This window comes from Lupinus angustifolius, chromosome LG04 (assembly GCF_001865875.1).
Source record: "Lupinus angustifolius cultivar Tanjil chromosome LG04, LupAngTanjil_v1.0, whole genome shotgun sequence".
In the NCBI taxonomy this organism is placed as follows: domain Eukaryota; kingdom Viridiplantae; phylum Streptophyta; class Magnoliopsida; order Fabales; family Fabaceae; genus Lupinus; species Lupinus angustifolius.
Genome location: NC_032012.1, coordinates 904,602 through 1,006,634, shown reverse-complemented (window position 1 = coordinate 1,006,634; position 102,033 = coordinate 904,602). Strand labels below are relative to the sequence as shown.

The following is a 102,033-nucleotide window of genomic DNA, read 5'->3' as shown; positions in this document are numbered from 1 at the left end:
CTTATGGTTACCTTATGTTATTTGCCTAATGGATGAGTTGATAGTGTTATATCCTTTTGGATAACACTATCCTCATCCTACCTTATTCTCCTCAACTTTACACCTGAAAACCTGTTGCTCTACAAATGGGGACCATAACCCATAAAAGTAACCCCGTAGTGGTTACTACTTTAGTTGCAATAATTCTAATTCAGTCTCTTCATCAAATCAGAAATTGCCTGAATGTATCTACACTTATATTATTTCATGACACATATGCTCTTAGCCACCAAATTAATTACTGAAGATTATTTTATATTTTGGCTAATTACATAATGGCCATAACACAATCATAAAATTATATTTGTGACCCATAAATTGTTAGAAATTCTAACATTATTAGCTAAGGAGATTCATCATTCATATATTGCCATATTCTCAGCTTCACTAGAATCATTTCAATGTGAATCTTCTTTGCTTAGATTTCCCCTATCACTTGGTTGGATATTGGATAACGAGGATGAATGACTTAAGAAATGAAGTGTAAGAGGTTGTAAGTTCAAGTCTCACCAACAATAAAAAGTTAATAAGGTAGTTTGATAGGTATAGTAAAGGATGTGAATGAAGGAGGTTGAAAGTTTGAGTTTCATTCACAACAAAAATACTAACATACTAACAATTACCGATAAATTTTTTTTGATGAGTAGGTTAAGGCCAATACTTCCATGAAGATTTAGATACCTTATACAATTATCTAATTAACCATATCCCAATATCAATTGATTCAACTCGCACATTATATATTATCTTCAATGATCAATTGTATGAAAAAATTGGCCACGCCATTCCAAATAACCATGCAAGTTGAAAACTATAATTCATACAATATAACTTGAAATGAAATAAAATTTTCATTTCATTTTGCCATGAGATTACAAACTTTCATAGTTCATACTTTGGGTTTTGTATTATTTGATTATGAGCTGGTTTGATTGAATTGATGATTACATAAAATAATTTGAATCATAGAGTTTAGAGTACACCCATGTTGCATTTAAATCTTCACATATGGGTTCATGTTGGGTAGTAGAAGTGCAGCCTAGACAGTCCATGAACAAGCATTTTGTTCTATCAAGTTTGAAGTAACAGGCATATCCTTGAAAAGTCCAACAATTCTTCCTTCATTGGTTGGTGTTGTTTAACTTCTCTTGAAGCACAAAGTATAGGGTCTCCAAGTGTATACATATCAGCAATCCAATTTTAGCATATGCCTTTAAGAAACCAATACAGGTTCATAATATGAGTGCATGGAGCATAGTGGTGTGCTTGATGAACAAGGTAGTTCCTTATGGGATTGCAAGAACTCAGACACCAAAATTCATTGCCCAATTGGAGCCATGTCATTTGCATTCAATAACTCAGACCATATATACATTGTGGTAACTGGTTTGAAATCTGTTAGTAGCCATAATGTGAAGTGTTAGATATGCTCATAGCCCCTCAAAACAGTCCTAACACACATCCAATTCTCTTCTCATGTCACCATCCTCCAACTCAATGCATAGGTAAATCCTCCTTGCTTGGTGTTGATTGGTGTTGAGTCTTGAGCCTCAAAACAATGTTTTAATGTTAAAGTTTATGCCTTTAGGCAGTGTTTTTTTAACTTTGCACACTGTTTAGCAATTACTTAATGTTAGTAGTGAGGGTTAAAGATAAGATAGTTTTGCTTGACTTTGGCTCATTTGCATCTCACACCATCTTATTTTCCATTGCTGCCTTTGATTTGGAAATTGTTTTGGTCTCTTTAATTGCAATCTTAGCCTCTCATTTGTAATCACGACAACATTTCATTGAGGAAGTGGTTTTTTGGAGTCATGAAAACTTTAAAAAAATTAATTATTTTTTGAGATTCAATAGCGAGAAGGAGTCGCGGTCACTTGCACTACTTCTATTATCTATCCAAGTGGGAAGAGTATAAGTAGTCAATATTGACTCTTCGTCTATTAATTCTATTTTCTATTAAATTCAAACAACTTTTGAGTATTTTAATCAAACCAATTTACCAATTTTTAAACCAGAACTATGTAGTCTTAATTTTCCTATTGCACATAGGGATGGGTAGGAGCAAGATGAACTTTTATTAGATATGAAAATAAAAAATAAATATTTGTTTTAAGTAAATTAATTTTAATAAATGAATGTTATTTAATTCATGCAATTAACGGGTACCATTTAATTACGGGAGGACAAAATGCTAATACCTTACTTGATCTGTAATCGACTTCCAAACTCAAATTATGATATAAAATATTATTTTATTATATTTGGGCTTAAATTGAGTTTTTCATGTTTTACCGTAAAAAAAACATGATAATGACTCTATAAAAGGCCATATAGCTAAAAATCGGGACACAATGTAAAATAAAGTGAGAAAGGCATATGTTTAAAAAAAATGAGCAAAATTGTATCACATTTTACCACTATTTGTTGCAGTAGATGGAGTGTCTTGTCAATGGAGATAGTGATTATTTGAATGATGTAGACTTTAAATTTTTTAAATAAAAAACTCACTTTTACACCTTACATTACCGTACTTGAATTTTCACTATGGGAGAAAATTTCAACCCAAAGTTTATTAGTGTTAAAACTTATAATTTTTATTCTCTAGTAATATATATTGGTAGTCATTTAATATTTTTAAAGAGATAGACACAATTGACTAAATCTTATTATCTTTAAGTGACAACACCTTTATTTTTAGGGGCAACATCCTTATTTTTCCAGGGCAATATCCTTATTTTTTAGGAGAAACAATCTCTTCCTTTACTAATCAAAATCCTTTTCTTTGAGTGACATTAGCTATTTTGTTGAGTAGCAATTATTATTGAATGACATTATCCATATTATTAAGTGGCAGTTGCGAAATTGTTGATTGACATTAGTCATATTCGAATGACAATACCATATTGTTAAATGGCCATAATAGTTATATTTATTGGTTTAACATTAGTAGTATTATTAAGTGATTAAAACCATATTAGGAGGGTAACTCTAACACTTTTCACAGTGGTTATATGATACAATGAGTCTGACTATCTTATCCGGAACGAATTTAAATATTGTCACGTGTCATAATTCTATTTAGTAGTGGACTCTTAAGTAAGTTATAACATTGATCATGTGCATAATTTTAGGATGGAAAAAAGAACATGAAATTATGGGCAGTATTAGACAAAAAAATAAAATTATATAAGAATGATGGTTATTATTTACCATTTTTTTAAAAGTTACCTTATACCCATAAGGCCATAACAACTTAGTTTGGTGCATCAAACATGTAAATTTTATCTTTGACTACACCTACAGTATAAATTTTAGGTCTTACATTCTTTTATATTTAAACTTAGAATGTGTTGCCGCATCATTTATACATCACTCTAACATGTCCCCTAGAGAAATAAGGAGGCAGATAATAATATATTCAATATTAGAAAAGGTAACTTGCAAACATTTACCAAAATATTAGTAATTTCTTACAGAAATCTTGTTATTATTTTAGTGGATGAAAGGGACAAACATGCCTCACTAATGTTATAATGAGGCATATAATATTTTTTAGTATTAAAAAAAGGTAACATCCAACTTAAAAACCTCTACAAGTTGTTTAGTTGATGTGAACCAAATACAACTTCTTTTAAATTATAAAGAGATTAAAACACTTCTATTTGATTACAAGTAAAAAAAAATATGGCTAAAACTCTCAACTTTGTTTATGTCTTGCTCTTCCTTTTCACCATTTTTATTTTAACCACTGGTTAGCTAACTAATTTCTCCTCCTTTAGTTTTTATTTCCTTACCTTTTATACATATATTTTTTTCATTCTCCTTTAATAACACTCCTTAATTTTTGACTACATTTCAGGGATTGAAAACTGTGATACTAACCAACAATGTATGGCTCTATGCAGAAAAGATTTTCTTTTTAATTATGACTGCTACAAAAATTTCTGTTTCTGTTGGTAATTGGTAAGTTGAATAATAACTTTATATTAATTTTATACTTACAGTTTATTTTCATGTCATAAAGTTGTTGGTCTTACTACTTTTATAAACATTTGTCTTATATTTCGTTCAGCCTTTCTATTTAAATGACAACCCTACAGAAGAGAGTTATATTATTATATGTAAAGTTGTATACCTTTTGTTTTTCTCTAGTAATATGTAGAACGATGTGTGAAACCAAATAGTTAACTACATGGATTTAGAAAGATAGTATGCTAAAAAATAATTTGTAGATCAATCAATTTATTTCTTCATTTATTTTATAGATGATTGGTCAAAAGTATGAAAACTAATATTTAGTATAATCAGATATCCACTAGAATGAGAAGATTAATGAGTGGAAATAAATTGCCTAATCACAATGTGATTATATACTTAGGCTTGACAAACACAAGATGAGTGGAAAATATAGATGAATCTTAAATAACTTTTAAGTTTAACTCATTTAGTCTGTTGAGTTTAAGAAATAAAAAAACTTAGGTGCAGTACCTTAGATGCTAGTAGTACTGATATCCAACCATATTATGACACTTATAAGCTTTTTTTCCACCTCACCATCAATCAATAATCCTTTGTCTTTTGCTTCACATTCTTCTTCTTTATTTAATGAAAATTCTCCTTTCATATCTTTTCATATTTTCTAAGTTTCACCTCATCTTTGATAGGAAAAAATTAATGTGAAAACAATTTTCATAACCAAAAGTTAAAAAAACATAACTTCAAACTTCAGTATATGCTGGCACCATAAAAAGTTATAGTAAATCTCATAACTTCAAACTTCATAACCAAAATTATAATAGTAAGTCACATAACTTCAAACTTTCATTAAAGTTTTTATGTTATATGGTGCCACCATGAAAAGAAATATATGTTGTTGTTGCAATTAAAAGTTCACGGGGAGAAAGTGTTTTACATGATGCGAAATCCTATTTATATTTAGAAAAGATTCATAGTTTAGTTCATACATAATCATTTTCTTCCGTAAAAGGACATTAATTCATTTCTTCATGAGGAAAAGGGGTTGATGTCATTGTTGAGTTTTAGAGAGAGAAAGAGATTGATTATGGTGAGAGAAAGAATAATGAGAATATGAGGAGGAAAACAGAGAAATGGATCGAGTGGATTTTAAAGCTATGATATATGAAAATTGCTTCATTTTGAAGATGCAATATGAAACTTGATTATATTGATTTGATCTTCTTGGAGCAAGGTAGGAGAAATGTGATAAAGGTAAGAATTGAATCAACAAAAGAGTTAGATGAATAAATAGAGGAATATGAAGCAACATATAAGGAAGATCTAGAAGAAGGGTCAAATGTAAGTTAACACTGTTACCATGGGTTTAGTGGTTGATGGTGAGGTGGAAAAAAAGTTACACGTGTCATGATATGATTGGGTACCAGTAGCACTTAAAGTACTGCACTTAAGTTTAGTCCTGTAAGAAAATAGATGACTGAGATTGAGTGTAATTAGTGTAACTTAACTTGAGTGTAAACAGATACCTCCTCCTTATAAAAGGGCAAATTCACCCATATGGTGCACCTTGACCGAAAAATTACGGTTTTGGTGCACCTTTTAGGGGGAGAGTGTAAAAATTTTACCTTTTAATAAAACTCTCCCCCTAGTCCGATTTTGGGGGAGTGAGAGAAAAAAAAGTACAAAAATCGGCAATTCCATTGTCGATTTCAGAAAATTACACTAGTTTTGTAATTTTTCTAAAAGGTGCACCAAAGCCGTAATTTTTCGGTCAAGGTGCACCATATGGATGAATTTACCCTTATAAAAGTGTAAGCTACTTCTAATATATTAAATTGGGGTTTTCATTTAAATATGGATTATATTTGGCTACTAATTAAACTAATAAGTGCTGTATGACATTGAGGCATGCAGAGGGAAACTGAGCTTTTCATTTGAGCCAACACTGCAAGAAATAAAGTTGAGTTCCAATTTGTGAAACAAATTGCCTTCACCTTTAATAAAGTTTCCACATAATGAGTGAATGTGTGTGAGCATGTGATGAACACAACATTTACTATGTAATATTATATGTATTGAAGATACTACAAGGTTTGTACTATGACAATTATGAGTAATATATATTTATATTTACTTTAGTTATTATATAATTTATGTTCAGTACAATGATTTGGATTTAATTTCCTGTTGTAAGACACCTTCATATAATAACTAAACATCTATGGGATCATTATGCAGGTTAAATGTCATTACTGAATCAAATCAGATTTTTTAAAGGAGAAACACTTTGAACATAAAACATTAAATAGAAAAGGATGAACATTATTGTCACCAGACATTATTTTTTCCCCAAAATATAAACAAACCTATTTAGGATCAATGAAGTCCAACAAAAATAGTATATCACAATCAACAAAAATAAAAGTTATTATTTGTAGTTAAAACAGTTCAACGAGTTTATTTATATGCTTAGTGGTACACGTGTATCTATCTAAACTAGCATGTGTAACAAAGATTGGTTCATTTGGCAAGGTAGTAGTGAAATAGCTTCTCTAATGGTGAGCTTTGTAGTAGTGAAAATGGAATGGAAATGAAATATTTATATTAGTGTTTTTCAAATATCTTCTTAATTTTCATTCTTTTATATTTCCCCCTCTGACCTTGCACACTTCAAGTGAGCTTAACTATAAAGTGAGAAAGTAAGTGCATCATCCTTGATTGAGTTGAGATCGTAATGTATTTTTAGTTAATCAAGGATGGATACACTTTACACTCAAGCTCACTTTAGAAGACTTTTTACATATATCGAAAGATGTTATATATATATCTGTTAGAAATTTATAATTTATAATTAAGGTGGACATCGTATATTTGATATAATAATAACGGATATAGGCTTAATGAGTGGATACCCACTAGGTTAACCTATAGGGGATAATGGGAACCCTATAAGTTTAATGCATAAGGAAAGTTATGGTCCCCAACACACCAAATAGTTTTCACCTCTCCCCATCAGAGAGAAAACGAAGGTCTCAAAAGGAATTAAAGATTTGGTTGAGGAAGATCATCATACCAAAACTCTATCAAAATGCATATCAAAGGAGTAGACTAAAGAACATGGATTCAGGTATGATTTTATATGCTTTATATTATGTGTGAGAATCATAAGATTCAATATCATAGGATTGATATTTCACCAATCATCAGGAAATATCTAATAAGTGGTATCAGAGCTTTAGGTTCTGAATTTTATGGTTCTTCATTAAAGATATTTTCCCCCAATTTTTTATGAACCCGAATTTTTTAAACTTTGGGATTTTTATGCTTTCGCTATTGGTTATGAAAATTGGATATTTAGGAATAATGATGATAACTTTTATCTGCTTCTGCTTATTTGAATTATGAGTAATCTGCATTATGAATCATTGCAACATGTGTTGAAGTATATATTCAGATCTGCTCATGAACATTGCATTAACTTTTATGACTCTGTTATGTAATATGTATATTATATGTAGTGCTGGAAATGAGCCGAACCGAGTCAAACCAGAGTTCAGCTCGATAAGGATTGGTACAGCTTGAAACTCGACTCAAGTTCGATACGAGTTTTTTTTTAGCTCGAGTTCGACTCGTTTAAAGTTCACGAACTGTTCGGTTCAATTCGAATGGTTCATTTAGACAACTTAAATAACTAATTAAATTTAAAAAAAATACTACAAAAGGTTTTATATATATAATCATAATCTTGTTTATACATATAATAACAATAAATATAAAAAATAATGTTTAGGTCATAATAAACATAAAAATTAATTTATATATATACAGATATATATATATATACATTCACATATATATATATATATATATATATATATATACATTTATATATATATATACATTTATATATATATATATATATACATTTATATATCGAGTTAGCTCATGAACTTAACGAGTCGAACTATATTCAACTCAAGTTCGGCTCATTTATTTAACGAGCTCAATTTTTAGGTCAAGTTCAACTCGTTTGGTTCATGAACCAAGTTTATCGATTTAAATAACGAATCGAGTTTCGAACGAATACCGAGTTGGTCCGGTTCATTACCAGCCCTAATTATATGTACACTAATGTCTTACTGTTGGACGTTGACTATTGTTACTTCACAATTTTTGCAATTTGTTAAAGTATATGTATAAGGTATATATATATGTATTATATATGTGAGCAATATGTATTTCTTATACATTAGGATATTGTGCAATCTGAATATCTGCATATATGTTATATATATATAATTATGGTTTGATCAAATATGTTTCTCTATATTTGATATTTTTAAATATTATACTTATTGTTTTCAATTCTTTTTTAATATGGTTATTGTATAAAGCATGTACCTACCATCATGAGCAATAAATATGTGATTCATCTCATTTTAAGACATGTATATTTGAGATTTTTAAATATTGTACTTATTGTTTTCAATTCTTGTTTAATATGATTATAGCATAACACATGTACTACCATCATGAGCAATAAATATGTGATTCATCTCATTTTAAGACATATAAATAAGGATTGAAGTTAAGCTATATATATTACGTTTAAGCTTAATGCTTGAAATTACATATATATTGTGTATATATTGTATTATGGAAGTGCATATATGTATGTATAGAATAATTGACCAAACGTATATAAAAGATATGCTCATGGTGTTTTTAAAGTTGGGCATGATCATATTCTATTTGGAATTTTTTTGATAATGATTTGCATGTATATTTTTATGCATTTAACTCTAGATCTATTATGTATTTGATGAAGATTACATCCATTTTTATGTGTTGATATATATGTAATATATATTTTTTTGATTTGGAATTATATTGTGGGATTAGATTTGTTAATCATAAAAGATAACAAATCTGAAAGTTTTAATTCCAAGATTATATTTTTTTTACAATGGACCCATATGGTTTACTTTTTGTCTAGTAATTATTTTTGAATTAATTGATACAATATGTTGTCAAGGTAACCTATATTGTGGAAATTAATTAAAATTACACAGATGAGTATGAGATTACTTATGGAAATTGTGTTCGACCCAAAGGAAGACACAATTTTGCCAAGTAATACATACATGTGATGATAAATGAGTACAATTATAAAGTTTTTTTTCATGTGAATAATAGTCGGTCCAAAGAAAGACTATTGTTTGACAGAACTAATTGTTAATATTTGATCATTACGTTGAGAGTACCACTTACAAATTAATTTATGTGTCCAAAGACTAGAAATTAATGTTGTTCTAGGTATCTTGTGATGAGTCTATTATGTGAACATGTCTTGTTTTTTTTATATATTACATGACTAGTTTGTTTAGATTTGAATATGTTATTAATTCTTTGTTATGTCGATTCAATATCTTTTACCAATGCTGCAAATTTTTCTGTTCAAATCAGTAACGTCCCATTGTTGAATGGGACAAATTTTAAGGATTGGAAGGAAGCCATAGAAATTATTCTCGGCTATATGGACTTGGATCTGGCATTTCGTGTGGAGAAACACATTTCCACTGCGGAAAACCTTGAATAGTGCCCCAACCATGACCTTGAAAGATACAAGATGCAAAAGATTCCTTATGCATCTGCAGTAAGAAGTCTATTGTATGCTCGAGTTTGCACAAGTCCCGACATAGCATTTGTTGTGGGAGTTTTGGGCAGATATTTGAGTAATCATGGAATGCATCATTGGAAGACAGTCAAACATGTTATGCGTTACAAACAAAGGAGTACATGCTCACTTATCGGAGGTCTGAGAATTTAGAGATCATTGGGTACTCTGACTCCGATTTTGCTGGATGACTAGACAGTAGACAATCCACCTCTGGATATGTGTTTGTATTGGCTGGATGTGCTATCTCTTAGAAGTCTACAAAACAGACACTCATAGCCCCTTCAACCATGGTTGCGGAGTTCATGGCTTGTTTTGAAACATCAGACCCATGGCATAAGGTTGTGGAATTTTGTCACTAGTTTACATGTGGTCGATGGTATTGAAAGACCATTGAGGATTTATTGTGACAACAAGTCCGCGATTCTTTACTCCAACAACAATATGAATTCTACAAAGTCAAAATTCATTGACATAAAGTTTCTGGTTATTATAGAAAGTATTCAAAATGGACAAGTTTCCATAGAACATATATGGACAAATTTTATGCTAGCTGATCCACTGACTAAGAGTTTGATACCTAAAGTCTTTTGAGCATGTTGCTTATATGAATGTTGTTCCTTAGGGTACCTTAGTTCAGTGGGAGTCTATATGTTTTATGTTTTGCTTTGGATATTGTATACAACTTTTTATGCATAATAAAGTTTAGATCACATTGCATGACATTTCCATGTCACTCATCCATAATTGAGTATATTAATATGGTGATCATCGTGGTCGAGTCACACTTAAATTTGACGAAAGTTGCGGTGGTTCCATAGTTGATTTATGAGATGAACCAAATTGTATTAAGGAGAAGTCTAAATGTAAATAACATACAGATGCACGCCTAAAGAACCTGTGATATAATTGTATAAGGAAGATATGAAGCCCAAATGGGAGATTGTTAGAAATTTATAATTTCTAATTAAGGTCCATATCATATATTTGATACAATGATATCAAATATTTATTTCAGGGGTTATATTATAAGTGATCTAATTACTAGCATCCCATAGATTTCTAAAATTTGATAACGAATATGGGCTTAATGGGTGGATACCCATGAGGTTAACTTATAAGGGATAATGAGAACCATATAAGTTAACACATAAGGAAGGTTATGGTCTCCAACACACCAAATCACAAATAGTTTTCACCTCTCCCAATCAGAGAGAAAAAGAAGGTCCCAAAAGGAATTAAGGATTTGGTTGAGGAAAGTCATCTTACCAAAACTCTCTCAAAAGTATCAAAGGAGTAGACTAGAGAACATAGATTCAGGTATGACTTTATATGCTTTATATTATGTGTGAGAATCATGATATTCAAGATCCTAGGATTGATATTTCACAAACCCCAGGAAATATCTAACAATAATATCATGTACTTGTCTCCTATATTTCGGTCATTGTTTGTGTTTGGGTAATTGTGGTTGTATCATGTCCATTGACCATCTTTGTCCTTACTTCATAGTTCTTAATCAATAACTAAGTTTTCATTTATTCATGCTATTTATGCTTTGTTTGAGAGTTATAAGGGAAATGGAAGGAGATAAATCAAATGGTTAGGAATGGGAAGAAAGAAAAGGGAAAATGAAGGAAATGATCTTCATTGTTTAGGAGTATAAAATTTAAAAGAGAGGGATAAACTAATGATAATATAGATAATAACAATGAGAAATAGATAATAATGTATAATTATATAATATTATTAAAAATATTTAGCTATTTTGATATTTTATCTTAAAAAATCCAAATTGTGGGAACTTTAAAAATAAACACATGGAGAGTTTGATAGACCCTCCAAAACCTTCGCACCTCTTTCATCCGACTCATAAATAAGGGGAATGTTTTTCAAAATCATCTCTTCCCTTCCAAAACCTCACTACCAAACAAAACTTTAAGAATATGGATTAAGATTGTAACATGTTGCACATATAAATATATAACGGTTATGATTTTAAATTATTTTTTAATAAAATAAATTTCAAATTTCGTAAGGTCTTAATTCCCCTCATAATCTAGTATTAGACTCTTCTCATGTGGAGTTGGACTCTTTCTTTATAGTGTCAATGCCTTTGTAGGTAGAATATTGTTTCAAGTGTTATTAATTTCTTCAAATCTCTCAGATCCATTAAATTTGGTGGTCTTTCTACAACTGCATCGCTTTACAAAAGTTAATGCAATGGGTACATATTTTAATTTGAGCCTTAAGATTAGCAGAAGAGGCCTCTTTTTAAGAATACTATGTTTTATATCATTTCATAATTGAATTTGTTTCTTTTCTCAGAAAAACATGCCTTATTTCTCGCTTAGGACAACTAAGGAAATGTTGAGTCTGAAAACTTATTAAGCAAAGTAGTAACTATTTGTCAGTATTCCAATACTTGGTCATTGCTGCATGATTTTTTGCATGAGAGATTCACAAGGTCATTAATGTCTAACTGGCTAAACTGGTTGATAAAGGACCCTTCACCTTTGAGTAGTATCTTAACAATTGTTAGCTTGGATACAGGTACATAATATGGTTGTGAATATAATGCAGTAGGTTGTATATGCTATACAAGTGAGTTATCTAGATGAGGCAGTTTCAAGGTCTAGTTGTTAATTATGTTAAATAATGTAATGGTAAATTTGTTTCCACCAATCCCCATTTTTGGTGTGTGTGGCTTTACTGTTAATTATGTTAAAGAATGAAGAATGATAGTTGCTTTGGTATTGATTATTGGACTTAGACATTTAGTAATATGGACTTATGAACCATGTCCACTAATTTTAGTGGCAATTATTCTTATATTCTTGCAATGTAATATAAAAAGACATAATACTTTCTTTATGGTGCAGTCATTGCTGGCATTTTTACCAGCCTCCAATATTGGGATTTAAGTGTGGTCATCTTTCCCTTTCCAAGTGAAGCTGAGTAGCCAACCAGCAACTAAAATTGTATAAATGTAACCCCTTCTTTTAGCACACTAAAAAAATGTAAAGGAAATTTAGTCAAAGGTTAATCTCTTTTAAGATAGAAATTATCAAAGTGAGTATAATTTTTAGAGAAAATGATGTATACATTGACAATATAAATTTTTTATATACTATCAATTTATCATCTACCATTTGTTCTCAATCATTATTGACTCTTCAAAAATAATAAATCATGGTTAGAATTTGAGATATCTATGAAGTATACTAAGCTTCATAAAGTAAAATTTTAAGTTGTTGCAATACACTTCGATTTTGATATATTCTATACATATTTTTACGTTATAAACTAAATATTTATTATCTTATCATGTAATAAAGTATTATTGATTTTTTTTGCACTATCAAAGATATTTTCTCATTCCATAGGTAGAAATTCAATATGCATGACTGTCACTCCAATAAGTATTATTCTCATGATTAATTATATGTACAAACTTTTATCTTTTACTGTAGTAATATTTTACAATCGAATCATATTTAATAATCATTAACAAAAAAATGGAATAGGCTATTAATGAAAATAAACTTTAAACATCATGATTTAAAATAGGTTATATAATAAGGTGTTATATATTCAAATCCTAAAAATAGTTATTAAACTTATGTATATTCATCTTTCTCAAATCTTACAAGTAGGTCATACATTGAACGACCCTTTTTAAGTCATAGGTTAGATTTAATGTGAATTTGCTTTCCTTTCTTTTTAAATAAGATGAGTTCCACTTTATAAAAAGAGAAAAAAGTTAGACCTCACATACCATATAAAGTTATAGATAGAAATTCAATTACAATAAGTAACATTTAATTTGTTAAAAAGAACCACCATAATATTCCAAAGGGAATTAACCTCTTCCTCATAAGCAACAAGAGACTTGAAAAGTATAAAAAAAACAAAATTTTGAAATATGAAAAGAGAAAATAATTTATGCATTAACATACATAAGTTTTATACTTTATCATTGTATCATTTTTCATTCATATTTAATTATTATTGACTCTTCAAAAAGAAAAAATACAAATAAATTGTGTATAATATACTAATTGCATATAATATATTGATTGGGTATAAATCTTTACACTCACAATGTATAGGTACACTCATATGAAAATTCAAAATTATATTGTGATTTAAATTATGTGAAATGTTCCCTTAAGAAAACCTACTTCACATTCTAATTATCTATTCTATAAAAATCTAATGATTCACGTGATTTGAATTTGTTAGTAAATCTAAACACTAAATTTTTATAAATGGATAAATAAAATATAGAATATACTTTTAACTTAACGAAACAAGATGATCGCTTCTCTCTATAAACATGGACTTTTTAAATTAATTCATAAAACAATTTAGTTAATTAAAATTAAGAGTAAATTACACGTATAATCTGAGTTTTAGTGGAATTACATGAAATACCTTTATTTTTTTATACCTACATAAAACCCCTAATTTATATATATTTATTATACTGACCGCTCTTGCATGAGAAATAAGTATAATATTTTAAACAAAAAATATGATAAATGCAATGAAGTTAAACAAAACATAATACATTATGAAGACAAATCCAAATAATATACAAGTCAATGTATCTTCATTATTTTTTTGTTACAAAATGCATCAACAATTCTAAAGAGATATTGATTAAATCACTTTTATACTATATCATAATGTACCAAAATGATAAAGATGTATTGACTTGTATTTTATTTGGATTTGTCTTCGCAATATATTATATTTTATTTAACTTAATTATTACATTCATCCTCATTTTTTTTAAAAGATTACACTTACTCCTCTTCATGTAGAGAGGTGATTAATGTAATAAAAACATATGATGAGTGACTAATGTAATAACAGTATATACATGAGGGGTTTATATGGTGTAAAAAAATGAGAGATAATTTATATAATTTCATTAAAACTTAAAGGGATATGAATGGAATTTATCTAAAATTTGTTATGGCAGTTAAAAAAAGAAGAGTAAATATTGTTGCAATCACACATCACACTATAACAGTGTTCTCCGAAGTAAGAAGAATGGAGTGGGTAGCCATATCCCCTTCATCAATCCTCTCCCTTCAATTCACCTTTCCCTATTCTTCTTCCCTGAATCAAGGTTTCTCAATCTTCAATATCTTCAATAGGTTTCTCAATTCTTCATTGTTCTCAATCTCTTTAGGTTTCTCAATTCTGAATTTGTTTTTGATTGAATTAGGGCAAAAATGGATGGTAACAAGGATGAAGCACTAAGGTGTCTTCGCATCGCAGAGGAAGCAATCGCAATCGGTAACAAAGATCGCGCTCTCAAATTCATCAAAATCGCACAACGTCTCAATAACAGTTTGCCGCTCGATTCCTTACTCAACCAGTGCCAGCGCCTCGATTCTCAATCCTCCTCCGTCACAAGCCGCGCCAGTGCTAGCAGCAGCGTGAAGAGTAAGACCCCGGTGAGCGAGGGTTTGAACGGTGAGAGAAATTATACTGATGAAAATGTTCAATTGATTAGGGAAATTAAGGGGAAATCGGATTATTATGCAATTCTAGGTGTTGAGAGAAGTTGTTCTGTTGAAGAGATTAGAAAAGCTTATAGGAAAATCTCATTGAAAGTTCATCCTGATAAGAACAAAGCCCCGGGTTCCGAAGACGCGTTTAAGAAAGTCTCTAAGGCTTTTAAGTGTTTGAGTGATGATAGTTCTAGAAGGCAATATGATCAAACAGGATTAGTTGATGAGTTTGAGTATAATCAACAGAATTACACCAATGTTAGGCGCCGAAGGCGCAGAGCTACCACTGCTCATGATTTTTTCGAGGATGAGTTTGATCCTGATGAGATATTTAGGACATTCTTTGGACAATCTAATGTGTTTGACAGAGCTCGCGTTTATAGGACACGGGCAGCAACAAGTAATCATAATAATAGGCAAGAATCTCAGGTTGGATCAGGACTTAATATAATGCTGCTTATCCAGCTCTTGCCATTCTTGCTCATTTTGTTGCTTATTTACTTGCCCTTTTCGGAACCGAACTATTCCTTGCACAAGAATTATGCATACCAGATACCAAAGACGACCGAGGAGTATGGGGTCCAGTTTTTCGTGAAATCTCAAGGTTTTGATGCTAACTATCCACCTGGAAGTCCTGCTCGTGCGAGAATTGATGAGAGTGTCGTAAAGGATTATAGGAATATGCTTCATCGTTTTTGTAAAATAGAGATGCAAAGGCGTACTTGGAATAGGAACCTGCCTGCTCCTCATTGTGAAAAGCTAAAGAGCTTTGGAGTTGCCTCGGCCTGAAGGTAACTCTTGTCTATTCTTTTTATTCCGTGGATGGAGACATATCTTATGTTCCTAACAATTTTGTGCTATTAGAATTGATATAGTTTGGAGTTGCCTCTGTCTGCTTTGTTCTACAACCTTTCTCTCATGTTTAATTACTGCTTCGTTAAATTAATTTGCTATATGATGGAAGCTTTCTGAGGATGAGGTAATGTAATATATTGCCTCTGGGCTTCCGGTTCCAGACATCTAGCTATATTTTCACTCATTTCTGGAGATGCAGTGGACATTTTTACTTCTTTATTAAACGATTATCCTAATAAACACATAAAGCTCTAATTACGTTTTGTCGGTTACCTCTAACGACTGAATTACATTTGACAATCTTGATTTTGTTAAGGGGCATTGTTTAAATGTGTATTCAGATTCACATATATGTCTGCAACCATGTATTCTTCATCCCGGTCTAGTTTGTTTATTAAAAAAGTTTACATACATGATTAATGTTATGCTACTCTAGTTTGCTTTCTGTTATATTGTTAGGACTGGTATGCTATGTTTGGATAGAGGAGGTTGTGGGAAGGGGAGTCTTTCCATTTGAAGTAGGCATTCTCCTTATTTGATATTTTTTCAAAATGAGAGATTATCTCATGTAACCTTCCAATCAGTAATCTCTTATAAGTTTTTATGAACATTTTATAATTCTCTCAAGGTAGAAATGAAATTACTCCTCCTCTCCCTCCCCCTATCTTGTCCGTCCAAATATGGCAGTAGTATTTTAGGAATCTAATGATCTTAGTAGTCTTAGTTGCCTACACTCGTTCTAGTTGGACTACACTGACACATTACTTAGATTACAATCATATATAGGTTTGCATGTTTTGTATCTCATACACAATTTCTCTCAAACACTCTCTATTTCATATGGTATCAAGGCAGTAGCATCCTTCGTGATCTAATTCTGTCATTATTGTGCTGTTCACTTTTTCAACTGTTTTCCTCTATATCATGGTTTCCATTTCTGGTTCTTCCTGGTCTTTGATTGATGCACTGACCTCATCATTGGAATCAGAGGGTGCTGATCTGTAAGGATAGAAGTCTCGTTGTAAAAATCGCAGCTGTCAGCCACCCTCTTTTAATATTACAGCCATGCTCTTGCATGTCATGGAGCACCAGCTTCTCATCTCCTCCCAATAAATCTGACACAGAATGCCCGTGATAGGTTTAGGCCAAAGCCTAGTATTAAAAAGGGGAAATAGGAAGATTTGGTTAAATTGTAACACATTTCCTAAACTGCCCCTGAGCAATTAAGTTAGTTAGGTTGCCTGTAAATAGGAAGTTAGCATGCTGTGAACAGTAGTTAGAAATTGGGGGCTGGTTTCTGATTGTGGAATCAGGAAAAGGTCATGGGACCTCTTGTACATCTCAATTCTTGTTCTTCTTGCATTCTTTCTAAATACACTACTATTTCTACATCCCTGCCAAGAAATACACTATTGTTTCTACATCCCTACCAAGAATTCTGATTCTGGTTTGGGAATTGATCTTTTAATTCAATTCTTTCTTGCTGCATTCAGCCAGTTTATCAGCCCGCTTTGGTTATTGCCTCAGTGTCCAGTCACCAGAAAAAGAAGCTTGTTGCTGGAAGGAAGTTTTGGGGGTTGAGAGCTTGCTCACTCAATGTCCAGATGTTCGAATGGGTTGACAGGCTGACAGCTGCTCACTCGGGTCCTACCATTCGAATTAGGCTTATGGGTTTGTCTAAATGACCAGAAGGGACACACCAGTTTAAAAATGGGGCAAAATTGGTTTTAAACTTTGTCGTTCCCTTTCCCAGTAAGATCCCACTAGGAAACTGGGATGGGATTCCGGGATTTGGATTTGGGATACCTGAGATTCAGATCTGAGGTGGAGTAGCAAATCCCATCTTAGCATTGTGCCAAATTGGAATGGGATCATAGGATTGCATGAGCTCCCATTGGCATCATCTACTTAGCTTCTATGACAAACATGTGATGGAATATGATGATGAGGTTGTAAGGGGCTTGTATGGCTCCCTGAGTAGGTATACCAATTGCAGATCCTCAACACTGCCCCCTTTCGACAAACATGAAAAGATTAAATAGATTCCTCAAATAATATTATGGTTTTAGAGAAGTCAATGATGAGCGGTTCAGGATCTCATGTATTCCTTTCAACACTTTATGTAGTAATTTCTTCTCAATTCCTTTTCTGTTCATTACTTATATGTAAACATTTTATTTGTATTATGTCGTTTCCCTCATATGTTCCCTCTCTTTGCCTGCTTTAATTTAATTTGTTCACATGCATGGGTGTACCTAAAGTGACTAAGATCTTTTTTTAGGTGGAGATTGCCTTGTATAAGTTGCTGAGCTTTTTCATGCACATCATGTTTTTCAGGTTCTCTAGTATATCTGTAGGAGTAGCTCTTGTTACCGGCGGTATGCCAACTGAGTAGCTTTCAATCAAGCGTCATGCTTGTCTTGCTCTTGGAAGTCTTTGGTATATATGCTTCAACTTTCTTATTGAAGGGGTATTTGGAAGAGATTATACTTTATCTATTATGTTGTGCACGATTATCAGTGACTGACACAGAAAACGGTAGTAGTTACACAATAAATCATAAGTATAAGAAGTGTGGCCCTTGAAAACAAGCCCGAACTGAGTTCTATAAAATGTTTGAGGGTGACAACTTATATAAAGTAGAGATAAGACTTCTGTAAGTTGAGGTTAAGTATAAAGTGAGAAAGTGGAGACATCTTTGATTAGTTAAAGTGCTTCAAGATCTCAACCCTATGAAAAACTTCAGGTAGATACCCCTTTTTCTCTCACCTTACACTCAATTTTATTTGAGGAACTTTTTTCATAAAGTAGATTAGAAGGCTGCATATTACGTAATAAGAACCGTTTCTTTGTAATAATGCTATTGCTTCATTCAAGTTAGTGAAGATTCCATCAGTTGAGGAAGCAATTTAATCATCAGGGATTGATTGTTTCTTGAAATAGGCTTGTCAAAAATTCTGTTATGTTTGGTAGGGGTATGACATTGCCTGTGATTGGTGATTAAATTTTTGTCTATGGTGACACCTGAAATCTACTGATAAAAACAATAATTTAGGGCTTCTTGCTTGCACAAAAGTTCCAGTCATTCACAGTACCTTTTGCTTGTTCTGTTACAATTGTCTGGTTAGAAGAAATGTGGGAAGTAATTGGACTTGGGCTGATTTCAAATACACTGCAGATTTTACTTTCGGGAAATCGTTTTAACCCCACCAAATAAAATTCACCTCCTCTCAATTTTAATGGTGAAAAATCCAAAATACCTCAAACTGTTTAGTGCTTCCAAGAATCTGAATTTGGATCAATGCCAAATAACATCATCTCAGGTAATAGCTACTCTTCACCTCTTCAGTTCTCCACTCTCCCCCTTTTGTCTTCATCCTTCTCTTTTCTCTATGATTTCGTTCGTATTCCGTCTTCAATTCCAGTGGGATGTTGGTATTAAAAATGATAAAGATGAATATTTATTGAACCATGCTAATTTTGTTTTGGCAAAATATAATTAAGTTGAAGCTTGTTATGTGAGGCTAAGGATGGGGTGCGTGACAGAGTGTACATGACCTTAGTCATGGATATGTGATTAATGTCACATATGTATCAAAGATTATACAGAATTATAAAATCATAATATGCGGCCAAGGTCCATATTATAATTCTCTATATTTTCTTTACACATACATGACTAAAATTCATGTATACGTTAATGATCACCTATGTATTAAAAGAAAAATTGCAGTTAGTGACCTTAGTGACATTGACAGTGTGTTAGTAAGAAGACGCAGCCAACGATGGTTTCTCTCACTAGTTGTATTGTGGTGGCCAAGAGTGGTTGCTGACCATGGTAGCTAAGGGTTTTGACAGAAATTGATGTTGCTGGTTCTGTTGGGTTGGAGTTGAGATGAGGTGATTTATAGCAAGGGTAGTTTGAGTTTTTCAGAATTAAAATAGGGTAAATTTTATTGGATGAGGTTAAAATGAACTCCGTTACTTCATTTTCTCATTTCCTTCTAACCAAGCTTTGATAAGCTGTTCATTAATTGGTGAGTTTTGTATATCAGCTTTTGCATGTGGATGATGCTTACAGTGTTAAAAACATTGGATTTTTAACCATTTCTTGGGGATAGTTTGGCCAGATACTCATGGGTTGGCACAGCATCTTGTGTTAGATCTTTTACTTGAGGAATATCCAATTTGTCTCTTCACGTTCATGTTTCTACATACAAGCACAACCAATATGTGCTAATAAGTAGAGAAAAATAAGAAGTTAAATAAACTCTCTATATTTAAAGGCAAATAGCAAACCCTATGGTCAGTAAGTGCGTGCTCCAAAAAATGGTTCAACAACAAAAAGCTTGTAAAATGTGGCTTCAGATTAGGGAATCTTAAAATATTGTCTTAGATTCTTTTCAGAACTGATTAGGGAATCTTAATGAGTTTGATTCCCGGGAGGGACGCTTGTTGGGAGGGATAGTCACAAGCATTGGAATGAATTAGTTTCTTACCTACTGAGCGTGATGATACTCTTGATAGTACAAAAAAGAAAGATTAGGGAAGCTTGTAAAATGTGGGCTCCCAAGATATTTGTATTTGTGACAATCTTCTTATAATTAGTTATTGGTCACATGATTATGATATGTATTTATATTTTAATATTGATCATTTAAATAAAATTAAATAATACCATACTGATGGTTCTTATTTCTTACGATGACAAGTCTCTTCATGAGTCATTTCCTAATTCCTATAACTATGTCTTATAATTAAATAAATATGTGTATTGAAAAGGAAATTAATTAATTGAATGTAGGCAGTGGTGAAGGGAGTGGTAGAAAAGAGATAAAGATTATTGATAATGTGGTCCAGTTTGATGATGAAATTGGTTCTGACAGGTCAAACATAATATCTGTGTTGTCACAAGTACACAGTTGTCAAAGAATCAAGCCTATGCCAGTTCCAGCTTGGACACGATTTTCACTCCAATACTTGCAACTCTAAATTGACATAACAACTCCTAATGTTTGTATTTGTACAATAACATGTCTATCTCAATCTCCACAATGTCTTTGAAATCACAGCAACAACATCAGAATATGCCCCATGTCAAAGGCTTTTTTAGCAGTTTCCAAAAAAAAAGCTAGAAACTGTAGAAAAGGGTCCCTTTAAGGTATCCTCATTGTTTCAATGATATCCATTTAGATTATGGTCTTTGACAGTGAGTGTGAAAACTTGGAATGTAGTGAATGAGTGTACTCTATTATGAATTAAAAAAACTGAAAAGTTTCAAAGTATGGTATTAATAGTTATTGACTCTTGGTAGAAACTTTACTATACATGAATATTAAGCGCTTTGATGAAGTTTCAAAGTATGGTATTAATAGTTATCCACAAATAACTCACTTTGATGAAGAGCGTTTATCTTGCCACCCACTCAAAGCAAACATGTGGTTACAGAATACTTTGATTCACCCATGTTTTAATTTATCCAACTGAAACCAACTACAAAGCAAAAGCGCTTTGTTTTCCTCAAAATTAATAAAGGATGATGGGTATACTAAACATGACATAATAACAATTATAATTATGTAATTACAATTGCAATCTAAACAATAAGGGAAGGACATCCCATTTGGTATGATACTAAGGCTACCTTTCAAGCTGTAGTATAATAGATGAGTCATTCAATATGTATTTAAATCATGTCTTGGAGAATGTCACAAACGATGTGAGATTTACTTCCCAACATGTTTTCTCCTCAAAAGCCTATTAGACAAGGCAAAATGTTACATTTTGACTCATAATTAAGGGGTATTTTTTGGCCCACAACATCCGGAAAGAAATTGGACCCTAATTCTAATACTGTGTTAAAGTTTTATCTCAAAATCAATTGATAATGACATAAGTAGTCTAATATATATTTAATCATGCTTAAGATAAATGAGAAAACGATATGAGACTTACTTCCCAACAAAGTAGCACAATTTTGTGGGGTGATTGTTTTTGGGTACATTTTCATTTTTTTGGGTACATTTTGTGGAGTGATTTTAGATGCATGTAAATGTGATTTGGATATTTAATATGTTGTTTGAAGTCATTTAGCACAACAAAGTTTGTGTATGTGTCATGTGCATACATAATGTATACATGTGTGACTAAATGAACAAGTAAGAACAAATATCATACCCAAAACGACAACTTTGGTTTCCTCTACATAATAATTGGCATGCATTAGATTTTATCTCTTTCATGTTGTCTATTCCACAATACATAAATGATAGAGCACAATCTATTATTTATTTTCTAAATTAAGAGAACTTATGAACATTTAGCCATATATGTGTAAGGTAGACAAATGAAACGTAAAGAGAAAGAAAAAGCCATAGTGATAAGGTACACGTGAAGTTGAGCACTATAACAATGTTCAAGGTGTTCAACTTTTTTTCCCTCTAAAGATAAAAGCAATGACCCTCTTTCTTGTTTGAAAGCAACATTAGAAGATTAAAGGGGTAATTGAAATTTGGATTCTTTCTAAGAGTCACGGGAAGGAACTGTACTAAATCTCTACCCATATAGAAAGTTTGGAACAATGATGTCCAAAACATGTTCCAAATCATATATCAACAATGAAAACATGTCATGTCAATAATATTCATATTTTTTCTGTTTTTGTTTTATTGTCATTAATACGGGACATAGTTTAAAAAATGTTCTAGGACAACAAATCATTGTTCTAAAATTTGCATATATCCACTCTCACATCTTCTACACACAAAAACTACTTAACAGTCAACACTTATAAATAATCACAAATTTCTCAGTTTTGCTCTTCATATCCTTCAGTGATATCATCTCAGAGTGTGTTATGAGATGTTAGACCTCAAATATATGTGGGTGTTAATTTCAATCAATAGGTACATAGTTGACACATTAGAAAATGAGAAAACAAGGAGTACTTTAAAACTTAGATGTACCTCAAAGTTAAGGATTCAAAGGCAAGAATTCTTTGAATTGTCTGAGCAATCAGTGCTATCAAATCTTTATTGGGGTATTGACAGCATTGAAGCTGCAATTCAAGCACAGCAGCCAGAAGAAAAATCCTTTAGGCTAATGAATTCAGAACAAATGCTTCAGGTTCCAGCCATGCTCGATGAGGAAGAGGTCACGGCTACGGTTTCGAATCGATATTTGGTATGCTGCTCATATTTTTACCTGTCTGTGGTTAGGAATCTCCAGGGAGATGAATGGCAGGCAGCACTGCATTTTCTTCAAGCAGTATTGGTCTCTCCGAAACTTGTTCGGACAGAATTTGCATCACAAATTTGTGATAGTCTTTTTCACAATGGCAGTAGAAGTTTGGAACATGTTTCTGCTATAACTTCCGAGGATGATATCGATGAATCTGTTAGGGAGATGGCAAGAAGATACAAGGAATGTTTGCTGTATTATAAGGTCATGCTTTATGGAGAGATACCATGGTGGCGCAGTTATTGCTCAAAACAATCAGCTAATACCATGTAAGATTATTTCTTATTGTTCAATAGAACTTCACATTAAAAGGGCAGTCTAGTGCACGACGCTTCCACTTAGTGAGTTATGGGGAGGATAGATGTATGCAGCTTTACCTCGCAAGCGGGGGGAGACTGTTTCCAGGGGAAGATATTATAGCCTCAAAAATAAAAAAATGCAATGTTAACTTATCTGACATGAAAAAATATTTTGATTTAGGCATTTAGAAAAATTGAAGTTTCTACTTTCTTAGGCCTTGTAGCCCAAATAATACTGGAAAAGACTCATGTGATCTTAATTATGAGAATGAGACAGATTCTCCAACACAAATTTCAGTGAGAATAGTTAATAAGTATCCTGTATAAATTTAAACCACATGAAGTTTCCACTACTTGAATACTTTGAACTTTTAGAGAGCTAGAGTCTTAGGGAAGCAGTATATAACAGTTCCCCCTAAGGCATCTTTAACAATACTGCTCCAAGACAATACTAAGGTTTGAAGAGGAAAAGAATATAATTTAAACTGTTAAACATGTCGAAATATGCTGCATGCTTCTTGCAAACAAACATGAATGAATATGTTTAATTTAATTTGTCATAATCCATAGTTGGTTTTCTAATAATTCATGGAAAAATCCCAAGAAGAGGAACATAAAGATATTACTGCACCATCTCAAAACAAGTTACTAATATGGACAGGGATGCATCGAATACTAGCTGTGTATCTACTACTTCAGTTCAAAATGAACCAAGATCGCAACCTAGTAATATGGTAAGTCTTGTTCTAATTTCTTTTACCAGCATAAACAGGTCTTCATTTCAACATGTGCAACCTTAACAGAATATAATAGGCCAACTTTCACAGTATATAATAGGCCACTTAGCATGTTTAGATAATTAGATGCATCAACAATTTCAGTTGCCCCCTACCCCTTTTTATTTCCACCAAAATTTGTGATATGTATACAATGTAGTATGAGAAGGTTCATCCACTTGATCCTGAAGATATGATGCATAAAATGGAACAAGAGTCAAAACGATTCATGGATGCAGCTAAATATAAAGATCACATGGAATCCCTCAGCAAAGAGCATCAAATAATTTCAAGCATCAAATCCTTCAGGAATACATTGAAAGAAGCACAGTCAAAAACACCAACATCAATAGATTCATTTAGAGACGAAATGGACTCGGTAAGTTTTCAAAGGATTTCTTGTTTACATAGAACCTTTGAAAATATTTGTTTGCTTGACAAAATTTGATGCTATAAGCAAGACAAGTATATAGGATTCGGCAACTGAATGCTAATTCCTATTTTCATGCTCAGGAAAATATGGATGACAGAGAATTTCATGAAAGAACCAGAATAACAAAAGCAGATGATCTAGTCCATGAAACATACGACTGGTTTGGCCCACTAACAATCTTAACACCCCACATTTTGTGTCCTTTTCTCCAACTTCATCTCAAATCTAAGGCTAATACATGCAAATCAATACTATAGTTTATAATTGTCTTATGTAATGTAATGTTACTGACCTTCTCAGGAATCTGAATCAATGCATTGATTTGCCTCAAACTCCTCAATATACAATGCAAGAACAGATCAATGACAGAAAAATGGTTAATTTCGGTTCTAGCAGATTCATCAGGTCCATAGAAGATGTCACTTTATCTATCTCAAATTACATAGCTAAAACAAGAAATCCCAACTTAAATTACCATGCAGAAGAGTTAATTGAGGAAGCACCAAAGTCAATAAAATTTCATCTCTTTGATCCATATGCTTGCAAACATAGGCCCAGCCAGAAAAATTATGAAGAATGTTCTTATATGAAATTGCCAAGATCATCATCTATCATAGGAAACTTCGATGAAGTTTCTTCACACTCCGGAAGATATTCTGTGCATGAGTTTTCAGAACTTATTGAAAGAGAAAGTTCAGAACTTATTGAAAGAGAAAGTTCAGAACTACATTATTCAAAGGCATTAGGAAAATGTGGTGAAGAATACACAGTAGACACTGCATCCATTTATGAGTGTTTGACTAGTTCATCAGGCAATACTTATGCTTCCTTAAAGGATGTGCTTTTGGATGAACTGCTAATAGTCATCTCTACTTCTAAAGAGGAACGAGAAATAAGGGCATCAGTATCGACTTTGACAACAATAATTTCAAGGAACAAGTCGGTCATAGAAGACATCAAGAAGAAAGGTTTAAGGTTGTGTGATCTGGCAAGTGCTCTAAAACAAAATGTCCATGAGGCAGCAATTCTCATCTATTTAATAAATCCATCTCCTATAGATATAAAAACATTGGAACTTCTGCCAGTACTAGTAGAAATTGTATGCACTTCACGTAGTCGCGAGAGTAAGCAAGAGTCACTTCTTATGACACCTCATGCAGCGTCCTTGATGATTATCGAAGAACTAGTAACTTCATTTGACTATGCAACAAATAACATGCATTTGGCTGCAATCAGTTCCCCTCAGGTTCTCAATGGACTTCTAGAAGTTGCAAGAAATGATAATCTTGAACACTTTTTCTCTTTGACTACCATTCTTATAAAATGCATGCAGTTTGATGCACAGTGCAGAAAGTATGTGTCACAATTCACTCCTCTTGCTCCCTTTATCCACCTTCTGCAGACAGAAAACACCCGTGCCAAATGCATGGCACTCGAATTTTTTCATGAAATCCTTTGCATACCGCGGTACAACTATGTAACCATTCACCAATTTGCATTTTATTTGAATATAATGGAGTACAATTTGTAGCGTAACAAGTTCATTTGACACTTTGTTCATATATTTGTCTACAGTCTTTGTTTAAAGAGAGCTATCTGTCACTAATTTTCTATTTTTTGTTTGTAGATCATCAGCTATTAGTCTATTGCAGCGTATACAGCAAGAAGGAAGCAAAAATATTATGCAGATACTAATGTTTTGTGCTCATCAATTACAACCTGATCACCAGCTTTTAGCAGCAAACATATTGCTTCAGTTAGACACATTGGTAATCTTTTAAATTCGGAAAAATAAGAGTTTACACAGGTCATAAAACTCCTATACTGGAATGAAACATGGATCAATAGTCAGTCTTTAAAAACATTCCATTCCTTTGTTAACTGAACTTACATGAAGGTATTAATTACTAAGAAACAACAATAATATTTATCAAAATGAGGTATCATGTGGATCTCATATATTCGAAGTTTATATGCTTAATGATTTTTTCCGGCATAAAGTCACAGAAAAATATCTTATCCTTTTTATTATAATGATTTAAAGTTAACTAAACATTTTATCTTGAAAACCTTAGACATGGATATATATATAATTGGCCAATTAATTCAGACAATATAGTACATGAGATTTGAGGACACATGTTAATAAAGAAAATAAAATATCATGCAGAACTCACCTCATAAAAGCTTGTTCAGAGAAGAAGCAGTGCAGATACTTCTGAGGGCTTTGGCATCTGAAGAAAGCTCAGAGCAGATATTATCTGCATCCATTCTATCGAATCTTGCCGGAACATATTCTTGGTCGGGGGAACCATATACAGCCGCATGGTTGCTGAGAAAGACAGGTCTAACATCTCCTTATCACCAAAATATAATAAGAAACTTCAACTGGTTGGACCAGAGCTTACAGGTAAGGTGCCAAAAACATTTTATATATGAACAAGTTCAAATTATATGTATGATCCGGCAATTGTGGAGACAAATAAATTTCATAACATGCAGGATAGTGGCACAGATTTATGGTGCAGTAAAATTGCAAAATGTATCTTAAGTGTTGGGGATCATGTGTACCATACACTAGAGATGGGACTAAGAAGCAAGACAAAAAAGGTTTCTAGAGACTGCCTTGTAACAATTTCATGGCTTGGATGTCAAATATCGAAAAGTCCAGATAGCCTCAGATATTCTGCATCTGAGATTATACTAAGTGGCATTGAGCAATTTCTGCATCCTGGGATGGATTTGGAAGAAAGACTTCTAGCATGTCTGTGTATTTATAATTATGCTACCGGTAAAGGTAATGTCCTCACCTTAGTTTATTTCAGGATAAAATGTAGCAGCGACTCCCAAAATGTCGCATCGCCGAAAATCGCATAAAAAGTGTTATGCACTATTAACAAACACAAAGACAGATTTAAACAAAAACAGAAATTCTGTTCTTCTCCATGTGTTGATTATCTCTTCTCTATACATATGAAATCTTTGCTTTGTCTTTCTCATCCAAATGACACTCGACTTATACAACACTTTTTTATAAGAAAATATATTATAAAGGGCACAAGGGGTGCCGACCCGATTATAACTTGTAACACAGGTCAATACACTTGATAGAGTGGATAAAGCAAAATCACTTATTCTTTAAACCAATTTTTTGATAATGATGAGAACTTCATGATCATGAATGATCAATTTACTCTACTAAATCAGACATCCTTTTTTATGTAGGAAAGCAAAAACTGATTCATTTCTCAGAAGGAGTAAAGCAATCACTAAGACGCCTTTCAAATGTAACTTGGATGGCTGACGAATTACACAGAGTAGCTGATTTCTTGCTGCCAAACATATCAGTGAGTGCTCATACTTTACCAATTGAAACACTTGCATGAACATTGGTAATTAAGAACTTACATAAATTCACCTTAGTTAGCATAATTGATGCTCCAATATTGTATACATAAGAGCTTTGCTTCATTTCATGAATGTTATGACAGTTTTTCTATGGGATATTATGACGGCCTTAGGACTTCGTTCATGCCAAAACTATGTATGCAGCCGGCTAAGACCAACTCGACGGTGGATTTTTCATGATCTCCATTTTAACTGGAAATAATAAGATATTCTTAAACTAGTTAAGGAAAAATGTAGTAGTGCACATAGTAAGGAAAAAATAAGGATGAAAAAAGGACTACATAAAAGTAAATGACTTATTATATTGCTCTGAGGAGTTTAAATTCTCTTGATCTTGTTGCCTATTTATCAAGCCCTTTTTTAATTACACTAACTATTTTTTCCATCATCAAAATCATTATGATGGTAAGAGCAGCGTATTTCTTGCGTCCACACACAAATCCTCGAGGCAGGTTGCAACTTCAACATAGCAGTTTGCTCCCTCATATACTACAAGGGATTGCTATGTAGTGGATATTCAGATGGATCAATCAAGGTAATAACACATGAAGTCAAGGATCATGTAGCCACTTGCACTAACTAATATATTCGATTTGAGGTATAATGTTCTGTATGGAAAAGTAAAACTACAGTTTTGTTGGTGAATTAAAAAGGTATGGGATATTAGGGGTCACTCAGCCAGTCTTGTATGGGACATTAAGAAGCACAACAAATCTGTGACATGCTTTTCACTTTCCGAACTATCCGATAGCCTTTTAAGCGGTTCTGCTGATAAAACCATAAGGGTAAGATTAATTTTCCTTCATACTCACCACTTTCTATTCTCTAGCAAGATTTCTAATAGCAAAAATGAACTGGTTATCTTACAATAACATACATCAAATAGGTGTGGAAAATGATCAAGAGAAAGCTGGAATGCGTTGAAGTGATAGTCTTGAAGGAACCCATTTATCGATTACACGCACATGACAAAACAATTTTTGCAATCACTGAAAGCCAGGGAGTAAAGGTGATGCTTCCAAAAACTTGCCATGATTTATAACATGTAGCACTGAAACATCAAAGCAAAATCACACACTGATACAGGCCAACAACTCAAAGTAAATTAACTTATATTCACTTGCAGCTAGTTAACGAATCGAGAATAGTCAGAGATATTTTCAAAGGTAAACATGCAAAGTGCATTGCAGGGGCTCAGGGAAAGTTATACATTGGCTGCACAGATTCTAGCATACAGGTTAGTATATTTTGAACTTGATATACAATCTGATACCTGTAAAACACAAGGCATGATGTGATGCTTAACTTTAGGAGTATTCATCGACATACAACCGGGAAGTAGAAATTAAACTGCCTACAAGGTGTTGGAGGAAGCAAAGTAAGCCCATCCATTCAGTAGTTGCATATAGAGATTGGCTCTATTGTGCAAGTAAGAAGGTTGAAGGCGCAACAATCAAGGTGAGAATTATAACTTTGAGCTTAAAAAAGCCTTGCTTTGTCAATTATCCTGACATGGATGAATGATATAGGAATGGAAAAAAACTGGGAAATCCAAATTTTCAATTGTTATGGACAAGGGAGATAACGTGGTGGGTATGGAAGTGGTTGAAGACTTCATATACCTAATATCCAACTCATCAGCAAACAACATTCAGGTAGTGAAACTTATTTCATGAGAAATTATTTAAGCACCAGGACATATATAGTAAAACACTAATCTGACCATACAACCATAATCAAGAACAAGAGTTATTTAATAGTTATATGACCATAGTGATATGCTGGTCATATAACTATTAGTCAAGATTCCTTGTTCTGACCTTATGAGAACACAAAAATGACATGATAGGTTGTCACTAATATGGATGAGAATGTACACGGGTGGACATTAATAGTAGCTACCCGTTACTTGTTCTACCCATGGAAAAAATTCTCCGTACCTGCCTGTGCAGATACCCACTTGCAGGTTTTCTGAGTTTTAGTGGATACAACTGAGTATCCACGGGTATCTATTAGTTGCTTTAAAACTTGAAAAAAACTTTCTAGACAAGTTATTTTTTGGACATTCTATATGTCGGTTAGCCAAAAAAAGACAGCGAAAACAATGTTGTTTCTTTTAACATAATGTACAATGTGCACCACCAAATTAAACCATACAATTTTAAAAATCCAAATTCAAAGATATTAAAGTAATTTCATTTACTAGTGATAAACTTGGGCACAACTGTACAAGTACCACTATACTCGTGCCCACTCGCATATATTGCGATTAGTATGAACGACTATTTCTAAAACTTGCAGGCATCCGTTAGTGACCTTTGTCTATACTCGTGTGGATTTTACTCACGGGTACCCAAAGGTCCAATTTTTTTGTCATCCTTAGTAGGTGACATAAGAAAAATTGAGGATTTATCAAATTTTGAATGACAATTTACATTATCTAAAATCTTAACATCTGTTAAAGTTAACCAAAAGACACAAGATCAACTGCTTAACTTGAAACCAACTTACCAAACCAGATTTGGCTGAGAGGGGGACTAAAAAAATTGGGAAGAGTATCAGCAGGAAGCAAGATAACAAGCCTCCTGGCTGCCAATGATATCATTCTTTGTGGTACCGAAACAGGACTAATCAAGGTATGCCCAACTCATCTAATCCCTTTTTTACAATTACCCTTCAAATATTTTTGCTAGATATGTCATTGACCTCTCCTTAATCCTTCAACTTCATAACCAACAGGGCTGGATCCCTTTGTAAGAAGTGCTTCAACCTACTGTGTATATATATACATATTATATATGTGTTCAAATTCAGTGTTTTGGACAAGTATTACATCAAAGGTTGCGCTAGTCATGTTGTGATGCCATTGCAAAACCAAATGCTTCAAAAGTGCAATAAATTCAAGTGGCATAGTAAAATGTACAAAATTTTCATGAGGGGTTATTATACAGTAAATATAGAAGTTTGCCTTTTGGGTGAAAACATATGTGAATAGCAGGATTGTGTTTTTTGTGTAGTATGTAAAGGTTATTGTACTAAGTACCAAATGGTTATTCCTTTTGGATATGTATGAATTGCAAATATACAGTGAGAATGTGAGATATTATTTATTTATTATGATGGAGTAAGTTATATGCTTTGGAGAAACTAGAGCAATTGAATAATAAAGTAAATATAAAGAGAGAGAAAATACGCCAATTTGAACCGATATTATCTAAGCCTTGCTCCACAGCCAAGAGCTCAACAAGGATAGGAGAACCTACCCCCAAAGTTGACGGAAAAACCAGATAACTAATGACTCTCATGATCACGAATAACACCACCCTCACCCATAATATTAGTTCCTCTTGTACAACTATCATCAACATTGAATTTTACTTGGCTAAGGACAGGGTGACACCATTGAACCAAGAAGGTGATCCTCTAAAAGGACATTTTGCCCTAAATTATGCTACTCATGAAAATCATGATAAATATTTCGAGCGACAAAATTAATATCCCATGAGTCGATACTAAAGATGGAGTTATTTCTCCACCTCCAAGTCCACCAAATACTTGCCATAAAGAGAAGACTGATATGACAACTCGCAACTGCATGATTACGTCGTCAAGTAATAAAATATTGATTCCATGGGGACTGTAAAATTCCTTTAATTATAACAATTAATTTATCCTTAACTCAAATAGGAATTAAAAGTGAATTTAGAACAATTGACAAGAATAATTATGAATATAGTAAAAAATGATTGGAATCTAATTTAAGAATAGTTCTGATGATAAGAGTTACCGCCTTTATACTCGCAAATCCTTGTTTTACTCCTTTTCATGAACTTTAAGTTGTGAGGCTGAATTGCTCTCTGATATGTGTCACCCTCTCTCGAGCTCCGACACGTGTACTCAATTGAAGTCACCTACTCTCGTGGTACGATTATCAATCAAATCCTTTACTTGAATCTTTCTATCCAATCGCTTCATAGCAACCCAATGTGAATTCTAGAAACCCCCGAGAATCCTAATACTACTCTCGTGAATTAGGATTCTAGTTTGAATAATTGAATGGTCGAATAGTTGGATTCACCTCTTGGTCATTCCCCAATGTATCTAAGAGGCGTAATTTGTTGGCCAGACAACTCACACGAATAAAACTCAGTTTAATGATTCAAATCACAACACTCAATAAAATAGAAGTAAGAACAAATGTTTATTGAATGTAAAAGGGCATAGACCCAATCCTATAAACAAAGAGAATTACTCACTCATGATGGAGAAGAGAATCCCAAATTCTAAATTAGAGAATTGTAATATCAAGTGTAAAGTGTAAAAAAAGTCCTTGAGGGAGAATCCTCATTTATCCTAATTACAAAATATTGGGCTAAGCCCAACAAAACAAATCTAAAAAATATGAATAGAATATAACATTCACGACTTCTTTTGACCCTTCATTTGGTCATTGTATAGCCTCAACATTGAATTTCATCTTCTTGGATCCAATCTCTACTCTTTTTTGCTTCAATTCATTCAAACTGCACAACATAGTCAAAAATACCCGCTCAACCCAAACAAAGAGAAATAAAAGCTTAAAAAAATCGTAAAGTCCTAATTAAATCCTAAAATGCAAGTTAAATGCAATCTAAATGTAGCATAATTTCACACTCATCAAAGACCATTGCAACATTTGTAGTTATCCATCACCAATTCCCAATCAACCCAAAAAGAAGGCTCATTGAAGGCAAGTCTCTTCCAAATGGCTGAAGACTCCCGACAATCCCGAAAAATATGCATAAGCTCTTCATTCCCAGAATGACATCTAGTGTAGAGCGGGCTCAAAGACATGTTCCTCTTAAAACGAAACTCATTAAAAGGAATGACCTCATGGATACCAAGCCAACATATAAGTTTGATTTTCTTAGGAACCTTAAGGCACCACAACCACCGCTAAACCTCAGAATTCGAGTCAATAACTTTAGCATAGTAGTTAAGCCACCAATAACCTGAATTTGCAGAATAAGCACCCATAACATGGTCCTCCCAAATCCATCCCTCTTTAGCATTCTTATTGCTAAGAGGGTAAGTATTTTTAATGAAATCCTTGACAACAAGAGGGACCATAGCGTAAAGAATATCGAAGTTCCAAGGTCTTTAACTAGAAGTTGAGTATATGAAATATTTACAAAAATTAACAAAGTTACAAAGCTTACCGAAACCAGACTAGTTGTCATACCAAAAGGACTTGGCCCCGCTTCCTCAATGTAAAGAGAATCTGATGTGAGCCAAATGGGCCCCCCATTGTTGATTTGTATTTAATAAAGTGGGGGCCTTTTATCCCACAAGTAGAATAGGATTTATTTTTCTTTCCTTGTCTTTAAGAACAATTTAAGACTTTCCTTTTGGGTGTAATTTGGCTTAATGTGGTCAACACTTTACTTTTCTTTTGAATATTATTATTCATGTAAATCAGGTACAACAAATCATGAGTATAGGAGGCCTTTGAATGCATTCCCTTTTCAACTTGGGCGTGACGACCAAGGAAGAAGTTTCCTTAATGGTTTAAGCGTGGCAAATCAAGGCTTCAATTTGAATTATGATGGAGTGAATACCTTCCTTATTGGTTTGGGCGTGAATTCCAAGGATATCCAATTCCTTCCTTACCATATTTGTTCCAAGCCAAGATCTCAGCCTTCCAATTCAGATTGGGAGCGTGTAATTCAAATGAGAGGCTCAATCCAAACTTCAAATCATTTCCTTATCAAGAGCAACACGTGGGGAAGGCATTAACGCAAATAAATCTTTTCCTTATTTGCACCAAGAGGAGATCCCATCAATTCAAATCTGATTTGGGCGTGTAAATTCAAGGCTGGCTAAATCCAACTTGATTTGGGTGTGTGATTCAAATGAAAAGCAACTTAATTCCTTGCCTTATTAAACTCAATCTGTTTGGGAAGGCATTAAAGGAGCTAATGGCCACAAAAACCTTCATTTTTGGGCCTGGGCATGTGAATTCAGGGCTGGCTAAATCATATTTGATTTGGGAATGTGATTCAAATGAAAAGCAACTTAATTTCTTGCCATAGTGGGAGCAAATCATTTGGGAAGACATCAAGACAAATGGATTGTTTTCTTATTTACACCAAGAGAAGATACGAGTCTTCAATTTTGAATGTGGACGTGTGAAGCCAATGGAGATTCATCCCTCAATTCAAATTCTTGCCTTAACACGAAAAAGCACATGTGGAATTGTATTAGGAAAGTTAATCAATTTAATTTACACTCTTCTTCACGTGGGAAATAAGCATGGCCGAATTTCCCACTATATGTAACCAATTTACACATTTGAATAAACACTTCAGATTTTGTTTGGATTAATTCCTCTTTGGTTGAGCTTTGCTCCTAACTTAGAACTTATCAAGGAACCTACCTTGTGGCGTTCATAAGCTTATCACCATTGGTGTGATGCCTTACCCTTAGTTCTTATCAAGGATCCTTCCTTGTGGCGAACATCATCGGCTTATTGAACAACTCTCTTGTTTGTGGTGCTATCACCTTCCAATCTTTTCCATTTCTTTTATCCAACACTTATAATTTCCATTGCCTTAAACAAACCAAATTTGTATAGCCTAAGCCATGTCTCGAGCAACCTTGGCCAAAGCTAATGCACCAATCAAGAACGATCGTGAAATGAGAACCACCCCAAGAAGGTTCGCGTCAGGTGGTATTAGAGCCACTTCTTGTTTGGTGTCTAGACCACTTCTCCATTGTTTGGTGACAAGTCCTTCTTGAGTTGTGTCGTTCATTTCTTTTATTTTACAAGTCAAAGGAGTCCAAAAATAAATAAAAAGTATCACAAGAAAAAGAGTCAAGTCCAAAACCAAGTTTCAAAAAATGCGTCAATCCAAAATTGTCCAAAACAAAAGTGTCAACATTGAGTCAAAAACAAAAAGTGTTAAAATGAGTCAAAAGTCCAAAAGTTATGAGTCAAAAGTTTCAAGTGTCAAAACTATTCCTAGCACATCCACATTATATGCCATGATGACAAAGCAACTTCAAGCACTCCAACAACAAATGGAGCAAATAAGGCTTGAGTTTGATAGGCAACTTCCAAAAAAAGAAGCCAAAATAAAGGTCCCAACCTTTATTGGAAAAAATGATCCAGAAGTCTACCTAACATGGGAAGTGAAGATGGAAAAAGTCTTTCATTGTACTTCATACAATGAAGAAAAAAAGGTTAAGGTGGCTACTTCAGAGTTTAAGGAATATGCCTTAAGCTGGTGGGTTCAATTCCAAAAAGAGAGGAATAGATGTGGTGCCAAACCAATTGGTACTAAAATTGAAGATGGTGATGAGCTCCAAAATCCTATCAACAAGCCAATCGCAGCAAATTACCAAGCCAGCCCAAGTTCATCCAAAGGAAGTCTGAGCCAATAGACTTCGTACGGATGTTCAAAAAGACATTACAATATGAAACCACAAGAAGGAAAAGAGAACCCGAAGTCATGAGTGAATCACTTGTGAGTAGGGAAGATTTGAGTGAAACACTTGTGCGTAGGGAAGGTTTGAGTGAAATACTTGTGAGTGAGGAAAACACAATGAGTGCAAACATTATGAGTGAAATTCAGAGTGAGGTTAAGAGTGCATTGGTTTCAAGGAAACCCCTATACCTACGCTTTTAGGGGAATTTTTTTCTTATCACCACCCCAACTAATGAAAATTGTTTGTCAAAATTTGTTGAACAATTTTTGTAGGGAGTGTGTAAATTCTTTCCCAGAGAAGTCATTAGTGTTCTTCCACATACTATTTAGCATGTGGACCTTAATGGAGTTATGGATCATATGCAATTGTTGGAGACAAATAATGACGAAACATCAAATATAATGGTGAAAAATGTGTATTCATAACACATTTTTTTCCTCCAAAGAAGTCATTGGTGTTCGTCAAATTGTTAACTTATTTGTCAATTGGGTGATCCTTGATGAATATGTAGAAAAGTGGATTAAAAGGTTGAAGAAATTTACTTTTGATCCGGGAGAAGAAAATGCATATGTATGGGATCTTAAGCAACTCAAGAGGAGAGTTTTTTATCTAGGAAAATATGACCACTTGTATTTGAGGTCAAATTCTCTTCAAGAAGGAGGGTATGATGAGAGCCAAATGGGGGGCCCATTGTTGAGTTGCATTTAATAAAGTGGGGTCCTTCTATCCCACAAGTAGAATAGGAGTTATTTTTATTTCCTTGTTTTTAAAAACAATTTAAGACTTTCCTTCTGGGTGTAATTTGGCTTAATGTGGCCAATACTTTACTTTTCTTTTGGATATTATTATTCATGTAAATCAGGTATAACAAATCATGAGATTAGAAGGTCTTTGAATGCCTTCCCTTTTCAGCTTGGGCGTGAAGACCAAGGAAGAAGTTTCCTTAATGGTTTAAGCGTGGCAAATCAAGGCTTCAATCTGAATTATGATAAAGTAAATACCTTTCTTAATGTTTCGGGCGTGAATTCCAAGGATAGCCAATTCATTCCTTACCATATTTGTTACAAGCCAAGATCTCAGCCTTTCAATTCAGATTGGGAGCATGTAATTCAAATGAGAGGCTCAATCCAAACTTCAAATCATTTCCTTATCAAGAGCAACACGTGGGGAAGGCAATAACACAAATAAATCATTTCCTTATTTGCACCAAGAGGGGATCCCATCAATTCAAATCTGATTTGGGCGTGTAAATTCAAGGCTGGCCAAATCCATCCTGATTTGGGTGTGTGCTTCAAATGAAAAGCAACTTAGTTCTTTGCCTTATTAAACTCAATCCGTTTAGGAAGACATTAACAAAGTTAATGGCCACAAAAACCTTCATTTTTTGGGCTTGGGGATGTGAATTCAGGGCTGGCTAAATCATATCTGATTTGGGAATGTGATTCAAATGAAAAACAACTTCATTTCTTGTCATATTGGGAGCAACTCATTTGGAAAGACATCAAGACAAATGGATTGTTTCCTTATTTACACCAATAGAAGATACCAGCCTTCAATTTTGAATGTGGACATGTGAAGCCAATGGAGATTCATCCCTCAATTCAAATTCTTGCCTTAACACGAAAAAGCACATATGGAATTGTATTAGTAAAGTTAGTCAATGTAACTTACACTCTTCTTCACGTGGGAAATAAGGCATGTCCGAATTCCCCACTATATGTAACTAATTTAAACATTTCAATAAACACTTTAGATTTTGTTTGGATTAATTCCTCTTTGGTTGAGCTTTTCTCCTAACTTAAAACTTATCAAGGAACCTACCTTGTGGTGTTCATAGGCTTATCACCATTGGTGTGGTGCCTTACCCTTAGTTCTTATCAAGGATCCTTTCTTTTAGCGAACATCATCGGCTTATCAAACAACTCTCTTGTTTTGGCGTTATCACCTTCCAATATTTTTCATTTCTTTTATCCAACACTTATAATTTCCGATGCCTTAATCAAACCAAATTTGTCTAGCCTAGGCCATGTCTCAAGCAACCTTGGCCAAAACTAATGCACCAATCTTGTAGGGAGACATGCAAAGCCAACTTTGTGATCAATATTCAAATCCACTTTTTCCATACAAAGAACAAACAAGTAGGGAGACATAGGGTCTCCTTGACGAAAACCTCTTGTTGATTTAAACCCTTCAAGTCTAGAGTCATTCCATAGCAAAGAAACTTCTCCAGAGCGAATGCACCACATGATGAGATCCATAGTGATAGTAGAGAAGCCAAACTGCAACAAAGTACGTTGAAGAAAATCCCAATTGACTTTATCATACGCCTTTTTCAAGTCCACTTTAAAACCCATGACATCTTTTTTAGCTTTAGATTTATACAAGTAATGCATAACTTCTTATGCCAAAGTAATATTATCAGAAGTACCACGACTTGGAATGAAACTACTCTGAAGAGGACCAACTAACTCATCCAGAAAGGGTCTATTCACCAACACTTTAGTAATGATCTTATAAACCATATTAAAAAGGCTAATAGGTCTGAGCTCTTTCAGGGTAGTAGAATTGTTGACCTTGGGAATTAAAACAATAAGAGTTTCAACAATGCGAGCATCAGAGAACCCGAACTTAAAAGCGTTAGAAACCGAATTCCAAATGTCATTACCCACTAGATGCCAATATGTTTTGAGGAAAATTGGTTGAAAACCATCAGGGTCGGGACCTTTGTAGGACTTTATAGTCATAACAACATTCACAACTTCTTCCTTAGTAATTGGCGCATTAAGAGCATCAACCTCTATTGGGTACCAACAGGTCAGAACACACCTAGAAGGGGAGGGATGAATATGTATAGTGGATCACTTATTCCGCTTTTCTGATATTTTGCACAGATCTGAAAACTGTTGCACTTAATCGATTAAGCTTGGTTTTAATTGATTAAGTAGTGCTTGGATTTAACAGATCATGCATGTGGATAATCGATTATCCCGAATCTGACACTTCTTGATTTTAAGGTTTCTTACACAACAAGTTACCGATTACCAATCTTTACTCAATCAATTGATTAAAGAAGTTACCTAATGATAACAACATAGATTATAACAGACAACTCATAATTAATCAAATAACAAGAATTTAAAGATCGAAAGTAAAGGAGATAAGGGATAACAAATTGTGCACAAGGAATTTTTATCCTAGTTCATTTGCGGTCCATTGCAAACTACATCCAGACCTCCTCTTCTGATCTTGGGAGATTTTTATTCACAATTGAAATTGGTGTTTATATACACACATACTTCCAATTACAACAAGACTAAGCCGCTTCTTTCTTGGCACCTATAAGCTTCACAACCTTGGTTTGACCTATCTAACTTGCCTACTTGGATCTCCTATCCTTTTGCAATTCGGCCTCGGACTAGGTATTGCTCGAACCAAGACCTCCTAGTCTTGTTGAAGATTGTCAAGATCTCTCTTGAGGTGATACTACTCACCAAGAGATCAACTTCCTTGTTCATTACTGTTTTTGATGAGTTGTCTTGAGTACTTAATACTAGGATACAACAGTTAAACTCAATCCTAAGCTCTAAGCTAATAAATCTACAAGATCCTAATCTAAATGAGAACTAATGCAAAGGGTTTTTGTAAAAAGGTTTGCAAACTTTTCCAGAAAAGATTTTTCTTCACTCTTAATGAAATCAAGAAACATATGCAAGAATACAATGCATTGAAAAACCTAGAGATATATGTAATGATATGAATATCTAAGCCATACTCATAATGTTATCACTCTCTAAGCTCTCTTAATGCAATGCATGAAAATGAATGTTCAAGTTATGCTACATGTGCTAGATTTACAGCCTTTATAGAAAACACATTGATATTGTCATTAATCGATTATACTATATCTTAATCGATTAATGAGCTGTTAAAAACTGGTTTTATGTTATGTCTTAATCGATTAACCAATGAATTAATCGATTAACACACCATAAGTTTCAGATTGATTAGCTACTATAATTCTGATAATCGATTAACACTATACATAATCGATTAAACGATTTCTCATATGTATTTAATCGATTATATACAACACATAATTGATTATGATATATAAACTTTAGTTTCTTGATGAATGGTAAACTACCTATATGACATGTGATCATGCAATACATGTTTTTCAATTATGCTATACCTTTAATGCACAAAACCATGTATGTAGATGCATGAGCTTACTTATCATATAATTACAAGATGTCATGTCTCAATTTTAGTCTTGTTCATTTTAAGTTCTTGTGAGACTCTTACCTAGGTTTACCTAACCTAGACCCAATCTAAGACAATCATCTTAAGACTTATAATAAAGTAAAATTACAAAGCCCTAAGTTTACAGATATCACCCTTGAGTCTTCGACCTGCTGTTTGTTGCAAGATCTTCAAGGTTTCTTGTATGTCCATTGTCTTCATCAAATCCAAGGTCAACTTCAAATATGTAAGTCTTGACTCTTTGCACTTTTAATCTCCTCATTTTTTATGATGACAAACTCTACACCAAATCCTTGTTTGACGAGCTTGATGATGATCGTCAATTGTTTGCAAAAGGTTGGATAATAGGAAAGTTGTGTTGCTCCCCCTCACTTTGTTGTCCCCCTCAACCAAGCAATGAGGTGAAAAACTGAAGCGAATATAGGTATCATACTCACGGAAGCAAAACAACTTGTAAAACACTTCAAACAACAAAACAACACCTTTCTCCCTCTTTTGACATTATCAAAAAGCTTAGGCATTAATATGATAATAGTTGGTTAAAAGTAAGAAAAGATATAAAAGTTTATGAAAATAAATTGTTCTTGATCGATTAAGTATGGGCTATAATCAATCAATCAGTTTTAAGAAGCTTGAACAAGTGCACTGATTTCTACATTTAATCGATTAACATACACATTTAATTGATTAACATCTGCATTTAATCAATTAAACTGACTAAAAATATAATATGGACAAAATTTATATGACATATCCATCATGTATATAAGCAATCAGGCATGGAATGATTAATATGACAAATTTATTCAGTTAAGGCATATATTAATCAAACATATATGATATACACTTAAGATAAGATCAAGATTCCCATATCAACATAATCCATAATCTATCGACATAGTTGTTGGATATCAACAGGTCAGAATACACCTAGAATGGGGACTCAGTTTAATCGATTATGACACAAGTTAATCTATTAATATCACATATTTGAGAATAGTTTTTAGAATGGCATGACATGCTAAGACACTTAACCTAAGAATATATTCTAGCTAGAATTAAACACTTCTAGCATATAAACACAGAATCATGAATACAATTAAGCACAAAGGAATCATGCATTCAACGTATATTACAAAGATTAGCAAATTGATCATGCAAAGACACACAATACCATTAACCAAACTAGTTGACATATTGTTCATCAAGAATTACAAGTTCTCTTCTAAGAACAAAGAATGTATCTTGTGGAAGGGGCCTACTAAAAATATCTGCTAGTTGTTTAGTGGTTTCAACAAATTCAAGTACACAATTATCTTTTTGAACATGATCACGCAAGAAATGATGCCTTATTTTTATATGCTTGGTTCTTGAATGCAAAACGAGATTCATTGATAGGTTTATGACACTTTTATTATCATATTTAATCGATATCTTTTTTAGCTTGATACTGAAATCCATAAGTTGCTGCTTCATCCAAAGTATTTGAGCACAACACACGCTAGCGGTAATGTATTCCGCTTCGGCGGTGGATAAAGAAACACAAGGTTGCTTTTTGTTGTGCCATGATACTAAGGAGCTTCCTAAAAGGTGGCAAGTTCCACTAGTGCTTTTCCAATCCAATTTACAACTGGCAAAATCAGGATCGAAATATTCTACCAAGGATAGTGAGGCATCCCTAGGATTACATAATCCCATATTTAGGGTTCCCTTGAGATATCTCATAATATGTTTAACAAAACTGAAGTGAGATTCTTTAGGCATAGATTGATATCTCGTACACATGCAAACACAAAACATTATATCAGGGTGACTCGTAGTTAAATATAGTAATGAGCCTATTATGTCGTGATACTTAGTTACCTCTACCGGTTTTCCTTTTTCGTCTTTATCTATGTAACAAGATGATGCCATCAGTGTAGACGCTTCTTTGCACTTTTCCATCTCAAACTTGCGAAGTAGCTCTTTGCAATATTTCAATTGGTGGACATATATTCCGCTTTTCATTTGCTAAATTTGTAATCCGAGGAAGAAAGCAAGCTACCCCATCATTGACATTTCAAATTCTCCCTGCATCAAATTAGAAAACTCCTAGCACAAGAGGTCGTTAGTAGCTCCAAAGATAATATCGTCAACATATATTTGCACTAACAAAACATGATTATCTTATTTTTGAATAAAGAGAATTGTGTCAACTTTGCCCCTTACGAACCCTTTTTTTCTAAAAGAAAGGTACACAGTCTATCATACCATGATCGAGGAGCTTGTTTCAGATCATAAAGTGTCTTTTTGAGTTTATAGACATGGTTCAGGAATTTATTGTTTTCAAAACTGGGCGATTGCTCAACATAAACCTCTTTTTGAATGAATTCATTAAGTAAGGCGCTCTTGTCATCCATTTGGAACAATTTCAAGTTCATGATCGATGCAAATGCCAATAGCATACTAATGGCCTATAACCTTGCATCATGGGCGTAGGTCTCATCACAGTTGATACCTTCCTCCTGGTTGTATCCTTTGGCCACTAGGTGTGCTTTGTTTCGTATTATTAAGTCAGATTCATCGAGTTTGTTTCTGAGGACCCATTTGGTGCCAATTATCGGATGATATTTTGGTTTGGGGACAAAGTCCCACACATTATTTCATTCAAACTAGTTTAGCTCTTCTTGCATAGTTATATCCTAGTGCTCATACTCTATGGCCTCACCTACGGTCTTAGGCTCTATTTGCAATACGAAAGCTACGAAATTACAAAAATTGCGTAAAGAATTACAGGTTACCACCCGGTAGAAATATCACATATCATTTTATCAAGTGGATGGTCTTTCTTGGTTTTCCACACCCTCGACATGTTCTGATGATCCTCACTAACTTCTTGATCATCCTAAGCCTCTTTGTCTTTTTCCAAGTCCTTATATGCTTCTTCCAAAGCACATGCAACATCATCAGACAAGACATTTCTCTTCCTTTTTGGAGAAGATTCGTCAAAATGAACTGGATTGAATCTTCTACATGCATGGTGTATTTTTCAAAACTCTAAATCCTTCCTATGCATCAAATACCCCAAAAATATACCCTCATCCGCTTTTGAATCAAACTTTCCTAAAGCATGTTTTCCATTGTTTAAAATAAAACATTTGCATCCAAAAGCGTGAAGATGAGATATACTAGGTTTTCAGCCTTTCAAAAGTTCATAAGGAGTTTCTAAAAGTTTAGACCTTAAGAATACTCGATTTATAACATAGCAGGTCATATGAACTGCATCGGCCCAAAAATATTTAGGCATTTTACTTTCACTAACCACGGTCGTGGCCAACTCCTCTAATACACAATTTTTTCTCTCGACAACTCCATCTTGTTGAGGAGTTCGAGGAGCCGAGTATTGGTGCAGGATACCGTGCTTATTGCAAAACTTGTTGAACATGTCCTTTTCAAATTCACCACCATGGTCACTACATATATATATATATTATCTTAAGGTTAAGTTGGTTTTGGATTTGCTTGGCTAAGTTTTTCCAATAAACGATAAAACTAAGACGCAATTATCTTGGACTCTACAAGCTTGACAACCTCGGTTTGACGTCTACGTCTTGCCTACTAAGATCTCCGATCTTTTCGCGATTAGGCCCCAGCCAAGTATCGCTTGCACAATATCTCAGTCTTCGTGAAGAACAACAAGATCTCTTCTTGAAGTGATGTTACTCACTGAGAGATTGTTTTCCTTGACTAAATTTTTTTTTGACTTTTCTTGAGTACTTAATACTCGAATATAACAATACAAACTCAATTCTAAAACTCTAAGCACAATACTCATAAGAACCTATTTTATATGGGAAAATTATGAAAAGGTTTTGACAAAACAGATTTCACAATTTCAAAAAACAGAATTTTCTTACTTTCACTTTAAAATCAAATCAAGAAAACAAGAATGAATGATATGCATAAAAAGCCCTAAAGATGCATGCTACAACTTCAAGTTCTAAGCCCTATTCAAAACACTCTTATTCTCTATACTTTTCTAATGCAACATATATGACAGTGAATGCTCAAAGATCTTCTTAATATGCAAGATATGAAAATATGAACCTTATGGCAAATGGGCCAGAATTTCAGGATTTATACTAATCATACTAATGCTTCTATTAATCAACTATTCATCCATTTAATCGATTAACTATCTGTTAAAAGTTAGTTTTTCTATTATGTCTTAATCGGTTAACACACCATTAGCATCAGATTGGTTAGCTACTGTAATTCACGATAGTCGATTATATTGTTTGGAAAATGTTTTCCTTGATGTAAGGTAAACTACCTATATGATATGCATATGCTATACATAGTTTTCTAAATATATTATCTTTAGTGCATAATACTATGTATGTGAATGCACGAGCCTACTTATCATATTATATGTAGATGTGAAGTCTCAATTTTAATATTATTTATATTAAAGCTCTTGTAAGACTCCACCTAGGTTTACTTAACCTAGACTCGATTTAAGGCAATCATCTTAAGACTTCTAATAAAAGTAAAGCTTACAATATCCTAAGTCTATAGATGCAACCCTTGAGTCTCTAGCTTGTTGTTTGTTGTACGATCTTGAAGCTTACTTGCATGTCCGTTGTCTTCATCAAAACTTAGGTTAGTGTCAAATGAGCAAGTCTTGACTCTTTGTGCTTTCAATCTCCCCCGTTTGGATGATGACTAACTCTATACCATATCTTTGTTTGATGAGCTCGATGATTATCAACATGTGTTTTCCTAGGTTGGTTAAATGTCAAAGTTGCGTTGTTCCCCCTCACTTTGTTCTCCCCTTCAATCAAGCAATGAGGTGATTTAAGGGAGATTTAGGTAGCAAACTTACGGAAGCTCAACAGGCCTGAAACACATCAAACAACAAAATAACATTTCTCCCCCTTTTGACATTATCAAAAAGTATAGACAATCAAATGATAATAACTGGCCAAAAGTAAGAAGATATATTATAGTTGGTGAAAAAAATTGTAATTAATCATTAAGTACAGACTATAACTGATTAACCAGCTTTTATAGAATTGAAAAATTGCACAAATCACTGTATTTAATCGATTATCAAGGCACTTAATCAATTAAACTGACAAAGAAACAGAATACGAGTTAGGTTTATATGACAGATCCAACATGTATGAACACAACTAGGCATAGAATGATTAATAATTCCGATTTATTCAGGTTAAGCATGTATTAATCAAGCATATATTGTATACACACATGATATGATCAAGATTCTCATAAAAGCATAATTCATAAACTATCGACATAATTAAACATTGTTCGACAAAACACGAAACAACAAATTTAAGTGAATACACTGCAAGAGTTTGAAAGCATATTACAAGCAAAAAGATACGATGTCCAAAATAAAATGAAGTACAAGACCCAAAAGATATATTGAATCACAAAACATAACACCCTAAAAACTAGACACTCCTAAACTATTCCCAAGGTGGTGAAGGAAGACGTCTTAGTTGCGGATGCATAATGTCGTGGTTGGTCCGGATGAGGAAGTCTAAGCGGTTGATTTCTTCATTTAATCGTTCATTTTGTCTCTCAAACCCTGACTGAATAAAGTTCCTTAGAGACATATAGTGTCTGTCAATGCGAGCATTGAGCCTCTGTTCCATGGCGTCCAAATGAGATATCCCGAAATGTGGTTCTTGAGGCATAGCAACAGTAGCTCTTTGCAATATTTCAACTAGTGGACAAATATTCTGCTTTTCATTTGCCTAATTTGTAATATGAGGAAGAAAGTAAGCTCCCCCGTCATTGACATTTCTCCCTACATCAAATCAGAAAACTCCTTGCACAATAGGTCGTTGTAGCTCCAAAGATAATATTGCCAACAAATATTTGCACTAACAAAACATGGTTATCTTAATTTTGGATAAAGAGCATTGTGTCAACCTTGCCCCCTACGAACCCTTCTTCTAAAATAAAGGTACTAAGTCTATCATACTAAGCTCGAGGAGCCTGTTTCAGACCATAAAGTGTCCTTTTTGTAGTTTATAGACTTGGTTCGGGAATTTATAATTTTCAAAACTCGGTGGTTGCTCAACATAAACCTCTTCTTGAATGAATCCATTCAATAAGGCGCTCTTGCCATCCATTTGGAACAATTTAAAGTTCATGATCGATGCAAATGCCAATAGCATCCTAATGGCCTCTAAACTCGCAACAGGGGCATAGGTCTCATCGTAATCAATACCTTCCTCCTGGTTGTATCTCTTGGCCGTTAGGCGTGCTTTGTTTTGTATTATTACGTCAGATTCATCGAGTTTGTTTTTGAGGACCCATTTGGTGCCAATTATCGCATGATATTTTGGTTTGGGGAACAAGTCCCATACATTATTTCGTTCAAACTAGTTTAGCTTTTCTTGCATAGTTATAACCCAATGCTCATCCTCTATGACCTCTTCTACGGTCTTAGACTCTATTTGTGATACGAAAGCTATGTAATTACAAAAATTGCGCAAAGAATTATGGGTTACCACCCCGTAGAAATATCACATATCACTTTATCAAGTGGATGGTCTTTCTTGGTTTTCCACACCCTCAACAAGTCCTGATGATCCTCGCTGACTTCTTGATCATCTCGAGCCTCTTTGTCATTTTCCAAGTCCTTAGTATATGCTTCTTCTAAAGCACCTCCAACATCAACAGACAAGATCTTTCTCTTTTCTTTTGGAGAAGACTCGTCAAAATAAACGTGGATCGACTCTTCTACATGCATGGTGTATTTTTTAAAACTCTAAATGCCTTACTATGCATCGAATACCCCAAAAATATAACTCCACTCGCTTTTGAATCAAACTTTCCTAAAGTACGTTTTCCATTGTTTAAAATAAAACATTTGCATCCAAAAGCATGAAGATAAGATATACTAGGTTTTTGGCCTTTTAAAATTTCATAAGGAGTTTTTGAAAGTTTAGACCTTAGTAGTACTCGGTTTATAACATAGCAGGTCGTATGCACTACATCGACCCAAAAATATTAAGGCACTTTGCTTTCATTAAGCACAGTCCTGACTAACTCCTCTAATACGTGATTTTTTCTCTCAACAACTCCATTTTGTTGAGGAGTTCGAGGAGCCGAGTATTCACATAGAATATCATGCTTATTGCAAAACTTTTCGAACGAGTGCTTTTCAAATGTACCACCATGGTCACTACGTATATATACTATCTTAAGTTTAAGTTGGTTTTGGATTTTTCTTGGCTAAGTTTTTGAAGGATTTGAAAGCGTCGCTTTTTACATAAAGGAACAAGGTCTATGTAAATCTAGAGAAATCATCAACCATTACCAAAGTGTAGTAACTACCTCCAAAACTCATAATTTGTGACGGTGCAAACAAGTCCATATGGAGAAGCTCCAATAGCCTTGTTGAGGATATCACATTTTTTGAAACAAATGGGTTCTTGACTTGCTTACACCTTCAGCAAGTGTGGCAAGTTTCTTTAGTTTTGAAATTAAGTTTAGCATAATGGGTTCTGAGATGATAATTAATCTAGATGTTTGGGATTGGTCAAACCAAGGTAGGGCGTCCAGAAATTCAAGAAGGTAGCGTCCGAGGCCTTGTAATTGGAAATGTGTGTGTAAGACACATTGATTTCAATTTTAGTGAAGAAAATCTCCCGGATCAGAGGGGAGGACTGGATGTAGTTTTGTAATGGTCCGCAAAACGAACCAGTATAAAACCTTGTTGTGGGTTGTTACTTTCCCTTATCTTTTTACTATTTTTAGTAGCTTTTAATTGCTTATTGTAGATGATATTTTGAATATAGTATTACTACCAAATAAAGATCATTTGTGTTCAAATATATCTGTTATATCATTTCTGTATAATCTGTAATTGGCTGTGTAATTGAGTCATTCAACAACTGCTAATTTTGTGCGACTTAATCGATTAAGTCACAGCTTTAATCGATTAACTGGGTTATTTTCCATAATAGGGCTTTGGTGCAAATAGCGGTAAGTGAGAATCGCGACACACTTATTCAACCCCCTAGGTGTATTCTGTCACTGATATCTAATACTTCTCACATTCCATGTGCCTAGAACACTTGCTGCCCATATGAAAGTTGAAGTCCATATGTCTTTTGGCACACCTACAAAACATGATTACTCGCATTTCTTGGGTACTCAACTAATCATGGGTCCCTTGATGTTAGTAGCCTGGGATTTTGATTCTTAGTAATCCATATATAATTTCCATTTGGAACATCATACATTCTAATATTACATGCATTTAAGGTGTGACTGTGCAATCCATAATAAAAGCAAGTAGGGGATTTAAGATATGAAATTTTCAGAACATCTACTCGTTTCTTGTGAAATGTGTTATTTGCATGCATAGATCCCAAACTAGGTTTGATACCAACATTTTACATGTAGCAAATAAGTTGTTTGATTTGTGATTACTAGATGTGAAATTAGCAATTTTATCCTTTAATACATTATTTTCATGTTCCATGTAAGTGCACTTTTCACAACTAGATATCACATTTAAATTAGAAGTATAATTACATGAAAAGTTAGCATATTTAGTATCTTCATTATCAATTTTCAGCATATCAATGATATTTTCAATTCACATATTTTATTTTCAAGATTTAAAATTAACCTTTTTTCTATTCATGCACTTTTTAGCTAACATTTTAAGATCTTTGTGTATTTCAACATAAGCATCATATAGCATGTCATACGTGGGAAATATATCGGAGTTTGAAATAGAATCGGATGAGTCTACCTCACAAGGCTCATCTTGCTCACTTACTTTTCAAGAATTCAGATTTTGAGTCATTAGACAAATCTTGTTTGATTCTTCATCTTCCCATATGTTTGTTGATGAATCGTTCTCTTTGGGTTCATCCCAAATGATGTATGCCTTCTTAGCTTTGATGTCCCGAGAGTCTTTCTTGTGATCAAGTTCAATCCTCTTGCAAGAGGTAGGAAATGTGTACCTCATGCGACCTACGTTCCCTCTCTTGTGGCAAGTTGCTTTGTCTTTAGGATTCTTGCTCATTTTGATTGAAATTTCTTTATCTTTCTTATGAAGCTTCTTGAGTCCTCCATTCTTTCTTAAGTACTTTCTGAATTTGTTCATGAGGAGGGATATAGCTTCATCGCTTGTGTCATAATCGGACTCATCATCATCATGTGTCTCCTTTTGACTTCTTGAATGTGGTTTTGTCACTTTGAAGGAGGTTTCTTTGATGTTCTCGTCCATTTGTTCATTGAGTGTCAAACGTCTTAATTATAACTCGTGTTCTTGAAGTTTGTCAAATAACATTGTGAACGTCATTTGTTCCAAGTCCTTTGACTTCATGATGGCAGTCACCTTGGGTTACTATTTCTTGTCGAGACATCTCAACACTTTAACATTTAGTTCATGTTTGACAAATCAATTATCTAATGCAATGAAATGATTAATAATGTGAGTAAATTGTTTTTGTAAATAAGAAATAGACTCATGTAGAAACATATGAAATAACTCATACTCATGCATTAATGTATTCAATCTAGATCGTTTGACCTCACTAATGCCTTCGTGGGCTACTTGTAAAGTGTCCCACATATCCTTGGCAACATTGAGAAACTCTAAAGAACTCATCGTAAGAGAGTGTAGAGGTTATAATATTTTTCGCTTTCAAATCGAATTGCACTTTTCTCTTTTCCTCGTTGGTTAAGAGACTTCTAGGTTTCTCTTTCGTTTCCTCGTTCACTATGTGTAGTGGAACGAAAGGTCCATATTCTACAGAATTCCAAATATCTGTATCAATGGCCTCAATAAAAATTTTCATTCGGATTTTCCAGTAGGTGTACCCCTCGCCACTGAACCGGAGGGCATTCAATGGATGCGACATTGCTGCTAAACGGGTTAGAAGAGCCCATGGTAAAAGTGCCTAGGATCAAAGATCTAAGCGGCTAAGCTAGCACGATTGTACTAGCTCTAATACCACTTGTTGGGTCCCACATGGCTCTGTCACTCACCTAGAGAGGATGTGAACAGGTGATATGGTACACGATTACTGTTGCTCGATAAACAAACAACAAACACAAAATTATACATTGTTTAATCAATTAAACACAACTATAATCGATTAACTCGTTCTGTTGTTAATCGATTAACTAAACACCTTAATCGATTATTTAGTTCTTGTTCAATGAAAACGGTTTTCTTTCGATCTACAAGATTACCAAGATTCAACTAAACTTACATACACTTATTACAGAAGATTAAGAATAATAAATGCACAATACAGAATATGCAATTAATACAGAATTATATGCATGTCAAGTTAGGTAAATCAAGAAATGCAAAAATGTAAAAGATAAGGGAAAAGAAGAATAAGACACAACTTTTATCCTGGTTTGTTTGCAGGTCCACTTGGAAGCTACATGCAGGCCTCCCATTCTGATCTTGAGAGATTTTTCTTCACTATGGAATATTTAATGTACTTTTAAAAACAAACTTCCAATACAAGACGCAAGACGCCACTTTCTTGATCTCTATGAACTTGACAACCTCGGTTTGACCTCCCTCTCTCGCCTACTAAGATCTCCTATATTTTCGTGATTAGGCCCCAGCCATGTATCGCTTAATACCAAGACCTCTTACTTCTCGTGAAGACACACCTAACAATAGCTAGGATTTTTCCCAAACCTATTCTCTATCAATAGCGATAACAATCACACCAAGAGAGTATGTTGTTGCCTTGTCTAACAATTCTTTCAAGTTATGTGAGCACCTCAATGTGCAAATTTAACCACTCTTCTTAGAATCTAAGAACCCTTCTAAAAGATCTCATAATTACATAATAGAACGTGAGATGCAAGATTTCATTAGCAAAAAATTTGACTATTAAGCTCAATGAGTATCTTGTAAAGATTCACCCTTTTCTTTTTCTCAAAAGAACAGTTTGAAAATCTCTCTAAAGATATGAAAGTTAGAGCTTAAGATTTTCTGAACAAAATGTGTAATCTATTTATTTTGAATACGTGTTCTAACTCTATGAATCAATGTCCACCTCTATTATGAAGCAATATAAAAAACTTGGGTTAATATACCATTTTGTTTTAAGATGCAATTAATCGATTATACCTTAAACTTAATCGGTTAACGAGTTCTTGAAAATACCAGAAAATAGAAATAGTAGCAACCATTAATCGATTAAACCCTTACTTAATCGATTAACGGGTTCTCAAGAAATCAATGCGTAATCGATTAAAATATCTCTTAATCAATTAAAGGTTTTTTTTAGAAAAGATATTTCAATTATGAATGAACCTCCTACATGATTTATAAAAGTATGATGCATACCTTTGAACGATGTATGATTTAAAAACTCTTTTTAAATGCATTCAAAAACATATGATCATGTATGTATGCATGTGCATGGAAATCATGTATGTATGCATGTAAGTCTCATTTTAGTTATGATTGATTTTAGCTTGTGAGACTTTCATTAGGGTTCATTCTAGCCTAGACCCTTTCTAAGCAAACATCTTAAGACCTAATATAGATATAAAATACTTAGCCTTTAGATCTTCTTTTGAATGATTTGCCTTGTATGAACTTGAGTCTTGACTTTATTTGATACTTGTTGTTTGTTGATTTGCGCATCCCATCAAGTTTATCCTTGAAAATTAATCATATTGTCTCATCCCTTCAAGCTTATCCTTGATCATTAAGCATGTTGTCGATCCTTGTCTATATTGAACTTTGTCTTCCTTTGTCTTCATCAACCTTTGTCTTCATCAAATTATATGTGATGCATGTTTGCATACATACTCTTGCTCATTCATGCATGCTTGCATCTTCAATTTTGACCATGAAATAGCCATTTTAAATATCCATCATGTCAAAGTCTCCTGAAAGCCTCCATGTAGACTTCAATCTTTTGCACATAGTCTTGAATCCCAATCTTTTGCCAATCAAGTTAACAATCAAAGCATCCTATCATTCCGTGTTATACTCACCGATAATGTTATCTATAAACGTTATTGAAGGTAGAATTAGATTTCCCCCAATCAGTTCTACATGAGCCAGACCCTCTGCCAAGAAGTCAATATCCTCCTGAACCGGAGAGGGTTGCTTATCGGCTAAGATTTTGTCTCTGAATGACATCTTGGAAACATCGAAGGACATGGGCTCGTCATTATCGGGTGGTTTGTCCGATGGCCTTATCTTCTCATAGCTTGCTTGGGCTAGGAACACAAAGTTATCATGCATAGCAGCATCCATAGAATGAGAATAAAGATGAAAGTTTGTAACTAACATATAATAATTAACAAACAATATGTTGTTCTAGTGGTGTAAAACTCCGGTAGATCTTCAAGATGATCAAAAAGTCAATGGTTCGATTCGTATGAGCGACACTTATTGGAAGAAGCATTCACATACTCCGAAAATGATTAATTTCTTAAAAGAATGAAGAAATATCCTTGGTAATACCAAAACAATATACAAAATTTAGTGTTACCAATGTTCCAAATAAAAAACTTCTCATGTTTAGCATTTATTAGTGATTAGTATAAGAGTTACGTTTATATACTTATTTTGGTTACAATTTCTTCCATGATTTGAACAATTATGTGGGAAGAATGAAAATGCTGACTTTGATTTGTCAATTTCTAAAAAGAGCAAAGTTAATATATAAAAAATTATACTAATTCAATTATCTATATGTCTTTTTGGATCCCACAATCAAAAATTGATAAATAGGTTAGAAATTGTTCTTCACTTGATTTGTCATATTAAGCAATTGCATCCATAAATTATTATATTTGCATAACATTAAACTATTTAATGTGTCAAATAACATTTTTTGAGACAAATTGTTCAATCCATAACTCTAATCCTCTTTTACTTCATTTTCCATTGGTATCACCCACAATCAACACCATATAGTCTCAGTCAAGGTCGTCACGCACAATCCGTCGTACCAGCCTCACCACACCACACTCTCAAGCCTCACATTTCAACTAAAATCTCTACACAATCATGGACCATATATCTTCTTATTGACAACATCATCATATTTGTTGCCTTATATTTGATCACCGACTAGCATGGTGACTTCATTGAATCTCAAAATTGCATTGATTTATCTAAAAGATTTCACTTCAATTGGAATTTGGTTATTCACTCTGTACGAGGATTCCCGCTAAGTATTCATGGTTGAATAACGTGATATACTTTATGGGGAATGTAAGTCGAAGCAAAAACAAAATTATTTCTAATGGAACATATTTCACAATTTCTAGAGAGATAATTTATTAATAGATCGATGAATAAGTAATTCAACTCATTCACATTCAGATCATGAATGTTTGGAATTCACATCATGAATGTTTGAAATCCATATTATGGAAGAGAAAAATAAGGCTTTGTGTAACCCAATTGACAAATTAATATATGAATGTGATATAAGCTTGTGGAATAAAGATCCTATCATTTAATAAAGAGATAAAAGTTTGTTTCTCATCATATTTTCAATGATAAAAATATAATTTAATAATAAATAAAATGATAAGAATATCATTACATATTGATTTTTGTTTGTTATTATGTGAAACTTGCATCTCAAGTAATGAAGATTATCATTACTTAAGCTTGTGGGGTGAGTTATTAATGTGCCCAATGTTTGTTTTGAATAGAGGTGAGCAGGACCTATCTCTACCCACTCACCCAGTACCGCCCCATTACGATCATACCTGAATAGAGTCGAGTCTCATCGAGTCTAGGACTGAGTTTGGGTTCAAAGATTAGACCCGACCAATATTTAGGGTCGGGTAGGGACCAAACATGACCTATACCGACCCGTCTCATGATCATTCACTCATCATGTTTGTATATGTTTCTATTCAAATGTATATAGAGTAATGTCACATTTTTTGTTGAAAGTATCATTGATTATCTAATTTTTCATCATATATATCTGATTAATAATATATATATACATATATAATTTTATATGTCAAATAACATATTCAAAATAATAAATAATATTGAAAAAAACTTTATCTAAAATAAGTATGTATTATATTTAATCGGGTCTATGCTTGAGTTAAAGTTTAACGGTTAACCTAATCAATATTTAGGGTTGAGTTAACTTTTGATCTATGGTCGAATCCGAGTTTAAAAAAAATAATTCAACCAACATTTAGGATTGGGTAAAGACAAACCTTAACTCGTCTCATGCTCACCCTTGAAGACTTTTGTTGGCTGTGTAGACTATATTATCCTCACTAATGTTTCATAATTCCAAAACTATCCTCCATAATACTTTCTTACTCACTCCCACAAAACCCCAACCTTCTCTTTTTCTCTCCCCGCGAGTCTCAATCTCCAGACCACCGCCGCACCCCCTGCACAGAAAACCACCACCAACCACCGCCAACAACCGTCAGTCTCGTCGGTAAGTTCCCACCAAGAAGCAAAACCGTTGCTTTGACTCAACCACTCTCTGTAACCTTTCTCTCTTCATCTACTTCTCTTTCGCTTTTCTCTCTCACCCCTCAATAAACACCATACGCATTCATTTCCGAAATCATCGATTTACTTTACATCAAATTATTTGATTATTTGCATTTTTCAGATTCATTCAGAAACCTGATATTTGCATTTCTCTCCCTTTAGCTTCAATGTCAAATATCGACTATTTTGTGAAACCCTAACCCTAATTGTGTGATATTGCAGGCTCCATAATGACGACTGAGCAGCTGGAACCAGTAGAGCCACAATCACTGAAGAAGCTAAGTTTCAAGTCCCTGAAGCGTGCCCTTGATCTCTTCTCTCCCGTTCGTGCCCAATTCCCTCCCCTGGACGCCGAAAGGTAACCCTAAACCGTTTTACTCTGTCAAAATCATTGCTTTTTATGTTATTAGTTCACCAAAATCTCATACACCAATGCTAATGTATGTTGTGTTTTTATTTATTTTATTATGCAGCAAGAAAATACGCATTAACCACAAGGTTAGTTAATTTTTGGTTGTCTCTTGAACAAAACTGAATAATTTTTCGATTAACTTGAGCAGTTTGACTTTTTTATAAATAAATGTTGGATAATGAACTCAGTCAGTTATGCTATGTGGCTTCTAATGAAAATTAGGTAAGTGTGGAGTATGGTGGAATCAAAAGCACCACTAATCAAGTTAACTCTGCCACACAAAATCACAGTCAACAACCAGGGCCCTCTAATGTGCTTGCTCTTGCAGGTATGATACTAGCCATAGTTATCATCTTTGCATGATGAAACATTTATGAATAGAGTTCCGGGTAAAATTATGATTTCTCAGCATGTTTTTTTATTGTACGCGGTTAACATATAGCTTTTTGTTATATTGCTATTATCTTTATTATGTCAGTTAGTGTAATGATATTGTCTTTTCTTGTTTGATTTTCTAGGAGAGTATGTTTGGATTCTTGTTTAGAAATTTTACTATATGCTTGTTGGGTAAAATGTATAGCCATCCACTTGTGGATAATATGTCTTAATGGGAGACTTGAAAGAGGAATTAAATGGAAAGCTAGAAATGTGGAGGCAAATTTTAGAAGCACATAGATTTTGTAAAAGGCAGAGTATATGGAGTGTAAGTTTAGCAAGAGACGGACAATCCCTACTGTAGAGGCATAGATTGGAGATCATGTCATACTACAAGTCATTAGATTTATGTATCTTGGGTCAATCATACAAGAAGATGGGGAAATTGATGAAGATGTGAAGCATAGGAATAGGATTTAAGTGGGTTGGATGAAATAGCAGAATGCTTCAGGTGTCATGTGATGAAAATGTACCACTCAAGTTTGAGGGAATGTTTTACTGGACGACTATAAGACATGCAATGTTATATGAGATTAAATTTTGAAAGGTAAAATGTCATTAAGATAATAGACTCCATGTAGCAGAGCTGAGAATGTTGTGTTGGATGAGTGAACAACCAGACAAGATATAATTAGAAATGAATGCATTAGGAGAAAGTTGGAGTATCTCCTATTGTAGAAAATATAGTAAATCGTGCCTTAAGTGGTTTGGACATTAGGAGACTTGTAGAAGCCCAAATAAGGAGAGTAGATTAAATAGATGTTAGTCCCAATTCCTAGTGGAAAAGAGAGACCAAAAAACTATAGGAAACAATTAAGGATGACTTAGTGATCAATGCCTTGATAATGAACATGATTTATGATAGAGCATTATGGTGTCTTTCGTTCCACGTAGCCCATCTTACCTAGTGGGACAAAGGCTTGGTTGTTGTTTGTACATTATTGCAATGTAATATACACACATATGCACTTGGTATGGGACAACGTGGCCGCTTTGCATATTATATCATTCCTTGTTGTGTTATTATAGGTTTGTTGGCCCTCAGGAAGAACTCTGCTATGTCCTAACATGTTTTCTACTTATCTTTCGACTTTTAGAAGGCTATTTCTTTTCATCAATTCCATGTAATTAGTGTATAGTTAAGATTATCTGGTTGTACACGCCCACGACATTGTAGTTGATATTGTTTATTATTATTATTTGACAGGTCCAGTAGATTCTAAGAATCCCCACAAAGGAGGAGCCCAGAATGCTTTGGTTGTTGGTCCAACAATGCCATCGACAGCTCCGTAAGCATATTTTTGTCCATTTTTCTTTGATCTTGTTCATCTATATGTAGGCAATAGATTCAACTCATGAATCACCTGTTTGTCTATTTGAAGCTATTCTCTTCATAGTTCTTTAATTATTGAAAATCTTATATTCTCGGACATATTATTTTATGTAACAGTTGAGATTGGAATGATATATAGTTCTTGCAAAAGTTTAATATTGTATCATGTGGTATTTGGTATTCTAAAATGTTCTTTGATGAACCTATTTAGTTTTGAACATAATAGTAACTGTTTACTATCTAAACAAGATAGAAAATTGCACAAGTTGATAGAGGTTTTGCTAAGAAGGTGTGGCATTTTTTTCTTCAAAAGAAGAAATAGCTGTGAGTTGTGATTCAATGCCTTAGGATTAGGACGTTTGCCATATTCTGTTCCAGTTGTCCTTTCTTGTCTTGTAAGTTTTTCGTAGTGGGTTAGGGCTTGAAATGAATAGCATTACTATTTCGTGTCTTCATTAAAACACAGCTTTTGTTATACAAAGCTTTCAAGAAGCTGTTATTGAAGATTAGGGGTGGCAATTAGATGGATTTAGATGAATATGGATTTGGATCATAATGGATGGATGAAAAGCCATCTACCAATCCATATAAATCCATAAAATCACATTTCTAAACTCCATCCATATCCAATGGATTCTAATCCATCCATATATTCATTTTAATGGATTGGATGGATGGATATCCAATCCAGTTTTTTTTAATTTGAACTAAAACATTTTTTGAAGGAAAAAAAATCTTTTTAAAAATTATTATTTAATAAATCATTTTAAAAAAATCTCAGTATTTAAATTTACATGTGAAAGCTCTGAAAGACAACAATGTAAGTGAGGTCAGAGATATTGTATTGTGTAATCATGCATTTTCTCTATGTTCAATCATGACACACTCAATCCTTATTGAATCTTTTTGAAATGCTTCGATAAAAATGATAATAATGTTGAAGGAATCCTTTTGTTAGGAAAAGGGTAGTTTATATCATTAGTATCAAAACCAGTGTTGGTCGGTTCAACCGGTAAATAGGTGAATCGGTCTTAATAACACTACGATACAACATTTATACCGGTCATGCAATTATACTGGTAAAAATTGATCTTACCGGCCGATCTTTAATTGAACCGTACTGGTCGTACCGACTAGTTTCATTTAAAATTATTTTTTAATGAAAATGATTTATTTTACCAAAATATTTGTATGGATGATCAAATACACAGCTACTACATTTTTATACTTTTAAAACATGGTCTACTATATACATTTTTTAACAAGTGGTATAAATAAAAATAGTTATTGTCTTCTTTATTGATTTTTCAACATTAATATTAGTATAAAATATATGAATATATGACTTTAATGGTATGGGGTTTAATAGTGAACCACCAGTTGAACTATCATACCATTATACTAGTACTCTGACTCGTATGATATTAATAACATTGATTTATATTTTGCACGTTCGGTTTGCATACCAAAGTTGGGTCTACATGTTGCTTTATGGAAAAAAATATTTTTGTTTTTATTTTTTTGGATGGATTGGGATCCATCCAAATGGATATCCATCGGATATAATGGATGGATTTGAATCCATCCATTATCAACACTATCCATTTGAGTATATCCATTTAAACCCATTAGTTCTAACGGATGGATTTGGATGGATTTAATTTGGATGGATTGTGGATAATTTTGCCACATCTATTGAAGACTATTGATCTTTTGTTTTTTCTACTTTTCAGGCACGATCTTGGTTTTTCAAGCAAAAATACAATAGTTGCTTCTGGCTCTGGTTCATCTGAAAGGTTCTGCCTTTCTCTATCACTTCTACAGTTAAAGAGATTCTAATACCATTTCTAATTTGTAGTAGCATATATATGTTTCAAATGCTTCAAACCCTGTTGTTTAATTCATATCTGCGGACATTTGCCTATTTAGAAATGATTTAATTACAATATAAAGTTAGTGTGAAACACTGAAGTTTTTATGCTATCAACCAATCATACATTGACACCTTTAAAAATGTTTGGCTGTTATGATAACTACATTAAAACTCACACATGTGATGTATGATTGGTTGATAGTGTAAAAAGTTTTACACTGATAGTGCATCAATAATAAACTCTTTTAGCTACAATACATGATTGCCATTTTTCTGACACAACCGTTTTACTAAACTGTTATAGTCTCTATATTGCAGGAATCTATCTACATCTGCTTTAATGGAAAGAATGCCAAGTAAATGGCCACGTCCTGTATGGCATGCGCCATGGAGGAACTACAGGGTGAGAACCTGACCCTTCTTTAATTACATTTTATGTTTGTTATTTTCATTATCAGATCCTGTGAACCAAAACAAATGTAATTGGGCATGCTTGGTGCACTAACTAGTTTTTAAGCCCAAGGGCACCTCTGTTTAGTTCAATTTTGATATCTTCTGAAGCTTGTATTGAAGCCCATTTTCTGATCTACCCGATCAACTCTGGTAGATAAAAAAATATTTTTGGTTTATAGGGTTTATAGTCATGGATATGCCCTTTGCACTTGCACTCTTTCCAATGAAGTAGATTTTGAGATTTTGGCACATGTAGAGATGCCAAAACTCTTTGGCATTGCTCTGTTTTTGCTATCCTTTGATGTATTTAGTTAGAGAGAAACATTAGAATTTTCAATGGTTTAGTCAATTGATTTTGTCTGGGACTGGGTGACTTTTTAGCTTCCCTTTGGTGCTTTGCACTGTTTTTAGTGGGTGTTTCTTTGGTAGACATGTAGAAGGATTGACGTGCTTTGTTGCATGGCCCTAGTGATTAGTTTTATTAGGATTTTCCTTTTGTTTTCATGAGGATGTCTTATCCTCTCTCTTTAAAGTTCTACCATCTCATCTAAGGGAGGGGATCCACTTACTCTAAGAGTAAGTTTAAAAAGCCTACTCCACATCTTAGCCATCTATTATAGGGAAATCCAATGATTTAAATTAGTGAGTTGATCTGAACCATTAGATTTCCATAGAATGGATAGCTAAGATGTGGAGTAGGTTTTTTAAACTTACTCTTGGAGTAAGTGGATCCCCTCTCCACATCTAGTATATTCTTTCTTTTATAAAAAAATATCTTCGGAAAATGGAGTGCAATTTCTCAAGCGTTTGTGGTTCTATTCAACTTACTAAATTTCTATTTTAAAGCATGATTTGGTTTTTGTGTTACTAATGTCTTGATTATTTCGTTCCAATCTTGTTTGACCTACATAAGATTTCAAGGGATATTTTTTAATTGTGTAATGCTTATTATAATTTTAACCAAGTGATTTTAACCTTGATTTATTTTCTGTAGGTAATCAGTGGTCACTTAGGATGGGTGAGATCTATTGCAGTTGATCATAGCAATACATGGTTTTGCACTGGTTCTGCAGATCGAACTATCAAGGTAATTTGATCATGAACTGCATGTTATGGTTGCTTGTTAAGACTTCGTAGAAAGCAATAACCATGAAGATAAAATGGAAACTAACTTAGTGTACCATGTTGGATTTTTCATTACTGTGGCTTACTTTTTTCTTTATAATTTTTCTAAAAGATCTCCTCTCTGTCGCTATTTTCCAGATTCAATTCTCCAGTGCTTCATATTTTTCAAAATTGAGATAATTATTATATTTATATGGTATTTGGTGTCTCTGCAAGATTACTTTGATTACACCTGTGAGGAGGTTTCCCTTTTCCTCAAGTTATCTTTAAGCAACATGTCAATTATTTATTTATTACTCGTATTTCATAGTATATTGGTTCTTTGAGGGTTTTGCATAAGGATTAAGGAATTTGTTAAATACCCTCAGCTTTTGGACAATATAACTATATTTAATTAAATTACCCTTACTAATGCCTAGGTTTTCTGAAGTGGCAAATTAAATGAAACAAAACTATCCCTTAAACGATAAATAATGAGTGTCCACTATTATTATCATATACTTTCTATTAACTGAAGAGACAAGTTTGGAAATAGTTGATGCAGTAATAGCTTCTGTCCTATTAAAATCCTTTTTAACCAGTTGTTCATTTGGGCAGATATGGGACTTGGCAAGTGGAACACTAAAGCTCACACTAACTGGCCATATTGAACAAGTAAGAGGTAAGCGACCAAGGTAATTGTTAGAACATTCGAAGAGTATCTGACACTATCTTTTTCATGTCTTAGAATATTTTAGAGTGTCTTAGATGATCTCTTACTATTTTAATTCCTATTTATGATCTGTTTCCATATTTAATTAGGATTAGGATTCTGCATTTAGTATAAATAGGACTATCGGGGTTGTCTTTAGTAATTACTTCAATACATAATACTAGATTAATATCAGTCTCACATTATTCTCCATTTCTATTTTCTCTTTTCCGCCTTCCCTCATCTCAGACTAAAACCTTTCAATTCAACAATAATTATTAGTAGTGGCCGGAAGGGTGAACCATGTCAATGATAGCAGTTTACTTTGTTTACAGGCCTTGCTGTTAGCAGTAAACACACATACATGTTTTCTGCTGGTGATGACAAACAAGTTAAATGCTGGGATCTTGAACAGAATAAGGTCAAATACTGATTTCAGTATTTGTTTTATCGGTTGAAAATTTCAGCAATAACTCAAACTGTATCGACATTTGGTTACTAAAACATGATATTGTTGTTAGGTTATTAGGTCATATCACGGTCATCTGAGTGGTGTTTATTGCTTGGCTCTTCATCCCACTATTGACGTTTTACTGACTGGAGGACGTGATTCTGTTTGCCGGGTATGGATTCTGTTAATATAGTTAACCTTATGTTTATGGTCTATTTAGCTGGATAAATGCTTTCTGTTAAACATTTCCCAATATTTTTTTAAATTTGTTATTAAGAAAGAAGAAAGGCGATAACAGGCTTTGGTGGCACTAAATTTTCAGGTATGGGATATACGTAGTAAGACGCAAATTCATGCTCTTTCTGGTCATGATAATACTGTGTGCTCTGTGTTTACACGGCCAACGGTATGCAGATTCTTCTATTGTTGTATATTATTTTATCTTGGTATTCTGAATGGCGCTATTAAATATTATGGTCTACATTTGTATGTAGTTTAATCCTCTTAAATACCAATATTGAAAAGATGGGCATGCAGATAGTTAGTCTGGCTTAATTCCAAGTTATTTGATATGATAAAGGGGAACATACATTGTCTTCAGCCTTTGAAGGCAGCTTTGAATCATAAAACACATCTTAGCGTTGTTTTATTTTTTCAGCCTTTTTTGCCTCTTCTTCTCAGAGACTTCTTATTATGTTTCCAGGATCCCCAAGTTGTTACTGGTTCTCATGACAGTACAATCAAGATGTGGGACCTTAGATATGGTAATTTATGGTTTTATTTTTCCTATATTTGTCATGTTTGTCCATATTTTTGCTGTTATCATATCCACTTGATTTGTTCCTGTGTGACTTTTTTGTATTGACATGCCGTATGATTCACACTTGCAGGTAAAACAATGTTAACCCTTACAAACCATAAGAAATCTGTTCGAGCATTGGCTCCACATCCTAAAGAGTATGTGTCACTATCAGTTGATTGTTACTTGTAGAATGATGTCTGATCATTTATTCTTTTTTACACATGTTATTCCTTTTTGTCTAATCACCCTCCTTTCCTCATTGTATTATCACCCTCTCTTCCTTTTTGTTGGCTTCAGGCAAGCTTTTGCATCTGCATCGGCTGATAATATTAAGAAATTCAACCTTCCGAAAGGAGAATTTTGCCACAATATGCTGTGAGTTCATATGCTTATTATTATTATTATTATTATCAAACTTATGTAATTAGGAGGTTCGTTAATGAAACTGGATCTTTACCGTGGGATAAAACACAGAAGCAAGAACAATTTGTTTCTTAGTTGTCTTGAAGTATTATAATTTGATATTCAAGTTCGAATCATATTGCATGGAAGATATGGTTGTCATTATTATTGTTTTACGTGCAGTTCTCAACAGAAAACTATCATCAATGCAATGGCAGTGAACGAGGACGGTGTGATGGTTACCGGAGGTACACACAGATCTAGAAAACATAAAATTCTTTTGAAAAATGGAATAAAATTCAATTATTCTGATTGTTGGTTTTTCGTTACCTAAAAATAATTGACATCGATTTAGTATCCCCTTTGCATGGGTCAACTTTATGATTTTGTTAATGTTTGGCTGAAGGTGACAATGGGAGTATGTGGTTTTGGGATTGGAAGAGTGGTCACAATTTCCAGCAATCCCAAACAATTGTGCAGCCTGGTATGCATGTTTAGCTGGTTTTCAGATTAGTTTGATGTTAGTTAGGTTTACAATAAAAACAAGATTAACACTTTCCTCTTTCAGGTTCATTGGACAGTGAAGCTGGTATTTATGCTTTAACCTATGATGCTACTGGGACGAGGCTTATAACCTGCGAAGCGGACAAGACTATAAAAATGTGGAAAGAAGATGAAAGTGCCACTCCAGAATCCTTCCCTCTTAATTTCAGGCCTCCTAAAGACATCCGCAGGTTCTAGTTGTGATCCTCAATATCTCATGCTATTTGTTCTACCAAGCAATACACAAGTTGATTGTTTGGGCTTTTATTTGGAGGTCTTGATCTAAATCACTAGTTGAGTGAAAAAGGTTATCATTGTCATTATTGCTCTCTAAAGCACTCTTTTTGACCCACATTTCCTCCTACTTTTTGTACCATCTACTTGCATGTAGATTGTTCTTCAGTAAATCCTATGTATTTTAATTTAATAGCCTTGTAGGCTTCTTAGTGGAATTGAATGCAATATATCAACATTGTATTCGTTCACATGTCTCCTCTCAATTTTTCCATTCTCAACTTTTTGTATCTTTAGTTAGCCTTAACACAATAGCATTGTTGTTGCTTAATGATCAAGTAGTCCTGAATTCGAATTCTTGAAACAACTTCTATGCTTATAAAGATAAGACTGTATATCTATTCTCCTTATATGTGGATATCTATTCTCCTTATATGTGGAGGCTTGTGCAATATGTCGTCCTTTTCAATGTATGTTTAACATGTCTAATTTTCTACTCTGCCCATTCTCATCTACAAAATAGGTTCAGTATTTATAACAGTTTGTTTGATCTGGCCAATATGTTTTTTTCTGAATAGGTATCAGATACCTTACTACTTAATACACATGATTTATCACAATATCACATAGAATAGGGTCCAAGTGGACAATATTGTTGGCCGTCTTTCATTGTCCAAGCTAGTGTAATCAGAGGGTAGGTTTCATTGTACGAGTGTTAAGACACTATTTTCTTTGGTGTAGAGCTAGAACACTAATGATTCATTGACATCTATGGTTTTTCATATGAAAGTGGAGTTCCACATGAATTTCATATATGATAGCAAGAATGCTGATGTTCTTGTGAATTTCCATCCTAGAATTAGAATGCCCATTCTGCTTAAGTCTTAAATTCATAAAAACCATCCTGCAAAGATCCACTCAATTCTGCATTCGTCTTTTTATATCAGTAATATTAAAGATCTTTGTTGCCGAATAAGTTTTCTTTGATCAGCAAATGTTAGTGTTTTTTTTTGTGATGGGTGAAATTAAACCCAACCTCTGTATCAATCACTTCCAAACTTTTCATCCATACCACTTAATCACCTTATGACTCATACTTTTGAGGTAGAACCCACAAGCAGCAATATCTTGGTTTGTGATACTTTAAGTTTTCTAAGAAAGATTAAGAGTAATATTTAAAAACACGAAAGGGTGTTATTTACTCTAAAAATATATTTTAGCTATTATAGTTGTTTTTTATTGGTTTTCTAATGGTGCGCTTATTCTTTCAATCCTCAGGATTTTGTTGTGAAACAAGTTAAATTTTTTTATTTAAGTTGTTTAGAATTTTTTAAAAACCATAGACATACAAAATGATTTGACTTGATAGAAATCAACATGTGATTGGTTTGGATGATATAATTATTTCTCTTAAACAAGATTATCTCGAGACTTTAGTCTTATGTACACAGAAAACTCAATCAAAAGAGTTAGTTTAACTATTATATTATGGATGTTTCTAGTTAGAAATGGTACCTCCATGAATTGAAGTTCTTGATTAAAGAAGGAGAAAAAGAAGAAAAGTAGAATGATGCAAACTTGAAATAAAGGAACTCTTGTATTATATTGAAAGAGTGAAAAAAAACTCATTGATTACATTACAAAAAGGAAGCTGTTATTTATAACAGAAAATAACAATTAATCCTAACAAATTTCTTAACAAACTTGCTAATAAAAGAAAGATTACAATAATAGAAAGAATACAAATAGAACCAGTAACAATATTATGTACAATGATATTGCTTGAGACTTAAATAATTGATAATTGAATAATGCTTGGAAATGTTGATCAATAAGCCAAATTGGTTGACTGAGAAGACATGAGAAGACATTCCCAACTGGTGTAAGCACAAAGCTTAGTGGAATGAAAGTCTTGAAGAGAAGCTTGTGTATGAAATGGATGCACAATGTTATGAGGGTGTGTGACTTGATTTTCAAGGGATATATGAGGAGTTCCATAGTGTAATGTGTTATGAATTGTATGAACTGATTCAACAAGAGTGCATTGAATCATAGCCAAGGCAGCTGACTCAAAGTGTTTGAATGATCTCTCTGCATTTACAATACCTTCTGCATTTGGAACTTTATCTTTTGCTGCAACTTCATTTTCAACACCTTCATCCTTTAACCTGTCATGAACAAAAGTACTACAATAAAAACTTATTAAGTTTAACATAATGATTTTTGTAATTTCATTTAAAACTCATGATACGTGAGTGTAATTTATTCTAAATTTTATATTTTGCTAGTTTTGTTCCCATGAAGCATAGCAGCATTGGTTTCTGGTAAAACGCATTAATTGCAATGACTTGTTAAAAGGCATCAAATATGTAATGCCTGAACTCTTCCTTTATGGAATGAAATTAACTGCTAATTATTCTTGACATCTAAAACTGAATATAGTGTATCCAAACATGTCATAAATTAATTATAATGAAATAATGTGTAATTTTTTTAACTCATGTGATATATTGTGATTGGTTTGATATGTTTTGGAATAATAGATCATCGTCCCCTTGTTTTGTGTGTGATACAATATATGGAGAGAACAAAGATCACCTATCCTAATTACTATCTCACTTTCTTATACCGGTCCAATAAGAAAATGTCACTTAATTAAAAAATATATAAAAACACAAATTAACATTTTTATATTACTTGAATGAAATTGATTGATCCAAGACATGAAGAGATACTTATTCTAGGATCATTGTTTCCATGGAGAGCAAAAAAAACATAAGTAGTTATTATGCTATAATATAAAAATAGATGTATGGGATACAAAAAAAATAGAACTCTCTTTCTATGTTATAAATACAATAATTTCATACTTTGAAAATAACACATCAAAAGTTTTGAACATTGAAGGTCATGATTATTTGTAATAATATGGTTAAACCTTGAACCACATTTTGTAATTGAGTTATATATTGATAATATTTTATAAAACAGATAACTTAACCGAAATGTAATTTAATTAATAACTCATCATATGAATAATCTGACTAGTATGATAAAGAAAATGGGTAAACCTTGAAATTAAGCACATAGAGAGAGAAAATGAAGCACTTGGTTGAGGAAGGTTTGAACGAGTATTGAGGCACTATACATGCATTACAACGCAATTCACATAGCACCCTCTCACTCAACTCATGCATCTCTTCTTCTTTTCTTCATTTTCTTCACTCACAAGTTACTTACAACCCAAAACTCACTCCTCTCTCTTTTCACTTCTTTCTCATTCATTCCACAACCACAACAACAACAACAATCACTTCATTTGTTTCCAAAACAAAAACATAACCATAAACATGAACACTTCTTTCGACTCCTCCGAACTCATTCATAGACAAACCCGAAAACATATTCAACATAATGAACCACATTATTCTTCTCCTTCTCCAACTTCTCCTCCAAAACAAACAACAAACAAAATCATCACCAACATTCCCTTCATCCTCATTGGTCTCACCATTTCCTCTCTCTTCTTCTACACTTTCCCTCTAACCAAGCCATACCCAACAACACACTACCCCGAGTCATCGTCGTCATCATCATCATTATTCTCTCTCCCAACTCGACGAATCCTTCTAGAAGAACCTACAACCAACACAGGTGGTAGTGGTAGTGGTGGTGGTGGTGGTGGTATAATGACACGTGTACCCGGCGGTGTACGTGGGAAAAGGAAGAGGGTAGTGGTAACTGGTGGAGCTGGCTTTGTAGGGAGCCATTTGGTGGATAGGTTGATTGAGAGAGGTGACAGTGTGATTGTTGTTGATAATATGTTTACAGGAAGGAAAGATAATTTGTTGCATCACATTGGTAATCCTAACTTTGAACTCATTAGACATGATGTTGTTCAACCTATTCTCTTAGAGGTTGATCAGATTTACCATCTTGCTTGTCCTGCTTCTCCTGTTTATTACAAGTTCAACCCTGTCAAGACCATTATATCCTTTTTAAATTCACATAAATTAGGGACTCAATTAAGTGTGAAGATTGTCAACTATAAATGGGGTGTATAACAAAGTACTTTTGATTTACAATCATTAATGGATTCAAAATGGTAGAGATCACTAGTAGTTCTCTTTATCAGGTTGAAATTTTGATCTATATTGTTCAGTTTTTCTACTTTGAGTATAGTGTAATGAATTTTTACTTTCTTTTAGAAATCAAATTTATCTAATGGTATGGCTATTAGTATGCATGGCTATATAAAGTTGATAAATGATTGGCACATATACATATATGTGTGTGGATTAGTTTGAATTGTAGTCCTTGATTCTGATGTTTTATTTGGAGTCTACAAGACCAATGTTATGGGCACACTCAACATGTTGGGACTGGCAAAAAGGGTTGGTGCTCGTTTTCTGCTTACCAGCACCAGTGAGGTGTATGGTGATCCTCTTCAACACCCTCAAGCTGAGACATACTGGGGCCACGTTAACCCAATTGGTAAATATAACCCTTATCTTATATCCATGTATTTGTACCGAGTTCATCATATTATCATAACCACGTACTGGGTTCGTCATAAAGTAACGAACTATGTATCCAAATGAATCACGTATCTATACCTGTATTACTTACTAGTTAACTATGACTTATCTCACTTTTGAAATCATTGATTAAACTTGCATATTTGCACTGCATGTTGTTGGTGTAGGTGTAAGAAGCTGTTATGATGAGGGGAAACGTACTGCAGAGACCTTGGCCATGGACTATCACAGAGGTGCTGGTATTGAGGTTTGTTCACAATTCTTAAGGAATGCTGTATTTTAGATTTGATAAAATTAAGATTGTGATCTTGATTAGATGTTTTAGGCGGGAATAGTGTTAGCCCATTAGATTGGTGTATGTTCCCTATAACTTACTAGAAAGCATTCAGTTCAAATGTAGGATACCTATCTAGAAGTTTTCGCAACTCAATCGTGTATGATGGAATCATCAAAGATTTGTATTTCCAATTGCAATAAGTAGGAGTAGTCTTTGTAATATATGTTATCGGGTTAGACTATACATTTTACCTATGTAATATAATTTTAGGATTGTGATTAGAGTCGTAGTTGCAGTTCGGTGCAGACTGATGTTGCCCAATTAAGACCAAAACGGTTCACAATCACGGGTTGATGCCATTTTGTCAGCTACTACGACTTGATGAGATGTTAAACTACATCATTTGATGTGATCGACAATTTAAAACATTGGTTATAAGTGGATAGTTAATGTTTATCTCTTGCTGCATAATTTAATCAATAGAGTGTGCAATTGCTGTATAGGTGAGGATTGCTCGTATCTTCAACACTTATGGACCAAGAATGTGCCTTGATGATGGCCGTGTAGTTAGCAACTTCGTTGCTCAGGTTAATCTCCCTAACTCCCTTACTTATTCTTCTTAATTGTCCTCTTTTTTGTTTGGTTTTGTTGCTTTACCAGTTACTACAATATGCTTTCATTTGATTAACTGATATAGTATTATGACATCGACCAGTCCATGTAGCCGACATTGCCTACTGGGATTAAGGTTTGGTTGTTAATATTTGTTTAACCAAGTTTTGAAAACAAATACACAGGCATTGAGGAAGGAACCATTGACAGTTTATGGCGATGGGAAACAAACAAGAAGCTTTCAATATGTTTCAGACCTGGTAATTCTGCTCTTCTTAGAATAAACAAGCAAGTAATTTTACACTGACTCAGCACGTTTGAACTAAGGTTAAACAAATATCTACAATAAATATATTTGTGTACCCAACAGGTAGAAGGCCTAATGAGGTTGATGGAAGGCGAGCATATTGGTCCTTTCAATCTTGGCAACCCTGGTGAATTCACCATGCTTGAACTTGCTCAGGTAAATACAGACCTTGTATATTTCGGCTCGAAATTTTTAGCATATGTTGATAATTTTTAAAATCAAATGTAAAAAGGAGTAATAAATTTGACCACCTTTTGATGCAGGTGGTGCAAGAGACTATAGACCCAAATGCAAAGATTGAGTATAGGCCTAACACAGAGGATGACCCACATAAGAGGAAGCCTGACATTTCCAAAGCTAAGGAGCTTCTCGGCTGGCAGCCAACTGTGTCCCTCCGCGAGGGACTTCCTCGAATGGTCGCCGACTTCAGGCAAAGGCTATCTGGTGAGTCAAAGGGCAGTGTTTCTGCAGCATAGAATAAAAGTGAGGATGCAAAGAGAATTAAAAGCAGAAGTAGTAAAAATAAAGATATACAGAATAACAAAACTTGCCTTCATCAGAGCCTTTTGATGATATTTAGATACCTATGCATCAGTCAATGAATAGGATTTATATACACAGTTTTGGCAGAAAAATAAGTAGCACAATGCCAAGGGGAGATCATTTCAGGAGAGACACAATTTTTCATTGTAATTATATAATGTATTATACTATATTGAAACAATGTATTAGATTGAAAATTTATTACTTCAAAAACCATACTATTAGCAAAAGCTGGAAAAATAAAACTCCTAAAATTACTTCAATAAACTGTATGCTGAGTTTCTATTTTCTATTTTCTTTGTGCTAAACAGAAGTTCATTACTCTGCACTAAGAACCACACCTTCCTTTCCATATATAACAGAAACCAGCTTGTTTTCAGTGTTGTAGGAGACAAACATTCTGCTATATTATTGATGAATATTCCTGGCCATAGAAGACTTGTATTCATTTTATTTTTTCTAGTTATCATTTGATTTGTCTCTGTACCCATTGAATTTCATATCTGCTTATGAAGTCCTCGCGCCATTTGATAATAAAGCATCAGTGGATACAATCATTTTTTATATTTTCAAGTTAAAGATCACAGTAGTTAAAGATGTTGGAGCTTGAAAGTCGAAAACAATCTAACACAAAATGTGTATAACATACAATACAAATCTACAATGACCATCAAACATCAATTTATTCTCACAATATCAGGTACTTCTATAGGGTAAGAGTGAATTATATCACTCCATGCACTTGCAGTGTCTGGTTTCACATCACATAAACATTTCCACACTGCACTGTTACACTTGAATCCACTTCCAAAGGCAAGTTGCCACACCCTATCCCCACATTTCATTCTCCCTTTTGCTTCTATGTAGCACAGCTCATACCAAATTGAAGAAGTTGAAGTATTCCCGAACCTGTAGAGAGTCATAGTTGCTGGTTCCATGTCCACTTTCCTCAACCCCAAGTTTTTTTCAATGGCTTTTATAATAGCTTTCCCCCCGGGATGTATGCAGAAATGCTCGAAAGCATGATTGAAATTTGGAGTATAGATGCTTGTTCTTGTCGCCCATAGCTTGCGACGAATAATGGAAAATACATGCAGGAATTGCTCTCTCAATGGCAAAACCAAAGGTCCTAGTGAAGCTATATTTTTCTTCAGTACATCGCCAGCCACAATGACTATGTTCTTTGATATTGATACACCTTCATTGCCCTCTGGATCCACATCCTGGTAGACACAACCCTGAGATTGATCATCTCGCGCTGTCGTTGTTCTAACGATATGTTGTAGCTTATACTTCGCCTTATGCTTATCTTGGACCCTGCTAGACATCAATATAGCTGCTCCACCCATTCTGAATAGGCAATTAGATAGCAGCATGGATGGGACTTTACCATTGTACCAATTATGAGTCAAGGTCTCAGTGCTTACAATTAGAGCCAGTGAGTTCCGGTGAACTCTCAACAAGTCTTTAGCGAGACTCACCGATATGATTCCAGCACTACATCCCATACCTGATAGGTGGAAGCTCATGATATTGCTCCTCATTCTGAACTTGTTAACCACCATGTCACTAAGACATGGTGTAGGACAAAACACACAACTATTAGTAATAAGTATGTCAACGGCTTTCGGGTTGATGTTGTTTTTCTCAAACAGGCATGTAATTGCTGAATACATTGCTGTTTCGGCCTCCTCAATGGCAGAGGCAAGAGCTTTCGTTCTCGGTATCTGAGCAAGAGATTGAGGAAGTGCTGTTTCCTCACTGAATCCAGACTTTGCTATGATCTTGCATTGGAAAGCAACAGCATCTGGATCCATATGGTCTAAAAGACTATGCTCTTCAAACATGGCTAAAGGTAGCCTATAAGACCTTGGTGGACAACAACAGCTAAAGTCTATCAAATAAATTGGAACTTTTCTTCTGCTTGCAAAGTAGAGGATTACTATACTTGCAACCAACACCACTGCAAAATAATGTGAATGTGGGATAATAAGGTCAATGATAGTGTTGGAATGTTGTATCAGCAATGTGAAATACAAGCTGTAAGGTTCCATTTTTTGTGAAGTTAAGTTTTTGCTAGCATTTCTTGGCATATAAGGTTCATCTTTTATGTCATGAATATTATATGGACTGAGATAAAGGAGAGTGTCATGGTGGTTGGTTTAGCATGAATAGAGAAAGAGAAATCAGTTGGAAAATAAAAATAGACAAATGTGGATGGAGCTGACCATTCTTTTAGTGTTGGCCTTAAATAATGGCATTGTTGTGCTTGTTAACATCATATTCTATTTTGTGAGATGAAACTTCATCTTTGCTAACTTGCCACATACAATATTCATTTATTCTTCCATTTTTCACCCATGTCATTATGTTAAAAATGACTTGTCCTTGTAAATAGAAAAAAAAACAATTCTTTGTGAACTTGCAATAATCTTTATATCAGTATTGATATCAAGTTAATATATTCACAATATGATCTAAGATGACAACAAGAATAACCAAAAAATCCTAGTCAATGAAGTCAGATAAAACATATTGATGCCTTAATGACATAATATTCTATCATAATTAATCATAAACAAATAATATACTCAAAGTATTAACATCTGTAACATCTCTGTATCACACTTCGTATCATTCCCTATGCACAAATCATTGATTGGTTGAAGGACAATATTATGATTCTTTTTTACAATCCCAACTGTGATATAGGAATGATACAAAATGCATATAAGGGATTTAAATCCCAAAGTTATACGAAAGAAAAGTTTATTTATACATTTAAATGGGAACACCATGTAGTTTCATGATGTGATGAATCGATATAAAAATATAAAGAAGTTCATTGAAATATAAAAAAATGGTATTAATATTGAAAATAACATCTGAATAGCCAACTTCATGTGAACTGCAAGCTATGTTGCATGATTTCTTTAAAGAAGGTAAGATATCCGCTACCAATATTCTTATGTACTCTTTTGGTGTGAATTATTTGGAAACTATTATTTTTAGCTAGAAGAAATGGGGATTTTTAATATTTTTTCTCTTAGTCACATCATAATACTGAACTTGAGTTGCATAGTTAGGCTTTCACCCTCACATCTCAGCTGATTTTAGTGCAAACTCTGATCATTTGTATCAAATTATACTGACGTACTCATACCTTAATTTTTTTTAAATTGTCATATCTCATACATGTATCAAGTATTGTCATACTCATATTCATGTTTTATAGAAAAATGTTAATATGTTAGTGTTTGTAATGTGTAAGACTCGAACTCTCAACCTTCTTATCACTTCATTCCTTAAACCTCTACCCGACTCCCATATTCATGTAACATAGCTTACAGGTAGATTACGTGAGTCTCATCCATTCTCATGTTACTTTCATGGACAACAATTTACAACAATTTCTCTCTAATAAGTCTACATCGTCATTTACAACCTTAGTCCTTAAAATAGATACTGGTCAGGCCCCTAGATTGCAATTTCAGCTTATTGAATTAGACACTAGGAAAATACTATCGGATGATTGTATAATTAACCCATAAGTAAGAATCTATTTATTGTGAAAAAAGGAAATAACAATCTCTGGAATGTGGCCAGTGACATGTATTTCTATTAGTATGTGGTAGATTAATTTGTACTTTAAGATTTAGTTTGGAATTAGAAGTTGGTGACTTGGGTAGTAATTTTTCCAACCTTAACCAAGCAAAGTGAAAGTCAAAATTCTTTCATCTAAACTCAATTTTCTATCCTCTTCCATATTTTCACATCCTCAAACAAACACACTGGCCTGATCCTCAGTAGAACTGAATCTCTTCTCAGACAAATGAAGTAATCTAAAGATGGCTTCCTCTTCTGCAACTAGTTCAGATAATTTGATTAAACATGGAAAATCATATACTTACTACATTGAAAGACATACTCACACTGAAAGGTACTAGATGCATTGCATACATCAGCAAACTTGCTTTCATGTGACTTTCACATAATCATAACAAAGGCAGAACAGGAATCCTATCCAGTATAATCAGTGCACTCCAGTCTCAAAAAGTTGCCCAACTTTCTACAATTAGAATCACAGACCAGGGATAGCCTTTCAGTGCTGAACAGTAGGATACAACTTGATACCATGATAGGATAAGAACTCTCAATTTCAGCGTTTGACAAGAACATAATGTATCCACAGGAACATTGGAGAGAAACTGTTAATTTAACATTGGATAGCTCAAAAAAATCCAGCTTGATATCCTCAGGTTTGACATCTGAATTATGTAACAGGCTCTGCCACTGCTCACAGCCATAGCAGTGGCATGATCAAGACTAATGGCATGTAGTTAAATGCCAAAGACCAATAGGACTTTGGTGTCTGGTCATCTAACTAAAAAATGATGTTAGCTGCTCAGACTTAAATGCACAAGGACTTGGCATTCATCTCTTCACGTCCTCCTGATTCTGACAGTTCCTTCTCAATCATCTAACTGATGTGTATAACTAAGGGCCACTCAACAATGCTACCAATAATTAGCTTTCATAGCTACCAGTAGTCTCCACAAGAGCAAAATCCACCTTCAAATTGGTGAAAACGGATGCGATCCCTCACAATTATCTCTCTCTGTAATATTGTAGATAAAATTTTCATCCAATTATGACAGTCTTGACAGATACGAAGGTTTTTGAAAATCCTGATTTTTGTTCCCGGACTGCTTTTCAGGACTCCATAAGCCAAGGCCAATTTCTCACTATGAAAAGATAAATTTTCCTCCTTTTCCTCTTCAGAAACATCCATCAAAACCAGATCTGTTAAGGGCGTGAAGCCCTCCAACTTAGCTCTCTGAATCAAACCTTCCAGTACTCTGTAAATTGCTTTCATTTCAGCATGTGACTGATCAGCTGCCTTGAATTGATGAATGCTGTCCCCCAATTCAATCCAACTCTTACCACGTTTCTTATGAACTCCTCCCTTTTTCATCATCTGTCGCACTCTCTCAGCACTACTCCAGTTATTTAAAGAGCAGTACATATTTGACAGTAAAACAAAATCTCCACTCTCTGCATGGGATATCTTTGCAATGGCAATTTCACCAAGTTCTTTCTTTCTATGGGTTCTACAAGCACTCAGAAGCGCTCTCCAGATAACAACATCAGGCTCCATCGGCATAGCCTTAATCATGGCATAGGCATCCTCCAAGAGCCCTGATCGTCCCAAGAGATCAACCATAGTTCCATAATGCTCAAGTTGTGGCTGAATCAAGAAACGATTATGCATCATATCAAAGTACTTGCGACCTTCTTCAACCAATCCAGCATGGCTACAAGCTGCCAGAATCCCAATAAAAGTAACATAATCCGGCAAAACATTTTCCAGTTCCATCCTTGAAAACACAACAGTTGCATCCAAAGCAAGTCCGTGACTCGCTAACCCATTAATCATTGCATTCCAAACAGACACATGATCACGTTTAACATCTTTGAAAACTTGCTTTGAAACATCAATTCTACCACACTTAGCATACATATCAATCAACGCAGCACTCAATATATAATTCAGTTCAATCCTTTTCTCAGCCATCAAAGCATGCACCCACTTGGCATTTCCAAGAGCCCCGAGTCTCGCACACCCAGTAATTACAGATGCAAACGTAAACCCATCAGGCTCAACCTTGGCATTGAGCATCCCCTTGAAAATTCTCAATGCATCAAGAAAGCGAGAATTTTTCACATAACCTCCAATCAGGGTGTTCCATGTGACAACATCTCTAACAGACATTTTATCAAACAGCTTCTTAGCAATATCACATTCCCCAACTTTCACCAAGTTTTCAATTATTATATTCATTTTGAATAAAACCGAAACATGGGAGATAATGTAACGAAGAACTTGATGGGAAATGTGAAATTTTTGACATCTAGCATATGTTGAAATCAGAGATGCCACAAGTGATGGGTAAGCAACATAACCAAGTACAATAATCCGTGCATGTGTTTTACCTACGGTTTTGAAATCCATAGAAACTTTACAGCGTTGAAGAACCCGGTGGAGTACCCTATGGTCTGAAACGTGAATCAAATCATGAAAAAAATTGAAGTAAAAAAAAAGAACTTTTTTGTGTGAAATTGTGAATTGGTGAAAACATGTAATGTACCGGTTAATGAAGAATGGTGGGAGGGAGATGATGACAGCGAATGGATGAAGCAATTAGGGTTCCTCCATGAATGAGAGAAAGAAGGAAAATTATAAGGTGAATATCTTAACCTCTGAACCTTCATCATTATTCTCTCCATCACTATTCTCCTAACAATAATATACTTCCCTGTTACCCTGTACTTTCAAAGTTTCAAGTGTTTTACAATTACAAATTCATAAACAATTCATTTTTATCCATTAATATAATTAATAAATAACAACTTTGAACGTAATAATAAGCGAATGATGGATCACTGTCTATAAAATTTTCCACATATTGTACTCTTTCACTAAAATTCTCAATTTTTTGGGGAATTTCCACCATTCTCTTTTACCACCATTGTAAGTAAATTTCGTATATGGACGTGGGATTTGTAAATCATATATATATATATATATAGAGTTTCTCTTGCCTGTTCTTTCGAAATAATTTTACTTGTCCTTTATTTAGCAATTGGGAGAATAACATTGGTTTTATCTACTACTTTCTTGTGTTTTTTTCTTCCACATTGGACCCATTTCGACCAATTCGATTATCAATGAGTTGATTTATTTCAGATCTCTGGACAGAAATATTTAATCCTCAAAGTATCCAAATTTAATTTTGTTTGTTTGGTTCATATCTATTTTGACTTAAACTTATGGGCATGATTCTTTTTATGTGTGACTTTTTTAAATGATTATATAATTAATAAGCAACTTTTAATCCATACTAATTATATATAATTGTATCTCATATTTTGCATCCTTATAATATATGCTCCTCTCGCCTTTACCCACTTATAAAAGATTAGGGCATTTGCCCAATTATATTTGAATTATTCTATTAAGAAAATGATATTCAAATTAGTTAATTTTACTGTAATTTATTTTTATTTGTGTATTTTATTTGTCATTATTATTTAAACATTTAAATTTATATGCTCCATTTATCTCTATTAACTAAAATTTGTGGATCCTTCACCTTTTCTCACTAGATATATCTATGGATATGATTTACCTTATAAATTCCTATGTATAAATAAGTAAATAATCCTTAGATTATATGCTATGTTGAGATATTTATATCCCTTGCGAAACAAAGTTAAAATATATCTTACTTAATCTCACCTTAAATCCAGTTTATGCATGTATCATAAATATAACAAAAATATATTCAACAAACAGATTTAGCTGAGTAAGAAGTTTGCAAGAACACCATGTAAAGCTGCTATCCAACCCCCACTTCAATACTTAATAAGTTATAACATAAGGCCTCATTGCAATACCACCATAAAAGAGTCAAATATTGAGCATAATTTGCATGCAATTTTTTAAGAAGGGAATAAAGTAGCTAAGGCCACACACTAAAATATGTAAAACAATCAACTACCAAACTACTCCATGGACGGCTAATCTGCTATTAAATAAACTTAGTTCCCTTGATCAACAAAATGTTGGTATAGTGGTATAAAGTCTCGACTAGATCCATAAGATGATTAAAAAGTCAAGAGTTTAATTCCAGTGAGTGATACTTGTTGGAAGGGAGCCACGAACCCTGAAAGAGATTAGTTATGTTGAAAAATATTGTATCAATGTAAGCAATAGTTTACGTGAATATGATAATTGTATTGTTGGGTTAGTTTTAGCCCAAATTATTAGTTTCTAAGAGTAAAACAGGTTAGTTAGGTTAGTTAGTTTTTTCTTCATCCTTTTACAAAAGGGAATGAAGTATCTCCTAGTATAAGGAGATAAGTTATCTCCTCCTGCCAGTGAAACCATGACATGTGGCATGTTTCATCATTTTCTATAAAAATATTTAAAAAAATAAACAAAATAGCACACATGTCACATTCTTACTGGCTAGAGAAGATAAGTTATCTCATGATATGATGAGATACATTATTCTCTTTACAAAAAGGCTTTCATTGTAACTCATTCAATTCATTCATTTAATTCAATATTCATTCAATGACTGAAATTCATATCATATTTCCGTTCTTGATTCTTAATAAGTTCTTTACCTAAAAAATATGAGAATACTCTAGTATCCAAAAAAAAATCTTAACTGTTACTCTTAATTATAGTGCTACTTATATTCAATAATTTACATGCCTTGCTCTAACGTTGCTATTTGAGTACTAAAGCCTAAATTACACCTAATATTAAATGTTCAAGAATAGATAAATTGTTACATTACATTTCTCAAAAGTAATAGTTTCAGCCAATTTTTTGACATTTGTATGAATGATTCAAAATTAAATGAATTTATTCTGAATCTATATGGCCATATCATAAATATTGTACCGTATCATTAAATTAATGAATTGATCTCTATATGAGTATAGTATGTAAGTTATATCTAAACATGTAATTAAACTGATCAAAATTGTAAAATACTAATTAAGATTGATCAAATTATATTGTATAGTCAAAATCAAATCGACCATAAAACTAAATTAATCATGCAATTTAATTACTGAATCACCATACATGTTCCAGCCCGGTCATACTCGGGCTATCATCCTTCTACTCCGAGTATCCTGTGCAACATTCCGTATATCCTAGTTACTTGCCTTAGATGAATCCACTCATGACAGATGTCATAAATGCTCCTGACGCAACATTAATACCTCTGACATGCTATTTAATACACCATTGACATACCATTTAATGCGCTGCTGACTCGCCATCAAACAACAACCCGCCTATCACATCGTCTGCACATTTTACCTGCCCCCAACAATTCGACAAGACTAGATTCGTAGGTCAAGCAAGAACGACCAAAGTACATCCCTTGTACCCGTTAAATGTTGGTCAATGACCAGATGTCATCTCAGCATTTCCTAAACTCTATAAATAGAAGAGACCACACATGGAGTATAATTAATTCTTTCATTCTTTCATTTATTGCTGCATTTATTGCTTCAACTTCTCTCTATTTTACTCATTTCATCTCTCTAGAATACATAACTGACTTGATCGTCGGAGAACCTTTTCAGGTACTTCCTTCAGCAGGTCCAGATGACATTCCGACCAAATCCCCTGATCCTTCACCTTCAACCGGACACTCATCATCTACCACTCTACATCAATTACTGACGGTTTCCTCTTAGTACAAAAGAACAATACCAAATAAGAGTGCTACCTGTGACAGCAGCACTTCCACACCTGTATCATAATTAGTGCAATACGCTATCATGATTTTCTTTATATCTTTATATATGGCCGAATGCGAATCATTATTATATTTATATGTCAAACTTTGTATTAGTGGGAACTTTTGTGCTCTTTAAACACCATATACACCCACGAGAGAAAGCTTTTGCTTCCTTTGAGATAGAAGACATAGAAGCTAGTCTTACAAACGCCACTTCATACATGGGCTTATATAGTATAAATTGAAATCAAGAGTAGTGCACCATATGCACGCTCTCCCCTATTCGAGTCTTAGAATAATAGATATATATATAACTTTTATACTTATAAACGAAGATATTGTATCTCAAATTTGAACTTATAACCTCTATGTCATATGTCAAATAACCTTATCGTTACCTACCCTTATAACACAAATAGAAATGATATGGAAAATGAAACAAAAAATAAGAATATTGTTATTTAAGTACTAAGATGTCTAGGTTACCAGACGCATACTCAAATTCCAATTCGGTAGAGTTGCATCATGAGACTTAGCACTTTATTGTAGTATAAATTGTGTAGATGCATAGCTAAGTTATACCAACTTGTGATTAACCATGAGCTTGAAATATCTCTTTGTAACGTTTCTCCTAATTGCTGCAATGGCAATTCCCCAAACCAAAGCACAACTTGGGCTTCTCAATGGCCTCTTAGGATCTATTAGTATTCAAGGAATTGTAACATGCACTTCCAAGGACAATATCAATGGTGCTCCAACCCCTGTTTTTTCAAGTAAGGCCAAAATTTATTAACATTCATTTTGCAAAGTTGTTACTTCAAAATCATTTTACTAATAGACTAGTAGTGGTTTTTGGAAATAATGTTAGTGGAGATTCTCTCTATTTCACTTCATATGACCTTAACATTTTTTTTAATTAAAATTAATTCTTATATATAGATAAATTATTTAAGAAAGCTGAAATGTTCTTTGGTTAATCAGATGCTCTATAATTACTAAGGTAATGGACAAGAATCACAAGATCTACCTTCTAACTCATATTAGCTGAAATTGAAAACATTATTTTTGCTATTGTTGGAAAAAACTAGGACATAAATTATAACTAAAAGAACAACAATGAATTTTGAAATACATCAACTGGAGCCTCCATACTCATGGATAAGACTTTTGTACACAACCATACAATTTTTTTTTATAATTGTTTATAGATGCCAAAATGAGAAGAAAAAAAATCGGTTAAAAAAAATAGAATGGATGACTACCAGGAAAAAAAAATACATATAAATGAGAAAAGCCTCAAACATTCTATCTCAGAAAATGTTATGAGGTATTTGAAAATAGTTAAATAAGAGGATCATTATAATTATAGCACAATGAAATCTTTTAATGTTTTATATTTTATTATGTTCAACTTTATGTATTCCTCTATGAGTAGACTATATTATGGTACATGAGTATCACACTTTATAGAAACTGAATCCTCTATAATATTGGAAGCTATGGTAACATGTGGTATTAAAAAAATTAATAATATAAAATTTAAATTATTTTAAATAATTTTTTTAGATCGTCAAACTAATCTGAACTTCAGAATAACATAAACCATCTCAGCCCCAATTTAACACATTAAACTGATTTTCGCATGATTATAATTTCCTACTTGTTTACACCTCAAATAAAAAATACTAATCTTTTGTCCACAATTGCAAGATACTATATAAGGTGATTCTGAATATTTATGTGCTCTTTAGTCTTTTTCAAATAATTTGAACTAGACAAGGCTACTATTCCACATGGAAGAGATACTTAAAAGGCTAAATTTAAAGAGGTGAACACATATCTAAAAAAATCATATTTTCATATCTCTAGTTAATCAAATTTCAATAAGTAATATAAAATGTTAATTTATATTTTTATAATTTTTAATTAAGTGTCATATTCTAATTGAATATGGACACTAAATGATATATGTGATCTTCATTCTCTAACTATTATGATTAAGGTAATAGATTAGCAACCAAAAAAAATATTAAATTGATGTTAAAAGCTGTGTTTTTTATTTTTAATACTTAACATCTTAAGTAATTTAAGATTGACTTTACAATTTTAGTTTCTTATTCATTGACCAAGATAATGGTTAGCAAAATCCAATTTGAAAACACACCAAAGGTTCAAAGTATGTTGCTTATCCTTTACCATTTCAATTGATGTTATAAACAATATTATTTTTTTGGAATAACAAATGGTATTTTTCATGATTAAGAAACTAATCAATTTTAGAGGGTATGACCATCTCATCTAATAAATGTCGTTATCAAGAATCGAATAATTAAGTTTGCATTGCTAAACAATATTTCAGATGCTGATGTGCAACTAATGTGTGATGGAAAAGTGTTATCTAGTGCAACAACCAATGGTGCTGGAATGTTTTCTATTATGATGGATTCCCTACTATTTAATTTGTCTTCAATGCTCAATGGTTGCAACCTAGTTGTTACTACACCACTCTCCAAATGCAACTCCAACCTTCCTTCTATTGGGAACCTGATTTCAACACTGCATTTTGGTGGCACCACTCTTGTTGGAACACAAACTGTTGCAAACATTACTCCATCAGGATTTCAGTTTGTGCCTTAAAGCATCAATGAGGAGTACAAAGCGATGATAAAAACTATATATTTTATTAAATAAAAGTTGTCAAGAACTGTGTTAGTGACACATGTTCCTTGTTTATGTTTTTAGAGTTTATTATATATGCATGTTAGTGTTAAGTTTTTTTACAAAGTGAGTATATCATTTATCATTCATGTATATTACTTTTAGAAGAGTCAGGGACAATAGTTAACACATGAATGATGAATGATACACTGACGATGTAAAACTTATTACACTATAAGTATATAAATATAAAACTCATGTTTTTTACATTTTCCTCCATGTACTTAATTGGAATTCCATCCTACTGAAGAATGAACACATTCATAAGCTTATATAGTAAGGCTGAACTACATCAACATAAAAAAAAAATCATTTTTATGTAAAAGTAAAAACTTCAAACAATATTTTTGCCACCTTGTTGAAAAGGTTAAAAAATAACAAGTAACCAAAAAACAACTCAAGTATAAAATCTGAATTCTGGCAAGTGTGTAATATAGGAAAACAATATAACATCTGATTGCTAAATCTGGTTCCATAATGTAAGTCAAATTCATGTTTATTAGTACTGGACCGTAAACAAGATAAAAAGCTGCAAAAATATTCAGTCTTAAAAGAAGTGGTACTATATGAAATTAACTATATAAATCATTCACCAAGCATTAGTGGTTTAGTGGTATTGCAATACATTTCCACAATACAGAGACAGGTTTGATTCCTTGGTTGTGCATGACTAAGAGCCATGAAGATATTTGTGCTATATGTGACAGATGGGTCTGTCCTAATGTCTTCTTCAGACAAATTGAGCACATCTGAGCTCTTCATTTATTTATTTATTTTTCCATCATCATAATTGGTAATACTTTTTCCATCATCTCACTGTAATAAATTTAAATAAAAAAGAGTTATAAAATGATTTCATTGTTAAGGTAAAAGATTGAAATGATTTAAGGTTCGAATCTCTCTCATAACAAATAATAATATACTAATATTTGTCGATAAAAAATACAACATTATCATTACATTAGAGTGGCATGGTGGGGAAATTGAAGTGGAGTGGAGCCAGAAATGGATTAGGTCCTCCACAACATTGGCCCCAACCCAGACACAGGTTTACAACAGGCCCATCAATCACACAAACGAAATGGACCCTATGGAGCTTCAACAGATGCTCTTGAATCACAAAATCAGATCATCAACATCTCCCTATAGATGCAGGACGGGCCAATCGATTATCATATGATGCTGATACTGCTTTTGTTTTATCTATTTGGATTTTCTTATAAATAAACATTGTCTCACAATTGTCATTATTATTTTTTATTTGAACTTTAGTGTTCTTATTATTATTATTAAAAACTTTAAAATGTGAGTTGTGGACTTGTTTAATTTGTGTTTCTTATCATGTTTACATTAGATTTCAGTGAGTGGTGTGTGCTCAATCTATCTATTATATCTTCAATTATTAAGTGGAAATACTGGTATAAATCTAGCATTTGAGAACCTTTCCACTCAAATCGTTTTAACACTATTGAAAGGTAAGTTTCAACTTCCAAATCACTGCTTAAAAAATCTTCCAAATCACTAAGTATAAGTGATGGGTTGTATTCTTCTTATTAAGTTTGATATGTCTTTTGAAGTTTGATGTATGAACCTATCACATCTTTCAATTGATTTTTATATTGGGTCGCAACTCTCATTAGGATACAACTTTTCCTTATAAAAAAGACCGTATTTATTTTATTAACAATAGTATTACTCATTAATTCCTTTATGACATACGGTCATCATTTCTAATAAGTACAACGAATCGAACCTAAACTATTTGGTAAAACAAGTATCCATTAAGGTATTAATTTAGTGGTGAATTCACTAAATCTCAGTGTCGTTAGAATCGGACTGGACCGGACGGTCCGACCGGTCTGACCGCTGAGCGGACTTGAAAACGGTTCTGGTTTGCCGTCTTAACCGAATGAGAGTTGGACCACTTTGAACCGGAGAAAGTCCGGTCCGACCGTGTTAAACCTGGTTAAACCGGATTAACCCGGGAAGTAAACCGGACGGCTCACTTAAAAATAAAAAAAATGGAACAATGTTCTAATATTTTGTTTTACTAGGATCAAAAAAAGATAAAGAGGTATTATTTCAATATAATTATACATTTATATATAACTACATATTTATAAATAAAAATTATTAATTTTGTACGAAATCATCCGGTCAAACCGGACGGTTTAACCGTTTAAACCTAATACGGGACCTCTGCCGGTATGACGTCCGACTCGGGTTTCATAACATTGCTAAATCTTTAAAAAGAGTAAAAGGAATAAAGTATAGCCTAGTGTGAAAAGATAAATTATCTCCTCATACCCACTCATTAATTGATATTTATGATATTTCATTTTTTGTTGTCTTATTTATTTTAAAAAATAAGTAAAAGATAATTATGTATCATTGTCTAACTGGTGTGAGGAGAGAAGTTATCTAATCACCTAGAAAATACATCATTTCAAGAGTAAAATGTTAACAATTTCTACGAAGCAGCGAAGGAAAGAGTGTAACGTTCTTCTGCTAAGTCCACTCCCCAAAACTATTGTATACAAACCGTTAGCTTTTCAATACAGCTGTGCAGATGGATTACTCAACAACAAAAAATGTATAAAATATTAGTAGCACTGCAAAGTAGGTGCAAAAGTGAACCTACAACAATAAATGCTACAAATACAAACACTGACTCAAGATCATGTTTGGTGAATGCATTCTAGGGGACCACCTAAACTCCCTCTCCAACCATGTTCCTCTCTTTGACTATTGACTTTGAGGAACCTTTGTCAATAAACAATGACAAATTATTCATGAACTAGATAAAGAATATAAAAAAAAACTATAACAATCACAAGTTATAGCTTAGTATGTTGCTTCTAATTTACATAAGATGCTCATAACATGGCCAAGAGTGATTCCATGGATCTTCCACTTTGTGTCTAGCTCACTCAAACATGTGTATGCATGTGAATATTGATTTTACATAGAATAAAAATTACATATATCTTTGCAATCGCATCACCACAACTAAAATAACAAGGCAGTTAAGTGCATGGGTCTAAAGGGTGGGATACTTGTCCGAATAACAATCATGCTTTCCGAAAAAGATTAAATTCTTAACTAAAATGATAAGAAAATATATTTGATAGTACAAAAAAATGCATGAAACTTATTTAGTAGAGTCTGGAAATGGTAGATGTATCCAGAGGTGTAGAGGCATCATAGATTGAAAGAATAAAAATTACATATATCTTTGCAATAGCATTATCATAACTTGAACTGAATTACAAGATTGAAGAAACTACAAATAACATATTTTGAAGTTAAAAACACCCACACATGACACATGTTGACATAGTGAATATGTTTGATACTTCTCCAATTTCCCTCTGTCCAAACACTGCATAGAGTGCAATAAATGGTTCCAAGAAGAAAGTACTCCATAGCTATGATTATGAAAACACACCCACCTGAATAAAATGGAAACAACTACCCTAAAAAGAAATGAAGAAAAAAAAGAATTGGGAGAAGAAACTTAGAAGTTATTACATTACACTATTAAGACCCAACCATAAGATAAACAGAAAAGTAAATAACTAACTGCATACTAATGTGTATAAAATAAACCAAATTAAAACCTCCAAATGTTTTTTTTCAACTGCTAACAGTGAGCAATGAAGGAATAGCTGATAAATTTGGTGTAACATTCTTATCAGAATCATCTTTCTTGTTATCCTTTGAAGATGATGTTTTGGTTCCAAAAGCTCTCATAGGACTAGCAAATGCCCAACCCCAACTTTTACTACTTCCTCTTCCATGTGCTGATTCACCATTACTACTATTATTCATAGCATCATCAGTAGAAGATGAAACCCAATAAGTGGAAGATGCTGATGAGTTAGAAGAAGATGAAGTCATCATGAAACCACTGAATAAACCACCACACATAACCCTTTCCTTCATGAAATGGTGGTGGCGATTCACAACACCACCTACCTTGTTTATACCTTCACGTTGAGACTCCACTCTTCTAAGAGTGCAATCTCCCAAACCTGTAGAGATTTTATCAAAGATATCACCAGAGAAGCTTCTACTACCACACCCAACAGATCTAGATCTTGAAACCTTTCTGTCAAAAGAAGCAGAAGCAACAGAATCACCATCTTCTTCTACTACTTCTTCAACAACCATATTACTCTTTCTTCCCATAGAAGATGCACCATAGCTGCACTTTTCCCTCGAGGTACATGATGCTGCATTAACAGCTGAGATCCTTGGACCACCATTGCTGTTTTCTCTTATGCTCTTAGCATCAAACTTCTTAGATGAAGATGGTTTTGAAGAGAGATATAGAAAAGACCAAAACCAGTTTCTTTTTTTAGGGCTGAAGTTAAAATCTTCAATAACTATGTCACCATCATCATCATCTAAAAATTTCCCTCTTCTTCTTGGTATAGCAGTAGACTTGCTTCTCTTGAAAATGATATCAGAAGTAGCAGCAGAAGCAGAAGCTGAAGAAGAAGACGAGTTAGCCATGGTGGAAAGTTTGTTGTTCTTGTTCTTCTTTGCTAAAAGAAAAGCAAGGCGTGAACGCATGTAATGCTCATGATGAATATGATTAGTATTAGCACCATTCTTTTGAACAGAAGAAAGTGAAGTAGGAGCAAGTGCTGATGTTGTTCTGGTAGTGATAATAGAAGCTGAGGCTGAAGGGTTAGTAGAAGAATAAACACTGTTGGATCTGAAAGAATCAGAAGAAGAAGAAGGTGAAGAAGTAGAAGAAGGGTGAATAGGGAGAGAAGAAGAAGATGAAACAAGCTTGCCAAGTTTTTCTTGAAGGCAAAAAGCACAGATCCCACCTGAGTTATTGTAGTTGTTGTTTCTATGAGGGTGGTTAATGCATTGCATTCCATCGCTCATATCATCTTCACCAACACCAACTCTTCTTCCTCCTCCTCCTCCATTGTTTCCTTCCATGTGGATCATCTTCACTTTCTCTTTTCTGGGGTTCTTCTTCTTCTTCTTCTTGTTGTTGTTAATGGTTGATGGTGTAAAGTAAGTAGGTAGATAGATTTTCCTTTATGATAGTTAATGTACTTTTATACTTGAATGCTTTTAGCATAGGGAACAGATATAGCTTTATCTTTCCCCTAAGATATTGAGAGAGAGTGGAGAGAGGGAGTGTAATTGATGAGTTGGGTGAAAAGGAGAGAAGAAAGAAAGAAGAAAGTGGTATTGAAGTAAGGGTAGAGATGATGATGGTGTTAGGGGTAGTGTAACAGTGGAGACTCCCCAGGATCACGTGGAATACTGACTAACAAATATATAAATAAATTAAAACTAATACGTTTGCTATGATGCAAAGTAATGCTTTTTTCTTTCTTCTTTCATATAAATAGATAGAAATTCTGCAAATTAAGATTGGTGCAATGGGTAAATAATTTATGGATGCACATTGTGAACATCCATTTTTTCTAGAAAAAGTGTAAAATTCTTTTAAATAAAAATAATTGAATTCTAAAAAATGAATTATAAACAAAAATATTTTCTAAAAAATAATAATAATAAATTATGAAAAATAAAAAACGAATGAATTAAAGATTTGATTGGATTATCAAGTAAATTAACGATTTAAAAACATGTAATCTGAATAATATCATATCAATTTGATTAAGTTCAATGAATCACCTTGATAATAACTAAATCTTTAAGTATTCAAAACTCAAATCAATATTGTGATATGAAAATATGCAAATTAAATTAAATCAAATTAGAGAATTCTATATCAATGTGATTGTATTGCAAACATTAATCTTTAGAGATTTGATTTGATGAAAAATTAAATTTTTAGAGATTTGGAATCAAGTAAATTAAGGTTGTAATATGAGAATAAGCAAATCAAATAAAATCAAACAAATTTGAAATCAATTTGATTATCTTCCATTTTTAAACACAAATCTAATTTATTTCCTTTAACATCCTCAAATCAATTAATGAGAAATATTCTCCTCATTAAGCACATGTGGTAAATCCTAGTCTATAAATAGAGTGTCTTATTTACCAAAGAAAAAATGGAGAGAGGTGCACACAAAAGGAATCCAAAACAAGTACTAATATCACCCACAACAACCTCAAATTCTCCTATACATAATAACCCAAAAAAATCATTCAACAAAATTCATTCAAACTCTCAACAATTCCAAAAAACATCGGGAAAAAAAACATTCCAGCAAATATCAAAAAAGAAATCACACAACACAAATCTCTACTTTTCATTTCTCATTCCTACATAATTATGCAAATCACATTCCCTTTTAGTATTCTTGGCTTTTTGTGACAGTAATTAGTAGAGACACTTATTGAGTCGAATCACACAAATAATATGCTTTTTATGCATTAGTGTCGTTAATATATGCATCAATGTCGTTAATGTATGGTATAAACAATTACTTCATTACTTCACTATTATTCTGATGCATTTCTCCATTCCATGTGTGTGTCTGCCCAATCATCAATTTTTCTTGCTCATGCATTCTCAGGTACACAAATACACTTCTCTATATTTAACCAATTACACTAGGAATATGAGTGGTATTAATTGGACATTGTTTTCAACGATGGAGATTTTGTATGTTTTTATATATAATAATAATGATATAATAAAGTTCAATAACATGATCATGGTAATACAACATTGTCAATCAGTGTTAATAACAACATATGTCTTTTATCCTAATAACAACATATATTAAGGTATTTGCCTACAAATTATAACATTGTTTATTAAATATATAAGTTTTGGAGGTTAATCAAAGATGGATGACGGTCGTGGAAACACTTCTCATCCTCAATTCATCTTCGAATTGTTGTGTTACGCTGCTTCTTTTCACTCGATTAATTCCCAAAATTAACAAAAAAATATTTTCAATTAAATTAACAATTAATAACAAACACTTTTCACTAATAAATAAATATCAAAACAAACATTTTTCTAAAAAATAAAATTTGCCAACCACATAAAGGATGGAGGGAAAGTCGTTATGGTGGCTTCTTTCTCTTAACTCAACCTTCGGAAGATCGCGCTACACCACTTCTTTCCTTAATTAAAACACTCAAGCAACAAATATTTGTATACTAAAGAACTACGTAGCTTTGATTCCCTATCTAAAATAAGGATACATATGACCAATGTTCATCTTGTCAAGCACAATAAAAAACTAAATAAAATTTTCCTTTCAAACAATTAATTAAATTACCAAATAAGTTTTAAAATATAATAAACTCATATAATTTAATGAGGGTACCGCTTAAGGCGGACGGATAGGGTGCTAATATCTTCCCTAATCCGTAACTGACTCCCGAACCTAGATATCAAAAATCCAAAACCCAATTTAATTGGGCTATAAAGATTTTTCTACATTTTTTATAAGAAAATGTTGTGACAATTCTAATAAAGTCGTGCAATCGAAAATCGGGGCGCGACGGTGTTAAGTGTCATTTCATGAATGAAATGTATATAATTTTGGGGCACTTAGTGTGTAGTCATGATACAAATTGTGTACAACTTCCAAGAACTTAATTAATTTTGTCTTGTTTAGGAACTTACATGTGTTTATGTCAATTGCAGAATCAGAAGCATGAAAAAGAGGAGAAAAAAGAGAAGTTTGGGGTTTTTGAATATTGCATCTCTTGCTTGAGTCACAACCTCGCCCAAGCAAGAAGAATGTCCCTCACCCAAGCGAGGGACTGTCGCTGAAGCGACAATTGAAGAAAAAATGTCCTCGCCCAAGCGAGGTGTTCATGGTTGAAAGTGGTCATTTCTCTCCCTCAAGCGAGAATCTATAGGCAGTTACGAAAATCAAAAGAGGTTATCCAACCATTTTCCAAGCTTTTTCCACACAAATTTAGAGAGAAAACATTGGAGAGGAGTAGAGAAGTCGTGGGAACGACTTTGGATCTATAATTTCTCATAACTTATCATGATAAGAGTGTTGTAATGGCAATGATGAGTGGCTAGTTCTGCAGTATTGAGATTGAAAATGTAATCTTCTAACTTTTATACTCCTAGATTCAATTCTTTAATGTATTCAGTTATTTGATTTTGGGAAGTGTATCCCGCGTTTAATGCTTGAATTTACTTTGCTACCGAATTCTTGATCTTAGATCAAAATTTAACTGGGAAGTTGAATTTGGTATCGAATCTAGTTTATCTTCCTTGATACATCATTGCTTTAGGAATGGACAATGATGTATGAATTACTTTTGAATTAAACTTAAGGCTAGATAATTGGTTAAATATCCTAGGAATTGGTATTTGAGTAATTATTTAAGGATTTTGTACTCAATGAATTGATACAAATCATTCAAAGAAAATGTGCATCAACATCTGTAATTTCACAAGTTATGCGGAATTGATCTAAGGATTGCAAAGGGAAAGAAATATGAACTTCAATCCCAACTCATTTAATTTCATAGTTTAACTTTTACATTTTTACAACTTTATTCAAAATCCATATGAATTTTAAAATCTTAAATCTTGTAAATATATACCCAATCTACTCCAAGAATTAGTATAAATTCACTCTGCTATCTGAGGACAATATCCCAATATTTACCAGATTTTTTACTTGAACGATACAGTTCACTTGCCGTACCAAAAATACCAACAGACAGCTGATGACTCTATTGCAGACTTTTTTGAGAGAGTCCGACCCATAATCATAAAATATATGATTAATTATTTATTATATTTTTATCTGGTTATTTAATTTTATTTTCTAAATAATAAAACAAGTGATAGTTATTATTTATTGTTATTAAGTGTATGTTTGAATATAATGTATGATATATTTTGTGATTGAGGTATATTTCATTTACACAAATTTTGGCGCATACAAATGCCCTACACCCAGGTATTAATGATACATTTTTGGATAGTAGGGACACTAGTCTCACTGGTCATGACCTTTGCCATTTCTAAGTGTTGGTGATGTGAACCACTCATATTGTTATCAAATATTATGAGTTAGACGCTCGAGTTGAGCTCTTGTTTCCAACCTCATATATTTGAGTTTCTCTTCTGAGAGAGATGTAATATGTGCACCTTATAGGGTGTCTAGAGCTTGCTAAGATATTCACTATACCTTAGAACTCTACCCTAGAACGTTGTTCATTAGATATTCCAAAAACCTTTGTAGGTATACCTATTGAGAAACTTGGGAAGCATATCATATTATATTAGATCACGTCATTTGGGACTCCTGTCCCCAAAAATAAAATAAAAAAACAAAAAAAAAACTTGGGTAACTCACCTTTACCTCAGGTTAGCCTGAACTATATGACAACTCATTGTGACACTTCGTATATGGTGATGATGGCTAAATTACTCCAAGATAGGGTACATTACCCTAGGGGCATGCATTTTGCATTATTACGCATTACATTTTTGCATACATTAACTCAAAACAAAAGAAAATTTATTCATTCATTACATTCAAAAATAAAAAAATATTTATTATTCATTCATTCATGAAAAATGCATCATTCATACACATATTTATTTATACATACCTTCGTACAATTCATAAAAAAAGAAAATTACATTATTCGTTTGTGCATTTAAATCGAAAAAATTACTCATGCATTTAGTTATCCATTCTTTCACGCATTATAAAAATAATTATTCATTAACTTATAAATTCATTCATGCATTAAAAATTTATTACGCATCCATTCACTCATATATATGCACCTTAAAAAGATAACAAACACATTATTCATACATACATCAACTTATTCATCTCACATATATCCATACATTTTTCATACATTATTTTTTACTTATTTATCTATTAATTCATGCATTTAAAAAATAGAAAAATAAATTATTCATTTATGCATTCATTTAAAAATAAAAATACAACAATCATATATTTATCTACATTGTATTCATTCACTCATCATTCTGGGAAAAAATCGTTCATTCTTTCAATTATCATTCATTCATGCATTAAAAAAGAATAATAATCATTCATTGACTTATACATTCACTCATGCATAGATTCATAAAAAACGTCATCCAAAAATTATATCATTTTATTAACTATTGTTGATATCTTCATTCATTATCACAAAAAGCAAAAAATCATTCCATACATCTTCTCATATATCATGACCATACACATCATAAATTACATTTTCTAGCATCTCATGCACCATAAAAAGAAAATTACATGCATTCCTATATCTCATACATCATATGCATAAAAATTTGCATTCTCATATCATTCATACATCCCAACATATGCATAATCATACACATTCCTTGCATTTCATGCATCATTTTGAGTTATAAGTTGCATCTCACACTACAACATTTTTGTCCTACGACAACGACTAAAAACCGTGGTCTAATTTTAAAAAGCCGTTGTCTTTGTCATAGACAACGGTTTTCTAACTGTAGTAGTCTAAGGTGTTGCCTTTTGTTTAGACAACGGTTTTATGATATATAGCAACAGTGTACAAAAACAGTTGCCTTTGTAGTTGACATGGGCAACGGTTTTTTACTTTACAAAGACTATGGTTTTTTGACTGTAGCCATTATAGGAAACTCCTAAAACCATTGTCTATAATACTTTGTAGAACACTTGTAAAACTGTTGCCAATAATAGTTTATAGAACACTTGTAAAACCGTTGTCAATGATACTTTATAGAACACGTATAAAACCGTTGCCTATGTTTACATTAATAAACAAATCAACACTCCAAACTGTGGCCTTTATTCAACATCCTAAACATAAACTAACTCTGCTTATATAATATACACTTAGAAGGTGCTAACCCTGTATAAGTCATAAGCTGCAATGCAACATGAGAAATTATCATATACCAAAAGAGTACAAACCAAATCAACAAAAATCTCTCATATACCATTACAAAGGTCCAACCCAATTATATAAAATCGTTTAACAACACTCTCTAAACTAAACTCTATCTCTCTATAATTTTACAAACCTTAAGGTACTCATCCATATATATCCTAATCAAGTAACTGAAAAACAATGAATTAGTGATTGTTTTCATAGATTTAGATATACTAAAATTTAGCTGAACCATCCCTTTTGAGAGCCATAATACTTTATCAACCAGCTACAACAACGTCAACTCTAAGACTTGAATCCAGTAGTTGATTCAGCTTTGCATCAGAATTGTTGGGTTTCTTGTCACAATAACCATTCTCTTCCTATACACTTCTATCATTACACCCACAGTTCTTATTAACCATGATTGTATTCCACATAATCATCAAAATCCAACAATTCACTCGCCCTACAATTGGTGACTCCGAATCCTTGCAGAAGAAAAGCAAATCGAGTCATGATGAGGAAAATGGTGCGATTGATAGACGCAAAATTCAGAAGCTCCGAAGCAAAAGGCCAAAATCCATTGGCTTACTTGTTCATAGAATAACAAGGTGCAATAAATTTAGCACTGATCTTTGGATTCCCATCATTAGCTCCTGCAAAGTCTCAGGACCACGAGAACCCATCTTGAATGTCAGAGGCTTGGCTCTATCTCTCCTTCTTGTAACCTGAAGAGTATGGGTCATTCTTATGTTAGTGAGTGGGAATTATTGAGCAACCTAACAGTACCAAATAATTCCCACTTTAGCAACAACATATGACCACGTAGTGTCAAAATTAATAATACATAATAGCTAAATAAACTGCTAATATTCCATTAGCAAAATGATGAACTAACATTCAACTACAAGGAACAATTGTATATTAGAAACATATAGATAATAAAAGTTTAAGATCTAACAAACTTACATTCTCTTCGAGAATAAGTGCCTAACCTAATTCAACCAAACGTTCTTAAAAATAATCACAAGAATAAATTGAATGTTAGAAAAGTAACATTGACATTCAAGGTTTTCGAATATACCAATCATGTGACAATTTTAGTAAGATATATAATAAATGGAAGTAACCAAAATATTCTCCCTACTAACCATCTTTTACTGCATCAACACAATATTATTATATTCAACAAATTTCAATTACAACAGGGCCAAAATAAAATACTACCAACTAGCAGACTAATCAAAAACTAATATCCTACATCTAGAAGCCAAGTTAGAAGATATTATTTGTACCTTGTGATGAGCAAAATCGATGTGAGAAGGGTCTGAGACATTCTCCATGAGAGTATCATAGCCATAGAACAGATCACGCTGAATGTTCACTATAACAAACTCTGGTTTTTCAAAATCATTAGGCAACCTACACAGAGTAAAAAAATTAAAACTAAAAACACATTTTAATATAATTTTACCTAACACTTAACCAGCTCAATTAAACAAAGCTTATTTATGAACATATAAATATAATTTCAATAAACTAATCAGAGTTGATTTAAAACAATGACAATGGAGGTTTGGATGCATTAGCTTTCTCCCAACCATTCTCATCAGGCCAAACAACGAGCAAGCCCTGACATAGCCTTAATCATGGCATACCTACTAGCTTCCAAAATGTGAAAGATCACACAATTGATATGCAGATCAACATGGAAAATGGAGAGAAAGATCAATACATGTTTGGTGCAGTTACAGTTGAAATCATCCATAAAGGCGAAGTTACCGTTGTTATCGTCCAATGCCCCGACTTGCTGTTCTTCATCTTCGACTTCCATTCCCACCATAATCTTTACTTTCTCGAAGGCTTTGTTCATCTTTTCCATCGTTTTCTCAACAAAAAAATTATGGAATGAAAACGTTGGATCTATGAGTGATTGCAGTTAAAAACGAAGAGTAAGTGTTAAGTTGCTTCAATTTTCAGCGAACTGTTTTGGAAATTCAATTGATACATCACAGAGACTCTGCTTCATGTGAGGTTGTTAATAGGAGTAGTGTTGGAGGCTGAGAATGGAGGATAAGAAAGGACTCTAGATTTAGAAACAAAGTGAGACCTTTGAGTTCAACAAATTAAAACTATGAATAACTAGAATAGAGAATGGTTTTTTTACAATTGATAAGGCTACACTTAAAAACCATGGTCTAAAAAATGAATAAATAGAATAGAGAACGGTTTTTTTTATAATTGTTAAGGCTACACTTAAAAACTTGTTGTCTATTTACAATTTAATAGACAATAGTTTAAAAACCATTGTGTAATATACTGTAAGACCACGATTTTCAAACCGTAGTGAATAAATGTAAAAATTAGTAAATAAGACAACACTATTAAAAACCGTGGTCTAATGCTCACTAAGACCACGGTTTTAAAACCATTGAGAATTGAGGTGTTGTCGTAGGCTAAAAATGTAGTAGTGTCAATTCATATAACATGATAAAAAATAAAAAATTCACTTTATGCACATCATGCATCAATAAGAGATCATTTTTGAGCCCTATATCGCCTTAATCTTAGGTCATTCTTATCTAGAAAATTCTCTTAATAATTGAATATCATGCTAGAAAACTATTGAAAATAGGATAAAGAAGAAAAGTGAAATATGGGTATGAGAAACATATGTTTTGAGCCCTATATCATTTTTCTTGAAAACCCTTAGCCTAGCTACGATACAAGCTTCAAAAGACCTTGTCGGAGACTTATTCGCCTAAGATGCGCATCATGAAAAAAAATACTGACTCCACTAAGCTTATAAAATTTTGATGAAAATATATCTTCTTTAATGCATAAGTTAAAATTTATTTTCTCACTGTTATCATAACTTCACCATCACTCATAAGTCAAACAGAAACTAAATTCTATCATAGCCACCACCACATCTACCATTAGCCAAATCCAAATCAAATTCTATCATCTACACAAGCCAAAACCCAAAAAAAACCATCATTACCACATCACCACCCATAACTTAAACATTTCCCAAGTTTGCATTGATCATTGCTTTAGTATTTCTTTTTAAAGAGTTATGCATGAAATAAAGAGCACTAAAAGCAAAATAAAATTGGAAGTGTCTCAAACTAGGGCAAATTTTGAGATGATTCATGATCTAAGGCCTCTAGTCCAAGTCTACTACATCAATTTCAATAGAATGATGACTCTGATTATCTCACACCGGGAAGCTTTTCGACATATCTCATTTTCTAGTGGAAAATCACAAGAAGCCTAAACTGGGGCAATTTTTGGCATGATCTCAACTTCTTGTGAAAATTTAGAGCCCAAAACTAAGACAATGGTGAAGTGGTTTCTCATGACTCTATTAGTTGTCAAAATCTCCCAACTAAGAAGAGCAAGACAATTAAGGGTGTTCACAAAAGCAAAAAAAAAAAAAAAAACAAAAAAACAAAAACAAAAGAGTGCTAGTTTGAAAACCCACATGGACAACCTAGGGAAAGGAGAATGGTCCTTAGTCAAAAACCTGCAAAGGCGATTTGAGGTCATAATAAAATGAGAGAATTTCTGACAGATGCCTACATAAGGTATTCTAGGCAAAAATTAGGGAAAATTAAATGAACACCGTCAATGTCAAGACTTACTACCACAAATCCTCAATCACCCAAGGGCATATTTTTGAAGAATCTAAGTTGTAGCCTCGTAGGTGAAGACAATAATTCATAATAGTCACATGGGGAATTTGTTATTGTTACAATAAAATCAACACTCTAGCATGAATTCCTCAGCCAACCTATACTAGGAAGTATGGTTGAGTTTAGTCATTGTCCTCCATATTATACTGTAGCAATTTTATGGATCACCTTAAAAAAATTGTCTTTAGGTAAACTAAGGCAGATTTTGATGGGTGAAAATTTAGGATGCCACTCAAAAGAAAACAACAAAGGTCGCTTCAGTCGAGTCTGCAAAAGTTGATGAGTTCCATCCAAAAAATAAATCATGAGTGATACACTAGAATATTGGTGTATGGGTCTTACTCATCATTCCATTACATTCAAGCATAACATATAACACTCATATCATACATGACATACATACATTACAACAACCAAGAAATGCATAACCGCTCAACCGTTAATATTTTAACAAACAAAGAGATGCATTACTGCCACCATTAATATCTCGGACGTTTAAAAAGTCGTAAAACATCAACAACGTATAATTAAGCAAGCGCAGTTACTATGTCATCTTCAACGGTGCTTCCTTAATTATGCGTTGTTGCATGTATTAACATCGACAATGCTTTCTATCAAATGTGCTATTAAACATAAATCATTCAAGCCAACGCTAACGTTACTGATGTTCAACAGAGTTTTGTCAAGAATACGTTGTTGAAGTTACACAAATTGACAACACCTGTTTTATTATGCGTTGTTGATGTTCTTCCACCTCATTTTCAACAACATCGTTCAAAATTGCGTTGTTGAATGACCGATGTTTATTACTATATCTGGCGGAGTGAAGAATAACATATTCATTCTTATTTGAGCCTCACATATTATTTTATAATTTATTGCAATTCTCCATAAAATAAGAACAATATTTACTTTTCACACAATGAAAAACATCATTCTTATTCTTATTTGGGTCCACAACCTTTCCCACACTTTTATATTTTACAATAAATATAGCAAAATATTAAGAATAATTACTTACTTATTCATTAATAAATTAAAATTTGTTATAATTTATTATAAATGTTAGAAATTAATTATAAATAAAAATAATAATTTTGTTGTTGTAAATTATAAAATTAAATTATGTGGACACGAATAAATAAAATAAAATATTACATTAATTAAAATATATTAAAAAATAATTTTCGTTTAAGGAAGACAAGTTAGAGTTCTTCTATTTTTTTTTAATTTTCGTTTCTACAAAAATGTTTTTGGTAATGATACTAGCTTTTTTAAATGTTTATGGATATTTTAATGTTTTTAGATATGCTTGTATTTGTATTTATTCATGAATTGTGTATTTTCATTACACGTCTCTCCTCAGCAAGGAATAAGAACAACATAATGGAGAACAAAATAAGAATATCCTTAGTATGTTAAAAACAACCTTAAGAATAATCATCGTGCTATTAACTTTTCACTTTCACTGGTTAATAGAGATTTATGCTTATTATATTTTGTTAAGGATAGAGCACAATGCGGAAGCACATGATTGAATCAATTAAGAACAAAAGAGAAGCAAGTAAAGGATAAAGAAAATAACACACAAGATTTAACGTGGAAAAACCCCTCAGTGTGAGAGGAAAAAAACCACGGGCGATCAAGAGCAAAATTCCACTATGTAAAAAAGAAGAGTACAAAAAATCCTCTTATAATGATGAGGACAAATGACAATATGTTTTCTCACAAATACTCTCTCAAGTAGAACAAGAATTCTCACCAAGAATGCACTCACAATATATGTGTAAATGAAAGAGATGTTGTGTGTTGTGAAGATGATTTTGAAGCTCTCTATATGTGTCCTTTTATAGGCAAGCAAAGTCTTGGTATCTTGGATATGAAGCATTGGGTGCTTGGAAACAAAGCCATAAAAAAGACATAAAATGCCATTAAAGAGAGCCATAAAATAGTCATAAAATTCTTTTAAGGCATAGAAATGAGAGGCATCTAACATATTTGTTTGTTAATAGAAAAAGGATGAGTGACAATCGATTGATGAAGGAGTATGAAGAAGGAGTGAAGTCATTTGTTAGGTTTGCAATTGAGAATGCTGAAAACCCTAATAGAATTGTATGTCATTGCTTAAGATGTTGTTACTCAAACCGAATTACTCCAAATGAGTTAAAAGTTTATTTAGTGTGTCATGGTATTGATTAGAGTTACACATATTGGACACGATATGGTGAGACGAGAGACATTATAGTTTGTGATGATGAGATGCATATGAAAGACAACTACATAAATGCATATGAAGACGATCGTTTTGAGGAAATGGCAAACATTGTCAAAGAGGATCTTCAGGATTCGTTTATTACACAATGCTTAATCGATTAATTGTTTGAAATGTTATTTATTGTCATTATTAATTGTTCTATATATTTAATTAATTGTCATTAATCGAATGTCATAATGTAATTACTAATTTGAATTTCATTAAAAAACATGAATTAGTAAAAAAAATATTATATCTTCCACAACGTTTCCTTAAGATTGCGATGTGGAACATTTACCTTTTTTATATTTGAATGGAGAGTTCTTCCATAGCGTTTCTTTAAGGTTGCGCTATTGATTAGATATCATTGACAACACCATCTTCACTATGTGCTGTAGATTTTGTATCATTGACAGCAGCATTGTAATTATGCGCTGTTGAAGATACTATCAGACCCTAAAAAAATTAAAATGTTCACGCATTCTCACACATTCATCATCAATCCCAACACTCATTTATTCAGCAATAAAACGCGTTTACTCTCAAAATCAAACTCGAAAATCATTCAACCTCAAAATCGTTCACTCATTCAACAACAAAAATCTTTCATCCATTTTAAACGAAAATCATTCAACACCGATTTCGAAAATCCTTCACTCGTTTAACCTCAAAATCATCATTCGCGCATTCAACACCGAATTGAAAGTGAGTTTTTCATATAGTTATTTGTATTTTTAATTACATTATATTTACTTGTATTAAGTTATAAATATTTTCCTTGTAAATGAGTGAAAGTGATTTCACTCATTGAGCTTGTAATGAGTTGGAGTTTCTGAGTTCCAAATCATTTAACTTATATTATGAGTTAGGGTGCCCCCATTTTTAATTACATAATAATGCATTTGCTCTGCTTGGTGAGCCTAACTCCAAGTTGCTCATTATATTTTTTGTTAATAGAAAATGGATCGAAAATGGATGAGTGTCAATTGATTGACGAAGGACTATGAAGAATGGGTGAAATCATTTGTTAGGTTTGCAATTGAGAATGCTGAAAACCCTAATAGAATTGTATGTCCTTGCTTAAGATGTTGTTATCCAAACCGAATTACTCCAAATGAGTTAAAAGTTCATTTAGTGTGTCACATGATTGATCAAAGTTATACATGTTGGACAAGACATGGTGAGACGAGAGATGTTATGGTTTGTGATGATGAGATGCATATGAAAGACAACTACATAAATGCATATGAAGACGATCGTTTTGAGGAAATGGCAAACGTTGTTGAAGAGGATCTTCGGGATTGTCCTGAGATGTTTCAGTGGTTGATAAGTGATGCTGAGAAACCATTATAAGATGGCTGTACTAAATTCAGAAGATTGGCAGCGATGTCAAGGTTGTATAAGTTGAAATCTGTTAATGGATGGACTGATAAGAGTTTCACCGACTTGCTTGCACTTATGAAGGATATGTTGCCGGATGATAATGTGCTCCCTTATCGAACCTATGATGCAAAACAAATGTTACGCTCCATAGGCATGGACTATATTAGGATGCATGCTTATGAAAATAATTGCATCTTATTTTTTAATGAGTATGCTTCATTAAAGTTTTGTCCTAAATGTAATGCATCACGATATAAGAAGGAAAACTCAATTCCCAAAAAGGTTGTATAGTATTTTCCCATCAAAACAAGATTCAAGCGTATGATTAGCAATGCCAAAGATGCAAAGAAGTTGACATGGCATGATGAAGAAAGGATTAAAGATGACAAGCTTCGACATCCTGCAGATTCTCCTCAATGGAGAAAAATTGATTACAACTATCCTAGTTTTTGTCAAGAATCAAGAAATCTACACCTTGCATTGTCAATGGATGGAGTTAACCGACATAGTGTTCAAAGTTGCTCCCACAGTACATGGCTAGTGATGTTGGTGATATATAACCTACCTCATTTTCTATGCATGAAGCGTAAATATATGATGTTATCTATGTTAATTTTTGGACCTAAACAACCAGGAAATGACATAGACATATATTTGGCTCCATTAATTGAAGACTTGAAACAAATGTGGGAGACATACATAAATGTATAGGATGCGTATAAGGAAGAAAGCTTCAATTTAAGGGCTTTACTGTTTGGCACAATCAGTGATTTCCTGCATATGGTAATATGTCTGGATATAGTACAAAATGACATTTTCCATGTCCTGTATGTGAAGATAATACTCATTCAATGAGGTTGGAACACTATAAGAAGAATATCTTCCTTGGTCATCGTAGATTTTTGTCTATCGGCAATGGAGAAAAGCATTTGATGGAAACAATGAAGAAGGTCGTGCTCCTTTGTCGTTGATAGGTGACCAATTATTTCAAAAGCTAAAGGATTTGAATACTAACTTTGGTAAACCTTTTGCAAAAGAAATTGTCACAAGTGGGTGGAAGAAAAGGTCAATCTTCTTTGAATTGTCATATTGGAGTTCATTCTATGTAAGACATTTCCTTGATGTTATGCATTTTGAAAAAAATGTATTTGAAAGTCTCATTGGTACCTTACTCAATGTCCCTGGTAAGACCAAAGATCGCTTGAATGTAATGTTAGACTTGGTTAGTATGGGAATAAGAAAGGAATTGGGGCCGGTAATAAAGGGAAAACATGCATTTCTACCTCTAGCAGCTTATACTTTGTCGAGGAATGAGAAAATGAAATTTTGTAAATTTAGTCATGATGTTAAAGTTCCAGAAGGGTACTCTTCCAACATTCAGAACCTCGTATCAGTGAAAGACCTCAAGTTAAAAGGTCTTAAGTCTCATGATTGTCATGTACTTATGGAGCATTTCTTGCCTACTGGAATACAGTAAATTCTACCTAAAAAGTTTGAGGAACCATAACTAGGTTATGCTTCTTCTTCAAGGCAATTTGTAGCGAAGTGATTGACCCTGAGAAATTACTTACATTGCAAAGAGAAATTATTTTAACTTTGTGTGAGCTTGAAATGTATTTCCCACCTTTTTTTTGACATAATAGTTAATCTAAGCATTCATCTTGTTCGAGAGACACAACTATGTGGCCATTCCTATATAAGATGGATGTACCTTTTGAGCGTTATATGAAGACATTAAAAGGGTATGTGAAGAACCGATCAAGACTAGTGGGTTGTATTATCGAGCGATATGTTGTTGAATGTCGCGACCCGATTTTCGGTTGGAAGACCGGCTCTACGACTTGGGAGGAGGCGAACTCGATTTCTACCTCTCCCGATTGATTTGGAGTCGCCACTACGTTTTTTGCGGTTAAAACGTAGAAAACTCTAATACGCCCAATTAGGATAATATGGTCTTTAAGCATAGATTTTGAGTTTGGGAGTCGATTACGGACCAGGGAAGGTATTAGCAACCCGTCCGCCCGTATTAAAACGGTACACTCGCTAATAACATGAACTTTTATACCCTTAACAATTATTTATTTTTATTATTGAGCTTGACAATATTGACTTTGGTCCTACGTACCCCTATTACGGGGATCAAGGCTTACGTAGTTCTAGTTCAAAAATTATTGAGCTACTTTGGTTGATTGTTAGTGATTTAGAAAATACCGATAGGTTTAAAAATGTTAATTTATTGAATTGATTAATATATAATTGTTTTGGTTCAATGAGACTAATAGTTCAGGAACGGTG

General features: G+C 33.2%; 8 protein-coding genes and 1 long non-coding RNA gene across 15 annotated transcripts; 5 read left to right on the top strand and 4 right to left on the bottom strand.

Moving 5' to 3' along the window:
- On the top strand, positions 14,736–19,111 carry LOC109345003 (chaperone protein dnaJ 49-like). The gene is made up of 3 exons (XM_019583752.1): positions 14,736–14,834; positions 14,934–16,013; positions 18,415–19,111. The coding sequence occupies exon 2, from the start codon at positions 14,941–14,943 to the stop codon at positions 16,009–16,011; it is 1,071 nt and encodes a 356-aa protein (XP_019439297.1). The 5' UTR covers positions 14,736–14,834; positions 14,934–14,940; the 3' UTR covers positions 16,012–16,013; positions 18,415–19,111.
- Positions 22,823–31,346, top strand: LOC109345002 (putative E3 ubiquitin-protein ligase LIN-1). 4 transcript variants are annotated; one of them, XM_019583749.1, is made up of 18 exons: positions 22,824–23,585; positions 24,277–24,349; positions 24,552–24,770; positions 24,905–24,984; positions 25,125–26,291; positions 26,452–26,593; positions 26,995–27,234; positions 27,327–27,621; positions 28,050–28,171; positions 28,648–28,767; positions 28,886–29,017; positions 29,119–29,241; positions 29,359–29,469; positions 29,544–29,690; positions 29,762–29,887; positions 30,752–30,868; positions 30,972–30,995; positions 31,051–31,346. In XM_019583749.1, the coding sequence occupies exons 1-17, from the start codon at positions 22,939–22,941 to the stop codon at positions 30,987–30,989; spliced, it is 3,879 nt and encodes a 1,292-aa protein (XP_019439294.1). In that variant the 5' UTR covers positions 22,824–22,938; the 3' UTR covers positions 30,990–30,995; positions 31,051–31,346. The 4 variants fall into 4 exon arrangements, with proteins under 4 accessions (XP_019439295.1, XP_019439294.1, XP_019439293.1 ...); XM_019583748.1 differs by having other exon boundaries at positions 30,972–31,004; positions 31,057–31,346; XM_019583750.1 differs by having other exon boundaries at positions 22,823–23,585; positions 24,561–24,770; positions 30,972–31,346.
- LOC109344999 (protein pleiotropic regulatory locus 1-like) lies at positions 54,267–63,200 on the top strand. Of its 2 annotated transcripts, none has more exons than XM_019583745.1 (18): positions 54,267–54,421; positions 54,703–54,838; positions 54,954–54,978; positions 55,115–55,220; positions 56,535–56,616; positions 58,394–58,456; positions 58,852–58,936; positions 59,981–60,073; positions 60,709–60,772; positions 61,138–61,223; positions 61,324–61,425; positions 61,576–61,659; positions 61,957–62,017; positions 62,144–62,210; positions 62,353–62,430; positions 62,641–62,705; positions 62,864–62,941; positions 63,026–63,200. In XM_019583745.1, the coding sequence occupies exons 2-18, from the start codon at positions 54,711–54,713 to the stop codon at positions 63,196–63,198; spliced, it is 1,440 nt and encodes a 479-aa protein (XP_019439290.1). In that variant the 5' UTR covers positions 54,267–54,421; positions 54,703–54,710; the 3' UTR covers positions 63,199–63,200. The 2 variants fall into 2 exon arrangements, with proteins under 2 accessions (XP_019439290.1, XP_019439289.1); XM_019583744.1 differs by having other exon boundaries at positions 54,293–54,425; positions 54,707–54,838.
- LOC109344998 (UDP-glucuronic acid decarboxylase 2-like) lies at positions 66,497–69,710 on the top strand. Its single transcript, XM_019583743.1, has 7 exons — positions 66,497–67,223; positions 67,581–67,728; positions 67,940–68,019; positions 68,553–68,636; positions 68,847–68,921; positions 69,032–69,124; positions 69,232–69,710. Exons 1-7 carry the CDS (start codon positions 66,585–66,587, stop codon positions 69,442–69,444), a joined length of 1,332 nt encoding a protein of 443 aa, XP_019439288.1. The 5' UTR covers positions 66,497–66,584; the 3' UTR covers positions 69,445–69,710.
- On the bottom strand, positions 70,127–71,945 carry LOC109345000 (probable 3-ketoacyl-CoA synthase 21). The gene has a single exon (XM_019583746.1). The coding sequence runs from the start codon at positions 71,602–71,604 to the stop codon at positions 70,189–70,191; it is 1,416 nt and encodes a 471-aa protein (XP_019439291.1). The 5' UTR covers positions 71,605–71,945; the 3' UTR covers positions 70,127–70,188.
- On the bottom strand, positions 73,265–75,834 carry LOC109344997 (pentatricopeptide repeat-containing protein At5g50990). Its single transcript, XM_019583742.1, has 2 exons — positions 75,661–75,834; positions 73,265–75,568 (listed from the first exon to the last, which is right to left on the bottom strand). The coding sequence occupies exons 1-2, from the start codon at positions 75,797–75,799 to the stop codon at positions 74,052–74,054; spliced, it is 1,656 nt and encodes a 551-aa protein (XP_019439287.1). The 5' UTR covers positions 75,800–75,834; the 3' UTR covers positions 73,265–74,051.
- LOC109344996 (phylloplanin-like) lies at positions 79,397–81,767 on the top strand. The gene is made up of 2 exons (XM_019583741.1): positions 79,397–79,613; positions 81,200–81,767. The coding sequence occupies exons 1-2, from the start codon at positions 79,439–79,441 to the stop codon at positions 81,475–81,477; spliced, it is 453 nt and encodes a 150-aa protein (XP_019439286.1). The 5' UTR covers positions 79,397–79,438; the 3' UTR covers positions 81,478–81,767.
- LOC109344994 lies at positions 84,770–86,859 on the bottom strand. Of its 3 annotated transcripts, none has more exons than XM_019583737.1 (2): positions 85,179–86,859; positions 84,770–85,010 (listed from the first exon to the last, which is right to left on the bottom strand). In XM_019583737.1, the coding sequence occupies exon 1, from the start codon at positions 86,524–86,526 to the stop codon at positions 85,195–85,197; it is 1,332 nt and encodes a 443-aa protein (XP_019439282.1). In that variant the 5' UTR covers positions 86,527–86,859; the 3' UTR covers positions 84,770–85,010; positions 85,179–85,194. The 3 variants fall into 3 exon arrangements, with proteins under 3 accessions (XP_019439282.1, XP_019439283.1, XP_019439285.1); XM_019583738.1 differs by having other exon boundaries at positions 84,770–84,986; XM_019583740.1 differs by having other exon boundaries at positions 84,770–86,462; positions 86,505–86,859.
- On the bottom strand, positions 92,438–93,887 carry LOC109344995. The gene is made up of 2 exons (XR_002107373.1): positions 93,699–93,887; positions 92,438–93,131 (listed from the first exon to the last, which is right to left on the bottom strand). It is a non-coding gene; the product is annotated as an uncharacterized LOC109344995 (long non-coding RNA).

Coding starts and splice junctions, on each gene's coding strand:
- LOC109345002 (XM_019583749.1), top strand. CDS start 22,939: ATGTTAGACCTCAAATATATGTGGGTGTTAATTTCAATCAATAGGTAC. Junction 26,594..26,994: donor TGCTTCAGTTAGACACATTG/GTAATCTTTTAA, acceptor AATATCATGCAG/AACTCACCTCATAAAAGCTT. Junction 27,235..27,326: donor GGTTGGACCAGAGCTTACAG/GTAAGGTGCCAA, acceptor CATAACATGCAG/GATAGTGGCACAGATTTATG.
- LOC109344997 (XM_019583742.1), bottom strand. CDS start 75,799: ATGGAGAGAATAATGATGAAGGTTCAGAGGTTAAGATATTCACCTTAT. Junction 75,569..75,660: donor CCACCATTCTTCATTAACCG/GTACATTACATG, acceptor TTCACGTTTCAG/ACCATAGGGTACTCCACCGG.
- LOC109345000 (XM_019583746.1), bottom strand. CDS start 71,604: ATGCCAAGAAATGCTAGCAAAAACTTAACTTCACAAAAAATGGAACCT.
- LOC109345003 (XM_019583752.1), top strand. CDS start 14,941: ATGGATGGTAACAAGGATGAAGCACTAAGGTGTCTTCGCATCGCAGAG.
- LOC109344999 (XM_019583745.1), top strand. CDS start 54,711: ATGACGACTGAGCAGCTGGAACCAGTAGAGCCACAATCACTGAAGAAG. Junction 54,979..55,114: donor AAATACGCATTAACCACAAG/GTTAGTTAATTT, acceptor AATGAAAATTAG/GTAAGTGTGGAGTATGGTGG. Junction 61,224..61,323: donor GGGATCTTGAACAGAATAAG/GTCAAATACTGA, acceptor TATTGTTGTTAG/GTTATTAGGTCATATCACGG.
- LOC109344998 (XM_019583743.1), top strand. CDS start 66,585: ATGAACACTTCTTTCGACTCCTCCGAACTCATTCATAGACAAACCCGA. Junction 67,224..67,580: donor TCAACCCTGTCAAGACCATT/ATATCCTTTTTA, acceptor TTTGGAGTCTAC/AAGACCAATGTTATGGGCAC. Junction 69,125..69,231: donor CCATGCTTGAACTTGCTCAG/GTAAATACAGAC, acceptor CTTTTGATGCAG/GTGGTGCAAGAGACTATAGA.
- LOC109344994 (XM_019583737.1), bottom strand. CDS start 86,526: ATGATCCACATGGAAGGAAACAATGGAGGAGGAGGAGGAAGAAGAGTT.
- LOC109344996 (XM_019583741.1), top strand. CDS start 79,439: ATGAGCTTGAAATATCTCTTTGTAACGTTTCTCCTAATTGCTGCAATG. Junction 79,614..81,199: donor TCCAACCCCTGTTTTTTCAA/GTAAGGCCAAAA, acceptor ACAATATTTCAG/ATGCTGATGTGCAACTAATG.